Raw genomic sequence first — 141,244 nt, forward strand, 5'->3', positions numbered from 1 at the left:
CGGCGTGTTGTCACATCCGCCAGGCTGACGATCAGGCGCGTCTGGTGGGTGCGCGGCATTGACTGATCGCATCAAAGGGGAAAATCGCCGAATCACCCTTTGGTCGAATCCCCTGACTCGACCAAAGCCTCGGGGGCTACTGTCGGGTACCACGATTAGGGACACCCTAATTGGGGTACTAAGACCTGTTAAGGCAGCTGGGCCCACGAAGGCTCACGGCCTCCTTCCAGCCTGGAAGAAAGCAAAGGACTCGAAGAAGCCCAGCGTGCGGCCCATTCGCATCCCCCTCGAACTCGCGGAACGATCTCCGCCTCGCTCGAGGGCTCCCCTCGGGACCCTCGACCGCGCAACATATGTCCGCCTCGCTCGAGGGTAGCGAACCTACCCTCGAGGGAGTAACTCATTTCCGCTTCGCTCGAGGCCACCCCTCGGCACAAAGGACGAACGGCCCCGCCGCCCAACCGCTCGCCGTACGAAGGCATTAAAAGCCAGCCACTCCGCCACGGCACCCAGGACAGGCGGCGTCAGGCCGCCATTCCCACAGTGGATGTGACCGGGGTCCCATCCGCTGACTCTGGTCATCACTCCGCCATCCCGGATGCTGTAGCAGCACTTTGGGACCTGCGACGCGGGACAAGACAGGCTCGGCACTGCTCCCGTTACTTTTCTGCCTACACCGACCATCCGGACCCGCCTCCCACTGGGGAAGGGGTCCGGCGACGTCACGTGTCCTTCCGAGAGGGGCGCTCAGCACACACGGACGGAGTCCCGGACCTCCCCCCTATAGGAGTCCGGGACCTCCACGTGTCCCCCGGACCTTCTAGTGTGCACGCCCGCACTCCGACCAGGGGGTCCGGGGCCGTCGCGCGCCACCACTACCGCTGACGCATGCAGGACCCTAGTCCATAGGGCCCACTGAACGCCACCGCCCTGTATATAGCGGACCATGCCCCAGCGACGACCACGCCGAGTGCAGGGGCTGGTACGGCGACCGGCGCAATCTTCACAGGACCAAGGACGATATCCAGGATGACTGCAACACCCGCCGCCTTCCCACAGTGTACTTCCTACAGTATCCGACCATTGTACCCCCTCGATTCAGGGGGAAACGACGACTTCCACGTCCCCACTCATGTGCACCGCCCCTCCTTGTAACTATAAAAGGAGGAGGCGGGCTTCCTTAGCCGGGCGGGTCTCTCTGGCTTCTCTCTTCCAAGCAGACGTTCAGGGACTACTGAGCAATCATCTCAACCGACTCCACTTCTAGCAGAGACTTGGGAGCCTTCCTCCCTCTCTCGCCTCGCTTGTATCTCATACTACAAGCACTCCGGGTGCAAGATAATACAGTGCCCTCGCACACCCCCTTTGCTGGACGTACGGCCCCACGGCCGGAACTAGGATAAACCGTGCGTTACTGTGTTGCCTCTTGCATCATCATCTGGGACGAGAAAACACGCAGCATTTACTAGTTGGAATCCGGGCCCCCGGGTCGGGACACCGACAATTTGATACTTCTTCTTTCGTGCCATTTGCATATGGACTAGATAATCACTTTGATGATTCAAAACTAATTCAACACAAGCACAATACATACAAAACAAAGTTCAAACTTAATGATCCAAATTCATAAATAAAGAGTCATTGCACCATGACAACACAATTAATGATTACATCATACATAAAGAATCTAACGACAACATTTACTATGGAACTTCCACAATTCCTCCACAAGGTCATCACGGAGTTGTTCATGTGACACCAGGTCTTGAATCTCTTGGTGCACCTGCACGAACATCTTGATTCGGTCTTCATTCCTACGCGGCCTCACCATTGTTCCCACTCCCTCATAATCATAGTTCACGTCCTCTCCACACTCATCCTCAATGATCATGTTATGCATTATCACACAAGCTGTTATGGTCCTCCACAATGTTGTTTGATCTCGAAATCTTGCTGGACCACGCACAATAGCAAAGTTGCAGCACACCAAATGCACGTTCCATATCCTTCCTAGTAGCCATTTGTGCCTTTGCAAAGTGAATTCTCTTGTTACCTTCGGAGTTTCGTATTGTCTTGACAAATGTGGCCTAAGCTAAGTATATCCCATCTGCTAGGTAGTATCCTATTTTGCACTTACGCCCATTTGCATCAAGCTCCGCTGGCAACGGCAGATCTCCCTCACGGTGAGGCACCGGGCGAGTAGAGGCGGGCACATGGGGGTGGAGGACCGATGAAGAGAGCTGGTGAGGCATGACGACACTCGGATGGCGGCCGGTGGCAGCATCAGCAGGGGATGGGATGGAGCGACGGGAAATATTTCGGCCCGGCAGTTTCCTTCTCTTTGAAAAGTAAATTTAGCAATCCAGCCTTTGTTTTGGTATATTTGGGTCAAGGAGAGAGAAGTTTAGGTAATTTGCTAAAAAATTTAGGGAGAGAAATCTATATACCAAATCTGTTGAAGCTGCTTTTTGGTGGCTTTTAGGTATCCTGGTAGTTTTTAGGGGTAGATATCCATTATACCAAATCTGTTGGAGATGTTCTAAGGATCATCCATATGCACCTCTAAATAAATAATTAATATAGCCGGGTCGCATGGGATCATTACTGCTGGAGCTCATATGATGGACTTTAAAACCTGCTGCTGAATTCCAATATTTGCCGAGCCAAAATCAAAGTATACCTAGAAATTTTGACTACGGTTGGTTCATTAGTAAAAAAAATTAGCACGCCATTATTTTTATTCAAAACCATAACAACTTACTAAAAAAATATTGATTGCCATATTTTGGTACCAATTGCAAGTGAATATCTAAATTTCTTGCTACAACTTTGGCAAGTAATAATTGTGGTTTTGGTCGGACAAAAATTGAAATCCAAGTAATAAGCAAGCAGGCTCTTAACTCTGTAACAAATTATCTTCTCTAACTTCGGTTAAGTTCACATGAAAATATAATATCATATACAAAACAAATAAACATATCATCAAGGCATAGTTCACGAGTAGGGCTTCTTTAGTTCTCGATTTTTTTTGGATTTTGGTACTGTATCACTTGTTATTTTTGGCAATTAATATCTAATCATAGATTAATTAGGCTTAAAAGATTCATCTCATCATTTATAGTTAAATTATATAATTAGTTATTTTCTAACTGCATTTAATGCTCCATGTATATATCTAAAAATTCGATGTGATAGGCATGTAGGAAAATTTTGAGAGCTAAACATGATCTAATTTAATATAATTTTATAGATGTCAGTGTATTGTCTGTAGACCGCCTTAATATACTGATCGAGATGTCAGTGTATATTAAAGTTAAGGGTTTTTTGGATTCCTGCCATTACAATTCTTCAACTTCGGAGAAATGCCATTACAATTCAGCTATTCTGAAATTTGCCATTATAATTCTTCATACGTCCGAATCTTGCCATTTTATACGTCTTTTACGTGCCTGGGCCTGCTGTCAGACCGTATATGTGTGCGTATATTTCGTACAGACGAAAACACCACTGCTGCTTCACTCAATGACGTGCGGGCCCCACTCATCAGGTTCTTCAACCAGAGCTCCGCCTGCTCGAGCGGAGCGGCAAGGTCAGGGGCGGAGGGCCGCCGAGTTCGGCAGCAGAGCGCGACGGGAGAGAGGAGGTGTGGCCGGGGAGAAAGAGGATGGCCGGCGTGAGGGGCGGAGGAAGAGGATTGCCGGCGTGAGGGGCGAGGTAGGGGCACGCCGGCGCGGGGGAGGAGCAGCAGCTCGGAGGCGAGGCAGGGCGGAGGTGCGGCGGCCCGGAGTAGGGGCGGAGCCGCGGCGCAGCGGGACGAGGAGGCTCGTGCGGCGTCCGGGAGTGGCGGCCGGCGAGCGATGGCGTGAACGACGGCCTGCGCGCGCGGCGGCGGGAGCGGCGGCCGGGCGGCGAGCAAGGGACGGCTCGAGATCCCTCCTCCCTCGCCGGCGCATGTGGCGCGCGGCAGCTTCGGCACGGGGCCATGGCGCCGAGAGCAAGGGGGCCGGTGGGGAGCCAGCGGCGGCGCCACCCCCTCCTCCCTCCCCGCGCGGAGCTTGTGCGGCAGCCCTCCTCCGGCTCCCTGCGGCGGCGGCGAGCACCAGCACGGAGGTTGAAGAAAAACCTGACGAGTGGGGCCCGCACGGCATTGAGTGGAGGGAGTAAAGCAGCAGTGGCATTTTCGTCCATATGAAATATACGTACACATATACGGTCTGACAGCGGGCCCAGGCACGTAAAAGACGTATAAAATGGCAGGATTCAGATGTATGAAGAATTATAATGGCAAATTTCAGAATAGTTGAATTGTAATGGCATTTCTCCGAAGTTGAAGAATTGTAATGGCAGAAATAAAAAAAACCCTAAAGTTAATATACTGATCGAGATGAAAGCGTCAGCCTCAACCAACCGAATTCAATGGAGCAGGTACCACTGCTTTTTTTTTAATATTTCAGCTATCACTGCTTTGTCCGTATTTGCTTTGCCCATGCCCCGCATATGCATGATAACACCCATCAGCGTGGAACGGTACATCATCGTCTACGAGATCGAAACGGTTTTTTTTTGCACGATTTACACGGCTAATCGATCTATATGGCTACCTATCTAGTAGAATTTACACGTTGTATAAACAGTGAAATGATCGTGCAGGCGAACAGTAGCCCATATATACATGATAACACCCGTCCGTGTGGAACGATACATCATCGATTTTTCATTTCTTCTCCTGCTCTATACTAGCAACATAGAAAAACCCAAACCATCAACCACTACAAGTTTTTTTCTCTCCAAGAACAAGATTTCCCTTCTCTTCATTTTCTAGCAGGCTGGTTGAGCTTTGACTTTGGGGTGAGCACCAATCAAGTGCTTTCATATATATTTGACGAATACTTCTTGAATATATTACTTAATCTTTTTTTTCTAAAAAAAACTAGTGAATACCCACGAGGCCCCGATATACACGGACGTCAAAAATTGTGTCAAAGAAATGCAGATTAATTCTCGAGTGAAAGAGACGAGCCATGATAGAGCATGGAGGAGATCGTTGATGGCGTGCAGTACCAAACTTGATGTGGACGGTGTCTCTGGGGTTGGATGTGGATCAAAGTCATCAAACTAATACGAGTACGGAGTACTACGTGTCTGCGTCGGAATCTTTTGACAGCGCCTTTATTTTGGACCACAACAATTACTGACCCTGGCCCGGTGTCCCCAATCAATTCCCATAGATTAGGAGAGTTCAATTAATCTTCTGTCCGGTTGAGATCTCCATATCATTAACAGCGAGCACGCTGTCCCGGCCTTAGATCTCCATATCATTAAGAGCGCAATGCAAGCAAATCAGTAGATGTCCGTGTAACTGTGTGAGATGTAAGAATCTGCTTCCGATCGACAACGAGAAAAAAAAAACTATACTACGGCGCAAACACTCACATGCAAATATACATACGGAAATGCTACGCGCAAGACGTCCGATAATTTTATTTGCTCCGGACGCTACGTGACATCTTCGTGTCCACATATGCTTTTCCACTCCTTGTTCCATTTTGCTTCTTCGTCCCGCCATAGCTTCACAGAAGTTGGTCTGGAACTCATCGATCTCAGCCTCTCCACCACCCCCGTGACTGTGACCTCCATCGGCAGGGTTGTGCAGCACTCCTCCGCGTGCGATGTCAGGCAGCTCGGTACTCCTCCACATCTCACTTTCATTGTGCCTCCTCTGTTGTGATGTTGTTGGGTCGGACGCCATTATTTTCATCATGGATGAGTCCATGGTTGGGAGCTCCACGGGCAAGATGGCCATGACGGCGGCCATACTTTACTCCTGTGAATAACTGTAGGAAACCGGATGGGTAGGTTTTGTAGGACTAGTGGATTTTACGAGGGAAACATGCTGGATCAGATTCAGCTACTTTAAAAAAAAAACAGGGAACGAAACAGATGGTTGTGCAATACTAATTGACAACCATCCGCTGTCGACGATTAAACAGAAGCATCACTGTCGATCGAGCTCATCAGCTACCCTTACGATTTAAATCAAAATCAATGCCAAACACGATCAACCATCAACCAGTGAACAACTGACCCCCAGCGGTCGGTCGTCAGTGGCTAGCTAGGCGACTCTGGAGCAGCAGCAAGTGGCTGTCGTCGGCGGATCGGAGCTGGCCCGGCCTCGATCGGCGCTGACCCAGAAGGCGAAGGGGGCCGGGCCGGGCCGGCGAAAAGCTAGCGCGACGCGTCGGGATCAAGTGGCGTCGATCTATCACATGTTCCACGTCAGCTTCATCCGGCAGCCGTACGTAGACGTGCAGACACAGAAAAGCTGATCGGTCTCTCCGCGCGACGTCGTTGGCTCATCGCCTTGAGTGTTCATTACTCGCGGATCGAAGAGTGCTCGTGACGATTCCCCGGCCGGCGCGGCGGGAGGCTGCTGGGAGCGGGCCGCACGCCGCGGGCCATCGCCGGCTCGCCGCCGTCTACCTCACCACGTCGATCGGCATCGCGTGGTTTGGCCGTTTGGTTGGTTGGTGGTTTATTTCACGCTGGCGGCGGAAAGAAGGAACCCCCGTCGTCCCTCGCCGCCGCCGTCGCGCGGCCGGCGCAACGTTCCCAGCGCCTCCAGCCAACTGCCACCGTAGGCCACCCGTTGAGTAGGGACAAGTTCTTGCAGGAAACAACAGCAAACAGAAAAAAAGCACTCGTGTCAGAGCTGAGAACACTGTTGACGTATGACACTTGGCACGGCAGATTCGGACGCGCGCAGCACGTGGGCAGAGTCCATTTCTTCTCTGCACCGATGGACATGATCGGGACCAAGAAAACACTGTTCCAACATGAGCCTATCTAATATAATAATTTCATACAAAAAGAAGAATAAAATTTGTCTAGAATGGCAAACGAAACCTCTCTTGGTTCCCCTGCGACAAATCATCGAGCCTGCTCGGCAAGTCTCCTTGTCACACAACCTGAGCTTTGGGTGATTGGATCTCATTCATTATTCATACATCCGAATCTACTACTTTGGATCAGCTGTAACACATCAAGGCTTTTCATAAAATAAAGCGAATGCGACAGCTCAGCAGCAGCATATATACGTACACCCAGCTGATGATCAGCAATTCAGCATATATGGCGGCCCTGATACTGTCTTTTTCCTCGTGAGTCGTGCGAAAGGAGTCACAGGAGCCAGCAGATCACAGGAGTCACGTTGGACGAAAGGAGTAACAGCGTCCAGGTACTGTGCAGGATTATTCCCACATAGGATGCGTCCAAACAAAAAGTCTAGTGCTACTGTGCTACTAGTAGGCAGCAGTCAATCAAGCCACTCTACCGTACCGAGTACAGACGCCAAGCGGCGACGACCAATAAAGTCTACGGCTTAGATCCGTAAAATTGTGGTAAAAAAAATCATGTCGGACACTGTAGCACACTGCAGTACTTTTTGTTTTTTTTGGTAATTGTTGTCCTACCATAACCTAACTAGATTTAAAAGATTCGTCTCGTCGTGTACATCAAAACTATGCAATTAGTTTTTTTATTTACCTACATTTAATACTTCATGCATGAGGCAAAAGATTTAATGTGATAGCTGAATAGTAAAATTTGGAGAGAAAATTTTAGAACTAAACACAGCCGCAGCGTGTGAATCCCCACGCGCAGCGGGCCAGCAGGGGATGCACATGAATGGGCGGCGAGAGCTCAGAGCTGTGTCCCCCGTGCCATGCCACTGCCATCGATCGGGAAGCAATCTGCCGGCACACCAAAGTTCCCCAAGCTTTAGCCAGCCCTGCCCACCTTACCTTTTGGTCCACGCAGCTAAATGAAGCAGCAGCAGGAATGGAGGATCCATCATCAAGTCTACCGGATGGGTTTGGGTCAGTTCACGTTCGCAGTAGGGCTATACGAACGGGTTAGATCAGATCATCTTGGGTTACAAAGGGAAATCATTTTTTTTCTATTATAACCCCAGAGCCTCTCTTTAGTGAAAAACTCAACTCGAAACACTAACATGAGCTAGGTTGCCCGAGTTGACAGAGACGACGAAGGATTCCATTTGTGCATTGTGACGACAATGGAGCGTTCCAAGTCTCCGAAAACACTCAGTTGTTAACTTTTTCAAAATTCAAGTATTTTTGCAGCATCTAAACGCCTTTTCCTTTTTCATACCTTAGTTACAATTACTTTGCTGTTTGTGTATCAGCTACAACCACCTCTGCAAAATGTGTAAAATTGGATCTAATGTGAAGCCGTAAATCTTTCGGTTTGATGGCTAAAAAATCATACGTTAAATCTAGGCACCTGACGCTGTTGTAAGCAACATCTTCATTCTTCTTTCTGAAATCAATGATCTTAATGCAATGTTGTGCTTGTGCAATCCTCTCGCGCATTCTGAGGGGGGGAAAAACAATTTTAGATGTGCGGTTGTACAAGCAAGTTTAATTTGAACCATATAAAACGCCGGAATGATGTATCGATGCTCTGCTCCTGCCTACAAAAATGATAGGCAGGGATGGACTTTGTTCCATGGTTTATTCCTATCCGTTCTGAATTCTGAATACTACGCATGGTGGCAGTGTCAGAATGACCAGGTCACTGCGAGTCAACGGGATTAATAAACATTAATTCGATCGAGTTGGGGCTATCATCATCGATGTAGTGGGCCGGCTTGAACCAAAAAGCCTTGTCGGCCCAGTATGTTTCAGCTTTGCATATTTTTTGTTGTCTGTCCGGGCCTTAGACACGAACAACTCTATAAAGCCCAAGAACACTGATCATAAGCCCAGTTCACACCACGTCAAAAAAAAAAGGTTCAATGTTCATCTGATCTCTCCCGGCTTCCAGACCTCCATTCTTGAAAAAAAAGGTCTATTGCAATACTGCCCTTGTTTTGAGTTGTAATTGCATGTTTACCCCTATTTTTTTTAATTTTGCATGTGTTGCCCCTGTTTTTTGAATCTGAAGGTTTCACTTGCCCTGTTCCGTGAAGAAAAGTTAACGGTGTTAAGTGCAAGCTGAAAAGACAAAAATGCTCTCAACATGTCAATTGCTCATGTTCCGTGAATGAGAGAAGGGGGCCTTTTAAATAAAAAAAACGAAAGGGCAAGGGCCTTTGGGCAATTTTGCCCTTCTTCCTCCTCTCTCCCGTGAAACAAAGGAGGGGGGGCAGGGCGCCGGCGGCCCAAGGCGCGGCGGCGGCCGGGGCTAGGGGGAAACGGAGAGGGGGCCGTGGGGAATCGATCCCCTCACTTAATTTGGGCGGAGGCGGCCTGTAGGGGTGGTGCGACGGTGGCGGGCGGAGGTGAGCGACAGCGGCCATGGTGGCGGCGCTGCAAGGTTGGGGAGGGGGCTAGCCGTGGTGGACGAGCTTGAGGATGTGGAGGGGGTCCACTCTTGCCCTCACCTCGGGCGGAGAGGCAGTGAGGTGGCCTGGCCACGGCGATGGGCGGTGGCCGGCACTGGCGGGCGTGGCGGTGGCGCTGCGGGGCCGAGCAGGAGCGCTGGCGGCGGTGGGCGAGCTCGTGGAGGGGCGGAGGTGCGGTGGAGGCCGATTTATAGGTCAGGGCGAGGTGGGAGGAGGGGGGGTGCGGTGGTGGTGCCCGGCCGGTGAGCTCGGCCACATTAATGGCATGGGGGCGCGGCGGTAGCCTCCGCCTCGCCGAGCGGCCTGCCTCCGCGCGAGGCCCCGCCCGCCTGCTGCCGCGCCGGTCCCCGCCCGCCTCCGCCGCACCGTTCGCCACCACCAACACAATGCCGCCGGCCGCCGGGTAACGAAGCAGAGGAGATTGGGAGGAGGGGAGTAATGTGTTTTGGATGAGGGGTAGTATAGTCTTTTCCCCTTTTTTCCTTTTTGTGAATTTTTTTGGGACTATTATTGAGGTCCAGCTCACGGTTGACAAACAGGGGGCAAACGGTGCTTTCAATTTTGAAAACCAGGAGGCAAACATACAAAGTTAAAAAAATAAAAGCAAACGTGCAATTACAACTCAAAACAAGGGAAATTATGCAATTATAAAAAAAACACACACCCACCACGTTTCGGTTTCATTTCTGCAGCAGGGCCGACTTGGGAGCACCACCAGGAATTTTGTCGGGAACAGAACAGAAGAACATGCACGCAGGCAGGTGAGAAGCGATCGAGCCGATGGTAAATTCAGAAACGCCCAATCAGCAGGAGGATGCGCGAGAACAAATTCAGCATCAAACCTAGGAATTTCCCATTGATAACAACCAGAGGTTAACATCATATGACAGGCAGTACAAGCTACAGCATCCTTCCACGACAACTAGCTACTAGTAGCATCCAGGCCGTTACCGGCGACCAGCCTAAGCGCGCTCCCCGCGGATGCAGCGGGCGAGGCATGATGGTGACGCGCTTGGCGTGGATGGCGCAGAGGTTGGTGTCCTCGAAGAGCCCGACGAGGTAGGCCTCCGCGGCCTCCTGCAGCGCGGCGACGGCGGAGGACTGGAAGCGGAGGTAGGTCTTGAAGTCCTGTGCGATCTCGCGGACCAGGCGCTGGAAGGGAGCTTGCGGATGAGCAGCTCCGTGCTCTTCTGGTATTTGCGGATCTCGCGGAGCGCGACGGATCTGTATGAAGCATTAAATGAAATCTATTTGCAAAATCTTTTTAGAGATGGGTGTAATTTTTCGCGACGAATCTAATGACGGTAATTAATCGATGATTTGCTACAGTAACAATCCTCTAATCGCGCGGTAAAAGGCCTCGTTAGATTCTTCAGGGTCACTGGCGCAGGGGTTCTGAAGTTGGTTTTGTAAACTGACTTTGTCTGACACCGTAATTAGCGGTCAAAGTTGTTACTATTCCTAGCGCGCTACAATTCTAGCACGAACCAAACAAGGCCTTAGTTCGCTAAAAGTTTGCGAAAAAGTTGTTGTAGTACGTTTCGGTTTTATTTGGCAATTATTGTCCAACTATGAAGTAATTAGTCTCAAAAGATTCGTTTCGTCATTTAAAACCAAACTGTGCAATTAGTTATATTTTTTAACTACATTTAATATTCCATGCATGTATCGTAAGATTCGATGTGATGTGCGTCAGTGAAAAATTTTGGGAACTTTTCGCGGAACTAAACACAGCCTGTATTGCGGGTGTGTTTAGTTGGTAAAAAAGTTTGGATTTTGATACTGTAGCACATTTCGTTGTTACTTGACAAATAATGTCTAATTGTGGACTAATTAGGCTTAAAAGATTCAGTTCGTGCTAATCAGTTAGACTGTGTAATTAGATATTTTTTTCAACTGCATTTAATGTTTAATGCATGTGTCCGAAGATTCGATGTGATGGGCACTATTGAATATTTTTTAGGAACTAAACGGAGCCTGCAACTCAAAAGAAAAACAGCAGTACTCCCATCTTTGACAGCAGTACTCCAAAAGAAAAGTATGGATGTTCCATGGCTGTATTCCATTTAGGAGTGGTAAATGTAGACTAATTATAAAACTAATTACACATCTTGTCTAGAAATTGCAAGATGATTCTAATGATGATAATTAATTCATAATTAACAAATAATTATTGTAACATCACTGGTGCAAATAATTAATTAAGTAGGTTTATTAAATTCGTCTCGCAATTTACAGTCCATCCGTGTAATAAGTTATTTTTTCATCTACATTTAATACTACATGAATGTAAGATTTTCTTTGACGTGAGAAAGAAGAGCGGCAACATCGTTGTACTAGCTAGTAGCTAAACTAGAAGAAACCCGAGAGGAACAGAGCACCATGTTCAAACTGTGATGCCACAAAACAAAGGAGACGTCACACCTCCGGCCATGCACTCCAATCATCCGCTGCAACACCATGCGAAGTATATCGAGGCTCCATGTGACGCTCTCCGTCGTCGGAGGATGCGATAGCTGGACGGGTTAATTTGTGTTGAGTCCAACGTTAGTTTAATAGTTCGAACATATGAATCCAAAGCAGGACAATGTGCCATTGGCACATAGAGTCTATGCCATGTTTTTGCCTCCATGATCAAGCAGCTCCATTGGCAACATGCCAACATCTGTTGTACCTAACTGACATGTTTTGCTAACCTATGTTGTAATATATCTTGTCTTACAAAGTATCTTTAATAGAATTGAAATATCTCAATATTCAAACTTCATTAATTAGTGATACTTTGGATTCGAGTTAAAACTATCACATTTTACTATTAAGAAGTGATCCTTACCACGTGTGAGGCCAAACCTCGTAATTCCATAAAAAATTGGAAGGCCCAAACCATAGTTACCACGGAGCCAAAAATCAATTTAGTTATCAAACATGAGGCTAAATATTTATAAATTTGTAGAGAAGCAATTGACTTTGGGCTAATATTTATAAATCAATCGAATTGAGTGCAACTTTACAAGGTGCTTGTGTTGACAACTAATTATTTTCTAATGTTAGATGATGTATGCGTCGATTGCAACGCGCAAAGGAGGCATTTTTATAACGTTATGGTGTGTGTGGGTATTTGCATTGAGTGTGTATCATATTTCACAAAAGCAACATTTCAATATCGAATCGCATATCTATGCAGGGTAATTTAATTTTAATATTATTTTTTTCTTTAATGGATCTATAGTTGTTTTTCCGGTTGTTCTTGTGGTTAGCTGGAGATCTGCTAAGGCTTCCCGTCGAAAGATGACAGACCATCAAATATATGGCGGTAGTAGGATAGGATCCGGGGCGAGAAAATATTTGCCTTTTGAAGTGACTACTCGGAAGTTGGCATGTGGAAGGCCAGAGTTACCTTAATTTTCTTATGTATCACCTGTTTCTCTGGAGCTTGAGAGACTACTTTTTTTATGTAACATCGACTATGTAAGACACGCCTCTTCCATCTTAAATGACAAAGCAACGTTCCTTCTATTTCTTGAGAGAGAGAGAGAGAGAGAGAGAGAGAGAGAGAGAGAGAGAGAGAGAGAGAGAGAGAAGATTTGCTTTGCCAGCCCATAATCCCACACTAGAGTACACATGATAGGTTGTCTAACCGTCCCCAAACGGCTTAACGATGAATGAGCAAATGATCAACGAATCAAAGCACACTACCCTACAAACTTTCCGGATGGAACCAAGTACCGCCACAGCGCCTTTATCGCTTTAATTAAGCCTCCCAAATGAACCTGCTTAGATCACTAACCGGCCGCTTGACGGCACATGAGACATTTGACAGCGACTCAAGTGCTGCTCCCTCGTATCAAATGGAGGTCAAAAGTTTTAATGAGGAGACATGCAGGACGCTGCCCCAAATATGCTCACAAGCCAAAATATACCCAAAAAATGATAAATATCTCCAAAATTATATGTGGTGGTCTAAGTCAAACACCCTTGGATAAGTATTTTTTAATCCTTGGGTTGGCACAACCGTGCCTTCAGGTTTTGACACCACGTCGTGGCCGTTGGCTTATCAGCTTACGTGGCATGAGAACAGCAGTGTTGGAGCTGTATTTCAATTGTGTGACATTTTTTTCATAGTTTTCAAAAAGAATCTAAAAGAGACGTTGTTTAGTGGCACGCACGCTTCAGTCCATCATTTGCCACCCCAGCTGGCCTGTAGTATTCTGGCTTCTATTTACGCGTAGCACCCTTGGTTAGCAATATATTCTATTTCATATAATAAGGCACCACGTTTAAGTTTTTCTCCAAAAAAAAAAGAAGAAAACACTCCAACCTTACTAGCTCGTATATATAACAAAAACGAAAAAGTTTTCCTGGTCAAAAGAAAAAAAAAGAAAAAGGAAAGTTTGCATCCCAGCCCCTGCCGCACTGAATATTTTCCCAGAACTGCCCCGAGTGCGCGTTCCTTCGTCTTTCCTCCGCTGCATTGCTTTTTCCTTTCTCCGCTTCATACCGCTCCCGGGCTCTCTTTCCGAGCGGCGAGTCGGCGACGACAGGGCGAGCGGCCACCCTTGGCCAGGTCTGTCTTCGTCGGGCGATTCGACGCCGACGAGCATCAGAGAGGTATGCCCGCCTACTCCCTTCCCTTTCCTTCGTGCTGCGCGAAATCGAACACCCCAAACGCCGATGTATGCTATCTGTACTCGGATCTGACCATGTGTTTTACCTGCTAAACTTCGATGTTTTTGCAAAAATTATCGCCCATGTCCTATACTGGGTCCGCCCCTGCTGGCCTCTTGGTTGATCCAGATTTGCGCCTTGACTTGACGGTGCGGCGCTGCTCGGCGCTCGCTCACTTTAGCTTGTTCCGAACTAGATTGGGAGAAAAATTTACTTGTTTGCAATGCTTAGCGTACTATTTTAGCACTTAACAGCTCAGCTGTGGAATTCGAGCTGACGGGATAGGAGTCAGGAGAGGGAATGGTTTGGCTGTGTTGGGTACTTGGGTTAATGGGCCTTCTGGCAGATTAGTCCTGCAGTCACCCAGCCACAAGCGCTGCATGCGAGCCTCGTAGTCTATGTATTGCTACGCTGCTGTGTATTTCTTGATATGGAAATACATAGCATACTGCATCGTGTCCGCAGTCTATGATATCTGTTATAAGTTGACGCCAAGGATATGCCATGATTTCAGAGTATGCCTTTTCACTGTAGCAAACTTGTAACTGAACTAGAGCCATGGCACAGACTCATAGTTCTTGCTCCCAAGTTCACCTGTGACCTTTCCTGCATGAAAATATAAATTCTCAATAGGGAAATATATTGGTATGCATATTTAGTTGTTGGTTGCAGTTAAGGATATAATGGTATGATGGACGTGTGCCGATTTTGTTACTTTCACATCAGTAGTAATTCTACCATTTAAAGTGATTCGTACTTGTAAAACCTTGATGCTCAGATGGAATTGTTATGCTTAAGTGTTATTCTGCATCAGTCAAACTGCATAATTTAGTTTTCTCAGATTGGGAGATCATTTTTTTTGCTTATTTGCTTACTATCCCTGCCCTTTGGTTTCTTGTTCGCAGCATCCTTTTAGATCTCCTTTGAAGGAAGAATTACTGAATTAGGCAAGGGCTGTTTGTAAAATTGAAGATGTCAGTTTCTATGAAGGACCTGGACCCAGCCTTCCGTGGCTCTGGACAAAAAGAGTATCCTTTCAGGCTTTCGTTCATTTGATGCCGTCTTTATAAATTTCATTTCTTTGCTTTATCTTCATGTTGGTCCAATATCTTTCCTAGGGTATTGGCTAGTGACTATGGGAAATGATGTGTGGTGTTTTGTGGGTATCACACAAGAATATTAAGCGCTGACACTCAGTTTTGACGTGGCAATTACCATTTTTATATCACAGACGTGCTTGTAGAGGAGAAAAATGTGGTGCCTATTTGATATGAATTTATGTAATTACTAATTTGTAATGCTACTGTGTAGATAAATGACTTTCCTGGGATATGTCATCTTGGCAAATTCTATAAATCTAACACACAGTGGAAGTCGGTGCTCATTGCCAGGAAAAGGTGCATGCATTTTCTTTATAGCTAAATGGGAATCAATAAGCTATTGTAAAGATTCTCAAAGTTAAGCCCATCAAATATTTAGGGAGCATGCACTTCAGCACTTGATCTCAAATTCACCATTGGAAAATGCTTTTGGTCTTGGTCCATGAATGGACACTGTTATCCTTAATAGCTTGCAGCGGCTTGGAAATATGGCGTATTGAGAATTTCAAGCCCGTTCCTATCCCTGCATCTTCATATGGGAAGTTTTTCATGGGCGATTCTTACATTATCTTGAAGGTACCAAAGTGCACAATCTTTAGGCTCATGGCTTCCTCCCCTCTAATATCTTCCTGTTATCTGTGAATTTTTTCACAGTTTTTTCTATGGGATAAAGTTAGTTTTAAAGATCTGAATATTGGATGAGAATTGCTGTAGAATTCTGATATTATGCACTGAGTGTTTTTGTAGAACCAATCATTCTAATACATTCTGTGGACTACAGATGAAAATGGCTGATAGAACAACTGCATATAGACTAACAAAAGTTAACAGTAACATGGAGGTCCAGCTGAAGTACTCCTGTATTATTGAACCATTTTTACATGCAAACTACTATTTAAATTTTTTCAAGTTATACTTTAGGTCGAAGTTAATTTTACTTGGAATTTTTTTGTCAGTGGGATTATATGCAGCAAGTACGTTATTGTATAACTTCAGTTTACACTGAACCTGAAGAATGTTCGGTTCAGTAAACTCCAGTTCACAAAACTGGGTTTATTGGGGTTATGGAAATGTTTTTTTTGTAAAAAAATTATTACTTGCTATGGTTCCATGCTACTGTAAATTCTGTAACCCTAATTTTTTTTTTGTAGCGCATCTCACAATTAATAAACCGTAATCAATATTTAGGTTCTTTTCTTTCCATATGGATATGGTAGCACTGTTTTTCTGTGATTTTGTATGCTTGGGGATTTAGTTGGATTATGCTCAAGACATGCACGTTTTTTTTTTGTGACATGTTTTCCCTTCTTACAGACAACAGCCTTGAAAAATGGTTCTCTTCGCCATGACATCCATTACTGGATTGGTAAAGACACTAGTCAGGTATATTTCTCATATCATTTGGTGATCCTGTTTGGTAAGGTTATTGAATCCATTTTTATCTGTGGTAGGATGAAGCTGGAACTGCTGCAATTTTAACAGTAGAGCTTGATGCTGCCCTTGGCGGACGTGCTGTTCAGTATCGAGAAGTACAAGGCAATGAAACAGAGAAATTCCTATCCTATTTTAGGCCATGCATCATGCCACAGCCAGGAGGAGTGGCATCTGGATTCAAGCATGTTGAGGCCAACAACCAGGATCATGAGACTCGCTTATATGTCTGCCATGGGAAGCATGTTGTTCACGTCAAAGAGGCAAGCTATCTGCGTGACTGTCTTCTTAATTTAAACATGGCTATTATTGTCTTAATAAGACTTGCCACTCTACAACCAGGTTCCCTTTGCTCGATCAACCCTTAACCATGATGACATATTTATTCTGGATACGAAGTCCAAAATTTTCCAGTTCAATGGCTCAAACTCATCCATCCAAGAGCGAGCAAAAGCTCTTGAAGTTGTACAGTACATCAAAGATACATTTCATGAGGGGAAGTGTGAAATTGCATCTGTTGGTGAGCATCTATATTCACCGCATGTGCTATCGGGAACAAGACTATCTAGATATGACTGTTTGCATTTTTTCTTAGAGGATGGTAGAATGATGGCTGATCCGGAAGCTGGTGAGTTCTGGGGTTTTTTCGGTGGCTTTGCCCCTCTTCCAAGGAGGGCACCTGCAGAAGGCAATGAGAAACATGAGGAAACTGCCATCAAATTGCTATGGTAGTTGACTGAGGTTTTATTCCATATATGGAAGCTCCTGCTGTTTGATTGCCAATTACAACAGTATCTACTTGAAATCAGTTAGTAATTTATAAAGTGTTTACTTTTCAGTTTTGACCAAGGAAAACTGGAGCCAGTGAACTACGAATCCTTGGCACATGAATTACTTCAGACAAACAAGTGCTACTTCTTAGACTGTGGTGCTGAATTGTATGTTTGGATGGGCAGAACTACATCCCTGCAGGAGAGAAAGGGTGCTAGTGAAGCTGCTGAGGTAATATTGGTTCAGATAGTTATCTTTTTTCATTGTATTCTTACAACCATCAGGTTACACTATTTGAAAATGCTGAGGAGTCATGCTGACACTTCCTGATGCATTCATTGATTTTGTAATATGGCATAGGGTTCCTTCAGTTTATTAGACTGCTTATTAGATCTATTATTCCTCTATCCTTTAGACGTTTGGTTACTTATTCATGCTGATTAGAAATATTTGTAGAGATGTTACATTGTTTTATCTTTCTGACATATATTAGAAATACATGTGTTGAACTATATGTCGTTTCGATGTTCACTATTTATTTGCTTAATTACCTATGTAGAAATTGCTCTCTGATTCAAACCGAACAAAAACACACATCATCAAAGTGATTGAAGGATTTGAGACTGTTATGTTCAAATCAAAATTTAAAGAGTGGCCGCAGACACCTGACTTGAAGTTGTCATCTGAGGATGGCAGAGGCAAAGTTGCAGGTTATTACTGATACCTTCAATTTTCCTATTTTATAATTCATGAAATGTTTTCCACTCTTCACAATTTGATCAACTATGTTTTTTGTGAAGCTCTACTCAAACGCCAGGGCTTAAATGTTAAGGGTTTGATGAAAGCTGCTCCTGCAAAAGAAGAACCTCAGTCCTATATTGATTGCACTGGCAACCTGCAGGTATTTCTGCACTTTTTCTATTAGCTTCATCTTTTGGATCTCATCATTTTTTTGGGTTTTCCCCATCTCAATGTTAGATTTGCAAACATTCTCGTAGTAGTCTTCCAAGATTTTGTATGCTTGAACATATGTGGCAAGCATTGTTGCAAATAATGGTTTGGAAAACGCATGTAAGCTAGGTAGCTAGAGATTCACTTTGAGAGCGGAAGTTGGTGTATACTTCAATACACAAGGCTAAATGCTTAATGCATTCTTATGCTGTATATGACCCGCTTCTATTTTTATCTTCCATATGCATATTAAAATAGTCTTCTGACTTATGCTTTTTTCCTCTATATTTGATAGGTGTGGCGTGTAAATGATAAAGACAAGGCACTTCTCTCATCCTCTGACCAATCCAAATTTTACACTGGCGATTGCTACGTATTTCAGTATACGTATGCTGGAGATGATAAGGAGGAATGCCTTATTGGAACTTGGTCTGGGAAAAAGAGTGTTGAGGTAATAGAGTTTGCAGAAAATCAATTTTGGCTGTGAATTTTTTTGAAGTCGCCTGATGCTAGTATCAATATCTCTCGACTTTCTAGCCCATAGTTGCTTGGTTTTAGTCAAGTCATCTTTGAAGTCCATAATAAGAACGTGAAAGGTTTGAAGTATCAGCCAACAGCTATTTGCCTATTTCATGTTCTTCTTTACGAACAAAAATAGAAAAGGTTATGTATGTTGTTTGTGCATAGTAGTGAGATTCTGAATAACCTTATGCTTGTTGATTATGTAGTTTTCAGTTATACTTGTTAAGTCCACTTCCACTTTAAAGGATCTCAAATCTTGTCCAGGAGGATAGGGTTACGGCAGTTTCACTTGCAAGCAAGATGGTTGAATCTGCTAAGTTTCAGGCTGTCCAGGTAACTCAGCGATTTTCTTTATATGGAATTTTTAAAACTGGATAAGAACCCTTGTGTCATCTCTAATGTATCTTTGCTTTTCATTCAGGTGCGCCTGTATGAGGGGAAAGAACCGATCCAATTCTTTGTGATATTTCAAAGCTTGCAAGTGTTTAAGGTTTACATGCATTTAATGGCCTTCAGTTTTATTGGTATTACTAGTTTGGGTTTAACATAGCAGTAGTCTTACCATCCCAACTTCCATTGTAGGGTGGTCTTAGCTCTGGATACAAGAAATTTATTGCTGAAAATGGTATTGATGATGATAGTTATTCTGAAGAGGGGCTTGCACTCTTCCGAGTTCAAGGTTCAGGACCAGAAAACATGCAAGCAGTTCAGGTTGAACCTGTAAGTAACAGTGCACTTTATTCCCCAAGGTATATCTGACCGCAGTTAATATTAATATATTATAACATCTTCCTTACCAGTCATATACTATCTCCGTTCTCTATTCTTAGGTGGCCTCATCATTGAATTCATCCTATTGTTACATTCTCCATGATGGAAACACTGTGTTCACATGGGCTGGTAATCTGACCACTGCATTGGATCAAGAGTTGATGGAGCGGCAACTTGATGTAATTAAGGTTTGGAACTATCATCCCTTTTGAGATATTTAATAAATCTGATTGTAGAGTTGTAACTATTCAACCTTTCTAATTTTTTGTGTATAGTTATTTAATCATAGTTTTGACTACCTACATTTGATCGTCGGCTTTGATTCTGCACAAAATTTGTGCTGTAAAATCTGAGCCTGTTAGAAGGGGGGAAATGGTAATTAACAGGCCCAGGCCTTACCTAGATTGTAGCAGGCCTGCCATTACTATCGTCCAGTTGGCTTCTGCTGGTTATGAAAATTGGTCCAGCTAGAATATCTTTGCTACCACACTCACCAGCCTGGTTCTGGCAAAAACCATCTCAAATGTGTCCTATTTATCCTTAGTCAATCTTAAGAAATCATCCTGGTTTTAAATTGGCTGGGTTTAACAATATGGAAATGGACTAATTCAGTAAAGTGTACGTTGGAATCTGTTAGTCGAATCCCAGCTCCACTGGGAAATGTTGGGAGCTGATAGTTCTGTTGTTTTCTGTCACTTTTCTTGTATTCCATCAGGAATATTCAGGATGTTATAAGCTGAACTTCCATTGTTCATACTCGCAAGTCATTATGAGAAATTTTTTATTATGAGTACTTGTGCAGTTTGGTATATTCTATAATGCCTTTTTTGTCTTAAGTTTTCTTCCATGCCTTTCTATATTGTACAGCCAAATACGCAGTCTAGGTCACAAAAGGAAGGGTCAGAAACAGATCAATTTTGGAGCTTACTGGGAGGAAAATCCGAGTATTCAAGCCAAAAAATGGTGCGAGAACTTGAAAGTGATCCCCATCTTTTCTCATGCATCTTGTCAAAAGGTAATCAATAATGTAGATTCATAGTTTCGTTAGGAAGTTATCCACGTTAAGGTTTCAATACATACTGATCTCTTTCTGCTGTTCTCTCTTTTAATGTTCCTAATCTGTTGGGGTCCATGAAGGCAATTTGAAGGTTAGCACATTAAAACTGTACTTTAGTATGTTACGCCGTACTTTACCTATTTTACATTCAAAATTTATATTTGAATCTATTGGGCAGGTCAAGGAAATACACCACTTTACTCAAGATGATCTAATGACAGAAGATGTTTTCATTCTGGACTGTCACACGAGCATATTTGTTTGGGTTGGTCAACAAGTGGATGTTAAAGTGAGGTTACAAGCTTTGGATATTGGGGAGGTAATAATTTTTATTTCTATGCAGCAGCTTTAGAAGCCATACATTGTTTTCTTCTTTCATTACCATTCTCACTTGCTACTGCTTTACGTCTTTACCAGAAATTTGTTGTGCTTGATTTCCTTATGGAAAACCTTGCCCGTGAAACACCGATTTTCACTGTCACGGAAGGCAGTGAGCCTCCCTTCTTCACTAGGTTCTTCACCTGGGATTCAGCGAAATCACTAGTAAGTAGATTAGCCATAGGTTTGACCTTGTTTATTCTTGAATATATGAGCTGTTTGTGGTCTATACATTAAGAGAACAGCATGAACAATCCCTTGTTTAGTATTTAATCTCTTCCTTTTGTTTTTAGATGCATGGGAATTCATACCAGAGGAAGCTTGCCATAGTAAAAGGTGGAGGTGCTCCAGCATTGGATGTAAGATGCTCGAAACCTAATGATTTAATAATAGTTCTCCATGCTAATATGTCTGTAAACTGCATTTCTTGCAAACGTTTCTCTACAACAACATTATCTATCTTTCTGTGTGTGATATCCAGTTCTTCATGTTCTTTGGTGCACATGCCTGTGTTTCTTTAGTTGTATATGAAACTTTCACCGTCAACTGTTGCTTCTCATATGAATCAACACCAAAACTATTTGATCAGAGTAGCCTTTCATTTCTTCGGTCATGTATTTTTTTGCAATGCAACATGTATTTGCACATTACAGCCCTTTTTCTATGGTTGCTTCTTCCCTTGTTCGCAGTAGCTATATGATTGATCCATATTATTGCTGAACCCTTATATTTACATAAATGATAGAACTTATGCTGATTTTCATCGTTGTCAGAAACCAAGACGACGAACACCTGTGTATTCAGGAAGGAGTACGACACAAGATAAGTCTCAGCGCTCCAGAAGCATGTCCTTTAGCCCTGAGCGTGTCCGTGTTAGGGGAAGATCTCCAGCATTCACTGCATTGGCTGCTAGCTTTGAAAGTTCAAGCAACAGAAATCTTTCCACTCCTCCACCAGTAGTTAAGAAACTTTACCCAAAATCTCTTACACCTGATTCGTTGAATACTTCTTCCAAGTCATCTGCAATTGCGGCTTTGGCTGGTTCTTCGGATCGGCCTACTGAAACCCCCACACCAGAATCAATAAAAGGTATGTGATATAACTACTCAGGCAGAAATTCTGCTTGAAAATAGAAAACTAAATTAACTGTTGCTTGTTTGTTCTCTGAATATTATGTGCAAATTAAGATGGCTCTGAGTCAGAGAAGCCAAAACAAGAGGAAGATGCTAAAGATGGCGCTGGTACCATGAACAATAGAGTTGAATCTCTAACCATAAATGAAGATGTAAAAGAAAATGAGCCAGAAGATGATGAGGGCCTTCCAATATACCCGTATGAACGTCTGAAGACCACAGCTGCTGATCCTGTTACTGAAATTGATGTCACGAGGAGAGAGGTGATTGTCTGACCGCACAGTATTATCTTGTTCTCGAAAGAAGGTAACGATGAAATTATGTTTAATTTGATGCAGACATACTTATCTTCGGCTGAATTCAAAGAGAAGTTTGGGATGACAAAAGAGGCATTCAGCAAGCTTCCAAAGTGGAAGCAGAACAGGCTAAAGATTGCTCTTCAACTTTTTTAGCCTGGTCAGCAAAGCTTCAAATATCTCATTTAATCCTCGGGTCAAATAACCATTTGGTGAAAGTAATTCCGTTCTATGCCTCAATAGCCCATGGCAACTGAGTTATGCAGAATGCAATCACCATCCGCAGTGACACATCAATTCTCACATTGTCCTGGATCGGTCCCCTTTTTCCTAGCTTGAGTTTGTTTTGCTATGTTTCTTTTATTCCTTCAATTCATTGGCGTGATTTTACTTCTTTTTTTTTCTTTTCTGTCAAGTGCCCTCCATTGATTCAAGGGTCACACAAGTTTTATTCTGAGGCTTGCATTTCTTTTTTGGTATCAACTGTCTTCCTGTGTTCTTTTTGGGTTTTGAGATGAGTTGCAGTTTGAGGGAGCAAGAAGTGTGTACAGCAGAGTGCGCAACTGTAAATTCACAAAACAGTTACCTTTGATCAATAGAGTTGATTTCCGTGTGTAAACTGTTCCTTGTGTACTGTGTAATTCACAACACAGTACTATGTTATATTTTTTCGAGCTTGTTGAATATACATGAAAGCTACATTTTGTTCCGTGGTGACCTCTGAAATTGTTCCTGGGTTATTTGTCAGAACTTGATATATTTGGGCGATTTGGATCGACCACCACTTAGTCAAATTCTAGTATGTTCACTTCTCATACAAGGATGAACACAGCAGATCATTAGCTAGGAATTTGGCTTTATTTTTTATTTTTTTTAAAAAAATACTAAATTTGAACACAACAGATCCTTTTTCGTTTCACTTCTCATACAATTATAATCCCATCACTCGATCACAAAACGCTAGGATTAAGTACAATGGCAAGGTAACCTTGGTTGGAATGCAGTGCCTTTTCTCCTGAATCCTGCGAGAATTGAACTATTCCTGCATTTTTGTGTGAAATTCGTGTGAAATTTAACACACGAGCAGACAGACAAACCAAGATGGGACCGGGCAGGCGGACGAGCAGCGTCTACACACGCGGATCGTGATCCGTGGCAACCCACCAGCAGGCATCCCTGCCGTCCGATCCACCCAGATCCGACGGCTCCCCGAAGCCCAGTTCATCCCCCGTCCCCCGCGCTTCCCTTCCGAAACCGTTTGAATCGAAGCGCCCAATCCCTCCAGTTCTCCACAAACCGCCCAAGTTTTCGCCCAAAGCCACGAAAATTCAAACCCCGCGCGCTAAGATTCCCCAAATCCCACCGCTACTTAAACCCACCCGATCCCCCAACAACACCGCACCAAGAATTCTCTCAGAAATCCCCGCGTTGTTTTCGAGCCCAGATCCCCGTCGCCGCCACCCCCTCCGCAGCCCCCCAACCCGATGGCCCGCACGAAGCAGACGGCGCGCAAGTCCACCGGCGGCAAGGCGCCGCGGAAGCAGCTGGCGACGAAGGCGGCGCGCAAGTCGGCCCCGGCGACCGGCGGCGTGAAGAAGCCGCACCGCTTCCGCCCGGGCACCGTCGCGCTCCGCGAGATCCGCAAGTACCAGAAGAGCACGGAGCTGCTCATCCGCAAGCTCCCCTTCCAGCGCCTGGTCCGCGAGATCGCGCAGGACTTCAAGACCGACCTCCGCTTCCAGTCCTCCGCCGTCGCCGCGCTGCAGGAGGCCGCGGAGGCCTACCTCGTCGGGCTCTTCGAGGACACCAACCTCTGCGCCATCCACGCCAAGCGCGTCACCATCATGCCCAAGGACATCCAGCTCGCCCGCCGCATCCGCGGGGAGCGCGCCTAGGCGCCTCGCTTGATTGCTACCACTAGTGCTAGGTGTTTAGGCTGCTGTCGTCGTGTTCTAGGTGTTGCGTTGTTCTTCAGTTATTTGCTTCCTGCTTTGTGTTGATGCTATCGATGGATTATAATTGTTAGTGGAGAAATGCAGTGGAAGTGATCTACTTTATCATCAATCTTCTAAGTTTGTTCTTCTGAATTGTCAATACTGATTTTTGTGTAGGGTCTCTGAATCCATGCTTGAAAATGGCCCATGTGCTTAAATGGTTGTTTGGATTTGGCTGAGGTTTTGATGCTGCTGTTCCAATTTTGAACAAATTGGTGAATGAAAAGATTGGATTTATTTACAAACGTTGTATGCAGTTAGGTCTGATGCTCTAGGGATCTAGTTCAAGAGAGACATGACATGGCATTGCTTCTGCTGTAAATGTAAGTTATGGACTGCAGTTCCCTATATCTTTGCTATGAGTTGGCAAATGGCAATGGTGGATGCAGTGTCTGTATTGGTTGAGTTTGCAATTGAAGTGATCTATTTGAACTCGATTTTCTGATTTGTACTCATGCTCAATTAAGTTTTGACTGATGACCTTTATGCAGGATTTTGGTTGGTTTGTACATGGTGTTCGAATGATCCATCAGTTTGATTCTGAGGCAGTGAGGCCATTGCTAATTCTGAATATGTGAGTTTGTCTGTTGAACAGCAGGATCAAGTGGTTCTTACAAATCAGAAAGTTGGGGATTTGTCTGCAGCAATTGCAAGTTTTGCATTTAAGTGATTCTGTGATCTGAAATCTGAACTTTGTAATATACATTAATCTAAAAGTAAACCTGTGGCGATCCTGTAAAAGTGAAACAGCAAGAGTCAGGTCTCCTTATTTGCCGAGACATCTCTGTGGTCTGTACTAGTACTATCTGTCATCTTTTGCTAAAACATATTCTAAGTGATAGCACGTTGTGTTCGTTTGGCTGTGACTGATGGCTAGTGCTGATTTGTTACGAGAGAACAATATTGCTGATTGATTGGTTGCTGGTGGCTGGTGCTGATTTAATATGAGAGAACAGTACTGCTGGCTGGTTGGTTGACAAGCCAAGCGAACACAGCTCATGGGCTGAATGATTCTGTGATCAGTCTATGGGCTGCAGAGCTTTGAGGGTGGATATGAATATATAGGAGCCACTAATTACTGCAGATGCTATGATCTTGTTTGCTGCTTCAGTGGCATGAATTCCGTCCCAGCTCACGTAGTTCTGTGGATCTCCTCAAGCTGCCGCAGTTACAGTTTGGCCATTCATTGCCTTGCTTGTTGCTGCAGTAAACATTTTGGTCAAAGTTGTAAGCTCCACCTCCGTATCCGCAGCAAGCCTTAGTCCCATACTTCAGCCCTGATAATGACAAGATCTATCAGGTGTATTGTTGGATATGAATATGAATCAAGTTTGGATATGAAAAAAATTGTTTCATGTCCTGATTAGATGCTGCAAAAATTATGAGACAGCTTACCATGAGTATCAGGATGTCGGAACAGCTCAAGTGTGACAGCATGCTTGTCAACATATACAATCGACGCGTCCTGCAGCTTCTTCCTGACCTCATCCAAACTGTTGTTCAGTAGTTCCATTGCAGTAGACTACTCCACTACTGTATGTTTTCATGCATTCAAATTCGTCCAAGTCATGGCTGCTATGTGGAAACCCCGTTAGGAATGCCGGGTAGCATCCGATTGGTGCCATGTTGAACACCATGAAGTCCTGGCTCCGACGTTATACAGATCCTGAAAAACAAATTGAGTAGGCCAAAGGCTTCGTTAAGTTAACTTACTCCCCAATTCTTATGATTAAGTTAACTTACTCCCAACTCTTCTAATCACTTCATTTTTTAAACTGTCTTTTTCACTACATTACCTATATTGTCCAGGAGATTTGGTTTGACAACTGAAGGTAGACTTTGCTTGACTGTTTCAACTCCAAGGGATCCTAGGTTTGAGGTGAGATCATTTTGGCCAATGTCCATTGTATAGCGAGCATGACCAAAGATATCAGGAGGGAGCTGGCCTGCAAAACATTCAGCAAGTGTCTCCTTCAGCAAGCCATATAATTTTGAAATCAGCAAGTATTTGCTGTTAAGTGGAATCATCAAAATTTAGCATTGCCAATTTGCCATGCCTATGATGCCATCTCTATAGGGGGTGAAAAAGATCACTGTCATGCAACAATCATGCCCTATCTCCTGCCGACACATGCTTAGATCTGAACCTGTGGCTATCTATCGCTTCCCTGCACCTATCCCGTCAGAAGTTCAGAGCTCGTTCTCTGAAATTTTCGGCTACCTGATTGCAAGTGACAGAATGCTTAAGCTTTTTGTCATACCACTGTTGCCGTTGGAGCCGATCACTCTGTCCTTGAACTCCTCCATCTGGTTGATCTGGATGCCCAGGGAGAAGGGGCTGGTCCCGGCGTTGCACTGCCCAGCAAGGCCGCCCACGGGCTTCGTCCGCCGCCGCCGCCGGTACGCCGAGCTCGTGGGGCACAAGAGAAGAAATCTCATGGGGTCCACGATGGAGACGTCCGCGCGACCGCGCGCGCCGCGCCAGCCAGAGTGAGCTCGAGCGCACGGCTTCTCGCTCGGATCGGACGCGCGGCATGTTGCGTGAGAAACTGCACGTCACTGGGAAGACAGATACTGGATACCACCAGAGCGTAACAAAAACGTTATCCTAACTCAGGAACCGTCCGGGACAGCGAATCTGCGAAAAATTCAGTCGCCTCGTCCGTCGCTCTAGAGCTTTACAAGGCGAGGGAGACGCTTGACAGCGGACGCAAAGATGTGCGAGGAAGATACTGCGAAAATGAACTCGATAACCAACCCAAAAACTCGGAATCATCATTCACATTCAGCAATCATCCTGTTGTACTTTAGGCAAAGAAAACGATTCAGAAACGAGACAGATAGTGGAAAAAGAAAGAAATAAAAACACCAAACAGATTTAGGGATACAACATACAAACCATGTCGCTCGGTTCGAAAAGCTAGCGGCAGCTAACACGTAGATTTAAGTAGAAGGCATGCGGTTTGCATAGTAGGATGGTTGCCAGCGTAGGGCAGGGCTGTACATGGATGTGGTATACATATACGAGTTCGTGAGGTGTCTGGGTAGTATGTGGTTCCAATCAGGACGGCGACGAGAGCAGGCGCTGGATGACTTTGTCAGGGTCATTGTCGTGGATCGCCAGCAGCACGGGAACGTTTGGCGATGTGAAGCCCATCTCGTGGAGGATGTTGTACGATTTCACGAACTCCTTCACCTGGGTACACAAGAGAGAGGTGAGTCAGTTTGATGGGCATGCAGCAACAGCAAAAGAAAATAGCCCGTTAAATGAACAAACAGAAAAATCGGCACACATAAAGCAAACTAATTACCAGGGTTTATCTCGGCTTAAACTATTTTACATGTCACATTATTTCGTTTGGCCATCTACTCCCACTTAAGCGCAATTACCAAAATGAAACGTTAACGATTATCTGCAAACAGAAAAAATTTCTTCAATGCAGAAAATCGGCTTTGCGGTAGAAGGCATACGCTTCTTCTCAATTCTCATACCTAACAGGGGAAAATCAGCCTGTACGTTCCGTGTTTATTATTTTTGTAGTGCAAATTTGCTCAAGTGCTAACCAGAAATTTTCTGAGCTGTACATGTCAAAAACATGCTCAGCATATCAAGTTCTACAAGAACATTATTATTGATGTGAGCAATACTGGTGAATGACAGTTGATAATCATGGACAATGAATGAGCAACATAAACCCCCAAAAGACTAAAAGAACAAAGCTGATTACAAATCTGCTCATAATAATATTTCAGTGGTTTATCTCTTTAAACATCCAAGTAAAAAAATAAGATTAGCAGGACAGGAAGGCAATCATAGTCTTGGTACAAAAATAGATAGCACATGAAACATGAACAGGTGGATTTAATAACTCGCAGATTCGAATAGAGATAAGATATACATAGTTATTGTCATTAAACAAACTTGAGCTATCAGAGAGCCACTTTTTCAATGATTAATGGTGCTGAAATAAATATTAAGAAAAATACAACAGGAGGAAAATAACATGCCTTTGCTGGATTATCTCCATAATTCAACACGGCAAATGAGACAGCTTCACGCCCAAGCCCCATGGCGACATACTTGTCCACAACTGGATCCCCTGACCCTGAAGATGCTGGTCTAGCCTGCAAAAGGAAAATGGGAATGTCAGTTATTCAGCCAATACAACTTGTATTAAACATCTGCTTGGCATGCACAATCCATAATACAACCCTGAGGCGAGGACGCTAAAATGAAATCGCAAGATTGTAATATCAAATTTTCCCTAAGATGTCAGGCACAACAGGAATAAAAAAAAGAACAGAATCAAAGTAATGCAGCTTAATATAAACTGTGCCTAAATCACGTGGCTCATCACTCCCTGGATTTAACGTTAAATGTTCAGGCAGACCAGGTTGAATGTTCACATACGTGATTTACTGATCTGTAATATCAATTTATTGTTGCTTCAAGGAGCAAGTTAATAGCTTCTAGTCTTTCAATTAACAACATACAACAAACCAATCCATCAACAACATTGACAGGGCGGAGGAATGGTGGGAGGGCAAAGTTTAGTAAATAACAGTGGACATTAGTTACATAAGGAAAGCTTGCAGTTAAGCCAATAGTAATAACCAAAACAAGTCCATCAACAACTTAAGACCCTTTTTCAGATAGGAACCAGAAGAAACTTTATCTGATGGTAACCATGTAAAGATTACTGATATATGAAAGAAAGTAGGAGGTATGTAACTTGCCTGCTGCTGTGGCACAGGCAGTGGTGCCTGTCTTTCTACCACAAACTTACTCCAGTTGGGGTTCTCCTTCTCTGCCTCAGCAAGAATCCTTCTCTCATACTCAAAATCAAAGTTGAAGGTGCTACGAGGAATTTCTACCATCTGTGGTGGCAATTGAGGCTGAAAAGGTAACACTAATTAGAAAATCATGAATTATCAAATCATCGTGTGAACGAGGAAAGCGCGAATAGCACACACCTAATGTCACATAACAAACTAGGTTTGCTTAATAAATGAACAGAACCTTGAAGAATGACAATGTGCATATCTAGGAACAGAAAAAAAAAACTAGATAGGCCCCATATACAGTATGAAACTTTGATGGAACCCACACAGTATGAATTGAATCCCCGTACATTTCAACTTAGTTGAGTACAACCTACAATGCTTTTAACAACAAGATTATAAAACCAACTAATAGCTATGGCTGCACAAAAATAGTAAAAATCGTCAGCTACTTTTCTAGTGAAAACAGAAATATCAGCACAAATATCAGTTCATTGTATTGGTTGACATTTCCATCCTAATTGTTCGCTCATCAAGGAATAAGCTGCATTTGCTATCGACAAAGGGCTAGCAGAGAGGGTTATTGTCTTGCAGAAAGAGTTAGCATGTACATCAAGAAATAGATAAACTAGTAAGGTTTGTTAATGGTACTCAGATCAATGAGATAAAGAAGATAGTCACTTGACAGCTAAAGGTGACTCGCAACAAATCAATAATAACAAACCATTCAATTACTGTAAATTCCCTGCCATGGAATGCCTCAATACAGACAAAAATTAACAGACAAAATTGGATCGTTTATTATAGAAACACATATCTTGTTCGATATCAACAGTTGAAAACTTCCATATTTACATATGAATTAACAGGATGCCAACATTTGTCTAACAGCTAGGCAAACATTCAATCTCACTGGAGCAAATTTAGCTAGGCAAACATTCAATCTCACTGGAGCAAATTTTTGTATCTGAGAACAGATTAGTAGCTCCTGAGAATACAGAAAAATGTAATCCAGTAATAGATTAAACTACTCACAGGAGGGGTAATGCGGAATTCAGGCTTTATTGCAACGTGTATGCCCACTTCTGCACAATAAGAAAACAGTATTATTAGAAAACAAACTGTTATTAAGAACAAGAAAACAGAACACACTAGTAAACAGTTTATTCATTTTTTGCAAGATGGGAACAGTAATATATAGAAACACAATTACCAAGGTTACCAACTACTAGGTTATGTCAAGGAATTACAATACATCCATGTGCCTAGGCAAGTAAATAACACGATCCCACTCTCAATATTACAGCACCATTTCATAAGCATTTGGCACCTGATGTTGTTGCACTCCTTGCCAGTTCTAAGCTGAACATGTAGAATATGCAAACACATACAAAGACAACACACGCAAACACCTACAAGTCCATACAGCATCATGAATTCATGATCGTAACAAATTCATGCCTTAGTGTGCACCTAAGTTACAATAGTGACACAACCGAACCAAGCTCTGTCACAACACAAATCTAACATGCAATTCAATATAGCTCATATATCATTTGGATTTGGATGGCATTCAACCTCCCAGCAGTCCCTAGGAAGTAATCCAACTTGGAGATAGTTAAAGATGGACAAAGGCAAGTGCTACAGTTAGCCAGTTTCAAGGCTAGATTTTATCAGTTCCCAGTTCCCACATGTCGGTCCCTACCAATTAGAACCCAAACCAACAAGAGATCCGCTGACCTAACGCCCCAGAAACCATTCAATTCAGTTGGCAGACTATTCACCACGCTGCATTCGACCGAGCACATAGCGTGCATCTTCCGCTACGGGAAGAATACGAACCAACAGTGGAATAAATCGGATACGCGTACGAAGTGGGAAAGGGGGGAGAAATAGAATTACTCGAGGAGGAGGTGGAGGTTGGAGCGAGCGGCGTCACGATGGGGGCCGAGGACCCGGAGCTGCCCCCGGGGCCATGGTGGTAGGGCGCGGCCCGCGGCGAGGCGGTCCCGGCCCCTCCCCCGCCGTGGGAGGGCTGGCCGACGCGCGGGTAGAGCGACGGGCCGCCGCCGGCGCCGGGCGCGGCCCCCGGGGGCGCACCGTAGGATCCCGAGCCCGGGCGGCCCCGGAATTCGTACTCCATCTCGGCCGCTGGAGCAGGCGTGGGAGTGGGAGCGCGCTCCGGCGAGAGCGAGGTCGGATCACGCGGTTCGGGTGGAAAAACTCGGAGAGGAGGACGCCGACGCGGAGCCGTGTTGTGGTGGCGAAGGAGGCGAGACGGCCGGCCGGGCTCGCGAACGCGACGAAGCAATCCAGCTGCTTGGGCCGCTCTGGCTACCAGGCAGGCCCTCTCGCTCGATCCAGCAGTAGCGATCCAGCTATTGGGTCTCGCGGGCCGCTTTGCCTGCCAGGCCCTCGGCATGAGTGGGCTTTGGTGATGTGCGGACGGCCCGCTTTTGAGACGGACCGGGCCCGCTTTAAAATAACAGTAGCAGCAGTAATCGGCCATTGGGTTTGGTTCCCAGATAACAATAGCGGCAAGATCCGCCGCCGTCTTTCCTTAAACTAGCACCCCACAGGCCGCCGGCGCCGGGGCCAGGTCAGCCGGGCCCGGCGCGTCGCCACCAGCACCCGCGGCCGCCGTCGCGTCGCGTCCGGGGCAGCAGCGTCGCGACAGCGCCCGCCTTTTCCGATTAAATTCCCGCCCCGACGCCTCCCGCCCTTGTCCGTTGCGGTGGCCGCTGCTGCCGGCCGGCTCTCGCCTCGTCGTCCGCTACCGCCCCCCGCACCGCGGCTCGGCATCTCCAGGGATCCGCTCCGCTGCGGCTCGCGTCGGCTGGTGGTGCCGACGACGGCGACGGCGATCGACGCGGCTGGCTCGGCCCTGGCGCCCGCCAGGCTTGGTTTTTCCGCTGTCCCGGGGCGCGCGTCGGCCGCTGTGGATACGGGGGTGGCAGACTGGCAGTTGGGATTGGTCACTGGGCTCGGGGTGGGGTTTTACTCAGTCGGATCGCATCAGCTTAGAAATTGACCCGAGTTGATGGTCACGAGCAGTGGCAGCAGGTTTAAAAATCCTGTGGTGGCAAAAGGCTTGTGATTTGGAGTTTAGCCCTACCCTACTTAATCGCCGTTAACTTTTTTGTTATTGCTACTCACTGACAAGTCGGATTGATCAAGAACTTGGTGCTTGTGCAGCGCTCTTTCTAATCTGAATAATCTTACAACCCATCAGACTCATAAAAAGGAGATGAATTCTGCATTCGAAACGCTTGCTTGAGCACACTGGTTTGTACTGTGAATCCTAACTGAGCCGGGTTTATCTTTTCTTTTCCCCCTGCCCAGTTCGAGCGTCAACGTAACGTGCCCGGCAGACAAGTCTTGGGAATACTAGCGACAGGGAAGATCCAAACGTGGCTGGCCCAGGGTTCAATTTTTCGTCGGAAACCGGTTTTCCGGTACTGGCCGGTAACGAAAAATTTCCGGAATTCTGGAATTTTCCGGATTTTCCGATCGGAAAACGATTCGAAATTCAAATTTCGGTTTTCGACATTTTCCGATCGGATTTCGGTGTTTTCCGACCGAAAAATATTGTTGGTGATCGGAAATTGTAAAATCAGTGAGGAAAAATTAAAAATTTTACAGCACTTCGTCTAATTTTGCATATATATAACAGTTCACAAAGCATAATAAATATTTCACACACCAAATATTAATAGGATTCACCTAAAACATGTATGTCCAATTGTCCATACAAGACACACAATCTAAATCCAATATAATGCAATACCAAGTCCATTGTCCTAGTCATACAAGCCATAGATTCATTGCAATAATACAATACCAAGTCCATTGTCCAAGTTATACAAGCTGATCATATATAGGACATGTTTTGCTAAATAAACCCAACATGTGTAATAGTCATGTGAGGAATATATTATTTTTACGGAATCTATGTGTGTTTAGTAATGTGAGGGATACTTATTAAGAGTTTATATTTTTATTTCATATACGGATCTATATGTGTTTAGTCATGTGAGGGATATATTATTTTTACGGAATTTGAATGGATATTTCGTGTTTAAATTATATATACATGTGTAATAGTTCCTTTGCAATACCATATATACCAAAATATTTTTTTACATTGCTAAAACAATGTTTTCCGACCGGAAAGCACCGAAATCCGACCGGAAAGCAACGAAATCCGGTCGGAAAATCCGGTTTTCATTTTTTTATGAATTTTTTTGAATTTTTAAATTTTGAAACCGAAAATTTCGTAATTTCGCCGGAAAATAGTTTCCGGGTAGTACCGGAAACGGAAATTTTTTCCGAAATCCGGATTTTCCGGTCGGAAAATTTTTCCCTGGGCTGGCCACGTCAGTTCTAAACTATACCACTACATGATGGCAGCATCCTCCTAATTTTTTTATTAGCGGAGCAAAAAGCAAAAATTTGTCCTTTCCGCAAGCACGAAAAGAAAAAAGAGTAGCTAGTGCATCTCACCAAACATCCCTGCTGTGCGATGGCCCATTTCGTCTCGGGGTTTCGGCAATGGACAAGACTGGACATGCTTTGGGTCTGTTCCTTCTCTCCTGGGCAGCCAATCATTCTGAAAAATTGTGGTTGTCTGAATAAAACATGCTATGTGACTCATCGCTTCGTACTCCCCGTTCTGTCTTGATCTCTACAGAGTGCCGATTCCTCGTTGTAGACTTTTGGCCGTTTCAGTTCATACGGTCGTAGTACTCCCTCCTTCCCCGTTTATAAGGCATGGTAGAACATGACACGGTCTTCTAAACAACACTTTGACCATTTATTTATCATATATTATATCACTTTTGATTATAAATTTATAATCATTGTAAAATATATTTGATTATGAATCCAATCATATGAAATTTGCATTATAAAAATAAAAATTTAATAGTCAAATTATTGGTCAAAGATGACAAGGTTTGAATCTTGATATACGTGTATGCCTTATAAACAGGGAAGGAGGGAGTATTAGATTTTTTTTGTAAAACCATTGGGTTGTATTTTTTTTTGTAAAACCATTGGGTTGTATTTGGTACAACTTTTAATTCGCTCCCTTCCCAGAAAAGTCATGTAACTTGCTTGTGCTGAAACTCATGCTTGGAGAAAGGAGTATAATGCAAGAAATTTCGCATGAAAACCATGAATTCATGGTGTTCCTCATGGTATGCGCATGATTTTTGCCATGGTTAAAATATACCAAATAACACCATAGGGTGTGCACTAGATTTCACTAGCAAGCACTAGGAGAATACTAAATAAACACTAGGAGTGATAGTTATGGTGAGGTCCCAATCAGCTTATAACCATGTAATTCACAGCTTCAGGTTGTTTAGGACTAGACACTAGAGTACTTTGGTTTGGTGACCCCACGCGCAAAAACTTCGCCAAATCACGTGTTGGTAAAGCTCAACCAAACGTACCCTTGATCCGTTACTCATAACACCACTAGGGTGTATACGTGTGAGCAGGGGTCCGTTTAGTGTGGCTCCACCGATAGCTCCTACCAGAGCCGCACCAAACGGTCGTGCGGGTGGAGCGCTCCTGCACGGTGCACTGGGAGAGCCAGAGCTCTTTTGTTGGGTACTCCGGCGGAGCCAGAAAATGTGACCTCGCCTGCTCCAGGTCAGCCTCCTAGGGAGCCCTCTCAAACGGGCTCTAGATGTAGGTCCACAAGATGACAAACACAAATTAGATCCATATATAACTGGAATAGACTACTACTATCGGTGACATATCAGACAACTCAACATCATTTTATTTATTTATTTATTTATTTTAAATAAAATGATGAGCTCTTTCAAATTACCATAAAATTGTGCAAAAAGGAAAATTTTTAAATAAAATCTAGCATCATATTTTTACAAATATGTGACGGTTTAAAAGACATCTATCAAAACTTACATAAATGGCAAGTGATAAAAATCTATTATTTGATTAGTCTTGCAAAATTTGACATTGTTAACTGTTTCTATGAAAATAGTGAGATGATGAAAGCAGTTTCATCATTAGTTGCTGAAATTAAGTTTACATGAACAAAGGCTAAGCTTTTCAACCTAATACTGAAATGAGTTTTTCAATTGGAAATACTGAAAATTTGACACTACTTTATTTAATAGAAAACTTGAAATCACCTGCCCTAAAGCATATCGGTCTCTTCATATTTCCATCACTATAAAAAAATATTATTTCGATAGGCGCCACAATTCTCAATACTTCTTATTGGCATGTTATTATTTTTCTTAAACCTTGAAATCTACACGTCACATTCATACGGAGCGGCTCACTACCAAAGTACAAAAACAAATTTGGAAGGAAATGAAGAAGTTAACAAAAGTGATGAGCTGCCAATCATTCATGCCATCTCCACAGTGCATGGACCCATCTTGCCCCAGATGTCATTTGCACCGTAGTTACCCTACTGGTGTAACACTCAGGTGTTAATCCACTACTTAATTAAATTAATCACGGTCATTAGTTTCAAACCGCGCGACAAAGCACCAAAAATTATTTCTGTCAGCCTGGGCCAGTTCAGCCTGGACCGGTCTGACCGGTATGGGCGACCGGTCTGACCAGTCTAACCCGAGCTAGTGGTTTTGGGCCCACAACATTTAAATCACTCTCTCTCTTCTCACTCACCCTCCCCGTGCTCAGCTCGAGCTCAGGCTCTCCCCCTCTCATTTTTCACCCCAAACCCTAGGACCCAAATCCATCCATCCTCCATTGATCCAAGGCACAAAGGAGCTTCAATTGGGTGGGGAATCATCTTCTCTGCGTGCTTTCTCCCTGGTTGGCTTGGATTCAAGCTCTTGGTGAAAGGACCCAAGGTAAATAATATAGGGGTTGGGATTGATCTCTTGTTCTAGGGGGATTTGGGTGGTTCCCTTTGGTCATGAACCTCCACTTGCATTCTAAGCTAGAGCCTAGATAGAACTTATGCTGTGGAATCAAGTCCTTGTGGGGAAAAAGGGCCCATTCAAGGTAATTTAGGGGTTTGGATCGATCTCTTGTACTAGATGGTTTTAGGTGATTTCCTCTGGTCAAAAGCATCCACATGAACTCCTGAACTAGATCCTAGAGGGTGTTTGGAGTTGGTGGACGATTTTTGCCGCGCCAAGGATTCTAGGTTCTGATCTGGGAGGGACCGGTCTGATCGGTGTCACGGTAGGTTCAGTAGGACCGGTCTGACCGGTCTGATGAACCGGTCTGACCGGTGGGGTGTTGGCTGAGAAGGTGAAAGTCGGGGTAGTTAGTACAATTGGTTAGAAATTATTTTTGGCTATTAGTTACTTAGAATTTTTATAACTCATGCATGCATTCTCATGTCATATGCATATGCACACGTGTAGCAGCCGCGGCGGAGGAGGTCGTGTACGAGGTGGTTGCGGAGCCACAGGAGCCGCAGGGGCCAGCCCCGCAGGAGGAGGTTCGCGGGGAGTCGGCCCAAGGCCCAACTCATCCTAGTGTTGAGCAGCAGACGCAAGGCAAGCCCCGGTACAACTCCTATTATTTCAAATTATAACACCTATTTATGTCTCTACTACTTGTGCATTAGGTTTAGGAATTTCTTGGAACCCTAACTGCATGATTCCTAGGTTTCCTCGAGTTTATACTAGTATGTATAGGACGATAGAAGTGCTATGCTAAACAGTTCCCGGTAGAAGACGAGTGACCTCTTACCACTTGCGAGATATAGGAGGGTTAAAAGTCGAGTAATTTCCGGTTACTCGCGAGATACAGGGTATAGTCATATTCCATTACATGAGTTGTGAAATTGATACGCAATGAATGGAGAATTGAGACCGGACGGGGAATGATGATGTATAGGTATGGTAGCAGGACAGGGTTCCTGGGTGTCTTAGTCCCGTATGTGTCAGTTAAGGACCGAGCCGTTGTTGGCCTTGCTGATCATGTTTGAACTATACTAACCGCATACCGGGAGTAGGAGGTAGTCGAAACCGGTAAGCCTAGTACTGCCTCGCTTCGAAAGTACAGAACTGCATCACCACCCCGTAGAGCGAGTCGAGTAGTCGCGGAGAAACGGAATGCATATGTTTACTTTTGGTGGTCTCACGTTGAGCTCGGCTGACTATATGAAGGTGGGGTGGTTCTGTAGTTCGAGGTGGGGAGGGGAAGGGTTGGTGCGTGTGGTCCGACGGGGCTTTTACGTGCCGTGTTGGTTAGGTCCACCTTGCAAGGTTAAATCGGATCGATTCGCCGTCAGTCGCTCTCGGATATGAGCACCTTGATCACCGAGTCGCAGCGTAGTGCGAGTAGGGATGATAAGTGATTAATATCAGGTTTCTCTATATTGATTTTTTATACCTGTTGCTCCACCATGTTTGCTATAGTTAGTTTATGCTAATGATAGATCATGGTTAGATTATATATATACAATCTGGGCTAAAATCATGAAAGTAAGGACTTACTTTAGCCGCGGTTTCTGCAAAATAACCACCAGCCAAAAGCTTTGCATGTCTAGTTATGTGGGCTAAGTTATACCCACTGGTCGGGTAAGCCTTGCTGAGTATTAGAATACTCAGGGTTTGTTGCCACATTATTATTACAGGACACCCGGACGTCGACTTCTGCCCCCTGTTGTGTCAAGTTCATCCGCCGGGATGCAGAGGGGTGGCAGGTCGAGGAGCGGGACCCTTAGGTTAGGGCGCTGTCGAGTTGTACACTTGTGGGCTGAGTGTGCAGCCCTTCTGTTTTGCGTAGACTAGTCTGACCGGTCCGTGGGACCGGACTGACCGGTGGAGTTGGCAGCGTGGTGCCGACCGGTTGGGTGAACCGGTCCGACCGGTTGGGGTGGATCAGAACTGATGTAAGCTAGAGTAGTTGTAGGATCTTTGTATTCGACTTCAGTCATGTCTATGTAAGTGTTAATCTTGTAAATTATTTATGTATTTGAACTTGGTTTATAAAACTAAATGTTTCGTGTCGCGAACACTCTTGTGTTTTCAAGTATTGAGTCGTGCTTGTACCATCTGCGACCACCTTCATGTGGGACTACTGGTGTTGTTTCGATCGGGCCGTGGGTTGAGAAAGGATCGTCAAATTAAGCTGTTAAGCTAATGCGTCTGATGTGTTCAAATGACGGCCATTACGCTTAATTAGATATTTAATTTGGCGGTTCTGTCACAACTGGCCTACTACAGCTCGATCCTTGTAATTATTTTCCAAATCTTCAAAGTGAATGGACATATTTTTTTATGCAATACATCTCTTACATGTGGGCCTAGGTTTTACTAAATTTGAGATTCATTTTTATGTATCACGTGTTTTCCTCGAATTTGTATCTGAAAACGGACTCAAACCAACAAAGGGAAGATTTTGCGAGTAGAGAAATATCTGGGATAAATGGCAATGTATTAATGAAGAGATAGCCTAGCCTAGCAAACCCTTTATGATTAGGCTGTTTGCCAAATTAAACTTCGATCGGATCCTAAAATTTTTCGACAAAATCTCAATGATTTCCCTCTCTCCTTCCTCTCAACGACTCTCCTTTACTATATCTAGTCTCACCTCCTCGTCTCCTCCACCCTGGTCATCTCCCTCTCCCTCTCTCCGCTTCGTTCTCCACAAGTCACTGAGACCGAGCAATGGTGGAAGCAGCTATGGCCCAGAGGGCGGCGGCGATGAGGCAGCGAAAGATGAAGCAGGAGCCGGTGGCCGAGCCGACCACGATCCGCAAACTTGTTCGCATCTTCTGGGACGACCGTGACGCCACGGACTCCTCCGGCGACGAGGCTGGCGCCGGCGATGGCGCCGGCGACGGAACCGCACCGCGGGGAGTGCGCAAGTTTGTCAGGGAGATCCGCGTGGTGGAGCATCGAGCGCCTTGCAAGGTCGTCACGCCGGCCCCGGCGCCCGCCGGGAGAGTTGCTGCCGGCGGTGGCAAGAGGAAAGCGCCGGGGGTTCCGGCGGCGGAGCCGAGGTACAGGGGCGTGCGGAGGAGGCCGTGGGGGAAGTACGCGGCGGAGATCCGCGATCCGTACAAGGGCGAGCGGATTTGGCTGGGCACGTTCGACACAGCCGAGGAGGCCGCGAGGAAGTACGACACCGAGGCTCGCCGCCTCCGCGGGCCATCGGCGACGACCAACTTCCCAGAAGCGACGCCAACGCCGGTTCTTGCGCCACCGTCGCCGCACGCCATTCCCGCGGCGCGCTTCGGCGTGGCCGACATCTCCTCGGCCGAGGAGTCGAGCGACGAGTCCCAGCTGGTGGGCTCGCCGGTCTCCGTCCTCCGCGCAATGCCGGGCGAGACGGACGCCGCGGCGGCCCCTCTAGCGCTGAAGCCCACGACGGACGCCGCCGATTCCACCGCCAAGGAAGAGACCTCCCCGATCTCCGCCGACGCGCTCCTGCCGCAGCTCGACGAGGAGGTGCTCCCGTTCCCCGGCATCATCACCGCCCCTTTCGGCGACCCGGCCTTGGGCGTCATGTTCGAGGACCTCGCCGCGCCGCAGCTCGATCACCTCGCCGACGACGCCGCGCTCGACCTCCCGCTGTGGCCGGGCGCGAGCGGCTGCTCCTTCAGCGACATCGGCGGCGACTTCTTCGCCGCTGAATGATCAGCCTCCCCCCGGCCGCCGAAAGTTTTGTCATTTGCCTTGTATGTATGGAGACAAATGCTGCTATTCTTTTTCCTCCATTCTAAAACTCTCGCGTCAACATCTCTCTTCTCATTCGTTCAGTGTGTTGGGTAGGTAGTGATTCAGTACATGTATTCAGTGTGTTCATGTTACATTAGACAGCTCCGGATCGATCTGATTGAGAGAAAAAAAATGTACTGTAACCAGTTCAGTTCGTGTGTGCTTTTTGTTCGAGCTCCTTCAAATCGATCGCCATCTTGTTGCTTCAGAAATCGCGTGCAGTTAGCTCAACATTGGTCTTCGGCATCCGATTCAGGCGCCAGGTCAGTTGGGGGTTGTGCACTTGTGCTTGGACGAGAGGCTCGTTGTCACCTTTGATTTCGGCACAAACCAACTAACCAAGCTCATGGCGCAGGCCTTGGAGCTTGGACTAGTACTTGGCTGGTCTTTGATTGGACGTGACTTGCTGCTAGCGTCTGCATGGCTGCCGACTCTCAAGGTAGCTTGACCGGGCACACATTGAAGCATTAGCTTTAGCACAATGTCTATCTCTCCCAAAGCTCAAGCTTCGTGAATTATGTTGATAGTTTTGCAATTCTCAAGCCACCAAGTAATTCACTTGAATTTGAATTTTGAAATACCTTTTTTACTAGATAGATGTTGATTTGAAATACGATAATGCAGCTTATTGGTTTTGCTGAACTTGTGCATTGTGCCTTATGATGCATCAAGTTACAAAGAACTAGATATACAGATCATGGTAATGCGTTTGCACGCTCTAGCGCACGAGGATCCCACTCGTGCGAGGTTTACCCAGCCATGTACACGCATGGGTTACTAAAGCGTGAGGGCTCATGCACACGCTTTGTACTTGTTCGGACTAGACAACGCACACCTTCCTAAAACTTCCTCGGTCCACACGTGTGTTGGAGCAATTTTAGACCCACTTTGGTAAATCTTCACGTGGCTCCGGCTCCACCAACATAGCATATGAGGAGCCGGAGCCGGTGGAGCCACAATTTGTGGCTCCATTGGCTTCTTGTGGTCTAGTGAGGGGAAGGAAGAGGGGAGAGAAAATCAACTTCAAGGTGCTAGAGTGGTAAAGTTGGTTTTCATGCCCTTCGTTTGACAGCTCTTTCTGGAGCTGTCGATGTAGCCGTTGTTGGAGCTGTACGCCCGTACCAAGAGCCCCTTAACCTTCCTTGCATACGTTTCCCTTTTGCTTCCACCCTAATTTGTCGCTATGGTTCTTGCCACCTGCACGCGCAACGACAGCTATGCTGTGCTCTTCCACGATCCGATTCATTTCCCAACGTAGGCTCGGCTGGATCCATGCGAGCAGGCAGAGCCGCGGTGCATAACATAATCAGTATCACTTGGCAACGACTAGATTCACAAGGCGAGGCAAACATTGCTTTGCCAGAGCCCACATTACACCATGACAAAAAAAATGGAAGAGTCCGGTTTACACCCTTAAACTATATCACAAAAGTCTATTTTTCAACCTTTAACTACGAAACCTGACAACATAGGTCATCCAATTGTTGAAACTAGACAAATTTAGCCCCTTAGATGGTTTTCCATTTAGTGATAATTATATTTCAAATTTAAACAAAAGAATCATAAGTAATTTATTTTAAGTAAAAAATTATGAAATGGTTATCAAATTTTTTCTAAAAATGTAACCTATGTGTAGGCACAATACTTATCATCAATTATTTAGATCCAACTTTTTATGTTCATAATATTTGGTTGCTTGTAATTATGTCTATTATTTTTGAATAACTAAGACTCAAATGGAGCAATAATAGATAGGTTATATTTTTTAAAAAAAATTGTACTAGTTACATATTTTTTTTGATATAAAATAAATTACTGATTTTTATATCTAATTAGATTTTTTTCTATTTTTAAAATAAATACAAAACCACCTTTGAAACCACACCAAGGGCCAAACTTGCCGGGTTTCAATAGTTGGATAGCCTCTGTTGTTTAATTTTGTAGTTGAAGGTTGAAAATCAGACTTTTATGATAGTCAATGGTGTAAACTGGACTCCCCCCCCCCAAAAAAAAAAACCAACAGTACACCTTTTGTTTTCCCTTTCCATTTTTTCTTTAAAATATCAACGGGGAGAGTATGTTTTCATAAACTTCATTAGAAAGTGTTTTTAGGAAACTTTATTGTATACAGTTTTTCATGAAATGATTTGTGAAAGTTTTTCCTACAACTTATTTTCATTATTTTTTAGTATTTTTTATTATTGGAAAGCACTATCTCTAAAGAACTTTGTTAAAAGCCTTTTTTAGTAAAAATAAATGTTTGCTCTTTCTAGAAAACTTTTGCTTGAAAAAACGTTATTGGATTGTTTTTAGTTGAAACATTGTTTGTCGTTTTAGTGATAGCATCATCTACTACTTTTTGTGTCAACTATTTCGCCAACATTAAGGCCAATGATCCGATTTGAGTTGCATGTAGTATCTTGAAAATCCTAAGATCGAAGGGTGTTCAATTTGTTTGCTGTTCGAGCACATTTGGAATTTATTGCCTTTTATACCATGAAATACGTCTTACAACACATCAAGTTACAATATATGTACATGCACATACCGCATACGTACTTGGCAGCACTGCGTATACTGGTTTGTGCTCCTCGCTTCACCCCTGCCGATTCCTCCTCGCGGCGACGATGGCGACCACCGAGAGGGCGGCCACCGACGAGGCCCAGATCACTCCGGGGCGGTTGCGGACGAGGAAGCTCGTCATCCTCTGATCGTGGTACTGCTTCACCTTCTCAATCTCCCGGTCCATGGCCATGTACACGGACGGGTACGTCGCGTGCCCGTCGATGCTCTTGATCAGCCCGTGCACCTCCTGCGCGCCGCCGGACCCGCCGCGGACCACGCCGGCGCGCCGGAGGATGCGGACGTCGGCGGCGTCCTCCGCGAGCTCGTTCAGCATCTGGAAGTAGCGGGTGACTGGCTTGCTCTGCCCCTCGTACTCCCGCGCCAGCAGGTTCCGGGTCACCGTGGCCAGCTTGAAGTCGTACACCAGCGCCGGCAACCGCACCGTCGGCTGCGCGAACTCGACCTCGGCGCGGCCGTTCTCGGCGGCCTGAAGCCGGACCCCCGACCGCCGGAGCTCCCGCGCCGTGGGCATGCGGGCCGGCCGGCCGGTGGCGCTCACGCCCGCGCCCTGCGGCGGCTTCACCACGCTCAGGTGAAGGCAGTCGAGCAGCGTGCGCGTCGCCATGTCCTCGTCGGTGGCCACGTCCTTGAACGGGCTCGCCGCCGCGGGCTTCTTCGAGGAGGCGAAGGGCGAGTAGTACCAGCAGAAGCCGTGGACCACGTCTTCGAAGCTGTCCTTGCTGAAGGGCAGCCTGTACTCGCCGCCGCCGGAGATGGAGCTGCGGACGTCCTCGAACTCGTCGCGGGCGACCGTCGCCGCGACGGCGGCCTCTGCCACGGCGACCACGTCGAGCAGGTCCCGCAGCGGGAGCTGGTTCTCGAGCTTGACCACGTCCGTGACGATGTCCTGCATGTGCCGCGACTTGAAGCTCTCGTCGACGCCGTCGCGGTCGGCGCTCCTGGCGATCGCCTCCTTGAGCTTCGGCAGGAAGCCGACGACGAGGAAGACGCCGTCGACCACTCGTTTCTGCGTCTCGTCCAGGCCCTCGTCGGTGACCTCCGCTGGCGGGTTGCTTTTGTTTTTGCCTCCCTTGGTGTCCGGGTTAGCAGGGTTCGGAGGAGGACCCCCGCCCTCCGGCGGAGCACCTCCTGCATCACCGGTCGTCGTCGGTGCCTGGATCCTGGCATGGCATTCCCTGGCGAGGGCGAGGAGGAGGCTGCCGGCGCGCTGCATGTGGTCGTCGACGTGGTGGCCCGTGACGGCCTCGTAGACGAGCGCGGCCTTGACCCGGAAGCTGTTGCGGCGGTCGATGGCGCTGCGCGGGTCGTGCGTGAAGAAGACGCTCGCCGGCGCGAACTCCGCGGGGTGCTCCGCGCGCATCCGCTCGTACGCTGTCGACCCCAGCATCGCCTGGTACGGCAGCGGCGCCGGCGGGGGTGCGCGGGGGCGGGGCACGCGCCCCAGCAGCTCTGCTGCCGCGGGCGGCCCCGGCACGCGCCCGGGATCTGCTGCCGCGGGCACGTTGGGCTCATCGCTCATCTTCGCTCTAGCTCCGGGTGGCCTTGGCAGCCTTGCAGGTGGTGGTGGGCTTACGGGCCGGGGCGATCGATCGATGCCTCGATGGTTTTAGTGACATGGCGTGGTGGGGTTTATTTATAGGGTCGTTCCGTCTTTGCAGGGCCATGGGGACAATGCTGCTGTATTGTTCCTGAGGTCGCCAGTAATCCCTTGCTTGGCGTGATCAGAGGCAGGCAGGCAAAAGTGAGGAATCCAAGTAAGCTGATCCTGGCCTCCTGGTGACCTTTTCCACTATGCACGCACCATGGATTCATCATACATTACCTCTGCGAGCGGAAATGCGGTGATTTTGGGTAGTCAAACACCTCATACGGCGTGTCAGAAAAAAGAACACCTCAATCAAACGGACAAAGTGAGGTGAAATTTCAAAACGTGCGTTTCTTGTTCGCCAAGTTCGTTCAAACTAAACATTTAATTCACGTGGAACAGATTTAGGACTTGTTCGGTTAGATTTGGATTATTTCCTGATTCATTCCGAGTCAAAAACTAATTGCAACAAAATAGTCTTATATACCCACATTCAAAGATATGGAATCCATCCATGAGTTTGGAGGTGTGGAATTAATCCGGCCTCTTATTGTATCTATTATGAGTCTAGAATCCCGATCTCTTATGTACCTATTATGAGTTCCTATCATTCTCGATTCGGAATGAATCCATGTCTAACCGAATAAGACCTTAACGACTTAGTAACTGGTCGTTAAGGAATCTTAGGTTGGACAAGCAAGACGATCAGGGATCGATCCCAAACTGATGTGGGGGTCCGGAATGAAGGTCCCTGCAAGTTCCCCGCCAGACCCTATAGGCTTGGTCCCCCGAAGGGCTCCAATGACCTATGCTCGCGTCGCGTGGCGGCGTAGGCCGTGCCCTTGTTCCGAAGGTTACTGGCCAAGCGGACAGGGTGTGGTCACGCCAAGGATAATATACCTCCTAAAGCATGCAAGCCCGTGCCCGTGGACACACGGCACACCAGTCGAACGGCCTTGCGCTTTACAAGATTCTTCGATACTATCACATTCACAGCTTCGCTTTCGATGCACGGGCACCATTGACACTGAAAGATGTAGCCATCAATAGTGACCACCTTCAGCTAATGGTCGAGAACGAGCGCGCACAAGAGGGCCCTTTCTTCAGGTGGTTCATCAAGAAAAACGAGGTATGGTTCTCTAAAGGGTCAAAAGCTATGAACCCTTACATGCAAAGGACAACATGTCATGAGCAACAATCTTAAGAAAACAGCGAGTAGTGTAACTGAAATAGAATCCAGTTGATTTCATATGTACCATCGAGAGGCTGCCTGCGTGGGACCGCTTCCAGCATCCTCCTTATTCTTCAAAACTGTCATTCATCTGGAGTTGGCACTGCATCACGTCCTTTGAGACAAACCAGCCACGGCAGCAGGGGCCGTAAGGTTGACCTGAACAGTGGAGGGTGTATAGCCAGTCTGCTTCCATGGTTCCATGTATGTACAGGGTTTTTCGCACATCCTTCTGCTCATGGAAGGATGAAGAACTGAAGATCTTCAACGAGACACTACTTGTGCTTCCCTCTTTTACCGGACATAAGGTTGATCGATGAAGGCCCACTGGAAGATTTGTTCATATTGCTCCGCAGCATGGTCCCATGTGAAGTCTTTTGACATGCCCCGCTTCATGAGTCCCTCCCAGGAAGATTTGTGTTCCCTATATGTAGAAACCGCAGTTCGCAATGTCTGAAAAAGATTGTTTAAGTGTCAAAATACCAATTGTGAAATGCTTTGCCCCATTACAACAGTGGTTTGTTTTACCATTGCTGGGGCCAAGAGAAAAAAAATAGGCACCGCATTTTAGTAAAACAGTAAACAAATGAATCCTGAAGCCTGGGGTGCATAAACTCTCTACACTGCTCTCAATTGTCTTAGAAGAATTGTAGCTTTCATAACTGATAGTTTCCAGGATTGGTTCTATAACATATTAGTCAAGGTCAAAGCAATTAATTAGTACACATATAACATTCTGGACAGAGTAGTAACTACATTGATTGAGGTGAAACGTGATTGAGTGGAAGTTTTAATCAAATTCTTTATAAATCACTTCTATTTAAGTATTGAACAAAAAGAAAACAAAAGGAAAGCTCTATTTGCACGTCAGAAGCATGTATCAAACATGTAATGCACATGCACCTTGCACAAGTTAGCAGTGTTGAACTAAAAGGGTGAGGGGTAGCTGCTGCATTCATATTGAACTATATTTTTAGGGCTTCATTTCCCAAGGGCTTGTTCGGTTTGGAGGGAATTGAAGGGGGTTGGGAGGGATTGAATCCCCCTCAATCCTCTCCAATCCCCTTGTGGAGGCGATTAATCGAACAAGCCCTAAGTATAGCTTTCCATATACTAACAAGAGACCAGAATCAAGCACCTTTTCCCGTAAATCTGTCATCACTAGAATCAACTAGACGGATGATGTTAACTCAACCGAGTTCATCAATGTTTAGTCCACAAAAAGGGCCATTAAGGTACAACGACAAGGACATTCTATGGCTAAGATGTAACATGATTCAAGGAATGAAGTTTAATGGAAACTCACCCAAAGCATGTTTTCTGTTGTTAGGGGTGCGAACGCCCACCTGTAAAGTATGTATGCAGTGAAACTTGATCAGTTCATTGATGAAAGGAGCAAGCTACAGAACCATTGTAAGCATTCAATTGATTCCACACAAGAAGATGTAGAGCCTGCAAATACTCTAAAATGGAGCAATACTTACCCTGTACCCTGCTCTCCGTTATCACCAAAAGGATTGAAGTTCTCCACTGTGTCCTGTTCAATGAAAGAAAAAGGTGAACATTCTGCCTTGGTACTGATATTACAAGCCATTAAGGATAATTATCTTACTCTAAGCCCCCCAGTTGCATGGACAACAGGAACTGTACCATACTGCATAGCATATAGCTGATTCAGACCACAAGGTTCGAACCTGGATGGCATTAATAATATATCGCAGCTGTACAAAAAGGGAGATATATCTCAAAAAACGTATTTGTTATGAGATGGCAAGTGAGTCCTTTGGTAATGGGTTGTTTGTATACCCTGCAGTTATTCGGTGGGAAACCGGAACACTAAATCCAACCCATCCACGAAATTTATCCCTGAAGTTCGACTCTGTAGATCTCATCCAGTCTTCAAGCTCTGGGTCACCAGATCCAAGCATGACCTACATTAAATAATTAAAAAAATCATTTGTCAACCAACTCAAATTTTAGGCATAAGGTAACTCACGCCTATCCTTCATCAGTCTTCAGTTGAAAGAAGAAAACAAAGAACTCAGGAGTCAGGAGAAGAATAAGGACATGGCTCTAGTTTCTCCAATACACAGCTATCGTTGAGATACTGTTAAGTAAATTATGTTTCTTTAAGCATGCGCACATGCATGCATGTGAAATGTAATTCAGTGTTTTGGAAAGAAACATGTTGAATCCATAGGGAACCATAAACCTCTTTTTAAAATTTCTCTTGTGCAAGAACATATTAGCGCCATTTGTAAGCATACATAAAAAATCAAGTTGAAAAGAGAGGGCGGGAATGGAGAAAGCAATTCTGCACAAGGACATTAGAATATTTTGTCAGAAACTGAATGTCTGACACAGTGTTGTGCTTATTCTCACGGAAAAGAGTCAGTGCTTACGAATTGAATGTCATCCTGCATGAGGTTTGGCATGATAAGTTTAATGAGATCAATTCCTTTCTGATAATCCAATCTTCCAATGAAGCCAATCTGTAAATCAAGCTAATAAATCAATCCACTATATTTTTTTGAGAAAAAATGATGTCTGAAGCATTGGTATCTAACCAGAGGAACATCAGGCCTTATAGGTAAACCCAGCTCCTTCTGTAATGCAGCTTTACATTTGGCCTAAAACAACAATGCCAGGACCCAAAGGATTAGTGAATGAGAAATTTGAGAAATGGGAGGAAGAGAATGAACATAGGAGGCAGTTATCCCAAGTGTCACCATACCTTTCCAGATAGATCATCAGCAGAATAATGATAAGGGATATGTTCATCCGTGGCAGGGTTCCAATCATTAATGTCAATTCCATTTACAATTCCTGCAGAGTAGAGCCATAACAAATTACTCCCTCCAATCACAAATAAGTGACGCCTGAACACAAAAAGGGTTTCCAAAACACAAATTTGACTAATAATTTTAGTTAAAACATAGCAAAAGTATTACTTTCGTGGAATTACATTTCAAGAGGATTCTACTCGTATCATTTTCAGATATTCTAAATTCAACACATAGAAAGTAATTTGCAATTAAATTTTCGAATGATTGACTTAAGGCAACCCCAAAAGAATGGAAAAAGTCTATATCACCCCCTCAACTATGGGGGGTGGACTACATAACCCCCCAACCTATGAAACGGTCTATACCACCCCCTGAACTTTTCAAAACCGGTCAAATTACCCCCTAACGCAGTTTTGAAAAATCACATAAAAATCATAAAATAGAAAATCAAATTGTTTTAGACTCCAAATGAGTAGATCTACACAGTGAATATATAATATGGTATGCGTTAGTATTTTTTTGTTGTACCTTTAGATCTATGCTTTTTCTTCATAGCTGTAAAAAAATGTACTAAAGCATACCATATTATATGTTCACTGTATAGATCTACTCATTTGGAGTCCAACACAATTGGATTTTTTATTTTATGATTTTTCTGTGATTTACTATGATTTTTTGAAACTGTTTTAGGGGGTACTTTGACCGGTTTTGGAAAGTTCAGGGTGTGATATAAACCGTTTCATAGGTTGGGGGGTTATGTAGTCCACCCTCTATAGTTGAGGGGGTGATAGACTTTTTCCCAAAAGAATTACTTATTTGTGATCGGAGCAAGTAATTCTTATCATCCCACTCGGTTGTTTCACGAAAAAGTTTTTTAAAATAAGTTCCACGAAACAGTTGAAGAGCAAATAAGTAAACATGAATGTTGTTACCGTTTAACACACTCTTCCTGGAACTTAACAGCTCATCAAGGCCTTGTCCACCTTCAGCAGTTGTGACCTCCCATGAATAACCCTGGAAATGAAACGTAGATGAAAAGTGGAAGACAGGCGACAGAAGATCATGTAAAAATTATTTACATAAAACTGTTATATGTAATATCACCTTACTGACAGTCACAATTCGATCTGCTGTCACAACTGCACCTTTCAAAAAATTAACCGCCTCACCCTTGTCAAGGGCATGCCTCCTTGCCCATTCAGGGAATACCCACTCCAGAGCTCCATACCATTCAGGTGGCAACCCCAGGTCAGGATATGTGCTTGCAGGCTCCACACCCTACCAGAATGAAAAGATATACGGTCTTGAGTGAACTGCACTGTCAGATTGTATATAGACAATGCAAATTGCAAATTGATAAGCTCGAACCTGATGTGCTAAATTATGTATTACTAGAATGCTGCGGGAGTCTTTATAAACACCAAATGGTCTATATTTTGCAGCAAGAAGGCTGAAATAAAAAAATAAATAAATGTTAGGACTATAGTGATTACATAATGGAAGCTAATTTAGCATTTGTGAAGCCAATTGAAGGGAACAATAGAAAAGGGAAGACAGCAGAACACAAAAGGCATGCATCTAAAACCGCACTTCAAAGTGATACAGATAACTCACAGTAAGCGGAAAACCATGAGCAAACGCGTCAAAATAAATAAGTATCACGTGAACTCTTTTGTGTGAGAATAACCTGATGCAAGACTACTACTCAACTCTTCTGTTCATTGTGTATGCTTGGTGTTTTGCGAGTCTTTATCGGTCACACATAAAAGGACCAGGTTTTACTGTTTACCACATAAATCAGTCTCTAGAAATTAAATGATTGTCATTTCACAGATATCACGTGCAATGACACACGACTGCTATCCAAACCATGACTTCCTGTTTCAAAGTAAAAGGGATGGTTCAGAGTATTTGTAACTGATAGTTTGATAGGCTAAGAACTAGCATTACAATAGTAAGTTGAATACAAAATTAACTATTTAAAAAATCTTGCTGCGCTAAATTACTATTTAATTCTGAAAATGTTGCAGAACTGATAGGAGGGGAAAATCAATGAATGTTAATGGAATATGGCAGGCATTGAAAAATAGAGCTTTGAGGACAATGAATAAAGGTGTAGGCTTGCAGGATTTAGATGAGAAGATTCACAACATACACTGGCACAAGGCTGGCATGCCAATCGTTCACAACAAACATGCAATTCTGTCCGTAAATATACCCTCCCAATTCAAGGACCAAAGGAGCCTCACATGCAGCATAGCAAAGGAGTGTGTATCTGAACTGCAAGACATATCACTTGATCAAATTTCTGATAGAAACTTAAACAGAACAAATAGGAGCTTAATGTAACAAGCTTCTTACCTGATTATCACCATACGCACCAAACTTATCTCCATATAGATTTCCAGGTCTGTGATACGAGGGATGGTCAACAAACACCTAAACAAATGACATAATTAGCATGAATCGAAAAAAAATTACCCCAAACACATAAGAATCCTTCATCACAATTGCAACCAGATGAAAGACATGGCATGTACTGACTAGACATTCCTGCAAATAGTGGCAATCAACAAACATGATCTTCCCCGCCTTTGAAAGTTTCCTGCTACCTCAAGCATATCATTATTTCATTAATCCTTATCTCTAATGTCATCTTTAGTCAGTATCATGTTTGCCAACACAGAAGCAAGACCACAGATGCATAAGACTTTAGGACAAGAGGCACAAGTGTGCTGATTTCATGGACACATCATAGCATTTTGGAACCCTCATTACCTTAATATGGAAAATATTGTATGTTATCCAGGGCACTGAAGACTATGGGACCAATAACATTAAGTTCTAAAGTAACATTAGAACATGTACATGTCAAGAAGCTCACATGACTAAAAATCAGCACAATCTTACAGACAAAGGTAGCAAGCTATTAATTCTAATCAGAAACAATAAGGTGATATAATACTTACCCAATCAACAGAATCTCTATACTCATGGAAAAAGGTTACTTCATGATCACCGCCAAAGCATGGAATCCGAATGTGCTTCTCGGTGTAAAATGCATTTGAATAATTTTTGTCAGAGGTACCATTTAAATATCTTGGCATTACAACCATCACTCGGTGACCACGAGCAGCAAGAGCAACTGGTAGTGAACCACAAACATCTCCTAGACCCCCTGACTTTGCATAAGGAGAAGCTTCACCAGTTACAAAGACAATGCTATGTGTTACTTTAGCTCGAGCTTGCTCCTTCCCAACCATGATCTCAGATTCCTGCTCCTTTCCAACCATGATCTTAGAGTCTTGCTCACTTGCCACAACTACTGTGTTGTTGATGGAATTTTCAGCAATCTCTGTATGTGGAATGAAGGATTCAAATATTTCTTAAGGCCAAAACATTAGCAGAATGTCAAGTAAAAACCACAATACGGATTCTTGTTCCATCATACCAAAACAAGTCTACGAGTGAATAATAATGGTTGTACCAGCATTCTGTTATCAGCTAAATGACAAATTCAGGTTGCCAGATGCTCACTAGTTTCCTAAATTCGATCATATGGTCAGACAGTGTGTTAAATATATGCAAGGAAACAAAGAAGAGTTGTGGTCCTAGGAAGAGAGCAAGGTGGTCCAACAGCGTATCAATAAATATCAATCAAGCAAGGCCCCAAAATAATAGATTCGTACCAAATTGGAACTAGTAGTCCAGTGAAAGGACCATGTGACTAACTAGAAGGTGCTATGGCTCTTCTAGAATATGGTATCTCACAAATATTAATAATCTAAGGATGATAAGATAAATTCTGAGTTTTTTATTTTCTTTTGCTACTAAACATATAGCTATTGTCATTCCATAACACATGTCCGCTGAAAGTCCTTTCTGATTTCTATCAACTGACTAAGATTTGGCCATTCCACTCTCGGTCTCAGTGCTTCAGTAAAATGTTGAGGGCTGCTGATTCGGTAAAATCAGCTTCTGGTAGACATAGGATACCCCAAGGTTCTGATAGGATATTCCATGGAGTACAACCACTTGCAACACAGGTTACAATCGCACCAACAAGCCAAGGAAGAGACAAACATGCCAATTTCCTTGTACTTGCAAGGACATATGTGTCACCCGAGTGGCTGAGTTAGCCCCATCCCTCTTCCTACTAAAATATCTATGCTATGTCTGCTCAGATCTAACCACGTCCACGTGCACGGCTATCGAAACCTCTGCAGTGCCCCGCATCATACCGGCATCGACACGCCACCCGGAACCCCATCGTCTCATGATCCAATACAGACGCCAGAGTCGCCACGCGTGGGCTCAAATGCGGGTTTCGAGTTTTTTTTTTCACATGCTACTAGTAATCATGCATAGTCGATCAATACTAACTACCATCAATTCAACACGAAATTACCCAACATCACAGACGCATTTCGGGCTGAACGAACCGATCAGCAGCGCTCTGAACATACGTCGATGAAAAAACAGCAACAGGAATTGGATGGGTCGCTCTTACCTTCCAGTTCGAGGCCGAGGTCGAGGTCCCCCAGGCCGTCGTCGGACACGGGCGGCGGCGTCGACGCCGGCTCCCGCGCGGGCGCGGGCTCGTCGCGCGGCGGCGCGAGGAAGCCGGGCACGAGCGGGGGCGCCAGCTGCGGCATCGGGCGCGGCGCGGGGCCCTCCCTGCTGAGCTCCGCGACGCAGCGCCGGCGCACCGCCCGCTGGAGCCGCCGCGGGCGCGCCTGGTCGCCGCCGCCCCGCCTGGTCCCCGGGGCCCCGGCGGCCCGCGCGAGGAGGAGGCACGCGGCGCTCACGGCCGGCGTCGCCATCTGCAGCGGGGGCGTGCGTGCGTGGGGATCGCGCGCGGGGGAGGTCGAGGAGGCTGCGGCGCGGGGGCGGGGGCGGGTCTCGTGTCGTCTCTTCTCTTCTCTCGCGGTGTGGTGGGGTGGGGTGGGTGCCGCCTCGGGCGCGCTTCCCGGGTGGCGAGGGATGGGAGGCGAGGAGGGGTTTTTGGTTTGAAGCACACAGCAAAAACGGATCGCCGGGGGGTCAGAGGAAGAGGAAGTGGCGCGGTGGGGTGGACAGGTGGGGTGGCGCCAGGCTGCCACACGGAGCGTGCACGGGAGACGAAGCTGACGGACGGACGGGACGAGGTCGGAGCGCTTTCAGTGGCCGCGTGTGGTGTGGGATGGAGGAAACGGCTGGCCGATTCACCGGGGGCCCGTCATCGGGGTGTCGCGCTCGGAGACGGAGACGGGAGCTTTTCGTGTCTTCGGACGAAGAGGCGGCCGCTGCGTGTGCTCTTCCCTGTCCTTGAGTCCTTGGCTTGGGCCTGCGTGCGGGTTCCGTCAGTCTGTGGTAGGAGGGACGTGAATTGTGGGCGTTTCGATCTGGCAGGAGTATCTTGTGGTTGACGTTGAGGTTGTGGGCTTTCGATAGGGTGTCGCCAGTGCTACCGAACACCAACTAGTGCATATCGCGCGCGGACCTCTTAGGGGCACTTCGAGATGTGTACTAGAAAAGGCGCGCGGCATTGCCGCGCAAGGCCTGTGACGGGCCAATTGTGATTGTAGTTGTATCTGTTGCCTTTGAACAGCTTGTGATTTCTGCTGGTTTTGAGTGAGGGATCATTAGATGATGATCATAGCCAAATGTAGAAATGAAGATCTAGGAGTGCGCTTTCCTGCATCATCACTTTATTGTAGCTAGTAGTTTAGATTTTACCACTCTCGGAACAAACTGAAACGTGTAATTTTCACTATAAGTCTATAACATTGGTTGTTACTATATGAATTCAATACGATGAATATGAAATCCTACTGCTCCAGGATCTTTGTGAGAAAAGTAGTTAGTGAGACGGAGAATATTGGTAAAGGACTTGAGTAACTCATTGCGCGTCATATCATTATCAAGCTTGTCGGGGAGCAGCTACAGAGCAACACTTCTCAAAGTATGCCGCAAACTGACAAAGCCAATTGTTTGTCATCACCCTCTTTTCTAAAATTGGATGTACGCATAAGGTAACTATATATCTCATTTCTATAATTTTGAATGATTAATGAGACATCACCATACTCTTGAACGGTGTAAGTGGCACAGCGAAAAAGGTAATTTTTGGATTTTGTGAGTAAAAGTCGTAGGCTGCAGGTAAAACTTTAATTGGACGACTTGGGTTTTATGTGAGTTGAAGTCTATTACCCTGACACCATAGATCGTCTGCAGCATTTGGATTTCTAATGCCATCAATTCTCTTTCATCGTTGATATCACCACAAATGTGTGTGCACAAAAACATTGACGATCTACTTTGATTACTCTCTGAGCATGGAATTTCTATTTCTAGGTTTACCATTTGGTTCCGTTCTTCGCTGTACTCGGTCAGAAATGCATATTGAATACCATTTGAAATCAAAGTATGTCACAGCAAATTGATAAAGGAAATATGTGTAGTTGTCATTCTATAAATTGAAGGTAGAACACAATACACCCAATATGATTTCCTATGATTTATGATATATCAATGTTAATATCAGTTATTGTAATATGATGCATCAAGCATAAACTTCTTTACATTACATACCTGTTGTTCGCTATTCTTTTCAACTTGGGCTCGGCTGTTCTTCTGGTTTTCTGAAAGTACAATGCAAATTTGAATCAGGATACACAGTATAATTATTTGTGTGAGTAAACCAACACATAGGTATTAGTATATATTTTAGGGTTAACAAAACAACTGGATAGCAAAACAGTAGTTATAAGATACTTGACCAAAAGGGAACAAATATGCGACGTATTGTAATTCCCTTACAAGCATGGAAGGCTGATTGGTGATTGGTTTCCAGTGAAAAAAAATCAGATGAATCAAAGGTACACAGTAACGATGAGGCCGTAGCACTGTATTTCCAATGAATCTTTGCATGTCAGGTTGAGAAATTATACATTAACTGAATAGTAACTTCTACAGAGTAAACTAAGTGCTGATGATATGGGCAATTCGTCAAACATATAACATGCACATATATGTTGTTCGTTCCCTAGGCCATCACAGGCATGAATGGCTGCCGTGCATGATAAGATGGAGGTGCCGTGGACAATGCAAGAGGGAGGAGCAGGAGGCTCGCGGTTGTTAGGCCGACATTATGCTTAGTTGTTGTGCCTCCTCTTATTTTGGCCATGCATCGCGGGCGTGCCCGATCGAATGTGACGTCGGTAAGCACCGGGAGAAAAAACGGTGGAAGGTAGGGGATGGAGTGCGGTATACTTGCAGTCTTGCACCATGCCCATGAGACGCTCGCCAGGCGCGTGGGAGCCGCTGTGGTGTTTGTTTACTCCAGCAGGGAGGCGACGACCAGGTTGGGGACCAAGCGGAGGGCAGCAGCGACCTCCAGCCGGTGGAGAGACTGAGGAGGAATCGAAGGGCAGCAACGAGATATTGAATGATGAATTTGAAGGGAATATCTATAGTAAATCATGGATGAAAAAGGAAATCAAAATTTAAGAGAAAGAAATTACCTGGACAATCTGTGGTGGCCGGATCCCAGCCAAGAGTCTGCGACGGCGGCTCTCTGCGATGGGGAAAAAGTTATATGGAGTGCCTCATCTGGCCTCCTCGCGGGCGACAGGGAGCAGCACAGCGGTGGCTGCCGCTGTAGGTCGTCTCCGCGAGGACCTCGCGGCGGGGCGCCGCCACCGAATCTGCAGGCCGGCCGCGCCAAACCCGGGGACGCGCCACATCGGGGTGCAGCTCACCGCGCGGAGCAGGAGGAGGAAGGCGGCGCACGGGCCGCTCTCGTGGATGCGGGCACCCGCAAAGAGCCCGCGCTGGGGCCGTGACGCCGGGGCTGGGCCTCGCGCGTGCCTTGGCCGCGTTGCCCGCAAGGAGCTGCATCGGAGGATGGAGGCGAAGGGCGGAGGCCGAGGGTGGAGCCGCAGGCGGAGGTCGCGGCGACGCGACGGCTTGCGAGGTGGAGCCGTGCGGGCCGCGCTGCTGGGGGTAGACCTCGCCCATGCCGCCGCCGGAGCGGGGCGGGGCGGAGCAGGAGCGGGGGCGGCCGGCGAGGCGCGTGAGGAGCCGGCCGGGGGCGGGGGCGAGGGTGGGTCGGTGGGGGCGGCTTGGCCAGCCGCCGGCCGTTGTTCGCCGGATCGACGGCCGAGATTTTCGTTGATGACGTGGCCACGCTCGCCGCATAGCTTTTGGTGCGCGAATCGTATTAAGAGATTAGAGACGTGTAACACAGACTAAAGATTAAGGAAAGGTGGGTCATCTTTAGTGTTCGATAAAGCATCAAGAATAGGATGTCAAATGGAAGACTAAGCGGGAGTACCAATTCATTTGAAGGCAGCGCGCATGGTTGCATATGTTCTAAAAGTATATTGCAGAAAACATAGATCTGGTCTCGCCATTGGCTAAACGGGAACGATTAACTTTACATAGACGGTGGCTCCAGTCGATACGGGGCAAAAGGTCGCCTGTGCCGGCGCGGGTTGAAGAACATGGTTCCGTCAGGTGATGGAGGGTGTACTTCTCAAAATGGCCAGCACAGTTCATCCCTGAAGATCGCCTGCAAACGTGCATGAGTTGGTGAGGATGGTAACAAACTTGGAAAACAGTAAAAGCAGGGGCGGAGCCACCACTAGGGCAAGCTCGGGCAGCCGCCCTAAGTCGCCTTGGCCGAGCAGTAGAGGATATCCTCAGACCTCAGTTCTCCACGCCGTCGGGAAGCGAGCAAATCGCGGCGGCGACTGCCAGACGCGAGGACGACGCTGAAATTTGAGAGGAAGACAGGCAACCGCGTACTGGACCGAGACTTGGTGGCTCGTGGGCCGAGTATTAGGCTGCGGGACGCTTCAGGCTTCAGCCCAGCGCAGCCTAGGGTTTGCGTGGGGTTTGGTGGCCGCTTGGCTAGCAGCCCAAGCCAGCCGCGCGACGCGACCGCACCCTCGGCCCCCGCCCGCCTGCGCCTGCCGCAGCTCGTCGCCTCGTCCTCTAGCCATTGCGCCCGCCACCCGGCCCCCCGTTGACCGCCCGGCCGCCCGTCGGCCGCCCGGCCGCCCATCGGCCATCCGGCCGTCGCCCCATCGCCCCGTCCGGTCGTCTCGTGCACTGCTGCAGGCCGCCTCGGGCGACCCTCGGCGGCAGCACCTCCCGCCGGCCGCCGGCAGCCTGCCTCGACCGGTGGACGGAGGTGGAGGCAGCCGGCGGGGGCGTTGGGCGGCGGCCGGGGGACGGAGGGCGGAGGCGGCCGGCGCCGTGGGCTGCCGCGGCCCTGCGCCGCTGCGCCGGAGCGGCCGGAGGCCTGGAGCGCCGGGCACCAGCGGCCAGCGAGCCTGCACGTGCGCCTTCCGTGGCGCGTTGCACTGTTTCACTGGTACTGTTCCGCCCTAGGTCACTTGTCAGGCTGGCTTCGCCACTGAGTAAAAGGTATATGAGAGATTATTGCAATCATTCACTTATATTCTTTGACTTCTGAACTAAAATCGTGGCGTACCTTGGCTTGTGTTGGCAAGACGGAGATTGGAGAAGCGGAGTCGAGCAGCAACGCACGCAACAATCATGTAGCGATACAGTAGCAAGCTAGTAATTTCAACGACCTGGGCAATGGTAAGTAAAACGGGAGGTGCCATCTTAAGGATGACATTTGTGCATGCTCTCGATTTCATTAGCGACTTGCTCTCTGGTAAGCAGTCAATGAAGACAATGATCCATACAAGGGTGCCTTGCGTCACACAAGCCTTGACATTTTTTTGCAAAGGTCAGGCAAAGCCACTGCAGCCGTGCAGCGGGAGTAAGGGTAGAGGAATACGAGGGTGCCTGTAGGTCTGGAAGCACAATATGAAGTGGGGTACCTGTGGCATTTTGAGAGCACTACAGTAGACGCACAAGAAATCAAACAAACGCCGCCAAAGAGCTGACGCAATTGTTGCTGCCATGAAAGCTTTGAAGATTACGATTAGTTTCATGTGCATAACCTCGGGCAGCAACTGGGAGGCCAAGGAGAAGGTGGCGTCAATGAGCGGAATCGTTAGGTCAGAGGAGGGGATGTCAAAGCTACTTTCACTCTGGGGGTCAATGGAGATCTCAACAGATTGGACAGTGTGTGCAGGGTTGTGAAAGGTAGGTGACAGGGTAGGATTGACGATTGATTCAAGCTGGGATTCTATATCATTAAAAAGTAGCTGTGCAAAAAGACCTGAAAAGGAAGAGGTTGATATTTTTTGTTATAGCTACGCAGCCTGTTGAAATGTGCATTAATTAAATATACACTGGAAAATGTGGAAATGGCAAGGTATACTATACTGATGGACAGACATGAGAAATATTATAAACGTTGGGAACAAATATATCAGATGGAAACTATAAACGTTGGTTGAAATACACTTTGCAAGGAATAAAGCAAACCTGCATTTCTATTGATAATGCATAGATAGTGGGGAGAACCATTGTTTGGGTGTTGAAATTCTAACCTGATTCTGTTTATTTGTCTGCAGTAATTGCAGAATGTTTGGTGTCTGCAACATAGATGCTTTCAGTATTTTTAACAACAAGAGTTCGTTGAATCGAGCTGTTTTTGGTGTAACATGAAGTATGAGGCTTGTGTCAGGCAACGTAGGTGAGTTGTGCATTTTTTTTAGTGAGGGAACGAAAGGATTCTGTTGGCAAGCGTGACAAGGTTAGCATAAAGTATATGTAACTAATGAATGGGACGGAAGGGCGAAAGCTGATTATTTTTTGACTTCTCTGCAGACGGTAAGGGGGTTACACATCCCAAGTAACAATAAACGAGGACCAAGTGATTCGAAGCAGTTTATATAGGGAATACTATTGAAAACGACCAACAGTGGCAGAAGAGTTTAGGGAAAATTGGATTCTTACCATCAAAAGAACTGACATTTAGATATATACCATCAAAAAATTTGATGTGAGATATATACCATAGAAAAATGCAACGTTATAGCTGTCGGTACCTCAGGACTGGGGTACCCCCTCTTACTATGTCAAGACTCGTGTAGTTATCCGTAACTACGCCCTAAGGAGCTGAGCAGCCGGATCTCTGGGGTCCGGCCCGTCTCACCGGATCAAACAGCCCCGGACCTACTTCCCGCTCGGGACAGGTCCGGTGTCACCACGTGTCCTGGAGAAAAAAGCGCTCAGACGGCCGGGAGGCCCGGACCCCCCACAGGGTCTGGGACCCCATATACTATCCGGACCCCTCTCCGGGAGGGAACAGACACCCCGCCTGGGGGGTCCGGAGCCGCAACGTGTCCGCAGACGCAGATGCGCGCGCGGCTGCCAAGCTTCCTCGGGAAGACTTGGCCACCTACCGCATTCAATGCGGGAGGCATTGAGAGCGCTCTGCCACATCAGAGCCCGAGGAGACTTTCGCCAGGCTGTACTGTTGACCGCGCGTTACCAAGGTACACTGTACAGCCACTGGCGCCACTCACACCACGCACGTCAGTCTGCTACACCAGTTAGACACGACAACTCGGCGACGGAGTATCATAACGCCTACACTGTAGACCCAACAGTCTACGCCGCAACCTACACTGCCTCAACGGGCGCCTTGCCGATGAGACAGGAGAAGACCCCCCTCGGCCAGAGAGTCTACAGGATGATGAAGTGTATCCGGCAAAAGATTCTCCATCACTGTAGTACTACTACTGTCTAGTAAAATATACATCCTTGTTGGGCCCACCTGTCGGGGTCCAACGTCCGTGTACGCGTCCTCCTTGCTCTATAAAAGGGAGACGCCCGTTAGTGAAAGGGGGACAGAGGATAGACTCATTCATAGCGCAATACACCCCGCAGTGGATGTAGGGTATTACGCTCCGGCGGCCCGAACCACTCTAAATCCGTGTGTTCTTGCGTTCTTGCCCGAAGCTAGATCGACCTAATAGCTTAGCACTTCCCCGAGTACTCCCCTCGGGGTAAAGGCGGGTGCATTCCGCCACCCGGCTGTGGGTACCCCCAAAAGGCCACGACATTTGGCGCCGTCCGTGGGGACGTAGTTGGTCGCAGTTCATCTCTTCCCCGTCTCCATGGTTCGTGTGGACGACGTGGAGATGACGGAGGGTGTGGCATCTTCCACGCCACACGCCTCTCGAGTTCCTGCTCTAGGGGCAACTGTGCCTATGGGGCAGGCACCGTCGGCGGCAGCGCGCACTGCTCGACGGCAAGGGACAGGGCGGCCGTCACGGGCCCCCTCGCAGGGTGCGAGCGGCGGAGCGCTGACGGCGGCTAGGGAGTTGTTTCGCAACCCTCCGGCTGCTGCAGCCTTGCCAGACGCCCTGAGGCAGTGGCGGGCACCTGGCTCAGGCCTCCCCCAGTTCTGTAAGGACTGGGCAACGACCTCCACCCGGCAATGCGGTGGTACCCTACCACCAGCGCCAGGGCGGTGCGTCGGCATCTGTGCGCTCCCCCACCGTGAGGGGTGCACGGACAGAAGACTTGCGGGCGGAGCTCAACCGCCGGCGCGCGGGAGAGGATGCCCGCATATCCGTCGAGAGGGCGCGAGAGCGCCGTCTCAACATTGAGGGACGCAACCTCAACGCCGACTTGGACGTGGCAGCACCCAAGCCTCCAGTGAATGCCCGGATACAGGCGTGCGCCCCGGTGGCCGGGGTGGGTTGCGCTGCGCTGGCAGAGCACCTCCGCGCGGTGGCATGGTCGTCCAAGTTCCGCCCGCACCTGCCGGAGAAGTACAACGGTACCACTAACCCGTCGGAATTCCTGCAGGTGTACGTTACCGCCATCACAGCAGCTGGTGGTAATGACGCCGTCATGGCGAGCTACTTTCATGTAGCCTTGTCTGGGCCAGGCCGGACTTGGCTCATGAACCTCACACCTGGGACGATCCAGTCCTGGGAGGAGCTCTGTGCGAGGTTCACAGCGAACTTCGCCAGCGCATACCAGCAGCATGGTGTGGAGGCACACCTTCACGCCGTAAGGCAAAAACCCGGAGAGACGCTCCGGGCCTTCATCTCGCGCTTCACCAATGTACGGGGTACCATTCCTCGTATCTCCGATGCATCTATTATCACTGCTTTCCGCCAGGGGGTACGTGATGAGAAGATGCTCGAGAAGCTGGCGACGCACGAGGTGGAAAGCGTTACTATGCTTTCCTCCCTGGCAGACAAGTGTGCCAGGGCTGCTGAGGGCCGTGCATGGCACTCAGCCCCCCAAGACGGAGACACCAAGGCTGGTGGCTCCGGTGTTACCGCTCAGGGCGGTGGCAAGAAGAAGAAGAACAAGAACTGGAGTCGCGGGGAGCCGCATTCTGGTGGACTAGTTGTTGCAGCAGCAGCACCAGCGGCGCTCCAAGTCCACTCCGGTGGCCCGCTCCGGTGGAGACCGCTCGCCACGGTCGCCAGAAGCCGAGTCCGGGTAAGTAGTGCTTGCTCCTTGGGCAATTCGAGGTCCGCTTAGCTCGGTTCCGTACCCTAAGGCTGCACCTTCGCCGCACTGTGGAGAGCGCTCTAGTACCAGAACCTGGCGACAAGTGCAATGGCCTTGAAGGGGTCCGGAGCACTCGCTCTCGACATGGGCACGCCAACCCAATCAGCATTGCGTCATGATCCTGGCCCCACCTGCGGGTTCGTACCTCTCCCGAGGTGGGCCCGGGGGCCACTGTCGGTACCTCAGGACTTGGGTACCCCCTCTTACTATGTCAAGACTCGTGTAGTTATCCGTAACTACGCCCTAAGGAGCTGAGCAGCCGGATCTCTGGGGTCCTGTTGTCGACCGAAACCCACCGGCGAGCAACGACGGGCAACACGAAGAGCCGGGAGGTTGCTAGGGCGCTAGAGGCACTGCTCCCTCGTCGACGGCCCGCAATTTCCATCACGCGCCCGGAGGATGTATGAAAACCAGGCGTGCCACCTGACCTATACCCGATCAGGAGGGTGCAGACGTGCTCCGAACAGTTTCCTGCATACAAAGACACGTGTAAACGTAAGTCCAAGCCGTGGTCGGCTCCCCGGGACGACTCTTGCATCGGCTTTGAAGAGCCGATCGAGTCCCGGTGTCAGATGGGATCTGATTGTATCCAGATATGATAAATAGAGCAAATCACTATAAAACTGCTTCAATTAAATTTAATTGATCTAATCCACGATAGTAACGGCTTCACTACTAGATCGGAACATCCTACACGTGACTAGGCCTAGCGAACATAACAGACAACTAAACCACAACCCAAAACAGAGGCCTAAGAACTAGCAAGAGCCGATTCCCGGAACAATCCCTATCAAGGCTAAGATAAAGCATCTACTATGCCACCGGATCACCCAATCCGTTTGCAAGGCCCAACCTAGCAGATATTATGCCAACTCTTAAGATAAGAGCAAATCATAACAGATCAGATCTACTAAACATGAAAGAAGCAGGGTGTTGCCCCTGTGCAAGTAATTCTATGCGATAAGAATTAGCAAGAGATTGAAACGTGACTGCACAGAGACAACATGATATTCGCAGATGATAAGCAACGAAGCACAACAGATCTACGAAAAGCCATGCTACGAACATCATGATAACTAGTACTACTCGCCATAAAAAACGCTTCAGTACGAGTAATACCAAGGTAAAAGCAAGAACAATACTGCCCTAATCGCAAGAAGCGATCAGGGCAGCATGGCACTTACTTGGATGGAACCCTAGGATTAGGGGTGGCGATGCGCCGAGAGTTGTTGTTTGCGAGTCATGACGACGCTCTCTTCATGAATAACAAAGGATACATATTTATAGTCCGGAGACTTGGGAAACAATCTAAACTAGTCTTGTCCCGATTGGACTCTATCTCTAATCTTAAACTAAAGATACACGGCCAATGTGGCCCAGACGCTCACGCAGAAGCCGATTTACAAGCCTTCCTCATCTCTTGCTTTAGGCCCATCTTGATTTCGGCCCATAAATTAGGGGGTTAATTTATGGCGATAACACATGCCCCCCTGGTTTTGGCAATGATAGTTCCAAAACCAATCCGTCGCTTCATCTTCCCGTTAATGTTCATTAATCGTACTGCAACCACCAAGAAAGACGCAAACCCCTTCTTCCTCCCAAAGCCAATAACGCAGAAAATCCAATCCTTCACCAGCCATGGCCATTGTTGACGCTCCTTAGCGCCCCCGATTTATATACCGCAAGCGCACGGTTTCGTGTAGCTTTTCCCTCAGAGTATTCCCCCAAGGTTTATCAATCCACGGAACCAAAGAGACAAGAAACAATCTACTAGCATAGAGATTCCTTTATGTGAGATGGTGAAAACGAATCTAATCTACTAAAAACACGACAAACACCGAAGGTAGCAAGAGAAAGTTAGAGATAACCAATCTAGATCACCTAGATCATGCATATGTTGTAGTTCCAGCTAGATAAAGTGAAGTAAGATAGATGTGAATCTCAATGAAAAGCCTCTTTAACCCCAAAATCTCCAATCCGATCCCTCGATACCCAACCTACTCTGTGGAGACGGCCTGTCACGATGCCCCCCTTTTCAACGGGATACCCTGAAACAAGTCGAACTCACTTTGGTAGTTCCGCCATGAACCTCTAGCCACCATGACTACAAGATCATACTAAGTGATCTATCTCGATAATAGATCTAAGATGAAGCGAACCCAAAGAAAAGAACGAAATCGAAAGAGGAGAACATGGTCGCTAAACATTCGGAAACACAAATAACTTCACCATGAATGATAGTACATCACAAGATCACAACCGGGGCCCTACCTTGATCTTGATGATCCTAGCTCCAGAACTCCGACGTGGTCTTCCTTGCAAGGTTCCCACGTCGGCTAGGGCAAACCCTAGACAACTAGCACGACCCTCGGCTCTCCGAGAGGTGTCCCTCTATCTTCTCTGCTCCTTGGCGTCGTCTCCCGAATTGCTCTCCCCGTGAACCTTGGGAAGGGGTCTTTAAATAGCCTTAGGGAACCCTCGGTCAAAGGGGAGGTCGAACCGACCTAAAAACAGGCTGGGCCGGCCGGCCCAATGAGCCTAGGCCGGCCGGCCTGGGTCTTTCCTTCGCCGGCTGGTGCTCAACTTTCTCCCCAAGTCTCCTGGAATCTTCTAGAGTTTATGTCTTTCACGATTGCACCCCTTTAGACGTCGTTATCTTCGAGATTTCTTCGAGAAGAAGGATAGGATGGAAAATTATTCCTTAAATATCTCTTTGCTTTGCTTAGCCCCAAAGCATCTCAATCTTATCTTGTGGGCTTTGTCTTTTGGGCTTCATTGGAGGGTGGATGTGCATGAATGGGCCTCAAATCATCATGGCCTTCGATCCTTTGTTCGGGCTTTGGCCTTCGTCATTCTTCGTGTCATCGCGTGATCGTGGGCCTCGCCATTTCATGCTCCAAAATTGGTCAAAAACCTGCAAAAACGAAGTACCTCCAAAATATATGCGCAAACATGAAATCGACCAATAATTGGGCCGAGGTTAGGATGGTTAGTGATTTTGATATTAAATTCATGCCATTATCAAAGTTAAACAGGGGATAAAATGGATACTTAAGGAGCGCCATCATTCCCCCCATGCATAAACCTTGCTCGTCCTCGAGTAAGTCTTTGATAAAAATCAGCGCTGCCTTTCAGTGTCCAATCCCTGCACTTGATCATACACGAGAAAACACAATGCTCCCAAAAAATATTTTGTATTTATTAGTTCAAGTTGTACCCAACTTTTTCAATGTGGAAGGTAGATACAAGTTAAATGCTTCCCCACAATTATTAAGCACATGCTCTCAAAATTAAACAAGTCTCAGGAGTAAGAAAGTAAGTTCCATTAGTAATGCTAAACCAAGATCAATAATTCAAACCTCATTGCAATTTGCTCATGGAAACTCTCAGCTCATCTTGTCTCTCAAACTTGCTAGAACTCTCTCTTTTCTTTCTCTCATATGTATGTGTGAGGCTTTATCTGGAGCTCTGGAAAGGTTAGTCCTAACAAAAGATATTATAATCAAGATATTATCAAAACAAGAAATACTTCTTATGGATTTACCGAGACTCGTCAAAAAGACCATTGGAAAATAATTTCTTTGTGGAGAGGGAGAGAATGGAACACACACTTTAGATGGTGGACATGTGCAAATGGCAACGGTTGATCCCAAGGCATGACTGAAGTCCTTGTTATCAGATTGCACATGGTTGCAATAATTGAGTATAGAATAATCTTCAAAGTACCTGGAGTTTAATGAAGCAAACGGAACCGAGGAGCTTTTCATCATTATTTATTTTTTTTCTTTTCTCTCTTCCTCTTTTTTATTTCTTTCTTTTTGCTCCTCAGAACCACTGGCAACACAATGGACTTACTCTACCTCCCCCATGCTTGAACGTTTGCTTGTCCTCAAGCAATGAAGTGATGATAACTTGATGGAGTGAGTGCACAAAACTTCTATCAATTCTCTGGACATAACTTTGGAATTCAAGGGAGCATCTCCTCGTGAAAGATTGAAGCCAACAGAGGAGGAAAAGGGGCAGGCCGGCCGGCCTAGGGGTGTTGAGCCGGCCGGCCTACTGCCTGTAGGCCTCCACTTCTTCGGATTTTTCTTCTGCGAACTCTTTGATGCTTCCCAAGCTTATGTTTTACTGAATTTTGCTCTTGATTCCACTGTTTTGCCGTCGAAATAAATATATATACTCAATATATAGGTTGTGGTCAAGGAGGTGTTTCACAAAAAGATGTTTTTGGTTAGGGGTGGATATCCAGCGAGGTTTGCGATGTTCCCGGTATAGAAACTCACAATGCATGGATAGAATGGCTAGCAAAAGATAGGTACGCAAAAATACGGAATGGTCAACTTCTTAGTCTCGTACCAAAGAAGATAAATCCTGAATTAATTCACTTGAAAATAATTCTTGCTCTATGGTTTGTTATGATATATCATTTAAGCTTGTAGAAGGGTAGAGCAAATGCAAAAGGTATCATTGACAAGGTTAGCTCAAAATTAAATCCAAATTAAATTTTCCTTGGCAAGCTTAAGTAAGAGAGCAAGAGTAAAAGATATGTGTCCTAATTTATCATAACCTCCACAATTGAATTAGCCGGCATTTAATTAATTTTCAGATCATGTTAAAGAGAGCATTAGTTTAATCATGCATAGACCAAGCACAAGAAAGTAGACAAAGCGGCAACAATCATCATATTTTAACATGGCACAAACTTTCTATCATCATTACTAACCATAACATTAAAGCATGGGTGATGCATTTATTTATCATGGTGATGAAGACAAAAGAAAATAAATTGCACACATGCTGAAATAAATAAAACAAAAAATTGTTACGCACACACAAGCTTGCACACATGCTGAAAATGAATGAAAAGAAATAGAAAATCCAAACCACACGTGCGATCATTTTGTTCATGGTCATGCCGTCGATCAATCTCCTTGATTGGCTCTTGCGTTGTATCCTTGATCATAATACTGTTGAAATGTTCCTCCATTAAATTGTTCCGGTGGCGCCAGACCTAGAAGTCCCATTTGATATGCAATTCCTACGGTTCCATCTTCTAGTTGGGTTGTATGCCTCCGAATGGCATCTATATCTTCCATATTTCTTCTCGCATAAGCACCCATAATTCTCATTCCTTGTTCTGGTTGAGGGAGGTCAAAAAATTGTGCTCCAAATGACGGGTCGGGCATCTCTCCTTGATATGACGAGGGTGGGTATCCGTAGTTGCTAAATGGTGGGGGTGCCGCCGCAGCGTGCCCCCATGCTTGTTCTTGGCTTCCTTCCCATTGACTCGTCCATCCTTGCGGGTATCCCTGCCCACTTGATGCACCTTGAAATTCATTTCTCCAATAAGCAGAACTTAGCGGTGGAAGATTTACTTCCAAGTATTCTTGATGTGCCGATGCCGATGTCCCTTCAATTAACCTTCCTCCTTTTGATTTCTTCACCTTTTTTCCAATATTTTCAACTCGCCAATCAGTCCTCCCTCTTGCAAATAATTTCAGCCTTTGATCGGGGAGGGAAATATCCATCTCAGAAATAGTAAATCCCTTCTTTTCATCTCCTCCGATATAATGGCCTTGCCTCAAATGATCAATCCCAATATCTCTTCCCGGGACATAAAATTTTTGGATCACTCGTAACCTCGGATTCATTGCTCGGGCTATCATTGTGAGATAACATCCCGAACCAACTTCTCCTGTGCCGGATGATGCTTCACAAAGCCACCTTTCAACCATGATGTTGGTGGGATTAATTACTTGCTTCTTCACAAATGCAGCATACATCCAATTTAATTCTTGGTCGGTGACCTTTGATTCTCTCATCCTCCCGAGAATTCTTTTGCTCAACCAAGAGTGGAATATTTGGAGGGTAACATTACTTATATTCTTTCTTTGGCGGTTGACATCTTTTGCTATTTTTGTCCAAAATTCATCAAGCTCTCCATCTTCAACTTGCACCATTTCATATGCATTATTTTGAATCCGAGCAAGCTTCCTATTTCACCATAGGTGATTACTTTCTCTTCATTCTTGAGCCTAAATTTCAGACATGAAACTTCTTCACCATCCACCACTTCCGTTGATTTTTCTAATGTCATGAACATCTCAAGAGCCACTTCTTCTTGCATATCAACCGTGACACCGTCGGCAAATAGCTTCCAACCGATGTTCTCCAATAGCTCATAGATGTCATGATGAAATCCCAGCTTCACCAATGCTTCATCATCAAAATCATAATTTGCTCGTAGTCTTCCCTTCATGAACTTGAGCCTTTCTTCTTCTTCCTTCGACAAGATAATAAACCCATATTCTGAATTCTTGGGCTTGTATGGTGGTGGTGCGGATGACCTTGTCGAACGCCGTGGAGGAGGTGGCATTCCTTCGGTGAATCTCATGGAGGAGCTTCTCGGGTCTCTCATCCCACCAAGGAGCAACATGTCGCTCCTCGGTGCGGGGTTGTCTTCCTCCATGCTCCGCGGAGACTCGGAGACCGAGTGCCTCCGCGAAGAACTTGCCGATGCGTCGGATGTTGACGAACGTGTCCTTCTCCTCCCGGCGATGAACTTCATGAGGCCACTCATGGTGACTCCTTGCTGCACACACTCAAAAACAAACACACCGGGGGTTTCTTGCCGGCGGGAGAACAATATATCGAATAGTGGAACAAACTAGGAATTGTGGTGAATTTTCTGAGATTTTTGGAGTAGATTTTGGTGGACGAATTTTTCAGGGCTCTAACTGATGTTTCTGGGCAAAGAACTTGAAGAACATAAGCAAGGAAATGAGTGAGGAGCATACCTGCCAAAGGGGAGCACCAGAGGGCATAAATAGGGGCCAGGCCGGCCGGCCTAGGGCCTTGGGGCCGGCCGGCCTAGGGTGTTTTTCCCTCTTCTCCACTTCAATTTTCTCTGATGGATTCCTGGTGCAATTATTTGCTTCTGTCCAGTACATCTTGTATGCTTTGCACCGCCCAAATCATGTGAACCACTCCTTCTTTGCCTTTGATGTCCACTTGCAACATTATTTCTCCATTTTGTGTCATTCACCTTGTCCCATGCTTCATCATGCATCACATGGTGCCATCTTTGCTGAAAATCACTTGTCCTTCCATGCATGGCTGCTCCCTCCTTTGAATTATTTGCATGTGGTGGTAGGTAGAGAGCACAAATCTTTCCCGTGAACTCACTTTGATCAATGGATGTTAATCAAACACATAAACCCTTTCCAAATGATCCTTAGATGTTTAATCCTCCTCTAACTTCGAAATTTCAGAATTGACTCAAAGCATGCAATGAGTTTAAATGAATAATTAGAGGGGAATTAAAACATCTTTACATTTGTAAGTCGAAAAATATTTCCCGACTACGTTAATTTTGGTTGCACCGGAACCGTTCACTTTCATGAATCGATAGCGAACAATCTCGAATTCAACCGTGGGTCTTGGGTTTAGGTTCTAATTTTTGCCAAAGTGAGAGAGAGAATTTTGAAAAAGAGAATAATTAAGGTTAGGAAAATTCTAGTCCTATGGTAATGAAACTGAAAATTCTCTCTATGTTTGTGTGAACCTACGCATCAAGAATTTAAGTAACATAGCGCGGCTCTACTCGTGTGTTTTAACTCAACTTGGTCCGGCCGTCATGGAGAGGACGGTCGCCAAAAATAGGTATGGAATTTTGGATGTGGCTTTCTCAAGAAGAGGCAAATAAATCTTAGGATGGCTCATGTCATTGGTTTAAAATAAGAAATAACATTGGAATGACCGAGCGAATAAAATCCAAATTGAATTGTTCGACCGAACGACCAATTGTTCAAAAGTATATCATATCCTTGCGTAGCAAAATTCTCGACTCACTTACCTAAACTTTTCACGGGTTGTCCTCCCGACAGCTTATTCTTGACTCGACGAATGGGTTGAACTCCCGGCAGCTTTATTCTTGACTCGACGAACGGGTTGAACTCCCGGCAGCTTTATTCTTGACTCGACGAATGGGTTGCCTCCCGCAAAGCGCTTCGTTTATAGTCTATAGCTAGACTTTCTTCTTCTTCACTTCGGACCAACACTCGATGATGGCGCTGCAGTCTTGGGTACCCACTTCCGCACAATCCTTGGTGCGGGTTTGTCTTCTACGTTAGTCATCTTTTTGGTCTTCACAGGCGGGCTTTTAGCTTTCTTCTTGATGGGTGCGACGATCTTCTTTGTCGCGATGGACGCGACGACTTCTATCTCCTTCTTCGCTTCCTTCTTGTTCGGCTCCTCTTCTTTCTTTGGCTTCTCCTCTGTGACACGGCGGTGAGGCGGAACATATTTAACATTGATCATGTTGCATACCTCGAGGCGTGGACGAAACTTGAATTCGCTTGTGGTGCCATTTATGTCGAACTTTATCTCCCCCTTGCCAACGTCGATGTTTGCCCTTGCGGTCTTGAGGAAAGGCCTCCCAAGTATGAGAGGCGCCTTGCTCCCTTCTCCCATATCGAGAATCACAAAGTCAACGGGGATTAAGTGTTCTCCAATCTTCACGGGCACGTCTTCGGCGATTCCCAAAGGATAGCGAAAGGAATTGTCCGCTAACTCTAGGCACATGGCGGTGGGCTCCGGCTCTGGTAAGCGTAGCTTCTCGAACACATTCTTTGGCATGACGCTCACACTTGCACCGAGATCACAAAGTGCTCTTTCGAACATAAGAGATCCAATGGAACACGGGATGGTAGGACATCCGGGGTCCCTCTTCTTTTCTGGAGCTTCATTAGCGATTGCCGCGCTGCATTCCTCAGTTAGCTTGACAGTGCTTGGCGGTATCTCGCGCTTGTTTCCCATGATGTCTTTGAAGTAGCGAGAATACGTCGGAACTTGTAGAGCGTCCAAGAGCGGCATATTGATGCTCAACCTGCGTACCATCTCAATAAATTTGTTGAATTGCTCATCTTCGTGTTTACCTTTGCGGTATCGTGGCCTTGGCGGTAGAATCTTGGTGTGTATATCATCTAGCTCAAACTCCGGCTCTTCGGTGACTATCTTTGGCATAGGAGTAGGTGCCTTCTCCTTGATGATGGTCTCCACTTCAACTCTTGGCTTAGGCTTCCTTGCTTCCGCTGCATGTTCGGGTTCTTCGGTCTCCTTTCCTGAGCGAGTTTGAATTGCCTTAGCCATCTCTGGACTTTGAGGTTGCCCGGGCAATTTTCCTTCATTGCTAGATAGACGTCCGGTGAGCTGGGCTACTTGTGTTTCTAGCATCTTCATCATGTTGAGTACTTGAAGATTAGAGCTCCCGACCTCCGTCACCTTGCCATCAATGTTCTCCAAGATCTTGTCCATAGCCTTGAACTTGGTGATGGTGTCCTTGTTGATCTTGCCTTGCTCCTCCATAAACTCCTTCAATTGTATACGAAGAGGCACCGAGTTTTGAATGGAAGAGCTTGCATTAAATTGGGGTCTACCTTGCCCGTAGCGGAAATTGGTCGGCGGAATCCATTCTCCCTTTTTCATGTAATCGAGCATCTTGACTTCCTCCGGGCAATTCTTTTGTACATGGCCGTACTCTCCACATTCTTCACATGTAGACCTTGCTTCGGCCGCCTTCAAATCGATAGCTTGGGCTTCTCTCTTTTCCACTTCCATCTTCTCCAACCTTCTCATGAGCGAGTCGATCTTCCCTTCTAGCACTTCTTCGCGTTCCACTTGTAATACACTCTTCGCGGCGCCCACGGCTTGGAGTGGTTGCAGGCGCCCCGATGATGCCCATGCGTCATTGTCCGCCACCTTCTTGAATAGTTTGAAAACTTGAGTAGGCGTGAGTTCAATGATTGTTGACGCTCCTTAGCGCCCCCGATTTATATACCGCAAGCGCACGGTTTCGTGTAGCTTTTCCCTCAGAGTATTCCCCCAAGGTTTATCAATCCACGGAACCAAAGAGACAAGAAACAATCTACTAGCATAGAGATTCCTTTATGTGAGATGGTGAAAACGAATCTAATCTACTAAAAACACGACAAACACCGAAGGTAGCAAGAGAAAGTTAGAGATAACCAATCTAGATCACCTAGATCATGCATATGTTGTAGTTCCAGCTAGATAAAGTGAAGTAAGATAGATGTGAATCTCAATGAAAAGCCTCTTTAACCCCAAAATCTCCAATCCGATCCCTCGATACCCAACCTACTCTGTGGAGACGGCCTGTCATGACGCCCCCCTTTTCAACGGGATACCCTGAAGCAAGTCAAACTCACTTTGGTAGTTCCGCCATGAACCTCTAGCCACCATGACTACAAGATCATGCTAAGTGATCTATCTCGATAATAGATCTAAGATGAAGCGAACCCAAAGAAAAGAACGAAATCGAAAGAGGAGAACATGGTCGCTAAACATTCGGAAACACAAATAACTTCACCATGAATGATAGTACATCACAAGATCACAACCGGGGCCCTACCTTGATCTTGATGATCCTAGCTCCAGAACTCCGACGTGGTCTTCCTTGCAAGGTTCCCACGTCGGCTAGGGCAAACCCTAGACAACTAGCACGACCCTCGGCTCTCCGAGAGGTGTCCCTCTATCTTCTCTGCTCCTTGGCGTCGTCTCCCGAATTGCTCTCCCTGTGAACCTTGGGAAGGGGTCTTTAAATAGCCTTAGGGAACCCTCGGTCAAAGGGGAGGTCGAACCGACCTAAAAACAGGCTGGGCCGGCCGGCCCAATGAGCCTAGGCCGGCCGACCTGGGCCTTTCCTTCGCCGGCTGGTGCTCAACTTTCTCCCCAAGTCTCCTGGAATCTTCTAGAGTTTATGTCTTTCACGATTGCACCCCTTTAGACGTCGTTATCTTCGAGATTTTTTCGAGAAGAAGGATAGGATGGAAAATTCTTCCTTAAATATCTCTTTGCTTTGCTTAGCCCCGAAGCATCTCAATCTTATCTTGTGGGCTTTGTCTTTTGGGCTTCATTGGAGGGTGGATGTGCATGAATGGGCCTCTAATCATCATGGCCTTCGATCCTTTGTTCGGGCTTTGTCCTTCGTCATTCTTCGTGTCATCGCGTGATCGTGGGCCTCGCCATTTCATGCTCCAAAATTGGTCAAAAACCTGCAAAAACGAAGTACCTCCAAAATATATGCGCAAACGTGAAATTGACCAATAATTGGGCCGAGGTTAGGATGGTTAGTGATTTTGATATTAAATTCATGCCATTATCAAAGTTAAACAGGGGATAAAATGGATACTTAAGGAGCGCCAACAACCATCTCCTCTTCCTCCGGCTCCCACTCTTTTGAAGACTCCTCTTCTTCCTCCTCATCTCCTCCTTCTTCTTCCTCCCTCTCGGCCTCCTCTATCGACTCTATCCCAGAGAGCCGACCCCCGAGTGGGACCCAACAGCAGCCTACGAGGCGCTGGCTCCTCTATACTGGGATGCAGAGGAGTTCGACTTCGGGGTCGCCTCCGAGGAGGACGAGCCCATGACCGAAGAAGAAGAAGACCTCCAGTCCCTCTTCCAAGCGGAACTGGAGAGCAGTGAAGACGACGCCTTCTCCTGGGAAGGAGCCGACTCCTCCGAAGGGATCGGCTCTTCTTCCAGCGATGATACGGCGGCAGGGGAAAACCCCCACCAATTCCTCAAGGCCCCCTTGGAGGGGAGCGAAGAAGGAAGCAGCAGCAGCGGCGGGCAAAGCAGCAGCAGCACCGAGGACGATGGCAGCAGCAGCGGCGACGGCGGCGATGATGACGACGACGATGGTGGAGACGCACCGTCGCGCAGCCTGAAGCGCCGTAGGTGCTCAGACACCTATGACTGGTAGATGTAGGTAGCATCGTAGGAATAGGACCTCAAAGCCGAAGGATTGATTCCTTTGTAAAATCGGCTTTCCTTGTAATAAACTTCCCTTTTTAATGAAATCGAGTTTCCCCAATTTCACATGTTTTCATTTATTTCTCAAAAAGCCGATGGCAACGCATCAGGCTTCCATAAATATCCAAGAGCCGACGGAATTCAAACTAGAAGCAACCCGCACAAGAGTAGAATATCGCTTCCAGCTTGAACCGAACTCGACGTACCCTCAAATTCGAGTGTAATTCGAAAAACAAGCTCTACAAATCCGAGCAAGAATTCTCCAGGCAGCCGGAATTCGAACCAGAATCTCCAGCAATCAAACCCTAAGTCAACAGATCTGTGACCATGGCGGATTCTGCAGTTCAGACAACAAGCTCTAATGATGCGGCAATCCACGGTCTGAAGGTAATATTCGGCCTAATCTTTTAGTTTTCTTCAGCTCACTAAGCTTCTGAAACTGAAACTCTGAAATATGACTCCATACACATACTTCTGAATTTCTGAACTTCAGGTGTCAGACATCCTTCTGCCGCATCCCTCCAATCCAAAATCTTTCTGTCTTGGCCCACAAACCCTTGAAACCCCCACAGATTTGATCTCTTGTGAAGCAAATAGGATCCCTTTTGTGAGTCAAAACATTGATTTGAACCTCTGGGCCGACTGCTTAAGAGCCTGGCCTAATCCACCTAAAAGCTGGATAACATGGTACAACAGAGTGGCAAAAGCCCACATGCCCTTGTGGCAAGATTTGAACATAGCCGATGCACTTGGCTTATCACTGTCACCCCTTGACAAAGATGAAAATCTTCTGAAAACCATCGGCTATTTCTGGTCTGATGCTCTGAATTGTTTCCTTTTTGGTCATGGACCCATGACTCCCGCTCTGCTAGATGTTGTCATGATCACCGGACTAGACATTAGCTCCCCCAATCCTGCTGCTCACAAAATGACAAAAGTCCCCTTTAAACTTTCTTCCAAAGTCAACTGCACAAATTGGGGTACTTACATGAGTCAGCACATGAAGACAAAAGGTCCAGTGACTGAGAAGGAACACACAGCCTTCTTAAATCTTTGGCTAGAGCACTTAATCTTCTGTGGCCCTTCCTTAGCTCCAACTAAGAACTATCTCCCCTTGGCCTACCACCTGGCCCATGGTAATCACACCGGCCTAGACAAACTTTTTCTCGGAGAAACATATAGATATCTCCATTTAATGACATCTAACTTGCTCAACCACAAGAAACTGAGAACTGGAGGCCCTTGGTGGTTTATTCAGTTGTGGGCACAACTATACTTCTAGCACCATATTCCCAACTTCCAAGGCCTGACCAAGAACTCTTTCCCTGATGAGAGTGGCAAACCAATTAGATGTACAAGCTATGGCCAAGCTTTATTCAGTCTTCCTGGCAGTAAACTAAATTCAGCAGATGCAACAAACTGGTTTAGAGTCTTCTACAAAGGACTAGATAATCCTCTCTACCTTCCGTTTACTGAATCTGAATCCTTTGAGAACCCAACTGCCTTCAGACTAGATAACTTTGCCGATGACGACAGCACTCGGCATCTGTATTCTTTGATGATTCGACCTGGCTTCCTCCCCGTTGGCATCAGTACTTCTAACAGAATTATCAAGCCAGGCTATGAATCCTACCAGCCAGTCATAGTAGCTCGGCAATTTGGCCTAGGACAAGTCCCTCCCCACTTCCATATTCACCACTTGGTGGAGAGCAGAGCCGATCTGTCTGACGGTCTTACTAGCTCGAGATGCTACAGCATGTTTGATGACCTCCACATTCCAATACCAGCCGATCTGTCCTTCACTTCTTCATCAATCGGCTTTGATACCTGGTGGAAGATGTGGACAACACATGTCTTCAGAAAAGCTCTAGGGCCTCAACTGCAGCAAATTGATCCTGAATACGTAATCCCCGAGGAAGAGGTACTGATTTTATGCATTCATCCTTTTAAATCCTCTATTCCTTTCTCTTGGCTTAACCTGCTCATCTTGTCAGCAGCAACAAGATGGTCCAGAACCCATGACCAGTACTGGGGAGCCATTTCACTTTCTTCCAACTGCTCCTGATGTACTCTTCTGCAAAGGATCACCACCAATGAAGAAAGTGATAATGTTTGTTCAGCCAGACTTACTTCAGTCGGCTTCCAAGCGAAGACAAACTTCTACAAGCGTTGCCCCCGAGTCTTGACCAAGAAAAGGAAGACGATCACGAGGCGAGTGATCAAGAAACCAGCACCAGCTTCTTCGAGTCCATCAGAGTCTAATACCAACCAGGTAACTTATTTCTCCGAAACTTCTTCTTTATCTCATACATGTGTACTCTGGTTGACTGCAGTTCTATGTTCAGGATGCAGCTGAAGAAATCCCTAGTGTAAAAACCCTGGATCAACATGAGACTGCTGCAACTCCTGATGCACTGATGAATACAAGCGAGGAACAAGCCGATGCAGCAGATGCTCTTGACGTCAACACCAGCTTTGATAGGACGATTGCTCCTGAACCGTCCAACACTTCTTCTTCAGAACAAGTAACATTACAAAAAAAACAATTCTGAACCAGCCGATAACTCCATAAATGCATCTTGCACTAACTCCAGATATGCCCATAGAGTTTTGATATTTCAGGTTTGCTTTCCTTTGACCCTGCATCAATGGGTCTAACTGTCCCTGGATCAGAAACATCATCTCTACAGCAATCGGCTAACCTAACACATCAGCTTCAACTTATCAAGGATCTTCTATCTGCCCCAATCACTGCTCTGGTTGATGATTCCAGTAAAATAAAGAACATCTTCGAGCAAATAGAATCCCAACTCCCGGAACCATTGCAAATCAAGCTCTGGTCAGCCAGCAACCTCCCATTCTTCCGGATAGAAGTCAGTAAAGCACAAGAAAGGATGAAAGCACATCGCTCTCAAGCTTCTCTGAAAGCCGACATTACCCAAAAATGCAAGGCTCTCGACCAGAAGAAGGCAACTCTAGATATCAAAGCTGACGTGTCTGCCAACACGAATCGACTCGACCTCCTGAAGAAAGAACTGGCGGAACTCGAAGAAAAGGTCCGCATTACCAAGGAACTCATCCAGGCCGAGGAAACTTCCATTGCAAACTCCAAACAAGAAACCCGGAAGATATCTGAGCAAATAAAAGCAGAGTTTGCAGAGATCAGCACCTTGAGTCGGCAGATAGTTTCTGGCAATGACAAGGATGACGAAGCGATTGTAGCACGTGCAGATGCCGTTCGTACTGAAGCCATCCACGCCATAGAAGGATTCCTGAACCAGTTGATAGTCTCAAGAGAGAATTAGTACTGCCTGTTAACTTGAAAGTTGTACTTGTTTAAAAACATCTCAAGTCGATGGTAATACATCGGCTATCTTTCTTTATCGGCCAACTCAATGTGTTGGCCTATCATTATATTATTATTATTTTTACCAGCCAACTCAACGTGTTGGCCTATTACACTGCAGCCAGATGGATCTCATCGGCTTCTCTTTTACTCGTCTTTCCACATGCTCGGGAAATACTTCTTCAAATGCTGTCCATTGACAGCAACAGGAAACTTGACGCCGTCCAATTCCTCGAGCATGTACGCATTCCCAGGCAAAACCCAATCAACCTTGTACGGACCATGCCAAGTTGGAGACCATTTACCAAACTTTTTATCTTTAGTTCCCAATGGCAATACTGCCTCCCAAACCAAGTCTCCCACCTGGAAATCCTTAGGTTTGACCTTCTTGTTGTATGCACGGGCGACTTTAGCCTTATTTTCTTTGATCTTTTCCAACGACCAAAGTCTCAATTCCATTAGGTCCTCCACGTTATCATTCATCAAGGCTGCGTACTGTTCAGCAGATAGATCATTCTGAAACTCAACATGCCTTGATCCGGCTATGATTTCCCACGGTAGCACAGCATCCTGGCCGTAGACTAGATGGTACGGCGACATCTTGGTGGACCCATGACACGAAATACGATATGCCCACAAAGCTTCTGACAACACCTCATGCCAGCGCCTAGGATATTCATCGATCTTTCTTTTTATGAGCTTGACGAGGCTCTGGTTAGATGCTTCAGCCTATCCATTAGCTTGGGCATAATATGGAGATGATCTGATCAGCTTAATCCCCATATCATCGGCAAACTTTCTGAACTCCTCCGATATAAAGACCGATCCTCCATCGGTCGTAATGGTCTGGGGGATCCCAAATCTGTGAATGATGTGTTCTTTGACAAAGTTAATCACATCTCTTGACGCCACTGACCTCATGGGTACTGCCTCTACCCACTTTGTGAAATAATCTGTGGCAGCTAAGACCCATTGGTGACCCTTGCTAGACGACGGGTTGATCTGTCCAATCATGTCCATGCCCCAACCTCTGAATGGCCAGGGTTTGATGATAGGGTTCATCACTAATGCTGGCACTATCTGAATTTTGCCAAACCTCTGACACGCTTGACATCCCTTGTAATATTTGAAACAATCTTCAAGCATAGTGGGCCAGTAATAACCCGATCGCCTAATCAGCCACTTCATCTTGTGAGCCGATTGGTGAGTACCGCAGGCTCCTTCATGTACCTCATGCAAGAGCCGATTTGACTCTGAAGGTCCCAGACATTTAAGTAATAGTCCTTCCAAGGTCCTGTAGAACATATCATCCCCTATCAGAACATACTTCATGGCCTTGAGTCTTATCCTTCTGGGTGCCCCCCCCGAGCCGAATCCTTCAAGTAATTGAAGATATCGGCTCTCTAGTCTCCGGGTTCTAGAAACTGAACTTCCACCTCAATTCCATCGGCTGTCTCCTTGTAGCCAGAAGCCATCTGTGCCAAATCATTGGCTTCATTGTTCAGAGTCCTGCATATCCAGTGGAAATTGATGTACCTGAATCGTGACATCAACTCACGGCACTGCATCCATATCGGAAAAAGAGCCTCGCTCTCACACCTATATTCCTCCGTGAGCTGAGAAATCACCAGCTTCGAATCTCCAAAAATTTCCACCGCTTCTGCACCGGCTTCGAGAAGCAACTCCATCCCTTTGCGAACGGCTTCATATTCCACTAGATTATTGGTGCACGGGGCAGTCATTCTGATGGAGAAGGAATAAGTCGCCCCTCGAGGCGACACCAACAGAATTCCCACACCGCACCCATCATCACAAGCCGATCCGTCAAAGAACATAGCCCAAGCACGAATAAATAATGCAGCAATATCAATGCTGATCCTATCCGCAACAAGATCTGCCAGTGCTTGTCCCTTGACTGCTTTCGCAGGCTGGTATCGGATATCGAACTCTGACAATGCAAACATCCATTTTCCGAGCCGGCCTTTAAGGACAGGGGCCGACAGCATATGTTTTATGACATCCGATTTGCATATGACAATTGTTTTCGCCGAGAGCAAAATATGGCGAAGCTTTGTACATGTAAAGTATAAGCAAAGACAAAGCTTCTCGATTTCAGGATACCTGGTCTCGGCGTCTAACATGCGTCTGTTGAGGTAGAAAACCACCCTCTCTTGGCCGTCATGCTTCTGGACTAGCACCGAAGCAATGGAAGTGTCACCGACGGATAGGTACACATAGAACGGCCTATCTTGCTGAGGAGGAACCAATACTGGAGGCTTCGATAAATATTCTTTGATTTCATCGAAAGCTTGCTGCTGTTCTGCCCCCCAGCGAAACTCATCATCGGATTTGATCTTTACTAAACCCATAAACAGCTCAATGCGTCCGGACAGATTAGAAATAAATCGCCTGACAAAGTTAATTTTACCGATGAGTTTCTGTAACTCCTTCTTTGTAGTAGGTGGCTTCATCATCTTCACGGCTTCTTGACTTTTTAGGCCGATCTCGATTCCCCTTTCATGCTCCAGGAATCCCAGAAATTGACCGGCCGATACACCGAAGGCACACTTCTTTGGGTTCATTTTGAGCCCAAACCTTCGAGTCCGCTCCATAACTTGATGCAGATCTTCTAAATGCCCCGCAGCTGACTTGGACTTGACCACAACGTCATCAATATAAATCTCTACCAGCTTGCTGATGAGATCATGAAAAATGTAATTCATAGCACGTTGGTACGTTGCACCGGCATTTTTCAGTCCGAAGGTCATAACCAAGTACTCGAACAAGCCAACTGCACCTGGTACTCTGAACGCAGTCTTGTTCACGTCCTCTGGGGCCATGAAGATCTGGTTGTAACCGGCGTTGCCATCCATAAAACTCATCATTTTGTGGCCAGCAGCAGCGTTGATCAACATCTCTGCAACAGGCATTGGGTATAAATCCTTCGGAGTTGCTCTGTTGAGATCTCTAAAATCGATGCAGACACGCCATCGGCCATCTTTCTTTTGTACCGGCACCACACTGGAGATCCATTCTGCATACCGGCACGGCCTGATGAACCCAGCATCCAGCATCTTCTCCACCTCTTTCTTAACTTCTTCTAGGACTTCGGCCTTCATCTGACGTGCTCGTTGCTGAAATGGCCGAAACCCTTTCTTGAGCGGGAGCCGATGCTCGACTATGCTTCTATCCAGTCCTGGCATCTCCGTGTAGTCCCATGTCACACTCCAAAATATTTAATTTTGGATTGTGAGTATCTTTTAGAATGTGTTCAGCCATCTTTAGGGGTTTTCTAGAATTTTCCAAATTTTTCTTGAAATTATTCTCATTTTCCTGTGAGCTAATTTCATTTTTTTGAATGGCTCTAAAATATTTTTCAAGAGTTTCAAATATTTTATTTGGACTCTTGTATCCCGTACTATCTTCAGCAATTGTTAGGAAATTTTCGGATCTTCAGAAAATATTTTTCGGGGTTTAATTTAAAATAGTTATCTAGACTGTTCTAGATTTATTTTATGCCTGAAAATATGTTCTGAAAAACAAATTCATTTTCTTTTCACCTCCGGCTGGATTCAACCTGTTTTTGTCTCAATCCACCCTAAATTCCAGAATTGTGCCGCGCGCAAGCTTGAGCTTGGCCACTACCACGATCTCATCATCCATCGTGTTTCCATCACAAAAAGTACACCCGAAGCTTCTCATTGATGTATTGAAACCAATACCCTTGTTTTCACCTTTTGCCTTTTCCTTTCCGAAGCTTAATAACTCTTCGAAGCTAGCTGACCGACAATCACATCGATCATCTTCCTTCACCAAGTTGGTGTTATCAAAAAGTAGTCCCGTGAAGTTCTAAAGTTTGTTACCTTTTCTTTCTATTATTTTTCAGTTCTCGATTTCTCGTCGTAGTCGGGTCGATTCTTTTTATCACAATTTGCTCTTTCTACCCTATCATATCCGGCACCCTAAAATGTCCCATCGAGTTTTCCATTCTCTAGTCTTTGTCCTTGATCAACCACACCCAAAATGGAGTCGTATCTCGATTTTCGCGTTGTTCGTCGAGGCTTCACTATCTGCACCGTTAGCTCGGACGATCCACACCGTTGCTCTAAAATCCTAGACTCAACCTAAATGCCATCAACAGCCCATCCTTTTTGCCTATATCTTTACCCTTCTTTCCATCACTCGAATTCTATTTATCAGCCTGATGTAATCTCCGCTTTTCTGTATGTGCGCGCCATGATTCGTTGAACGAGTTCAGTATGACCATGCATGCTTGACCTCATCTTACCACACACGCGAGCCAGCTGTTCGCTCCATGCCTATTTCGGACTTCGTCTCGAGATCAGATGGCCCTCGTTGCAGTCCTCAGCATACGCGTCACACAAGCCCGACCATCTGCGTCCTAAAAAAAAAGTGCAGCCTGCTCAACCCTTCTTTTCCTTCTTTCTCTCTCGGATCCGCTCTCCCCAGTACTGCTCATCCAGCCTGTCATACTGGCCAGCGCGCCGAGTGCCGCCTACAGACTGAACCTTCTTAGGCCCATGAATGAACCCGCTTCAGCCTAGCCCGAAGCCGTTCGGCCCAACCTGACTCAACGTCGCAGCTCGTGTCCAGTGCCAGCCCGCCAGGAACTTGCACCGTCGCCCCTAGAGTCCGTGGTGAGCATGCCCAGGCTAGGGCTACGCGCCTATAAAGGGCGAGCGCTCGTGTCCCGCGACCCCCCGCATCGCCCCTCTCGCTAGGCACCAGGAACGCCGCCGCCTCCACCTGCATCGCCCTGCTGCCTCGCGGGCCTCCGTGCGCCCTACGCGCCACCACCAGGCATCCCAGGCCCAGCGCCGCTGCTTGCCTGTTCGCGAAGCCGAGACTCTGGGCGATCTCCGTTGGTGCTGCAGGTGGATCAACGCCCAGCCCTACGTGCCGTCGCCCCTTTGCTCGCGCGCCTCTGGCAGCAGAAGCCGCGAGGCCCCTCCTGCACGTGCGCGTGCGCCCTCGCTACAGCAGCTCGCCGGAGCGAGCACCGCCGCCGGCCGTCAGTTGCCGATTCGTCGCAGTCGTAACACGGATTGCAAATCCAAGGCCACCACGTCGATCACTGCGTCGAGCTGAAGCCGTTTTGCCGGCCCTCGTCGCCCCTCCATCGCCGGACACCGCCGTCCGCCCGAGAGCCGCCGTCCGCGGAGCAGCACCTGCACTGGTTGCCGCCGGCCAATTTCAGCAAAGCAAAGCGCCAGGAGTCTCCAGGAGGCTTGTCCGCCATGGACGTTTGGTTCTCGAGCTTTTGCAAAAGCACCCTCAAGCAACTCGATCCGACGCTGCCCTCTCATCAAATCGCGAGTACTATTTTTGGTGTCTTGCATTTTGTCCCTGCTAGTCCTTCTCGCTTATGGTTAATCATGTATAAGCCCCTGCAACCTTGTTTAGCCTATAGATCGACCGTTTCAGTTTTGTTTTGTTCGTCCTCGTTGCGCTAATCTTGTTTTAGTGTAAGAGATAGTTTAGTAGTTCCGTTGTATTGTAGTTCCTATTTTAAAATTAAATATAAATTTAATTTTATTAATATCCTTTCAACTAGATTTCCTAATCAAAAGATAATTAGATCTATACTCTGGTTTTCACCACTAATGTTAACTTGATTAATATCAAATCAAATGTATTTGTAATTTAATCTGTTAGTTCAATAAGAATCATATAAAATTGTGCGTTTAGATGCTTTCACATGTCTCTTTCAAATAAACTGTTTAATTAGTAAGTGGTACATAGATAATTGAATAAAATTGGACTAAGTTCTACCTCGCTTTGCAAATGAAAACATAATATGAGTTACTTAGAACCAAATATATTTTCTTTTAAATATTTTTGCATATGATTTTTCTAATTAAAATAAATAAAGTTAATAGTTCTTTTTGTACAATAATAATACAAATCTTTCGATAGCTGTTTCTTTTCAACCGTAGCTTCGTTTTCCGCGTTTCTTGTGTTGTCGTAACCGTAGCAACGAGCCCTATCCTTTTGTGTGTTCTTTTAAGCCTTTATTTTGTTTTGGTGTATTATTCTTAGTTGTACCTATTGTTTGCTTTGTATGTTGCCCGATGATTGCTTCGAGTAGAAAGATCGTTGTTTGAAGCTTAAAGAATCAAGAAGCTTGTATGAGCAAGAGCAGAAGAGCCGTAAGAGTAGCTTTTTATTGGAGAAAGGCAAGTGACCCTAACCATCTTTCTATCTATGCTTATTTACAAGAGTATTATGATGATTTAATTGGAACATGGAGAACCACCCAAGAAAACAGTACAACCACAATATTATATGGCTCTGGTCTTGGCTGATTAATTAGAGACTCTAGCTTGTGACAATCTTACCGAAAGGGTAAGAGGGGATGCATTGACGGGGTATAGCTCGGTCCTCTTGGGGCAATTGGTATTGTTTAATGGTCCTTTGGTAAGGTACCACCTCATTAGGACAGTGTTATGACCGCTTTGGCTTGAAACCTTAGCAGATTGTCATGGGTTAGGGAATCTTTGTAAAGGCCTCGTAGCGTCCCTATGCAATCACACCTCGGAAGTGTGGTATTGTGCCTGATCAGCACATATGCGTGGTTGGGTTCAAAGTTCTTCGGAACTTTTACGCGAATTGTGGTGAAAGTGTACAACCTCTACATAGTTAAAACTAACCGGTTAGCCGTGTTCACGGTCAAGAGCGGCTAGGACCCTCACATGATTAATAAACTTAAAGATGGATTTAAATCATTTTCTGATTATTTCTTGTGGTCTTGCTGAGTACCAACCATAAGTGTACTCACCCTTGCTTACTGCTGCTCAGAAGGAGAAAGTTGTGGTGAAGTCTTTTGAAGATGTTGCTGAGTTCTAGGCGTACGCAACCCCCAGTCGTTTGCCTGTGAAGTATGAAGCCTTCGTTTCTAGGATAAGCTGTAAATCCTGATAGTCTTTTATTTGTTTTAGTTCTCTTTTTCGTGATACTGTACTGATTATTCACTTATGATGTCTCTATATGTATGAAACTTGATCCTGGCATACATATAGTTATGCATTCGGTTTTGTCCTTAAAACCGGGTGTGACATCCCATGCAAAGCAATCCCGGTATTCTTTTAGCAGTGTGATCATCTCCTCTCGCAAAGCCGGATCCAACTTTCTGCTGATAAATGTCGGCCGTGGCTTATCCCCAGGACCGATGTCAACCTCTTCCAAATCATCAGCTGATGTGAATCCGTATCCGAGTTTGCCATCATCTAAAAAATCGGCCGCGAATGCAAGCGAGTCTTCACTATCCACAATATCAGCAGCAAACACAGAGAGATGACAAGAAAAATTATTTGGCCAACCGCACGGGCTGGCCGCTTCTATACTTCTATTATTTCTCAGAGCCAAATAGTCAATAGATAGCCAACTGCTAGAGGAGGCCATCATGTGTACATGATGTAACAATTCCGACCAAAAACAGAATTTTTCTATTTTTCGGGGCCGATCGCCGGGATCGGCCTCTCTATTTTTATTACACCCCGTGGCTAGCCAGGGTGCATCTATTCTGTGAGGCCAGTGGATAAGACCAGCCTCAGTCCATTTTTTGTCGCCTCAATCCGATCACAGTCTTCCAGGGCGATCCCGGAAATCGGCTCTTGTCCTTCCGCATCCCAGGCGTTCATATCTACGACCGAGACCTCGCTGGAATCATCTGCAGGGACCACCTCTACTTCATCGCGATCCCATTGGACGAGGTACTGGTGCATTGTGGAAGGGATACAACAGTTGGCATGAATCCAGTCTCTTCCAAGCAGCACCGTGTATGTACTCTTGCTGTTAACAATGAAGAACGATGTCGGTATAGTCTTGCGGCCCACTGTCAGTTCCACATTAAGAACCCCCATCGCCTCTGATGGCTGTCCATTAAAGTCGTTAAGCATCACATTGGTTTTGATCAAATCGGCAGAAGAACGACCCAATCGGCGCAACACAGAATATGGCATCAGGTTAACTGCAGCACCAGTGTCGACCAACATCCTGTTCACAGGCTTGCCGTCAATGAAGCCCTTGAGATATAACCCCTTCAAGTGTTTGTAGCTCTTCTCCTTGGGCTTCTCGAAAATGATTGGCCGTGGGCCGAGATCCAGCTGCGCGATGGCCAATTCCTCCAGTTGGGGTGCTCAAAACTCTGATGGGAGCACGAACACCATGTTCACGTCAGCCGATGGCTTCTCATCGGCTTTTGTCTGCTTGGGGTGCCACTCCATCCTCGGGGGGCGCCTCTCTTCCCTCTGCGGTCGCCTAACTTGCTCCGCGAGATCCGGACGCGCTTTCCTCAGCACGTCAAGATACTTTGCTTCTGCGTCTTCCAGATTGCGCAAGCACTGTACTCTGCGCTTCTGCAACCGATTGAGCCCGTCAGGACACCACCGCGGGCGATGGTACCTGTCTTCTTCCTATAGCTCTGAATCACCTCCGGATGGGCGCCCCACATGGTCGTCCTGACGTGTTCTGGGCCCCAAACGCCGGAACACCGATGTCTTGTCCTGTTGGTGTCCTCGAGGCATGCACTCCAAGCAATCATCTATAGTAGGTAATCGGCTCATGCCGGAATTCCAACAGTACCTGAAGAACGGGCAATGCCAGTGGTCGCGTATAGCCTGGCGCCTCCCCAATGTCCTTCCTGAACGGTGCTCGTACTCGTCTTCCTCCGATTCGTATCGGTGGCGTAGCTGGTACTGGTACTGGTATTTCTCCAGAAGCCGATTAGAAGCTGGAAGCTGATTGCGGATGTGACGTACTTGCTCTTCAGTCACATGCTGCTGTTCCAACTCGTGTTCATTCTACGGCCGCTTGCCAGAAGCGGCCTCTCTCCTCTGCTTGTCATGGCGGCGCATAGGTCCCACCATGTTGATCTGGAATGCCAAGTCCTGGCCCTTGGACCTGAAGTCTGACAGTTCCACCACGTTAGCTTGTGGGAAGGGCTTCGTGTCCACCTTCATAGTGTGCTGAGCCAGGATTAATCGGCCTTGCTCGATAGCCGATTGGATCTGGTGACGCAGCTACTTGCATTCACCAGTGGCATGAGTAAACGAGTGGTGCCACTTGCAGTATAGTCTTCCCTGCAACTCTTGTGCCGTCGGCAGCTCGTGATTTTCTGGGAGCTTCAGCTGTTTTTTCTTTGAGGAGCAGGTCGAATATCTGCTCTGTTTTGGTCACATCGAAGTCGAAGCCCTTCACAAGCCCCTGCTGCTTGATCCACTTGCATGGGACAGGATTTGCCCCCCGAGTCCACTCTGCCACGGCCACTTCTTGCTCTTCACCCGAGTCGTCAGATTCTTAAGCTTGTGCCATGTTTACATGGCGCTTGAAGTTGTCCTAGTACAGCTCAAGATGATAATGCTCGTATGCCGTAAGCTTCTGCACCAGGTGCGCCAGAGACGTGAGCTCCAACTGAAAAGCCGCATCCTTGATCGGCTTAGCAAGTCCCAGGACAGCCAGATCGACTGCCTCTTTCTCTGTGATGCGTGACGAGTAGCATCAGTTCTTGACCTCCCTGAAGCGATGTATGTACTCTGACACGGTCTCTCCTCGCTTCTGCCTGACTTGGGCGAGGTCGGCAATTCCAGCTTCTGCAGCTTCCGAGTGGTACTGGGTATGGAATTGATCATCAAGCTGCCTCCAAGTCCGAATCGAATCCAGAGCTAGCGACGCGTACCATCCAAAGGCTGGGCCTGTAAGGGATTGGCCGAAGAACCGGACCCTCAATGGATCCGACACTGAGATCATCCCAAGCTGCGTTAAGTATCGGCTCACATGCTCGATGGAGCTGGCTCCCTCTAATCTGTTGAACTTGGTGAACTCAGGAAGCCGATACTTGGGTGGCAGTGGGATCAAGTCATAGTCGCTTGGATACGGCTTGGAATAGCCGATCGCTTTCCTCTGGGGCAGGATGCCGAACTGGTCTCTGAGTATTGCACTGACCTGCTCCACACTAAGAACTCCTGGGGCCGATGGCTCAGCACTCGGCCCAGTAGCGTACTTTGCCAGCCACGCTTGTTTTTCTGCGTCTGCTCCAGGAGCTCCTGGGTTCACCATCTGCACCGAGCGTGCTGGACTGACGCTGTCAGGGATGTAGGCGCACGTGTAGCCGTGCGGAATCTCCTTAGGTGGCTCGGTGAGGAACTGGCCTTCTCCAGGATCACCGTCGATCTTGTGGACGACGTAGATCGGTGAGCTATGTGGTCTGGGAGCTGCAAATGAGAATGGTAGTTGCGGCCTAGAATGCAGTGCAGTTTCCTCTATGTGCCTCCCCAGGATTGGCCCCGATGGAGAGTACTGGTTCTTGATTATCTCCTGGATGACGCGATGCGCTATGCGCTCGAGTTCGCTCATCAAGCTCTGAGAGTGCCGATGAAGCGCATGGGCCACCATATAGTTCATCTCCTGACGCAGGGCTCTGGTGCGTTCTTCAGATGGTACAGACAGATCTACATTGTCCAGAGCACCTTCTGGTGAGAACCCCTTCCACTTGATGCCATGGTTGCGAGTCCTCTCAAAAGAGCCGATGAGATCGGCTTCCAGCAGAGCTTTGATCTCATCATACTTCTTCTTGTGTTCAGGAGGAAGCTCTTCATATGTGACGGGCTTGGGAGCGGGTTCTTGATCTTGAGCTCCAGTCATCATTGAGGTGGATGTTGTTGCCGAGTGTCCCACCGAGCGTGCCAGAATGTGTTGTCGACCGAAACCCACCGGCGAGCAACGACGGGCAACACGAAGAGCCGGGAGGTTGCTATGGCACTAGAGGCACTGCTCCCTCGTCGACGGCCCGCAATTTCCGTCACGCGCCCGGAGGATGTATGAAAACCGGGCGTGCCACCTGACCTATACCCGATCAGGAGGGTGCAGACGTGCTCCGAACAGTTTCCTGCATACAAAGACACGTGTAAACGTAAGTCCGAGCCGTGGTCGGCTCCCCGGGACGACTCTTGCATCGGCTTTGAAGAGCCGATCGAGTCCCGGTGTCAGATGGGATCTGATTGTATCCAGATATGATAAATAGAGCAAATCACTATAAAACTGCTTCAATTAAATCTAATTGATCTAATCCACGATAGTAACGGCTTCACTACTAGATCGGAACATCCTACACGTGACTAGGCCTAGCGAACATAACAGACAACTAAACCACAACCCAAAACAGAGGCCTAAGAACTAGCAAGAGCCGATTCCCGGAACAATCCCTATCAAGGCTAAGATAAAGCATCTACTACGCCACCGGATCATCCAATCCGTTTGCAAGGCCTAACCTAGCAGATATTATACCAACTCTTAAGATAAGAGCAAACCATAACAGATCAGATCTACTAAACATGAAAGAAGCAGGGTGTTGCCCCTGTGCAACTAATTCTATGCGATAAGAATTAGCAAGAGATTGAAACGTGACTGCACAGAGACAACATGATATTCGCAGATGATAAGCAACGAAGCACAACAGATCTACTAAAAGTCATGCTACGAACATCATGATAACTAGTACTACTCGCCATCAAAAACGCTTCAGTACGAGTAATACCAAGGTAAAAGCAAGAACAATACTGCCCTGATCGCAAGAAGCGATCAGGGCAGCATGGCACTTACTTGGATGGAACCCTAGGATTAGGGGTGGCGATGCGCCGAGAGTTGTTGTTTGCGAGTCGTGATGACGCTCTCTTCATGAATAACAAAGGATACATATTTATAGTCCGGAGACTTGGGAAACAATCTAAACTAGTCTTGTCCCGATTGGACTCTATCTCTAATCTTAAATTAAAGATACACGGCCAATGTGGCTCAGACGCTCACGCAGAAGCCGATTTACAAGCCTTCCTCATCTTTTGCTTTAGGCCCATCTTGATTTCGGCCCATAAATTAGAGGGTTAATTTATGGAGATAACAGGTCCGACCCCGTCTCACCTGATCAAACAGCCCCGGACCTACTTCCCGCTCGGGACAGGTCCGGTGTCACCACGTGTCTTGGAGAAAAAAGCGCTCAGACGGCCGGGGGCCCCGGACCCCCCACGGGGTCCGGGACCCCATATACTATCCGGACCCCTCTCCGGGAGGGAACAGACACCCCGACTGGGGGGGTCCGGAGCCGCAACGTGTCCGTAGACGCAGATGCGTGCGCGGCTGCCAAGCTTCCTCAGGAAGACTTGGCCACCTACCGCATTCAATGCGGGAGGCATTGAGAACGCTCTGCCACAGCAGAGCCTGAGGAGACTTTCGCCAGGTTGTATTGTTGACCGCGCGTTACCAAGGTACACTGTACGGCCACTGGCGCCACTCACACCACGCACGTCAGTCTGCTACACCAGTTAGACACGACAACTCGGCGACGGAGTATCATAACGCCTACACGGTAGACCCAACAGTCTACGCCGCAAACTACACTGTCTCAACGGGCGCCTTGCCGATGAGACAGGAGAAGACCCCCCTCGGCCAGAGAGTCTACAAGACGATGAAGTGTATCCGGCAAAATATTCTCCATCACTGTAGTACCACTACTGTCTAGTAAAATATACATCCTTGTTGGGCCCACCTGTCGGGGTCCGACGCCCGTGTACGCGTCCTCCTTGCTCCATAAAAAGGAGACGCCTGTTAGTGAAAGGGGGGACAGAGGATAGACTCATTCATAGCGCAATACACCCCGCAGTGGATGTAGGGTATTACTCTCCGGCGGCCCGAACCACTCTAAATCCGTGTGTTCTTGCATTCTTGACCGAAGCTAGATCGGCCTAATAGCTTAGCACTTCCCCGAGTACTCCCCCTAGGATAAAAGCGGGTGCATTCCGCCACCCGGCGGTGGGTACCCAAAAGACCACGACAATAGCTATCTACCATTTTTCTTGCCTCCCGTCAGTTTTGCCGTTGCCACCGTCGCTCTTTCACCGGCAGCGGCAGCCATCCCCTCCCCACTCACTGATGGCCGGCGAGCCTCCCCACACCCGCCAGCGCGGCAGCATAGCCCGAAGCCGAGCCGAGTCCGAGCTCTCCGCGGGGCGCCTCCGCGCGGCCCGCAAGCATGCCCGCCACGCCGCCGTCTCGACCCGGCCTCCCCGCAGCAGCAGCGACAGCGGCGCCGCCCCCCACGCGCTGCTCCTCCACCTGCTCCAGTTCCTGACACCCATCGCATCAGGAGGCATTCCTCTCCCCTCTCCAGCTAGCTCAGCTCACCAATCCAATTGCCAGGAGCCCAGAACCGCACTTGAGAGCAAGACTTCTTCTAAACCATATCTAGAAACAAATTACGACTTGAAATCGACGAGGAGATGAGGTGAGCTCATGCTGTAGAATCGGCTGCAACTCGTGTCACTTCATTGCAAATCCATGTTGCTGCTTGTGCCAGAAGCACCACGGGAAAGTGGCGTGCAGGGCAGGGGAGGGGCGGACGTGGCGCGCGTTGGCGGCGCGCATGGGGGCAGCCTGCCCCCTGGCAGCCGGCGCGGGGAGGGAGCGCGCCTGGCCGGGAAGACGTCGGCGCGGGGAGGGAGCGCACCCGGCGCTCAGCCGCGCCTCCGAGGCCTACGAGGCGATTACCGCCCCCGGCCTGGCCGGGAGGACGCCGGCGCTTGCGGGCGAGGCGAGGCGGTGGCAGTCACCAGGTGAAAGAGCACAGCGGTAACGGAAAAACTGACGGGAGGCAAAGAAAATGGTAGATAGCTATAACGTTGTATCTTTCCATGGTATATATCTCACATCAAATTTTTTGATGGTATATATCTAAATGTTGGTTCTTTTGATGGTAAGGATCCAATTTTCCCAAGAGTTTAGTATAGAGGGTGGAGTTCAGGGAAGGATATGTACCTTTACAGAGATTGGCGTGCGATAATGGGAAGCCGATGGAAGACAGTGGACGGCAACCAACAGTCGTTCGTTGTATCAGGTTGTTGGCCTGCATTGTAGGAGGAAAAGGAACTCCTGGATAAGTTGCAGGGCCCATGAAACGGAAAATGCTCCGGGACGTTAGAGGTAAAACGAGCAGGATTCCGTGAGAGGGATGGGAAATAACTTACCTAGGCACAAGAAGTTGTTATACGATGGTGGCGTCCGCCGGGGAAGAAACTACTTGCGTGGATCTGTAATATAAGCACAGTCGAACCTAGATTTGAGAATGGGAAGAAACGGCAGTTTAAAAGCGCCAATGAAATCGACAAATGTTCAGACTTCAGACCAGAAGTGCGTTCGGGCGAACAAGCCGGGGAAGTAGCAACTGAAAAATTCGCCGGAGTGGAGAGCGACTTGCGGAACGGAAGACTTTGTTTCGGGTTCGGGAAAACAGATAGAAATTGTTAGAACATGTAAAATGCGGATGCGTGAAAAATGAAATGTAGAGGAGAGCACGAGAGGGGGGAGGGGAGCAGAACCTGCGCGCGGTGATGGAAGCAAAAGAACACGACGCCACTGAACCCGTGATGAAGCAGCGGAGGAAGAGCTCGTGCAAGCGAATGGCAGGAGGCGCGGGGACCAAGGTACAAGGAAGGTTGGACTCCTGGGGGGCGCAGTGGTGGGCCCCGCGGAACAGTAAGGACAAGGAACGTTCGCGGAAGGAGGTAGAGCAGGAAGGCAAATGTGAAATGAAGAAAAAATTCGTCTAGAAAAACAATTTTAGCAGGAAAAGAAGGGACAATGAACCGAAACTCATCTAGAAAAACATAAAGTTCGAATACAACGTTACAGCATAAACTTTTAGCTATTATGTTGTAGCGCAATTAGATATGGTCATACATAGTTGGTGTGAGAATAGAAGAGATACACAAATGACTTCGGTCTCGCACGCTTAGAAGTAGGATGCCGCTGTCCAACTGAACGCGTGAAGGTTTTTTGTACGAAGTCGAGTTATCATGATATGAATATATCATACCAATTCTTATGTATAGACGATGAGTGAGATTTCATAGATAGAGAGCGAATTCTAATAGATTTATGGAGTTCCCGGGCCGAGGTAGGCAGATGAGAAAAAAGAGGATAGCCGATTTTTCATTGTGATTTGCGAATGTGATCACGGTGGCTATTACTAGCTAGCGGCTAACCAATCTGCACGTATCAATAATGGCTGATACCCGACGCGAGCTAAAATTGAAATGCCATGGAGAAAGACAAAATGACGACAATAACAAAAATGATGGCTCAAAACCTTGCGGCGAATCGAATCTACCAGCCGTGGCCCCACATGTCACTGACTAGGGCGCTGACTAACGTCCAGACCCTTGTAGTGGTCCCACCTGTCAGTGGAATTCAAAACTTGAAAAGGCAGCACAGGCAGAGCGATCGCCCGCGGCGATGAAGACGACCTCGCCGGCCTGCCACCCTTCCGGAGCAGGTCAGCGCATCCTCCGCCTCCGACCACGACCGACTCACCGACCTCGCCTTCCAGCTCCAGCTCGCCGAGGCGATCCAAGCCTCCCCCGAGTCGTCGGACGCCGCTCACGCCCTCGCGCTCCGCGCGACCACGCCGCGGACCCCCGCGAGCGACGAGCTCGACCGTAGCGACGCCCATGCCCGCCACGCCCGCTCCGCCACCTCCGTCCGCGTTGCCACGCACGACGCTCTCTTCGCGCGGAAGCTAGCCACCGTCCCGGAGGACCGCTGGGCCCACGACGGCCACTGCCTCGAGCTCGAGCGCCCCCTGGACTCATCGGACCCGTCGTCGCGCCCGGTCTTCGGCGTCTTGTCCAATCAAGGGCAGGGACTGGTGGGCCCAAGGGACAGGGACCCCGGCGTCGCAGTCCTCGCGGCGGACGTGTGCACTGTGCAGCCCGCAGGGGAGGAGGAGGTGGTGCTCAGGGTAGCTGGGTAGGGATCGTGGGTGGGCGCGATCGAGGTGCTGGAGGACATGGCGCTCATGGAGTCATGGTCATGGTCATGGAGGGTCTCTAGTCTCCGCGCGCGCTCAACCATTACAATCCGCTTTCCGCTGCATAACAAATTAACAATGTATGCGATTCGATCCATGCACCCCGCACGGATCTAGTAGGCCTCTTCTGCCGGAAGCGGACAATCCGGTACGTGTGGGCCGACGACCACGGGAAATTCGACGAGCTCGGCTGGGCCACGTTCGAGTTCTACGGCCGGTCCTTGTTCAACCTGAGGGCCGAGGTGTCGCGCCATGCCGACGAAGAGATCTCCTTCGGCATCACACTGTGCGTGCGACCTGGCTTCTACGGGCGGCTGTGCCCTCTGGTCATCGACCTGCCTCGCAGCGAGGAGCCCATGGACATCGTCGTCCTCATCACGATGGATTGGTCAGCGCGTCGGCGTCGGTGCGGTAGGTCGCCTCGCAGGCCCATTACGAGGCCTCGGCGCACTTGCGCTTGGGGTCGATCCGGCACTCCACGCTCTCGGCGCACTTGCAGATCGGGCAGCGGAAGACCGTGCCCAGCTTCTTCTTCGCCTTCGTCGGCGCCGCGGTCACCCCGGCCGCCGCCGTCGGGCTCGTCGGCCCGACGGATCCCGCGTTCGCGAAGCTCTCCTCTGAGCTCGCAGCAGGAGGCGAGACGACTCGCCGGAGAGGAGAACGGAACGGGTTGAGCTGCGCTGCCTGGTCATCTTCTCGCAAGATTTTGCTTCCGAGAAGATTGTGCTGCCGAGAAGTGACGAGGCTGTTTGGTTACATTACATGATCGCTTCTTGTTTGTGTCCGCCTCGAACTCGATCGTACTCCAAAGTCCAATCACCATGCGGGCCCACATGTCATTGGTTAGAGCGTTGACTGGTCACCACGCACCCGCACCACTAGCATGCAAGCAACCGACCTGCTCTGGCGAACCCAGGAGAGGCCCGTCTCCTTGAAAAGCCCCGCCCTCACCGTGGCATGTCGCCCAAAACCGCCGCAACGACCACCTGTGTCACGCATGCTAAGGGCCAGCAATGGGGTTCTTCCCCGACGGTGTCCACGTGCGGCTGCGCGGCCGCGTGGGCGCGTGACGCCGTGACCGGCGGGTAACTCCACGCCGACGAGGACGGGGGCGGCGTCTCCCTGCGCCCGCGCGTGACTGAACGCCGCGTGGAGGGTCAAGTGCGTTGCGCGCCGCGGGAGTGCCTACTCCCTCCATTCTTTAATATCTATATTGTTTAAAAATAACTTAGACTAAATATATATTAAAAATATTAATATTTATGGTGCATAATTAGTGTTATTAGAAAGATTTTTAAATCTAGTTTTTAATAAATTTATTTGGAGGTATACGTTGTGTTCGCTTTGCTGTGGCTGGTGGCTGGTGCTGATTTGTTACGAGAGAACAATATTGCTTACTAGCTAGTAGGTGGTGGATGGTGCTGATTTAGTATGAAAAAATAATACTGTTGGCCGGTGGATGATGCTGATTTAGTATGAAAAAATAATACTGTTGGCTGGTTGGCTAACAAGCCAAACAAATAGAGCATATGTTATATGCATTTTCTACAAATCCAATTAAATTTATAGCACACATTAACGAGGACGGTTATTTAGCGATAGATGAATACGTCTCGCTCTATAGGCTATAGCGCCGCCTCGTCTGTACGGACGGCACTAGCGCGAACAAGCCTAGTCAATGCGGACACGACGCTTTGCGCAAATGCACAGTAGCTTTTTCCTAGAGATAGCCATAGCCCATAGGTATAATTCCGTTGGATTTTGCGTTGCCATTCCAAATCCGTACCTAAAAAAACTATTCAAACTCATTAAAAAAACGTATGCCCATACACAAACCTATACTCGTCAGGTTAACGGAAACTCAGAGTCACCCGTATCCGGTAATATCCCTACATACATTGTTCATGCCTTTGACATGATGGTATCTTGCCAATGATCAGTACACACATATTCTTCTCAAGATGAACCATGCTTCAATTTGAACAATCAAGAGAGGCAATAAGATGAATATAACGAGTAACAAATCATGGTTCATATAAATACAGAATGAACAATTTGAACAATATATATAAATACAGAATGAGCAATAAGTTCATAATATATAGTCCATTGCATAATAGTATTAGAGATAATAAAACCACTCACTAAGCGGCTCTTGTGACCGTTTGGTGCGGGTAGTATTCCTCTATCGGTGTTGGGTCTGCATGTAACTTTTTCTCGCTTTCCGCTTAATGCAAAAATGCGAAGCTTTCCTGCATAGCCAAGAAAGAAAATAATAAAATTGCAAAGTTCAATAATTTGAATGACCATATCTTTACGGGTATAGGTCAGAAAAAAAATAATAGTATGCACTATGTTGAACCAAATGAGGTAAAAATTTCGGTCCCGTATCCATTGCCATATTTTTCTTTCTTTCTTTCTTTCTTTCTTTCTTTCTTGAGGGGATCCATTACCTTCTCTTAGGCTTTGCTCGATTAGACATGAATTCATTCCATGTCGTGAATTAATGACAGACACTACTAAAAAAACATTAATAGCGACCTTTAAAAATGACCTCAGAGACGGGCATAATTTTGAACCACCTTTGTTAATGTCTATGATTAACTGAGACGGTTAGTTTTTATTAACTGAAGCGGATAAAAATAACAGGCTTCTAAAATAGATTAACAGAGACGAGCAGTGTAATATAACCACCTCAGTAAATCAAATCATATGGCTCACCTCCTAAAATCTGGTCCAGCCCAATACCAAAAAGGAGGCTGGTATCTTCCCACCTATCAGGCCTATATATATAAACAGAACTTAGGGTTTCGTCTCTCCCTCCCTCCCTCAGCTGCCCCTCTCCCTCCCCGAGCGCTTCCTGGCCGACCCGATCGCGGCGCCTCGCCACGGCTTGCCTCGGTTGCAACGCCCCGCCTCGGCGTCGGCGCTGGGGCGGTGGGGGAGCGGCCACAGTGGGCGAGCGGCAGATGCGAGCAGCCTCGTGGGTGAGTGGCGTCGGCGGCGGAGCGAGCGGCGCGGCGGGCGAGCGGGATGTGGCGGCGGCTGTAACACCCCGGGTGTTTGCACAGTAATTTAATTAGGTGTCTGCACAGTAATTATGTATGTTTACTATGCATCATGTGCTTGAAATGCTTAAAAAGGATCTTTTTGTAATTATGCAAGGTTATATGTGTAATTATGATTTTATGCAAGGTCCTTTCTTTAGTTAATTCTGAATATAGTTTTTGTAGAGGGTGTTTTTGCAAAATTTCAGTGCATTTATTGCATGGCATCCAATTTTGCTTGAAGGTCTACATTTGAAGTGAAATTGCTTTGAAAAAGACAAATTTCCTGGAATTCAAAATCCCTTCAATGATTTTAATTTTAGCTCTTGAATCTTTGGTCAAATAAATTTTTGCACAACATCAAAGTTGTATATCTTGAAAAGTTGAACAACTTTCATGTTGGGCACTTTTCCTTTTGAGCTTTGGTTTAAAAGTTATCGCTGTTTTACAGTGGGGTCCCTGGAATTTTTGGAAATTGCAAAACTACCCTTGTCTTCCACCTCCACCCCCCTGCTCTGTTTTGCGCCGCCGCCCACCGACGGCACCGACGCCGGCGCCGTGGAGAGGCTTCCCGGCCTTCCCGGCCATTAATTCATCGTGCTCTGTCGCCCACGCGTCGCGCGGACCTTCTCCACCGCTCTTTGGCTTCGCGCTGGCCCTCTCCAGCCCGTGCCACGCGCCCAGAACCTCCTCGCGGCCGCCACCGCGACGCCGCCGTGGCGAGCTCACCGCAAAGCCCCAGGACCCTTGCCAGCGCGCGCACGAGCACCTCAAAGACCCCAGCGACCTATTCCTCTCCTTCTTTTGCTCTCTCCTCGCTACCACGCTATAGAACGCCGCCGCCGCTCCATCCCGTACTCCGGCAAGCTTGACGCCGCCGCGGAGCCGCCTCACCGCCGCTCCTCCGCCCTCTCTGACCCCCTAGCTAGCACCGCCTCGCCCCCGCGCAGCTCGCCCACCCTTTCTTCCCGCCAATCCCTCACCGGAGCGCCGCCTCCGCTGTTCTCCTCCGCCGCCGACCGCCTGCTCGCGTCGCGCCGCCACCCCAGGCCACCCCGACCTCGATTTCGGGCATCTACCGGTGCGCCGTGGTCCCCTCTAGCTCCCTGACCTCTCCCTTCACGCCGCCGACGCCTCCCTTCGCCGGTAAAGGCCGGTCAAACCCCGCGCCCCTCTCTGACCTGGGCTGAGGACCCCGTGTTAGAATTTGGAAAAGCCCAGGGGGCTGTCTGCAAACCCAAGACACATATGAATAGTGCCTTCAGGGACTTGTTTGCTAGGATTTGCTGTAAAATTTGAAATTCAGTATAAATTCGTAGAAAATTCGTAAAATAGCAAATCTGGATGTTTTAGAATCCTCTTGAAGAGCTCTATGCAGTAGAACCATAATATGTTAGGCTTTAGTTGCAAGTTTTTGCTGTAGATTTTGTTTTGTGTTACTAGGTGTATAAATACTAGTTCTTTAATCTTTTTCTTATGTGATACTTGAAAACTGACATTGCTCTGAAATTTTGGTGGTAGTTTACTCTTGTTACACTAGCTTTGCTATAAAAATTTCATGATCAGTTCTTTGTTGTAGCTTTTTATTTGATTTAATCCTTGTTTAGTATACTTTATTTATGATAAATAGTTTCTGTTCTTGTTAAATCCTGAAAATATTCCTGAGTGTTCATCTAGAATATCTTAACTTGTCCAGGAAGTTTGAGCATCAGTTAATGGCTAGAACAGGAGCTAAAATTGAATCTTGCTAAACTGATGTCTGTTTTGTTTATTTTGTCCGAATTAATTATGTGTAGATAAAATCATGAAAAATTCACAGTAGCTAGATCATCCCTGTGTAGATCTCATGTTAAATTTTAAGCTTCTGATCTGCTCTAGTTTGAACTGTGTAATTCTTGCTTGTTCTAGATGTTATCTGAGTAAAAGAATTATTCTGACTAAATGGTTAAATGTTTTGGCATGATTTTTACAGGGTAGATTACTTTGTTCATGTTCTGTTTAGTGTAATTTTGGTAGAATTTATTACTATTTGTACTCTGAGTTGTTGATTTATTTACAAACCATGACTTAATTGTATAGGAAATCACCACCACTCATTTTATGAAGTTAGTTAACTTCTTTTGTGCTGTTGATCATGATGCCTTGTGTAGTTAAGTGTGTTATTTAACTACTCTATAAACGATTGCCCATGTGTGTTTTTAATATTGTCCTTGCATTACATATAGATACGACTACTTTGTCGGACGGGACGTACGAGTTGATTCCGGAGTCTGACGGAGGTGATCTCGACGCTCAAGTAAACACTGCGGAACTAACTGAAGCCCCGAACCAAAGTTCGGAAGAGCCTAGCGCTGAAATAGTTAGCAATTATCGAGAAGGCAAGCCCCGGACATAACCTATATTTCAAATTATTATCATTTACTGTTTTTACTTACTTGTGCATTTACAGTTCTTAGGATTTGAATTGAAACCCTAGATGCATGATCCTAGGAACCTATGTACTGAACACTAGACCTGAGTTCGACTATCTGCTAAGCTTATAGGAACGGTAAAAGTCGAGTGATTGCCTGTCACTCGCGAGCTTTATAGGAATTGCTTGTTTACTTTCTGTTATCAATATAAGGACGACGGACGGGGTTGTGTTCGATATCATGTCCTATGTGAGACCCCGTCTGTGTTGATGAACTTGCTAAGGTCGCGGTGTGTGGTAGTGCTGGTTAAGTTTTTGAAAGTACTAGTCACATGCCGTAAATATGGTACGCGGCAAGCCTAGTAGCCGATTGGACCGGAGAGTGGATATACCTTTCACTCTCTCAGTAGGGATAGGTTTTATTATTATGTTGCGCAACACTATGACTTCAAGGGATAAGGTTCGGCCTTGGAGCCCTGTAGTCGGGGAGAGTGACCCTATCCACAAGCCGGAAAGAAAGGTCAACGGTTGTTTGGGAATGACCCGACGGTATTCCAGACTGCTTGATCTCTTTGCCACACAGAGTAATAAGAGCAACAATATTCTTATTAATCTTAGTGTTTGCTTAGAAGTTCCACCATGATTGGATAGTAGATGCTTACATAGAATGGTTAATCAACTAGAATCTCGAAGCTAAAACTTGAAAGTAAGGACCTACTCTTTATTGCTTTTCAGCAAAGGAAAACCAGAGCCTTACAAAGCCTTGCATAGTCTAGCTAAGGTGGGCTACTTATACCCGTTGTCGGTTAAGTCTTGCTGAGTATTAGAATACTCAGCCTTGCTGTTGAAACCCTTTTTCAGGTATGAGTTTTGAGGATCAGATCGCTAGCTTAACTTATCCTTGCTCGTTGCCTCCTGGCTGGTCCGTAGAGTGGGATACGTCTTCGGCCGGCAATGACTATGACGAGTGACACCATGCTTGGGCTAGCCTGGTATTCTTTTTGCGACGTGTTGTAGCCGTCGTGTTTTATCTTCCGCTGTTTAAAACTCTGATTCTATCCTTATGTTTTGTATAACTGTTTTACTTAAGTTGGTTTTGTAATAATCTTTTGAACTGGTTTGTAATCTTTAATATGCCTGTGTTGTAAAATTGTGGTTGTAATATCTCTGAACTCGCCTTTGTGCGGGGTATGCTTGTTCGATCCGAGAATCGGTGGTTGTATCGGGACGTTACCCGACAAACCAAAAATTGTTCCGTTTGAAGTGCGTTTAAGCTAATGTTGCCTTTATGGTGATGGTTTACGCACTTGAGCCGGGATAATTTAGGCGGTTCTGCCACAGCTGGTATCAGAGCTGCAAGCGTACATCAGAGGTGTTGGAACCTTAAAAACCATTTTCCATATAAAATTGGAACCATAAAGAATTTCGGAAAACTACGTTGGATTCGTTAAGAGTTGTGTTTAGAACGTAAAGTCCTAGGGAAGTTATGGGAATTACTAGGTGGTTATTTATGTATGGTTTATGTATCTGACTTCCAGCACTTTACTTTTTGTCAAACCATACTCACAAGCAACTCTTAATTCCTGTAACGACTCACCTACGTTGAGGTAAGATGGTAAGGATCCTCAGTCAGCTGAGGGAGTCTGACCTTCCCGTCGGCGATGCGAGCCGAACGCTGCCCTCAAGCAGTGGCTTACTTGAGGTGCTTCCAATATACCGACTATTAGTTGACTATATTGGAAGTAAAGTGTGCTCAGTCAGCTGAGGGAGTCTGACCTTCCCGTCGGCGATGCGAACCGAACGCTGCGCTCAAGCAGTGACTTACTTGAGCTGCTGCCAATATACCGATCTCGGTCGACTATATTGGGAGTAAAGGAACTTGTGAATACGCCTCTGAGTAGCGTATGTTAACGTTGGCCATACGGCGGAAATTGTATGGCTGCCGCTTCTATAGTGAGCGGTAATGTTTGGGAATGCTTTCATGAGTGCTGGCATGAAAGGTTCATTGGGTATATGTATTTATGTTCTATCAATCTTAATGCAGGTACGCTAACCACGATTCGATAAGATAAGAACAGTTAGAATGTATCGACTAGCTATATAGGGAGAGCCGTATTTATCTATACCACCGTGCTAACCACGTAAGCCCAACCATAGTTGGCAATTGTTTATCTTGTGAGGTCGGTCAGGACGTGCATGCATATTTGGTTGATGTTTGATTGGTTCGTAATAGTTGAAGTTGCTACATGAGCTTGTTAAGGAATTTCTAGTATGAATCCTTATAAGATAAGTGTTAGTGTGCTTAAAACATGAGTGAGTGAAACTCTGATGTTAGTAGCATGTTTATAAAATGCTTAGGTTTCCTTAGATGAAAAATATGGTTTCGAGTCATGCCTTCCTCCTAAGCCCCATCTTGTTGTTATAAGGATCTTTTCATTCCTTAGAATCTCAAATGATGAACCAGTACCAATTGTGGTTTATTATTCTTTGAGTTGGAATCGTATCATCTTGTGAATTAGAATCACATTTGTTTTACCGCAGTCTTCTTAAAGCTTTATTTGAGAAGTCTTGAGATAATTGCATTACTCACATTTGAATCCTTTTTGATTCAGATGGCGACTTGTTCCCAGATCTTTTGGGATGAGGAGGGAAATGCTCATACCGATTGTCTGTACTGGGAGGGTTTTCCGAGGATTCTTTGGGATTCACTTCGTATCTTCCACTACCCAGATCCACCCCAGTACACGGGACGCCAGTTTTCGGAGGATGGAATTAAGAAGAACAGAGTTAAAATGACCATTCCTCAGCACCCCACCTTGGAGTGGCCACCGATTGAGATTGAGGTGATTGGGTATCGTCTTGTGGATGCGTTTGAGAAAGCAGCTCTCAACGCTATCACCACTTTTTGTGAGCACCATCCCGAGGAGGTAGCAGCATATCCTATTGGTTTGTTTCCAGCAGTCAGTGCTGGCAATGCAGAGTGGCTGTTCAGGGTCACACACTTTGGGCACTTGATTGGTGATGTAGCGGATGAGACTATCGAGGCAGTAGTCAGATATATGAATGCCCAGTCTCACTACCAGATACTTCAGCAGCGACACATGGACCAGGTGATAGACTTGGCCCAGAGTTTTCAGCGAGGCCTTCGTCTGAAGGATATTCAGATTGAGGGACTTCAGGATGCCGTTGCTGGGAGGGATACTGCTATTGCCCAGTTTGAGCATCAGGCTATGGAGCATGGTGCTGAGATTGAGCAGCGCAACATAGTTATTGGTTTTCTTCAGGGGCAGGTGAATGAGCTTCAAGCAGATTGGGCTGATGCTTTGGCACATGTTGGTATGCTCCAGGAGCAACTAGATGCCCCAGCTGAGCCGGCAGCAGCAGAGGACCCAGAGGAGATTGAGGGAGTATCTGACTTAGATTCCGAGCACGCACTTGCTGAGCCTAACCCTCAGCCGGACGACTCTTCTTCCGGCAGTGCCTCTTCTGTGGGCAACCTCGACGACTTCTAGGCGTCTTAGACTTGTCCTAGATAGTTGTGTTCTCTTATTGTAGCATATGTATATAGTGAAGATGTTATTGTAAAATAGCCTTAGGGAGGAGTACCACTTGTTGTATTATATGTGGTAAGGTTAAGCGATGTTAGGTTGTAAGAAAAAGGCTGCTTTGGATGTAATATAAGTAGCGACTACCAGTTTGGAAATCATAATCTTCCTACTTAGCAAATCTCTTTATTTGTGCATTTTCACGCCGCTGATGGATATTAAAGATGTTGCCAATTTTGTGGCAGTTGTGCTCATCAATTGTTAGCATGCGAATCTGTGAGACTAAATTTTAGTCCACCCTCTTCTATGATCTCTGTTGTTTAGCAACATAGCACATAGCGATGAAGAGCGAAGTGATAGATTATTGTCTTTACCCTTTGCTCTCAGCATTGAGTCTCTATACGATGGAGCATGAAGCAATCTAGCAGCTGACCAGTTTTGATTTTTGTGGGTTGCACAGTTATGTGTTGTGCATATTGTGCTACACCGCATCTAGTAAATCTTGCTGATTTTGTTTTATACATTGTATGATCATTGCACGTGCCATTGATTTTGGAAGCGAGAAATATGTATCTAATGGATGTCTTCCATGATTACAGATGGTTGGTCATACACGCGGAACGCCTGATGGCTTCGGTTGTGAAAATGGCAGTGGATCTCAGCAACCACCGCCACCCCCGTCGAATCTGGCCGAGTTAATGGCCATGCAAACAGAGCTGCTTCGCCAGCTAGTCCAAGTGCAACAAAATCAGCCACGCCAACAGTATGGAGGAAGGGAGGCACAACCAGCGGGTTATCAGGAATTCTTTGGTACCCAACCTCCACTTTTCAGCAAAGCTGATGACCCATTGGATGCCGATGCTTGGCTTCGTACAATCAATTCCAAGTTTGCTTTGTTAGCGGTACCATGTATTGATGCGAACAAGGCCCCCTTTGCCGCCCAACAGCTTCGCGGTCCTGCACGTATATGGTGGGATAATTATTGTGAAATGCAGCCTGCTGAACATATCATATCTTGGGAGGAATTCAGAACTGCATTCAGATCACATCATATTCCGGAAGGACTAATTGAAAGAAAGTTGAATGAATTCTTGGCTCTAGATCAGGGAACCCGCACTGTTCTTCAATATGCACAGACCTTCAATCATCTGTGCCAATATGCGGGCCATCATGCTGATACTGATGCCAAGAAATGTGATCGTTTTCGTCGTGGCCTCAATACTAAGCTCAAAGAACGTTTAAACTTGGTTCAGCCCAATACCTATAATGAGCTGGTTAATATGGCCATTACACAGGAAGATTGTATTGCTGCACATTGTGCTGAGAAAAAGCGGAAGGCACCAACGGGACCCTCGAGTGCCCAGCCACCGAGGTATCGCCTGGTGCAAAATACTCCACCAAGGCCTCCACAAAGAAATGCCCCAGTGGGTAGGTTTGTCTTTAGGCCGCCTCAGCAACAAGGAGGATTCAGACCTCCAGTGCCTCAGCAACAGCAACAGCAGCAGTTTAGCCCAAGGCCGAATGCCCCACAGTTCAATAGTGGGAATAGTAATAATCGATGTTTCAACTGCGGCAGTGCTTCTCATTTTGCCAAGAATTGTCCACAACCCAGAAGGAATAATCCAGGGCAAAACTCTAATCAGAACAACAACAACAACAACAACAACAACAACAACAACAACAAGGGCAAGGGCAAGAGGCAAATGGTGCAAGTCCGGCAAGGGCGAGTTAATTTCACTACTCTTGCAGACCTTTCAGCAGGAGCACCAGTTATGACGGGTACTTTCTCTATCCACAATAAACCCGCAGTCATATTATTTGATTCTGGTGCAACTCATAGTTTTATAAGTGCAAAATTTGGAGCAAGAGTAGGATTGGACTTTTGTCATACTAAGGGATCTTTTATGATAACAACTCCTGGTGGGAAGATAGCTTCCAATCAAATCACTAGACATGTGCCAATTAATCTGGGTAGTAAATTGATCAAGACAGATTTAATCTTAATGAATTTAGAAGGCATGGATGTTATTCTGGGCATGGATTGGATGACTAAACATAAAGTACTGTTAGATATCTCTTCCCGAGCTATCGAGATAGATTCACCACATCAAGGAGCCACCATACTCTATCTACCACAACGAGAATACATTAACTCTTGTGCTTATGCCGCAAAAGAAATTAAACTTGAAGATATCCCTATTGTGTGGGAGTATGCGGATGTATTTCCAGATGATTTACCTGGAATGCCTCCTGACAGAGACATCGAGTTTGTTATCGAACTTCAACCCGGTACCGCCCCTATTTCTAAGAGGTCGTACCGAACGCCTCCAAATGAATTAGCAGAATTGAAAGTCCAACTCCAAGACCTTCTTGACAAAGGCTTTATACGTCCCAGTTCTTCACCCTGGGGATGTCCGGCCCTGTTTGTGAAGAAGAAAGACAATAGTTTGAGGCTATGTGTTGATTATCGACCACTCAATGCGGTCACTATTAAAAACAAGTATCCTCTTCCCCGCATTGATATTCTATTTGATCAGTTAGCTGGAGCTAAGGTTTTCTCTAAGATTGATCTTCGTTCTGGCTACCATCAAATAAAGATCAAACCTTGTGATATTCCAAAGACTGCTTTCTCTACCCGATATGGACTATATGAATATCTGGTTATGTCTTTTGGTCTTACCAACGCCCCAGCATATTTTATGTACTTGATGAATTCAGTCTTCATGCCGGAGCTGGATAAATTCGTCGTGGTTTTCATTGACGATATTTTGATCTACTCCAAGAATGAAGAAGATCATGCTGAACATTTGCGTATCGTTCTTCAACGATTACGAGATCATCATCTTTATGCCAAATTCTCCAAGTGTGAATTTTGGTTGGACAGCATGAAATTCTTAGGTCACACTATCTCCAGTGATGGTATATCTGTTGATCCAACTAAAGTACAAGAAGTGATGGATTGGGAATCTCCTATTTCAGTTCATCAAATTCGCAGTTTTCTTGGTTTAGCTGGATATTATCGTCGATTCATTACTGATTTCTCCAGAATAGCCAAGCCTATGACGGAGTTATTGAAGAAGGGAGTGAAGTTTGTTTGGAATGTTAAGTGTGAAGAAGCTTTCCAAACTCTCAAAGCAAGATTAACTACCGCTCCAGTATTGTCTACACCGGACAGTACCAAACCTTTTGATGTCTATTGTGATGCTTCGGGTACGGGACTTGGTTGTGTGCTTATGCAGAACAACCGGGTTATTTCTTATGCATCAAGAGCTCTCCGGGATCATGAGAAGAATTATCCGACCCATGATCTGGAGTTAGCTGCTGTCATTCACGCTCTTAAGATGTGGAGACATCATCTTATGGGAACTCACTGTAATATTTACACTGACCATAAGAGCCTCAAATATATCTTCACTCAAGCTGATCTCAACATGAGACAGAGACGCTGGCTGGAGTTGATAAAGGATTATGATCTAGAAGTGCACTATCATCCAGGAAAGGCTAATGTGGTTGCGGATGCACTCAGCCGCAAGTCACAATGCCATTGTCTATCTGTAAAACCATTCAATGAAACTCTATGCCAGGAAATGATGAAGTTGAACCTGGAGATGGTACCTCAAGGAAGTGTGAACCATATATCCCTTGAGCCTACACTGCATGATAGCATCATCATGGGGCAATTACATGATGAGTGTATCAAGATCATCAAGGAAAAGTTATCACTAGGAGAAGCAAAGTATAAGTGTTTCCGAGTGGATCATAGAGGGGTTCTATGGTTCGAATCCCGACTGGTGGTACCTAAGGATCATCAGCTTAGAAAGCAAATCCTTGATGAAGCACATCTTTCGAAGTTTTCGATTCATCCCGGTGGTACCAAGATGTACCATGATCTCAAACAAAATTTTTGGTGGACTCGAATGAAAAGAGAGATCGCCAGATATGTTTCTGAGTGTGATGTCTGTCAAAGAGTTAAAGCTAGTCATTTGAAAATAGCTGGTACTCTCCAACCTTTATCTATTCCATCCTGGAAATGGGAGGACATCAGTATGGATTTTATCGTTGGTTTACCCACCACTCCTCATAAGCATGATTCTGTTTGGGTAATCGTTGATAGACTCACCAAGACCGCTCATTTTATTCCAGTACACACCACTTATTCTGCCAAGAAGTACGCAGAGATTTATCTCGATCAGATTGTTCGTTTACATGGCATTCCAAAGACGATTATTTCTGATCGTGGGCCTCAGTTTATTGCACGTTTCTGGGAGCAAATACAAGAATCCCTTGGAACAAAACTGATTCGTAGTTCAGCTTATCATCCACAAACAGATGGGCAAACTGAACGAATCAATCAAATCCTTGAAGACATGTTGAGGGCATGTGTTATTCAATATGACAAGAATTGGGTTAAGTGCTTAGCACTGGCAGAGTTTTCATACAATAACAGTTATCAATCCAGCTTGCAAATGGCACCATTTGAAGCATTATACGGTCGAAGGTGTCGAACTCCTTTGAATTGGTCACAAGCTGGGGAACGCAAAATTTTTGGGCCAGATTTAGTCTCTGAGGCAGAGGAGCAAGTCAGAGTTATCCAAGTTAATCTTAAAGCAGCCCAATCAAGACAGAAAAGTTATGCAGACAAAATAAGAGATCCTTTACAATTCGAGGTAGGAGACTTTGTATATTTGCGAGTATCTCCTACTAAAGGTGTTCAACGCTTTGGCTTAAAAGGGAAATTAGCACCCCGATACATCGGACCATTTGAAATTATCGAAACTTGTGGACCCGTTGCCTACCGACTCCGTCTTCCATCTCAGTTGGCCGCCGTTCATGATGTCTTCCATGTCTCACAACTTCGGAAGTGCACCAGGGTACCTACTGAGATCCTTGAACCACAGGATATTGAGATTGAATCCGATCTATCTTATAAGGAGTATCCGATCAAGATTCTTGACACCAAAGAAAGAAGTACTAGAAGGGAGAAAGTTAAAATGTACAAGATCCAGTGGAATCAGCATACTGTAGAAGAAGCTACTTGGGAAACTGAAAATTTTCTCCAAAGAAACTTTCCCGACTTCCTTAGAACCAATCCAGGTACCAAGTTTTTGTACCCTTTTCTTCCTGTAATCTCGGGACGAGATTTCCTTTTAGGGGGGAAGGCTGTAACACCCCGGGTGTTTGCACAGTAATTTAATTAGGTGTCTGCACAGTAATTATGTATGTTTACTATGCATCATGTGCTTGAAATGCTTAAAAAGGATCTTTTTGTAATTATGCAAGGTTATATGTGTAATTATGATTTTATGCAAGGTCCTTTCTTTAGTTAATTCTGAATATAGTTTTTGTAGAGGGTGTTTTTGCAAAATTTCAGTGCATTTATTGCATGGCATCCAATTTTGCTTGAAGGTCTACATTTGAAGTGAAATTGCTTTGAAAAAGACAATTTTCCTGGAATTCAAAATCCCTTCAATGATTTTAATTTTAGCTCTTGAATCTTTGGTCAAATAAATTTTTGCACAACATCAAAATTGTAGATCTTGAAAAGTTGAACAACTTTCATGTTGGGCACTTTTCCTTTTGAGCTTTGGTTTAAAAGTTATCGCTGTTTTACAGTGGGGTCCCTGGAATTTTTGGAAATTGCAAAACTACCGTTGTCTTCCACCTCCACCCCCCCTGCTCTGTTTTGCGCCGCCGCCCACCGACGGCACCGACGCCGGCGCCGTGGAGAGGCTTCCCGGCCTTCCCGGCCATTAATTCGTCGTGCTCTGTCGCCCACGCGTCGCGCGGACCTTCTCCACCGCTCTTTGGCTTTGCGCTGGCCCTCTCCAGCCCGTGCCACGCGCCCAGAACCTCCTCGCGGCCGCCACCGCGACGCCGCCGTGGCGAGCTCACCGCAAAGCCCCAGGACCCTTGCCAGCGCGCGCACGAGCACCTCAAAGACCCCAGCGACCTATTCCTCTCCTTCTTTTGCTCTCTCCTCGCTACCACGCTATAGAACGCCGCCGCCGCTCCATCCCGTACTCCGGCAAGCTTGACGCCGCCGCGGAGCCGCCTCACCGCCGCTCCTCCGCCCTCTCTGACCCCCTAGCTAGCACCGCCTCGCCCCCGCGCAGCTCGCCCACCCTTTCTTCCCGCCAATCCCTCACCGGAGCGCCGCCTCCGCTGTTCTCCTCCGCCGCCGACCGCCTGCTCGCGTCGCGCCGCCACCCCAGGCCACCCCGACCTCGATTTCGGGCATCTACCGGTGCGCCGTGGTCCCCTCTAGCTCCCTGACCTCTCCCTTCACGCTGCCGACGCCTCCCTTCGCCGGTAAAGGCCGGTCAAACCCCGCGCCCCTCTCTGACCTGGGCTGAGGACCCCGTGTAAGAATTTGGAAAAGCCCAGGGGGCTGTCTGCAAACCCAAGACACATATGAATAGTGCCTTCAGGGACTTGTTTGCTAGGATTTGCTGTAAACTTTGAAATTTAGTATAAATTCGTAGAAAATTCGTAAAATAGCAAATCTGGATGTTTTAGAATCCTCTTGAAGAGCTCTATGCAGTAGAACCATAATATGTTAGGCTTTAGTTGCAAGTTTTTGCTGTAGATTTTGTTTTGTGTTACTAGGTGTATAAATACTAGTTCTTTAATCTTTTTCTTATGTGATACTTGAAAACTGACATTGCTCTGAAATTTTGGTGGTAGTTTACTCTTGTTACACTAGATTTGCTATAAAAATTTCATGATCAGTTCTTTGTTGTAGCTTTTTATTTGATTTAATCCTTGTTTAGTATACTTTATTTATGATAAATAGTTTCTGTTCTTGTTAAATCCTGAAAATATTCCTGAGTGTTCATCTAGAATATCTTAACTTGTCCAGGAAGTTTGAGCATCAGTTAATGGCTAGAACAGGAGCTAAAATTGAATCTTGCTAAACTGATGTCTGTTTTGTTTATTTTCTCCTAATTAATTATGTGTAGATAAAATCATGAAAAATTCACAGTAGCTAGATCATCCCTGTTTAGATCTCATGTTAAATTTTAAGCTTCTGATCTGCTCTAGTTTGAACTGTGTAATTCTTGCTTGTTCTAGATGTTATCTGAGTAAAAGAATTATTCTGACTAAATGGTTAAATGTTTTGGCATGATTTTTACAGGGTATATTACTTTTTTCATGTTCTGTTTAGTGTAATTTTGGTAGAATTTATTACTATTTGTACTCTGAGTTGTTGATTTATTTACAAACCATGACTTAATTGTATAGGAAATCACCACCACTCATTTTATGAAGTTAGTTAACTTCTTTTGTGCTGTTGATCATGATGCCTTGTGTAGTTAAGTGTGTTATTTAACTACTCTATAAACGATTGCCCATGTGTGTTTTTAATATTGTCCTTGCATTACATATAGATACGACTACTTTGTCGGACGGGACGTACGAGTTGATTCCGGAGTCTGACGGAGGTGATCTCGACGCTCAAGTAAACACTGCGGAACTAACTGAAGCCTTGAACCAAAGTTCGGAAGAGCCTAGCGCTGAAATAGTTAGCAATTATCGAGAAGGCAAGCCCCGGACATAACCTATATTTCAAATTATTATCATTTACTGTTTTTACTTACTTGTGCATTTACAGTTCTTAGGATTTGAATTGAAACCCTAGATGCATGATCCTAGGAACCTATGTACTGAACACTAGACCTGAGTTCGACTATCTGCTAAGCTTATAGGAACGGTAAAAGTCGAGTGATTGCCTGTCACTCGCGAGCTTTATAGGAATTGCTTGTTTACTTTCTGTTATCAATATAAGGACGACGGACGGGGTTGTGTTCGATATCATGTCCTATGTGAGACCCCGTCTGTGTTGATAAACTTGCTAAGGTCGCGGTGTGTGGTAGTGCTGGTTAAGTTTTTGAAAGTACTAGTCACATGCCGTAAATATGGTACGCGGCAAGCCTAGTAGCCGATTGGACCGGGGAGTGGATATACCTTTCACTCTCTCAGTAGGGATAGGTTTTATTATTATGTTGCGCAACACTACGACTTCAAGGGACAAGGTTCGGCCTTGGAGCCCTGTAGTCGGGGAGAGTGACCCTATCCACAAGCCGGAAAGAAAGGTCAACGGTTGTTTGGGAATGACCCGACGGTATTCCAGACGTGTGTGCTAGGTTACCCTTGCAAGGTTGAATTTCGATTCAGAATCGTCCGCCTCTCACGATGAAATGAGACTGCTTGATCTCTTTGCCACACAGAGTAATAAGAGCAACAATATTCTTATTAATCTTAGTGTTTGCTTAGAAGTTCCACCATGATTGGATAGTAGATGCTTACATAGAATGGTTAATCAACTAGAATCTCGAAGCTAAAACTTGAAAGTAAGGACCTACTCTTTATTGCTTTTCAGCAAAGGAAAACCAGAGCCTTACAAAGCCTTGCATAGTCTAGCTAAGGTGGGCTACTTATACCCGTTGTCGGTTAAGTCTTGCTGAGTATTAGAATACTCAGCCTTGCTGTTGAAACCCTTTTTCAGGTATGAGTTTTGAGGATCAGATCGCTAGCTTAACCTATCCTTACTCGTTGCCTCCTGGCTGGTCCGTAGAGTGGGATACGTCTTCGGCCGGCAATGACTATGACGAGTGACACCATGCTTGGGCTAGCCTGGTATCCTTTTTGCGACGTGTTGTAGCCGTCGTGTTTTATCTTCCGCTGTTTAAAACTCTGATTCTACCCTTGTGTTTTGTATAACTGTTTTACTTAAGTTGGTTTTGTAATAATCTTTTGAACTGGTTTGTAATCTTTAATATGCCTGTGTTGTAAAATTGTGATTGTAATATCTCTGAACTCGCCTTCGTGCGGGGTATGCTTGTTCGATCCGAGAATCGGTGGTTGTATCGGGACGTTACCCGACAGACCAAAAATTGTTCCGTTTGAAGTGCGTTTAAGCTAATGTTGCCTTTATGGTGATGGTTTACGCACTTGAGCCGGGATAATTTAGGCGGTTCTGCCACAGCGGCGGTTGATGAGCTCGGCGGGCCCGTGATGGGCTTGACGGCTTTGCTTTTTTTTGTTTTTTTCTATTCGATTAACTGAGGTGGTCAGTCAACCACCTCAAAAAACACTGTATTTACTGTGATGTTATCTCAGAGACGGTTGGGTTGACCGCCTCAGATAATATTTATTGTAGTATTGAGAAACAAAAGAGATATAGCAAAGATCGGGATTCATTCCGAGTCAAAAACTAATTGTAACTAAATAGACTCACACTAGATACAATAAGAAACCGGGATTAATTCTACACCTCTAGACTCATGGATTTATTCCCGGTCTTTTAGTAGCTATCGTAAGTCTATTTTATTACAATTAGTTTTGATCCGGAATAAATACCGACCTCTTATTATACTTTTTATTGTTTTTATCATTTTTCACCCGGAATAAATTCAGGTTCAACCGAACGAACTCTAACTTTAACCATTGGGAAACCCACGTCGTTTTAGTTTATGGGCCGGATCCTTGAAGCGTTGCTCGTGTGATTGGGGCCACCTGCCCACCAAAAATCTACAGGATCTCAAGCGTGTTTCAAATATTTTAGAACAATGTTGCAAGTATTTTATGTAAATGTTGCAAAAGTATATCTGCATGTTGCGATATCGCACATGTTTCACACATATATTGCAAGTATTTTATCCGAATGTTGTATTTTCATCGAGAGATTTAGAATGTTCAATATAATATGAAACAGATGTTGCGGCAGAGTTTTTTTTTTTTGCTCATGATTGATAAATGGATGGATAATAAAATTTTTTAACATTTTTTTAATGTTACAAACACTGATTTTTGATGTTTCATATATTAAATTTTTATATTTCTGAAGTTATTTTTAAATGTCGCATGTGTCATCGGATGGGAGATATTCCCATTGCACGTCCGGAGCTAGCGGCGCCTTTTCCTCAGAGCAAACAGGTCCTCAACCTGGAATTATTTATTAATCTGCATCTGCCATCGGATAAGCAACTGCCCGCATCCCTCACAACACGATGCACGCCGCCTCCAGCCTCCGCCCGCGCTAGGGTTTGGCTCTCAGGCTGTTTTCAACGGTTGCCTCCATCCCTTCCCCTACCGTCCTTTAGGGGCGTACTGTAGAAACTTACCGCTCCAACGGTGCACTCCAAAGGCAACGCTATAGTGGGGGACGGTGCGAGCGCACTCCAAATGAAGAGGCCGGCTAGAGCGTCCCCATCGGATAAGCATTTACTCGCGTCGCCAACTGTCGTTGCTGCGCGCGCGAGGGTGGAAGTGGGGCGGCGTAGCGGGAGTGTGGTGGAAGAAGAGGCCTGTCGGTACCCTGTAACAGGGATACCCACTCTTACTGCGGTAAGGCAGGACCCGCGTAGTTATCCATAACTGCGCGCAAGGAACGAAGTAGCCAGGCCCCACGAGTCAGGCTCTTTCCTCACCAGGCCAATGGCCCCGGACCCGTTCCCCGCCTGGGGATAAGTCCGGAGACGCCACGTGTCCCTAAGAAAGGAAAGCTCCGAGCTGACAACCGAGGCCTCGGACCCCCATAGAGGTCCGGGACCTCCTGCGTCCATCCGGACCTCCCTTACCGCGTGGGGGTCCGGAGCCGCCACGTGTCCCGGAGGAGCCCGCGCGAGTCTTCCGCTGGAAGACTCGCCCACCCACAGTATTTAATGCGGGTGGTTGAGGCATGCTCTGTCGCCGCGGCACGCGGGACAGTCTTTGCCAGGCCTCACTGTGCACCGCGTATTACCAAGGTACACAGTGCCGCCGCCTGTGCCGCACCCGCGCAGAGCTCGTCTGCCGCATTAATTGGATACGACAGCACGACACTTTTCCATCATGCCGCCTACGCCGCAAGCTATGCGGCCTGTTCAGCTACGTGGCAGGCAACGCCGCTAGCTATGCCTGGCGCCGTTCCGACAAGACAGCGCCTGGACACGCCGGACGGAGGATTCCGGGAGCAGACAATGGAATCCAGGAGAAAGATCTCCTTCGGCTGCGACGCCATAATTATGAATAATACGTTATCTTGTACTACATCGTTGGGCCCACCTGTCGGGGTCCCAACGGCCATGTACGCGTCCCCTTGAGATATAAAAGGGAGGCGCTCGCTGTACACTACAAGCCGGAACAGACACACGACACACAAGCTCTCATAGACTCTCTCGAGGCAAGACAATACAACACACAGTGGACATAGGGTATTACGCTCCGGGGTTCTTGCTGTGTTCATCGTGTTCTTGAGCGAGATCGAACTAGGACTAGCTAACCCCCGAGTACACACCCTTTGGGCTTAGGCGGGTGCCTTCCGCCACCCGGCTGTGGCTTGCAGCACCACGACAAGGCCGGTACGCTAGCGCCCCAGTGCCGGCGATGCGACCGAGTGGCGGCGAAGGAAGGCGGCACATCGGGGAAGTGGGGCCCAGATCTGGCGGAGCCCGAGCGCATCTCCACCAACAACAGCGACGGAGAGGAAGGAGGGGCGTTGGTGGGCAAGAGCACCGGGGCGACATTGAAGCTGCCGAGGTCTGTGCGGCTCCGTCGTCGATCCAGGCAAAGTTTCGGAGATCCCTCGTCCTCGACGAAGCACCGGCGCACAAGAAGGTACCTCTACTGCATCTCAGTCTGATTCCATGTTGAAGCTAAGGATTTGTACATTATTTAGTCAGATCCATTAGCGCATTAGCTTTGGGCAGTGGAATATGGAGCATGTTGAAGATTTCCTTGGTAGACCTAGGATTTCTGGGCATTCGGGCAATGGGGAGGGGATACATGTGCCTAGCTTGCAAGCTGTAGTTGCAACGAGCAAGAACCCTTGCTCTGGGGTTCACATAAAAAAACTCAAATATTTTCATTCCCCAGAACCTCACACATGTGCATGTGTCTTGATGTATGTTGCCTTATTTAAGCTAGTGTTGACGAACTCTTTCTGTTGGTACTCTGGAAATGTGTATATATGTAATATACATTATCATGTCATATTCATGATTAATGCACCGGTTCCTACATTATTTGCACTGAACCTACCGTAATGACATGACTAATTAATAGCTCTGTATTCCTCAGGAGCATGAGTTTCTCTAGTTCAGGATTGTGGATCGAATGCCAAATTGTCTAATTTATGAACTATGATGTAACGTCCCGCCTCCCCGAGGCCGGGCCCGCTTACATCTGGCTGCTTTGTAGGACATAGACTGTCCTCACAGACCAACACTAGTCTTTTCTGCACACTTTGTCCTCACTCGTGCGCACCCGGGAAGAACTTCCCGGTCGGTCACCCATCCCCAAATTTCTCCGGGCCAAGCACGCTTAACCTCGGAGTTATTTGGAAACCGGCTTCCGGAAAAGAAGTTGCAACTTGTTGGTATGAGTATCCTATTAATCCTATTAAGCCCTGGGCCGGGGTGTCACATGCTCACCCATAACCCTTAATTTCAGTATTCAATAATTGTTATATAATTATTGTGCATTTAAGTTCTAGGAGTTGATTGGAACCTTAGATGCATGATCCCTAGGTTTCCTCAGTCGCTCTACTAGTATACAGGTCGTTAGTACTGCAATGCTTAATTAGGATTCGGTAGAAGACGAGTGATTCCTGTCATTCGCGAGATATAGGTTTTGTTGCTTATGAAAAAGTTATTGGAGAACGAATCTTTGAGAAAAAGAAAGGAAAAATGAAGACGGGGCGGAGAGGGATTGATTATGGATATGGAAGTTATGGAAAGTGAGCCTCCGCCTGTGTCGATTGAGGACCGTACCGTTGTTGGCACTATTGATCGAGGATTGAACAGTACTAACCGCATGCCGGGAGTAGGAGGTAGTCGAAACCGGTAAGCTCAGTACCATATGTGCACCGGTAGGCGGACTTGATACTGTCTTCACCAGTGGAGCTAGTATACAAACTCATGGCTGACCCTTTGTTGGTATCGGTGGGGCTAGCAGTCCCGGGTCGCAGGGCAGTTCGCCTATTCGGTGTGCATATGTGAAGGGTTGGTGTGTATAGCCCGACGGGGCATATACGTGCCGTGTTGGTTAGGTCCACCTTGCAAGGTTAAATCGAATCGATTCGCCGTGACTCGCGGATATGAGAACCTTGATCTCTCTGTCACATCGTAGTAAATAATGGAATTGGGAATGAAAAGTTGAGAATATGAGTTATGGTTGTGGTGCTCTGAAAAGATAATGTGATCAACCATGTATGCTCTAGAGTACTAGGCAAACCTAAGTTATAGCGGTCAACTCAATTGGCGCTAAAATATTGAAAGTAAGGATTCAGTGCTAGCTGCTTTTCAGCAAAATAACTCCAGAACCAAAAAGCCTTTCATGTCTAGTTAATGGGCTAAGTATACCCATGGACGGGTAAGTCTTGCTGAGTATTAGAATACTCAGGCTTGTTGTTGCCATATATTTTTAGCAGGTTACGTTCCGGAGGACTCCGAAGAGATCTACGCCTCGTGGATCGGTCAACCACTTCCTCCGGGTTGGTCGGTTGAGTGGGTCCCGTCTTCTTCGTGAAGTTCGGGCAGGTGAGCCTCACATCAGTGGGCAAGGTGTGAAGCTCGTCTTTGTCTGCGACGTTGGTTATCGCATTGTTTTGAAGCTTGTTTTAAACTCTAAATTACTTTCCGCTGCGTTTGAACTCTGAGGTTTGATTTGTAAAACTGACTTGTAACCACTTGTTGTAGTTTAAGTTGGTGTTTCTGTTAAACTCGGGTTGAATGACTTTAAACGCTTTTGTTGCTGGTAATCATCTGTGCTCGTCTTTTGGCGAGAGTTCCTGTGCAATCGATCCTGGTTACAGCAGGCGGTCTAAGTGTACGGGTTGAGTGCAATAATTCTGGTTTGAGTTTAAGTGTTAATTATTGCACTTGATTGGTATTATTTGGACCGTTCTGTGACATATGACGTCTCAGAAATTTTTAACAAAGCATTAGTTCATACACTCTAATGGATTTCTCAGCCACGAAACACAAATCCGGGTTCCAAAATGATTTAACACAGCAGGAGAGAAGAGTGGATCGAAGATGGTCCACTGACCCTGGAAAACGCAGAGATACTTGCCTTCAGCAGGTTCACCCTCTTCGTCTGCCGCCAACGCCTTCCGAGCTGACACGCTGGAGGTCACAGCAGCAGCGTCCGCCCGCCTGCGCCGCGGACAACAGCCGGCGGGGATCCGTCTGCTTGTTGCACGGGACGCGCCGTCGGACAGACGATGAGAGCGGACGCGGACCAGCAAGGGTAGATCTGGTGGCCCAACTCTCGATCCCGCCCTCTGAAGGATCGGCGAGGGCCAAGGAGCACCGGCAGCGGAGGCCCGTTCGCCGGCGTTTTGGGTTCCCCCGATCACCACAGGAAAGAGAGAGAATGAAGAGGGAAGTGTTAGTTGGGAGAAAATGAGTAAAATATGTGATGGTGGGATATAGGGGGAGTAGTGTAGGGGATATTATTGGAGGAAAATTTTGTGTGGGAGATGGAATTGGCATAGGGGAGAAGGAATTTTTTTTAGAGATCGAATTTAGGAGGAACTGTTGAAAACAGTCTGAGAGGCCTGGACGGACCCCCCCCCCCCCCCCACCCCTCGCTCACGCAGACGCCGGGCTGCCGGATTCTATTTGGCCTCAACATCGGATCACCTACTGCCTGGCGCCGGGATTCCGCCGCACGACACCGACCGACGCCCAGAAGCCGGGGTAACCTCTCTTTCTCTAACCTAGGTACCTCAAAGTCGCACGGTAGGAACCTGTGAGGATTTTGGTTAAGACGGCTACCTCCCTTCTCAGTGCCAATTTCAATCCGCTGATCCTAATATGTTCAACGATGCCCTCCCCCCAAGCCCGAGGCCCCCAGGAAGCTTGCCCAGCGAAGGGACCCTTTTTTAATGGTGGAAGGCCAGGGATTCAGGATGCACATTTTAATGGGTCTACCCATTGACCCACTACCCAAATAGGATGACCCACTGAATTTTGGTTCCAGTTGGTGCTCAGTACGCTGGATTACTGGGTAACCCAATCTCAATCGACTGCCCTGCTAGAGTTGCCTCCCACTGTCCATCACCTCGGCCCTGATGCTGCCTGCCTCATCAAGTTATCTGTCGTGCCGACGAATTTGGGATTCAGCGTTGTGCTCGCGGAGTCGCGGTTTGACTACTTCTCAGTCACGGGCTCAGGGCAGCATGCTGTACAAGGGAGATTCATTGTGTCAGTTGCAGTGCTGGTGCAGCTATGGAGACTCATGGTGTCAGTTGCGGTGCTGGTTGCCCCGAGGCCGGCATGGCACTGGCACCAGGAGGCTGCTGCCAGGACCTATTCCTGCCATCATCATTGTTTTCCTTACTATACATGATTGATTTCCCTCAATGTCTTTGCTAATCGATCAAACAATCGAGATGCTGTTTTTTTTATACTCAAATCGTCATGATTGTTTCATTTTTTTTTGGATTTGGATGCCTTCAAGCAGCTGCAAGGGCGAGTTCTAGCCAAATTCACTCGAGCACAACGACGGTGACCTCGCACTGCTGTTGAGGATGCGGACGCATAGCGGGCGACATTGGGCAGCGTAGAGGTGCAGTGAACGGGGTGAAGATTGGCCTCTCGCGATTGCGGCAGCAGCCGATACGGCTTGCTGCCTTGCTGGTGTTTCTCTGGGTCAACCCAGAACACTACAACCCAATCTTGTTTTGGATTGGTTCAACCCAAAACCCAGTTATTACTGGATGGGTAGAGTAGATCAGTGTTTGGGTCAATGCACTCCGACCCATGTGCATCCTGACCAGGGATCCATCCGTGTCTAGTTGGCTCACCAGTCACCAGGGATCCAAAACCACAGGCATGTTTGCCTGTACTAGATAATAGCAGTGGCTGCGTAACCTTGTCTGCAATGGGCCAGTGCTTTTGAACTAGATTTATTACCTAATGCCATTGCTAATATACACTGCAGCAAATTATTTTGAAGTTCCTTTGCAAAAAAATTAATGACAAAATTCCTTCTGCAGATCACATTGACTAGGGGTGTATTGCCAAATCAATGATGGGATCGGCAGAAGATTGGGCGTTTGAATGGGAGTCATGGAAAGCACCAGCGTTGGACGACCTGCTTCCAGAGCTCTCCCGTGAGGAGCAGGTACGATTGCAGAGCTATCTGCAGGAGCGGGAGCGCATCCTGAAGCGGAACAAGACGTATTCTCTCCTATCACCATCCCTGGTACCCCCCTGCACACACACACACACACACACAAACTAGCACAGGGGTCAGATACTTTCATGCACCATGTTCCTTGCTTTGGAACCAATAACTATACCTAGAAGAAAGCAGTATTTAAAGTCTTATGCAATGGTGTGTTGCAATTAAGTTTGATTATGCATTTTTAAGGTTGCCTTTTAGAGTTGCAACCCAAACAAAGTGTTGTCCTGTCTTGATGAATTAGTGCCCGTTCGTCTACAACTTCAAATGAAGAACTGCTGTCTCTTCAGCATGGAAATTTCATATTAACTCTGATTTTGTTGGCCCATGTTGTAACCACAGCTTGTGAGTCTTTGACAAGTAACAACTGCAGTTGAATGAAAGTGGTAGCAGTCTCAGACCTGCTTTATGCCTCTTTTTTAATGCACCAATTGAGGAAACCATAAGGAATAAAGTTGTAAAGTTCTATACATGATAATATTGCATGCGACAGGGTGAAAGCCAATTGCACTTATGATTCTTGCACAACAACAAGAAGCTTACTTTGACCAAAATCAAGCTCTTTTATTGTGTATGGGGAATTCAGTTATGGAAAGGTGTTTGAGATTACCCATTAGCTCCAATTTTGTTCACGATATGGTTAAAGGAGAAGTGTTTGCGCAAACAATGGGGCAGAGTGGCTCTATACATGTATTTATGTGCGTACACTGAATGAACAACTAATCAATCAGATTTCCTAATTGCATTGGATGCAGTGAGCGTGACGCCTCCATCATCTCCCATGCCCGCCACGCTCTCCACCATTACAATGTCAAACACCCAGTATGTCCAGTTGACTTCATTCGAGTAGTAATTCAATTATTCCTTATTCTCGCAATTTTTTTCCCTGCCTGAGCTGCATGACATGATGTATATAATCGATCTCTGCCTGCAGGGTGAAGACTTTGATGTTGTGAAGCCTCTGATGGTAGCCAATGCGCGTTTCAAGGGCCAGATGTGGTTCCACGCCAACTTCTGGGCTCGCTGCCGCAAGAGCAAAAAGATCAATCGCTTCTTTGCCGAGGTGCACTACAACTACAAGCCACCCGGCAGCAGCTCTGGCTGCTCAGACCTGCCATATCCTGTCCCAGGAGCTGAGAAGCCACTCAGCAGCAGCTCCGTCTGCGCGGACCTACCATTTCCAGTCCCAGAAGCTGAGAAGCCATCCAGCAGCTGTTCCATCTGCTCGGACCGGCTATTTCCAGTCCCAATTCCCATTGTTGAAGCATGCACCATCATCGGTATGTATCTATGTGATTCTTTTTCTTTGTTAGCTGGTCGGTATGATTTTATTGATGTTAACATGCATGCATGGTTGCAGAAGAGCCTCATGGCAAGTACAGGAGGAGCTGCGCATTCTGTCGTGGTCACATGGACAATTTGCACCCCAAGGGTCGTAAGTTTGTCTGGGGAAACGACAAGGACAGGATAGTACAACGACTCCAGCCGTGCGGGTCTATAGGGCTTGGGATGCCATTCACTTGCCGCCCGGCCCTGCCCTCTCCCAACAGTCAAGAACAGGAAGGAGAGACGAGGGAATTCTGAACTGGCCCCTTGCATGCCCTTTCTTCACATTGCTGTGACCAGTCAAGTCTTGTGGTAGGCTGGTAGCAGAAATTCAATTGTGTTCATAGATCTTGAGCAAATTTCGTATGCGATCTCTAGCTCATTGTTACCTGAGGTTTATAGATACTTGTGCATTTCATTTTGAGACCAGATACTCTGCTATTCTGTAATGCGATCATGTGCTTAACTAAATATGCTTCCTGGCAGATTCAGTAGGAACTGAATTTAATTTTGTTTCTTGACTTACTAGTGTTTTTTTTTGTTATGGTTTCAGTCAATTTTTCTAGCCGATGAAATCATGACAGACAGCAGCTTTGGTAAACGCAAATTTAGGGGAAGGAAATAACAATTATCAGTCGGATGTTAAAAAAAATACAGTACAGATAAAAGAAATTGGCTGAAAACAAATGCGACAACTGGGGATGAAAATGGATTGAACGGACAGTTGGATAACCCAAACCTTAATGAATAATAGTGTACAGTTGGATAATCCGCTTTTAATACTTGGATATTCCGCTTCTAATTATCGGACAATACCCGTCAGATTTTTGCAATGCAATATCTTTCGCTTCATCAACGCGTAATTGAATTTGGATTATCTGTATCCACATGGATATCTAAAAACATTCTCCATATTCTCCAAATTTGGATCGGATGCGGAAATTATCCACACTACTTTCACACCTAGCAACAACAGTAAAAAAAGGTATAGTTCGAGCTCGCCAGCAACTGGTTGCGTGTGAATAACATAAAAAAAGCATCTACTTGCTCTCAGAGTATTGTGTTTTCTCAGAGTTAGCACATCTCGAAAAGTCTTTCTAAATTTCACTCTCTAAATTATTACTTGGAGAGTCATGTACATAAAAATCGCTTTCTATACATCTCACTCTCCAATATCTTTTCTATCTTATTTACACTCCAGAGAGCCATTTTCGCTAGTTCTCTGTAGCTAGCGAGAAATCCGAAATAGATGATGGCTATATTTGAATAACCACCCAGAGGAGCTCTTGGAGGCTATTTTCCATCAAAATATCTATTTCTAACAATTAGGATAAATATAGAGTCTCTTGGAGGTGCTTTTACATTTTTACAAAACTTTGTAAAAAAAACATATATGCATTGACAAGAAGAACATGTAACGATTAGATGACAAATAGTAAAGCATATTTTTAATTCTAGGTTTTATTTAGATGCGTAAAAGTGAATCTGTAAAGCACTGTAGCATTTTTGTTTGTATTTAGTAATTATTGTCCCGCCATGAATTAACTAAGCTCAAAAAATTCGTCTCGCAAATTATAGACAAACTATGTAATTAGTTATTTTGTTTAGCTACATTTAATACTTCATGTATGCGTTTAAAAATTTGATGTGACGTGGAATCTTGTAAAGTTTTGAATTTTTAAAGAGAACTAAACAAGACCTACATATACAGTTTACACCTTCCAATATCAGTCTTTCAGTTTTCCAGTTTACTGCAGGGAAGGCACTTTCGTCTGCAGCACTGAACAACGCTGATTTGATCTGACCGATCAGCAACCTCGTTGCCGCAGAAAGAAATGAGACTGGAGAGGTTGAATTCACGCACTCCCTGGTTCCAAATTATAAGTCATTTTAAAAATTATATAACAAGATAATAATATTTATGATACCAATTAAGTATCATTAGATTTTTTATTAACTATATTTTCATATTTAAAGTATTAAATGTGGATCAATTACAAAATAAATTATACAATCCATCTGTAAACTACGAGACGAATTTATTAAACATATTTAATCCATTATTAAAATATGTGTTGCTGTAGCAATTTAGTATCTAATCATGGCCTAATTAGCTTTATTAGATTCGACTCGCAATTTATAAGCAAACTGTGCAATTAATTTTTTATTTTGTTTATATTTAATTCTTCATACAGTTGCCGCAATATTTGATGTGATACTTTTGCAATTTTGAATTTTGGAACAAGTTATGTAGCTTCTTGCTTGGGATATCAATGACAGCACATGGGTAATGGACTCCACTGCAACAGAGACGACCATGACGACAGACAACTGAGTAGTTGTAGAAATAATTTCGTCGAGTTTCAGGTCACCAAGACAGGCTCTAAATACAGGCTTCTCAGGGCCACCATTGAAAGCAGCTCGATCGGCGTGACCAGCTACCACTGCTGAGTGTTTGGAAAAAGAAAGTGTTTTGAGCGCCAGATCGGGGCGCCCCTGGTGATCAGGCCGTTCTTACTCTCACTCTGTACTTAGCACGAAAGAGGAAATACTACTCGATCAGAACCCTTTAATTTGTTGGGTCTTTTCACTGTGTATTCTGAGATTCACTACACCAGAACGGAATTACCTTGGCGGTCGAAAACCGCTAAGAAAAATACAAAAACCACCAAGGAAATGATCCTTGGCGGCCAGCCGCCAAGCAAATTGAGTTTCCCTGGCGGCCAGCCGCCAAGCAAATTGAGTTTCCCTAGAGGGCCAGGGAAACTCAATTTGCTTGGCGGCTGGCCGCCAAGGATCATTTTCTTGGCGGTTTGTCCGCCAAGCAAATGTGATTGACGGCAAAACTTTCATTGAGCCAAGGAAATGTTATGACCGCCAAGGATATAATTTTCCATGGCGGCTATAAACCAACAAGTAAATGACATTCCTTGGCGGTCAAAAACCGCCAAGTAAATTGCTTTTCTTGGCGAATGCTTTTCCGCCAAGTGAATATCTTTCCTTGGCTGACATTAGCCGCAAGGTAATTTGATTTTCTTGGCGGCCGCTAATAGCCAAGGAATTATGGTTTAACTTGGCGTTGTAGCCGCCAAGTTTATTCTAATTTCTTGGCTCCCTGCCACCGCCAAGTTAATTCTGTTTCACCTATTGTTACATTGGCCAAGGAAATGTTTTCAAAGAATCAGAATAATATAACAAAATAATGGGTTGACAGCCACAATTCAATAGGTCCAATTTTGATTATATGATATTAGAAGCGACATACAGATCATATTGGAACATCCATTTGTTCATCACAAGTCCATCTTGCATAGGTAAGGCAAACATGCATGTGTGCCATATGCATCATGCAGCCTATATATAATCTAAGTGGCTATCTTGTTTGATGCATACATGTCATCACCATATGCACAAAATACACACCTCCTGCAGTCAGTAGCTAGGAGTCATATGTTACTCTACCAAAATAGACAAAAGTCAACACCACATCCTGCAGTCAGTAGCTAGGAGCTACTGGCTTCAGTTGGGGAATTGATATCACAGTCAATGTCAATGCAATGCTTATCATGGATCGCCTTCGACAGCTTCTTCATCATCATCATTTCCTTCCAAGATTTGCCTACCATCAACATCTCCTTTTCATGTAATCTGAGTAGGCATCAACATTTCCTTCGAAGTACGTATCATCTTCATCATCATCATCATCATCATCATCGTAGTCTTCGTCTTCGCTGCTTTCATGGTAGCTGTCGTCATCGTCGTCACTCTCATCGCGCCTGTCATCAACTGAGTGGGAGGCTCCATGTGACGATCCAGCAGTTTGCAAAATTTTTATTTCATGCAAAATAAGTGCGTATCATGTGAGAGCCAACATGTATCAGGTGCAGTGCCAAATTCCAAGCCAAACAAGGGGCAGCAACTAAAGGACCACTGTCCAAAACAGCAAAAATAGATAGAATAGAGATGTTTTTTTCTATTGACTGAAAATGGTTGCTTTTTCTATTGACTCAAAATAGTTGGATCAATCAATGAAAAGATAACAACTAAAATTGAAGGGCCTAGCAATAGATCTCAGCTATAATCGATTTGAACACAAGAGTTGAAGTTTAAGGAGATGGGCACAAGAATTATAATGTATTTGACAACCAAAACTAAGGGGAATTAACCAAGTCAAACTGATCATAGCTACCTTACCATGGAATTAATCTAAGACTGGCATTTCTAATCAACAGGAAGCCACCTTTTCACTGCTGCAACTCATATTGGCATTCTGCCACCAAACAATATTAATTCCTAGAAATGTCCTCCATATGCAAAACATGAATTGGACAGACAAATATTTAGTTAAATTTCGAACCTGGTGACGACGTGTATCAATACTTGCTAGACAGGACAACAGCTCTGCAGGTGGTTCTTTTCCAAAATCAGCATACATTGTCTGCAATTGAAAAGCATATAAATCAAGATTCATGCATAGGACACATAATTTGCTGCAAGCAGTGGAAGAAATAATACCATGATCAATGCACGATTGCCACTATTTTCATCAAGGAGTATCTCATTAGTCTGTTTCAGCTGCTCATTTTCTTTGAGCACCCTTTCATAATCATCAGGATTGATTGGCTTAAAAGGCACCGACTTTCGATGTACTAGAACAGTTTTCTTATCCACAGCACCATCACCAATTGGAACACGCCCATGCTTCATGCCACCTCCCATGGTGTATAGTGCCTTTCCATCCAAATCTTGAGAGTTCTCGTCTGCAGCTAGTTCTTTGTAGTCATCCTAAAATAAAAGGTACATATTGTCATGATCAAGCTACAATATTTGTATGCAAGTCTTGAAGTACCAGAACGTAAGATAATTTTCTAAAAAATAAAATTGATCATGACATGGTCTTCTATATACTAAAGATAAACTGACAACAATGTTAGAAATGAAGTCAAGGTAATCACATAAATAAAATAAAACATACCAAGCGTCTCTGCGCTTTCTGGCTGGGTATTGGACCACTCCTACCAGTGCTGTCTACAGTACCCATAAGCTTTTTGTGTCGAAGGCCATGCATCTCCTGCATTATCAGCAAATCAGTTAGTATATTTTATATATTAATTACAAAAACATGGAGCATGGGGATGTAAACAACATCCACTTTAATTTATGGACATAACATGACCATGCAACAACACATGTAATGGACATTCCAGCACAAATAGTGTACAGTTACTGAAGGTACACAAGTCTGAGCATACAAAAAGTGGGTACAACAACTAAAGTAAAGAAAAAATGGTCAATAATCATTAGGATGATAAGTTGGATCTGCAGGCAGGTCATCCTGGCACTCCTCGTCTATTGGGCATGTGGTGTTTCACCATTCATACCATCAACTATACAAATTTTAACTACTGACAGTGCTGCTTTAAATTTGAGGACAACATCTGAGTAAAACTAGTCTTCTAGGATACCAGAACCAAATAATAATATAACAGTCAAGGGTGAATCCCAAAATCTGACTACTACATGTCAAAAGATTCAATTTTGGGTTGCAAATAGATCGACAAAAATGACAATATTACAAGGATTTGGATAAACCTGAAAGTTTTGCTACAGGTTCACTGCTACAAAGATGACATCACGACACATCTATTTTTTTCTAACTGAACATTTTTTTCCCTCAACTTCAATCACGAGTAATATACATATTGACCCTTTAATCCATTTGCATTGAACTTCAATCACAACATTTTAATCTACTTGAGGATAGTTGGGAGGTTACCAGAGTAGTAGAAGCCACGCGAATGAGCAATCCTGCAATTTGTCAATTGGGGGAAAACTTGATTGAACTGCAGAGAGGAGGAATAGAGAGGGGGGATGTTACTTTCATATCTTGGGCACAATACAGACCCCGTAGATCCAAGAAACAGCTCGATTAAAGAGAGGAAAATGATGGGATTCGAGACATGGTGGAAAATGCAACACATCTTACCAGCAGCAAACAATCCTACCCATTCCAGGGTTGGGTTGCAGCAATGGGGCGAACAGGAATTGGGGGCAGAAGCACTTGGGCGCAGAACTCCCCTCACCACAACGCCGGAGAAGGCCCCCCCTTCCTGCAACTCCACATCGCCGGCCAGATGGGGAGGGGGGGTGGGGATGGAGGACCTGAGGAGGAGAAGGGGGTGACGAGCAGCAGGGGGTTCGTGGGAGGAGAAGGGGCTGGTTCTGGCTTTTGGATCCCGCGTGAGAAGAAGCAGTGGGCGGCCGCGGGGGGTCTGATGTAGTTAGGGCTTTTTCGCTACGCGGGACTTGGCAATTTGGGGTTGCGCTTCCGCGCGCTAGCCCGCACATTGGTGCGCCACGATCGGGAATCTAAGTTGGGCTATTTTTTCCTCATGTGCGCCAAGGTTTTTTTTTCTTATTTTTATTTATTAGTGATGTTGCTAAAAATTAGCATTAATAAAGAGATATTAGTACATATTAATATTAGCCCAAATAATAATTGAATATATAAAAAACAATCTTAGACATGATCACTAACATCAGCAACTCCTTGTCAAAAGTTGCATTATTCATGTATAGTTAAATAAATGTGCCTCTTGATGTGAGCACGGTGATGATTAGAATGCAAACTTTGCTTGATGTGAGTATGGTGATGATTTTCATGTACCTATAATATAAGGACTAAAACAACTCTTATGTGCACTCATTCCATGGTTGCATGTGTATTTTATCCTTGTATTAACTCTAAGAACAGGATGACGTATGTTGTGCAAAAACCATCTGCACATGCCATCATGATATTTGTACATCATATGTAAATTTTTTAAATAATTGCAGAACTTTAGAGGTCCGTTTGAATCCAGTACTAAACTTTAGGTCTAAAGTTTAGTCCATTACATGATCCAAATAAGTGGACTAATATGTAGACTAAAGTTTAGTTCTCCCTAACTAACTAAAGTTTAGTCTATTAGTCCTCAAATACATCTAATTTGGACTAAACCAATATGCGAACTCCGAAGAAGACCAAACTACTACTCACAATCCGCATGTAGGCACATCAATAACCCAACGGTAAAAAGATATTACTTAATTGTGTCCCACCTAAAGTTTAATCCTTGGATCTAAATAGTATGGATTAAAGTTTAGTGCCAGATGATCAAAACAGTATCTAAGGTGTGCTTCAATTTGATAAAAACTAATTATTAAAATGTAATATAACACTAGCAAAAATATATTAGCGCACTTTCCTTGGCGGTTCAACAAAAAAGCGCCATGGAAATGGTAATTTTTCTTGGCGGTTTACAAAAACCGCCAAGGTAATTATAAATTTCCTTGGCCGCTTCCAAAATCCACCAGGGAATTATATTTCCTTGGCCATTATTAGAAACCGCCAAGGAAACAATATATTCCTTGGCGGCTAAAACTCGGCCGCCAAGGTAATCCGTGGCCGCCAAGCCAATTCCATTCTGGTGTAGTGATTATCTCGCGTTTTGTACTGATTCCGTAGTTTTTTTATAATTCTAATGAGAATAATTCCACTTTCTGCAGAACAACAATGTCACAGTCCGGGGCCTTGCATCTTTCTACGGGCTTGCATGGGAAAACCATTGACAAGGATCAACTTGACTCGACCGTTGAACAGTTCTCTCTCTCTCTCTCTCTCGTTGCTAGTGGTTCATGCAAATTTAGGCCATGTTTGGAAATTAACACATGATTTTAAAATTATAAAAATCATGAACTGGGTATTCACCATTGTTAGACTAATAAGGAGATGAATTATTCATTCCGAACCAAGAAGTGACAGGTCACAAACTGGTTTTATTTTTTTCACTATATTTTACGATGGCAGAAGGTACTCTGAGAGTTACTAATTCAAAGTCATTAACATGTGTGATGACAATAAGTGGTGATTACTGGTTGACATGTTGGGAAATTTATCATATAGAGATATATATATATATATATATATATATATATATATATATATATATACCATGCCTTCAGAAAACCAAGTGATTTGGAGCAAATGGGTTATTTGCGAGGGTTTAAAGTTGAAAATTGTGAATGATAGTAGTTAGAAGGGTTACTTTTGGACACGTCAATATATATTTTATGACAACTTGACAAGTGAGGTACGACACACACCATGCATGACTCAGAAATTTGAGAAAATGAACAGGAGAGAAGAAAGAGTGGTCTGCACTCGAGAGCGCGTAGATATTAGGACTGGACCGGCTGGTCCGATTGGTTATTAAACCGTGAACCGGAGCTCTCTCCAGTCCATTTGAGATAAAAGACCAGCATGCAAGCGAACTTGGTAAATCCCGATCCGATCCCCAGCTTTTGCATGCATGAAACCATCTAGTTATACCTATTTGATGTCATAAATCTTTGTGCTTTTATCTATAATTTTGATCAAACTTTAAGATAATTTGACTCTCCAAAATTCTTGAAATGACTTATAATTTGGAACGAAGGGAGTAGCAATAATCACAACAGGTCCACACAAACGAGGAAGGGGCTGGGGCTCCACCGTCCATGGCCCCACAAGCCAGTGGCAGCGTGGCTGACTGGCCCCACGCCCCCCCACCAGTCGGTTGCCAGGAGCCCCCGTCGTCTTGAATTGCCTCGCCTCGGCGCCGAAACGTAACCGCCGCGCAACGAACACCTGCTCTGCTCTGCTCGCTCCTCTCCCACCCTCCACCTTGCAACAGCGCCGCTCCCACGCCACCGCCCCCGGCAGCAGCCGAGCCGCCCGGAGATCGATGGAGCTCTTCCCCGACGGGGCGCACGTGCGGCTGCGGAGCCGCGTCCACGGCACGTACCTCCACGCCGCCGGGGACGGGGCGGGCGTCACCGCGAGCCCGCAGCGCGCGTCGCTGTGCGCGGCGTGGGCCGTGCACCGCCTCGCGCGCGACGGCGCCGCCTACGTGCTCCTCCGCAGCGCCGCCTACGGCAGGTACCTCGCGCTCTGGTCCCGGCCCGCGCCGCAGGGCAGCGGCCGCCGCCCCGCCCTGCGCGCCTACGACGCCCCGGGCCCCATCCTGCGGTGCTACGACGCCCCGGACCAGGACGACGTCCTCTGGGTGGCCGTCAGGGCGGGGGGCGAGGGTGACGACGACCTCTTGCGCCACGGCAGGGACGACACGTCCTTTGTCGGCGTCACCGGGGACAGCGACAACCACGACGACACCCGGCGCACGCATTGGGTGGTCGAGGCCATTCCCCCGAGGAGGAGGCCGCCATTCCTTCCAGCTCCAGTTCCAGTGAGCTCGCCGTCCCTCTCCTCTGAACTCCTCCTGATCGCATTCATTTGGTCGGAGTAGGGTTCACGAAATCAATTGGGCCTTCCCTGTTTTTTAGCCAATTTGCTGAAACTACTGAAACTCCTCCTCTGAACTCCCCGCATTCATTTGGTCGGACGTCGGAGTAGGGTTTATGAAATCATCAATCGGGTCTTCGAATTTTTTAGCCAATTTGTGGAAGCAACTGAAACTTGATGGTTGGATTCTCCCGGGAGCAATTGTAGCATCAGTTCGTGCCAGATTTTCCTCCCTAGTTACCTAACCTGTTAGTTACTGAATTCTGCCTATTATGCTGTCTGCAACGTGAATTCAGATTTGTTCATTCAGACATTCAGTTACCGCTCACCATTGTTGTCTGCTTGTTTTGGTTTCCATCGCAACAGCTCTCCCGTCCAATGGTGCTGTGGCGGACGATCGCGTACGTGCGGGCGGACGATGACGGCAACTTCGACCCGCACCCGCTCGCCAGGAGGAGGTTCATCTTCTACGGCCGGTCCGTGTTCCAGCTGACGGGCGTCCTGTCGATCCTTCTGCGCGAGTGGTTCTTCGGCATCAAGCTGTGCGTGCGGGCAGGCTCCCAGGGGCGGCTGACCCCTCTGGTCGTCGACCTGCCTGCCAACGAGGAGACCATGGACATCGTCGTCCTCACCGCCGGGTCACCAGGTGAGAACTCTGCAGTTTCCTTCAGTAGTCACTCTGCACTTGTTATCTGTTCCTCTTCTCAAGTTCTCATGAAAAGTGTTCGGTTGATCATGGTGACGAGAATAGAGTAGATGACTAGCTTGAATACTGTGTAACATTTCTCATATGCAAGTTTGGACTTTACTCCAAGAGATCGGTAAAATTGTTCCTGCAAGTGACATACATGCTCAATAGAACAAGTGTTGTACTGATGACAATTAACAGAAGCTGTGACTTGCTCACTGTGTGCTCTAGCTCTAGCTTAGGTGTTCAGACACCTCCTGTAGCTTGGAATATGTTTTTTAGATAATGAGTTTTGAATATGTGGTTGCTTCAGGTAGTATAATGTACTTGGATTTTAGGGTTCGACTTGCGATTTACTGATTTAATTCATACAGATTTAACACTTGTAATTCTTACAGAAAATATTTACTGATTTAACACTTGTTAACCAATACAATGTTGACATTGTACTAATGACTTATTTTGAGCTGTCCCATTGCAACACAGTGCATGCTACCTAGTGCCTAATCGTGCCATTGTTTTTACTTGTTCCCTTGTGAATTCAGCTGCTCAGGGTCAGGAGTTGGTGTACCCAGATGTTGATGCGTAGAGGAATATGACAGCATGACTTCTGACAACAACATCACAGTTCATCTCTTCCGAAATCTAATGTTTCGTTGCTTTGGATACAATGTGAAGAGAATTGGCTGTACTCTGATTGCTTCAGAAAACTCGTGAACTCCTGGTTCTGGTAGAAGGCTTGATTAGTTCTGCTGAAGGGAAGTGCTTGAAGTGGCTCTTCAGTTTCAGAACTTACAATTTTGCTCAGTAACATTTTTGTACTTACCACCTTTCTGTTTGGTGATAATACTAATACGTATGGGTGTTTCCTCTGCACCTTTGTTCTTAACTGAAAGTCACAGTTCTACTTCTACCACCGTTCTCGATATATTCAGGAAATGAGTGCGGCATGCTGCTGAAAAAGTTCTAGTAGACAGATAGTGCACATTTTCTGAACGTGTGATTTGAGTTTTCTTTTGAGATGAAAGTGCATTATTGACATTATGCCCTCTCCCATTGCTTTTACCAGCCCAACTAGTTGAATGGAAACAATCTCAGCTCTGTTGTATGCTTGCAATTGCAGTGGAGAATGAGGACAAGGGCTGGGGTTTCCCTTGTCCTCCAAAGAGCACAATCGAAAGCTTCATATCTGAACGTGCACTTGCAATGAGGGTCTCCTAGTTTCAGGCTTCTGGTATCCTCACAGCTGCATGAAAAACGCCGCGAAGAAAACTCTGGTAGTCTGATTTGATTTGGCCGATCAGCCACCTCGTTCCAGCAGAAAGAATCGAGACTCGAGACGCTGAGCTCAGTCAGGTGCACGCAGAAAGAATTGCGACCTGCCTGCATGAGCCTTTGTTCGCGTCAGACTCGAACTTGATCCCTGACAGGTAGGAGCTAGCTCGATCGTCCATGGCCCCACAGGACAATGGCAGCGGCGATGCCTGAACCTGACTGGCCCCACCTGCCGGTTGCCAGGTGGCATGTGCAGCAACCAGCAACCGACCTACGCGTGCGAGTCCTCCAGAGCTCATCGCCTTGAAATTCCCCTGCCCCGCCTCGGCGCCCAAACGTAACCGTCGCAACGAACACCTGTTCTGCTCTCTCCTCCCTCGCGACAGCTCCAAGAAACCAAGAAACCCGCTCCCTCGCCGCCGTCCGCCTCCGCCCCGGCCGGCCGGAACCAGCCGGGCGGCGATGGAGTTCTTCAGCGACGGGATGCACGTGCGGCTGCAGAATCGCATGCACGACGCGTACTACCTCCACGCCGACGAGGACGGGGAGCACGTCTCCCTGAGCCCGCGCCGCGCCTCCCTGAACACGGCGTGGCGGGTGCACTGTGTCCGGCAAGGCGGCGGCGGCGGCGGCGATGGCTACGTTCTTCTCCACAGCGCCGCCTATGGCCGGTACCTCGCCCTCTCGCCCGAGCAGGTGTCGCTGGTCTACGCTGGCTACACCGCCGTCCAGGCCGCCTACGACGCCCCGGAGCAGGGTGACGTCCTCTGGGAGGCCGTCAGGGTGGCGGACGAGGCCGACGATGTCCTCATGCTCCACATCTCCAACCGCCTCCTCCGCGCCGCTCCCTGGAACCCCGTCTTGCCCTCCCGCGTCTACGTCGACATGGCCAACGCCGGCACGATGATGCATTGGGTGGTCGAGCCCATCCCCCTGAGACAGGCGCCGCCAGTCCTTCCTGGCCCGACTGAGGTGAGCTCGCCGTCCCCTTTCCTTGGAACTCTATGGCTGATTTGGGGGGACGCGGCGCATGGTTCTTGGAATCTGTCGATTCTGCGAAATTTCTAGTCAATTTTCACGAAGACGCGAACTAATGAGACTTGATGATCCCCTCCGTTGTTGCTGAAGCTGCCAGTTTCTGAGTTCTGCCTGATATTCACGCAATTCTTGGTACATTTTGTGCCAAGATCACTAATGCTTTCTGTCAAAAGTCCTGGTTTCAGTTCTGTCGGCCGCAGTGGTTTTGGGTTCTTGAATCTTTGCTCCTCTGCATTTATGGAGCAGTTCTTGATTAGAGTCATCAGACTAGCCCTTTTCGCCTTCCCATTTCGTACCAATAACCAAAACTTGCCATCTTCTTGCAAAATGCCCCTAAAAAGGTAGGATTAACAACTACGACTGCCTTATGAATCTGTCTTCCATTAGTTAATCTGCATTAGTCCGTGGTGTTCTGAAAGTATGGTGTTCTTGGTTGAGTGCCCAGTGCAGTTCTTGATTATCTGATCTTGCCACATCACAATTAGGACTAGTTACGTAGGTGGGTCCGAAACTCTGAACATTCTGTTCTCGTTACGACATGTGTTTAGATTTGTTCATTCTGTTGCCAGTGTTGTCTTCTTGTTCTGGTTCCTGAACACCAGCGTTGCCTTGGAACAGCTTCCCCGTGGAGTGGTGTTGCAGAGGACGATCATATACATGCGGGCGAACAACCAAGGGACGTTCGACCCGCTCGACAGGAAAATGTACGCTTTCTACGGCCGGTCCTTGTTCCACCTGACGGGCGACCTGGCGAACCAACTGCGCGAGAATTTCCACCAGATCATGCTCTGCGTGCGGGCTGGCTCCCAGGGGAGGCTGACCCCTCTGGTCATCGACCTGCCTGCCGATGAGCAGCCCATGGAGATCGTTGTCTTCACCACCGGGTCACAAGGTGAGAGCCTTGCAGTTGTTTCAGTAGCCTATGCGGCACCTGTTATCTGTTTGTGTTCTCATGGAAGGCGTTCAGCAGTTCAGGTGATCATATCGATGATAATTGAGAAACAGGGTAGCTTGAATACGGCTGTTCTCTAGTTTGGAATTTACGATGAGAGATCAGTAAATCCTTGTCTGCATGTCAGATGTTCAATAGATCGTAGTGTCACACTGATGCTAGATGTTCAGAGACCTCTGCAGTTCTGATTCTGAATATGCAGTTTATCTGCATTAGTATTGTCTTGTGTTCTTGGATTCTGACTCGTGTCTGAGAAGATTCATAAGAAATTACTCGGTTCATATATTGGTATATTATATGTTATCGCATTGATGCAGAAAAATAAGTTGTGCCAATAATTTGATTCATTAACAACAAATTTCAGTATTTTTCCTCACTCGTTACCCAATTTGTTCTTTGTTTTGCGAGAATCCAGTATGTTGATCTTGTTACTGAATGTTGTTTTAACTATAGGAACACCAATGCATGCTGCCTAGTGCCTACCTGTGTCACTGTTTTTTCCTTGTTCCCTTGCTAATTCAGTATTATTTTTTGCACTTGCCAACCAACATGTCGATCTAATTGCTGAATGTCTTACTTTGAACCACTGCACCAGTTACAGCATGCTGCTAGCGCCTAACTGTATGTTTTTTCTTTGTTCCCTTGTGAATGCAGCGGCTTTGACATTGCAGCACCCAGACGTTGATGCAACGTAGAGGAATACGAGAGCCAGACTTCTGGCAAGAACATCTCGGTTCACCTCTTCAGAAATGGAATGCATTGCTGCTTCTGATACACTGAGATGAGGAATGGCTGTACTTCTTGGATTTGGGTTGCGATGGGTTCAGAAAACTCAGCAAGTCCTCCTATTTCTGGTAGTAGGAAGAATGATTCCTTCTGCTGACTTGATGGATGCTGTTTGAATTGGCCTAGATGTTTCAGAACTTGAAGATTGCTGAAAGCATCATGTGGTCTGTGTGCTCGTAGGATTTGGACAGTAACAGTGGTTGTACTCCTAGTTAGCACCCTCCATCTCTGCTGGGTGATAAATAGATGTTGCTTCTTACTCTGCACATTTTCTGAACGTGTGATTTGAGTTTTCTTTTGAGATGAAGTGCATTATTGACATTATGCCCTCTCCCCTTGCTTTTACAAGCCCAACTACAGTTGAATGGAATCAATCTCAGCTCTGTTGTATGCTTGCAATTGCAGTTCTTTTGAAATGCATATAACAGTTCAGTGCCCATCTCTCCGGTGGCATGCCTACTAGACTGCTCTGCTCACCTTGCAGTGGAGAATGAGGACAAGGGCTGGAGTTTCCATTGTCCCCCAAAGAGCACAATCGAAAGCTTCATATCTGAACGTGCACTTGCAGTGAGGGTCTCCTAGTATCAGGCTTCCGGTATCCTCACAGCTTCATGAACATCGCCGCGAAGAAAACTCTTACTTGATTTGGCCGATCAGCCACCTCGTTCCAGCTGAAAGAATCGAGACTCGAGAGACTGTATTCAGTCAGGTGCATGAGCGCGTCGGACTCGAACTTGATCCCTGACAGTGACAGCCTGACAGGTAGGAGCTCGATCGCCCATGGCTCCACAGGACAATGGCCGAGGCGATGGCTGAATCTGACTGGCCCCACCTGCCGGTTGCCAGGTGGCATGTGCAGCAACCACCAAACGACCCCCGCGTGCGAGTCCTCCAGACTCCAGAGGCCAGAGCACCGTTGCCCTGACACACACGCACACCCTGCTTTCAACTTGGCCCCGCATAGATCTAGTCGCCACGCCAGATCCCACTTTGGGCTGACACCCGGGCCAACCTGTCAGAGAGGAAAGAACAAAGGGAAGCGATGAGAGAGAGAGTGATGTCCCGTGGGACCCACTTGCAAGAGAGATGGAGAAGCTAACGCGCGGGCTAGCTTGGTAGAGAGGGAAAGAGCTGCGGGACCCGCTTGCCAGAGATAGCCGCTGACGCCTTGGAACCAGAGTGCAGAGAGAGAAAGAGGAAGAGCAACACAGGGAAAATGGAAGATAGAAAGGGAGAAACAGAGAGAAAGGAGAGGAGATGGCTAGGCCGAGCCGCTATGAGAAGACGGTCCGTTTGAGCCGAAATCACCGAGTAACCTGTTCGCAAGACTAACCCGAGCACTACACCGGCCTGCTAACTCACGGAGCCGAGTCGGACCGAACCACTGCTTCGGCCCAACTAACCTTGGAGCACAGCCATCCTTTTTCCTTATCCTTAACAGTCCTGACCCATGGGTCCCACCTGTCGGTGGCACTTTGTGACTGACACGTGGGCCCACAGAACCGTAGAACCGACCTGACGTGCAGGTCCCACCTGTCAGCCACTAGGTGTGACTGGCTGGTAGGGCCCAATGACCGCGGACCCCACATTGACCCCTATGATCGTAGACCCTCGTCCGTTGACCAAGTCAACATTGATGTTAGCAACGCCCATTGCTGACGTCATCCGAGGACTAACCCCGTGGTGACGTTGTGATGATGTCACACTGACATCATCATGACACGTGGCACGCCCTTAGGCAGCCACGAGTCACTCCTGTGTCTTTTTCTTTTTCTGATAACCACTTATCAATTTCAGAAAAGGAATTAGCCTGAGAAAATTTATAATAAATTAACCGGACCTTTGATAATTATGAAACCAGTTAATGATCTACCCATTAGAATAGGATTTGTCATGATTTGAATCTTATTTGAGAAGATTTGTGCATTCTTGCACTTTGCCCTTGTATTTATACGTAATTATGAATAGGTCCCCGAGAAGGAGCTGATCGACGTTCCGGAGGACCAGATCCAGGAGGACTTCACCGACGCCCACGAGTACCAGGTTCATGCCCATCTTTGTTTTTGGAACCTGTTAGGCATCGCATGCTAGATACGCTGTTGCTTTACTTATTGTTATATTGAACCTGCATGGCCTACTTGATTGCCTATTCTTTGGTCACCTACTCTACCATTTATGAATGGTCGAGAGATCTTGCTTTGCTGTGTATATGTGTATATGCGGGTTCTTGTACTTATAGTCTTGGCGTGAGTGGAGATCCACGTGTGAGGAGTTGGTGGTTAGGATTATCCAGCGGGAGCGAGTGAATTAACTCTATCATCATTTGATCGAGGGCTGGGGGCGTATGTTGGGCACACTCTATGAGTACCCATGGCAGGTACCAGTGTTCCCCGTGGGGAATCGATCCTTCGGGATCCATGGTAGTATAGGGGAGGCGTTTGCGGGGCGATACCTGTAATGGGTTCCATTCACGGACCGTTGCGGTGGAGACGCACTGGTGACGAAGATGCTCGCTTTGGCAATTAAGGACCGAGTTAGTTGGACCTGGAAATGGAACTATGTTAGCGTGCACACCACTTATCCTTTATGAGGAGGGATCCGGTCTAGCTACGCGCGGCACCAAGCCTGCAGGAGGATAGAGATCAGTGCAGGGGGAGGGCTAGTATTGGCGTGAAGGGGTATTGGTCCTCACGAGCCCCAATACAGCAGGGAGAGGCTTAACAGTCCTGGGACGGTCTCTCGTAGGAGATCGTACCCAGACCCGGGAAAGCAGGATGGTGGCCGTAGCCGTTAGTTTCGTGACAGTAGACCGGTGTCTCGGAGTCAGTCGGGTCACTCCTAGCTAGCCTCGTGGCGAGTGGGTCCAGGTGTACAACCTTTGCAGAGTGTAAAACTATACGTATAGCCGCATAATCGGTCATGTACAACTCTGGATCCGGCTTCACTTACTAGAGTAGTGTTACTTATCTTCTACCTCCCTATAGTACATTTGCCTGCTTGAATAGCAGTTGAGGTGCGAGGAGTGGGAGTTCTCGCACTGCCTTGGTGGGTTTTGATTAGTCTGGAGGAGTAAGTGGACCGAGAGTCCGGGATGCCAGAATGGCTCGAGTCTAGAGGATCTGGAGGATATACTTGTGTTACTGCTGCTGCTTGCATAGGAAAACCCCAGCTCAATCCTTGGCTACTTTTTCTCATCTTTGCATCCACTTAAAGCTGCATTCGGATGGTGACGTGAGCCTATCCCGTTCTTGGGGATAGATTGATAGATGCAGGATCCGACGTAGAGATCAAGTCTGCCGATGTGGACTAAAGCTAAGGATCCGACGTTTCAGTCGGTATCCGACTTGAAGACCAAGCCTGATGAAGAAGAAAGAGACTGAGGGCAGCTCGCTCGTGCTACGCTCAAGGTTGCCTATGGAGGAGAAGTGTTCGTGAAGGATGGCCCAGAACTTTTCTACTGTTTTCCGCTTTCTGATTGTTTCCTTTTAGCCCAAGAGGCTTGTACTCAGAAACTCGTACAACAATCCTTTGGATTATGTAATAAATAAACCTTTGTAATGATTTTATCGAGAAGTATGTCTGTGATATGTAACTGAAATGAGTTCTGTATGTGATAGCTACTGATCCAGGGACTATCACGACGATATGGAGAGTCGGGTTTTCCTTTCGAGAACCCGTTTCATTTCAGAGATCGTGGTGGACGGGAGTGGGTATGGTGTACTGTAGGTGACGTCTTGTTGATGATGTTGCTGTACACCGGGCGTGGCCGTCCGGTCTCATCCCCCATCCAGACGGCCATGACGTTCCTGGTGCTGACTTCCGAGGGAGCGGTTAAGCAGTGTCCCATCGGTGTGGTCCTGTCGCGTCATTGCCCCATCCCATCTCGTACTAGGGAATGGGCAATCGGTCATGTTTACCTGTGTGGGGCCCGCTTTGACCAATGGCGATCTCCATACTGTGGAGTAGGTGACCCGCCACATGACGGTGCGTTCCTCGTCCTCTAAAGGTCGGGCGAGGCGGAGCCTTGCCTCAGGGGTCGAGCGAAGCGCATCCCCCCCCCCGTGGGGGTCGGGCGAGGCAGAGACAACAGTTGGCGGACCATGGGCCGTTTTGTCCCGGCTTGGGCCATGTCCTGTTTAAGTCCGTCCCTTCCGCAGGGTATGACCATTTGGTTTAGGCATGCAGCCACATGATTGGCTCTTTTGCGATGCCGACCGCTCAGTAGGCCGTTTCGACTTCCAATCATACCCCTCACGCTCTTCTCCACGAAAAGGAGGGGTTGAGTCATGCTACAATTTACCTCGCTGGCCGAATATGCGGGGCTTGGTGAGCTGCTCGTGGGCGAGCCAATTCTCAGCTCGAGGGGAGCCCGGTTCCCATCCGTAGGGTTCTGATGGACCAGCTGGTGGCCGACTCCAGATTCCCAATGGCCAGTTCATATAGTTCCCGGGTCCGTTCGACCGGATCCGAGGGCTTGTTGCCTACCCTCTGTGGTAAACCATGAACCGGGTCATCGCCGAGACTCGAATGTGGATCGGGATGTCCCTGGCACTCGGGAGCCTTGGTAAAGCCGCTAGCGGGACCATCCCTCCCCCCTCACTCTAGTTTTATTTGGAAGCGGCCGTCGAACCCTTCGGGGGACCGACCTTCAAACTCTGAGGTCGTGATGGGCGCGCCAGTCGAGACCATTATCTTGCTTTCTTTCCTGTCTGACCCATATATCTAACCTCTTCTCTCCACATGCATGCCTCAGCTGCAAAAATGGACGATAAAGAATATCCTCCCAATGAAAGATTAATTAGATTATCTCAATAGGAGAATCAGGTTTGCTATTCACAGAGAAAATATGCATATTGTAGCGCAGGGGAGGAGTTGAAGGCAATTTTTTTTTTTGCCTTGAGCAGGCGCATTGCGCGACCCGACCTTTCCAAGCACCAGGGTAGTAGAGCTCGGATTACAAATGAAAAGGGCTCTGATCACACTAGTGAGCAAAAGGTGCCGTAGCCGCGGTGGCGTAGGTCTCTTGCAATCGACTAACTTTACTCAGAGTCGTCCCTCCCGTAATTGTCACTTTACGACCCTAACATGAGAAAAGGGGAGGGGAAGCGAAAGAGGTTTTTTGGAGTTGCGCACTCTAAGTGGCCCCCGAATGGGGCTCGACCCCGAGCCATTGCTAGGTCGAGCGCCATTAAAGAGCAAATAGGGGAGTGATAAGGAAGCATTTTTGCGTTTTTAATCGAAATCGCTCTTGGCTATTACAAGCGCGTCTGAGATTTGGAAAGACTAAGAGTAGAAACAACTTAGCTATTCGATGTTACAGTCATTGGCGACGATGAAGTGCAGGCCCCTGAAATGCATGAGCACGCTGGGGCCCATCCTCCGGCGTGGTTGGCCATCCACAGCCTGGTGAAGTCGTGTGACGTGCGAGATCCCCTACCTAGCCCGCCAACTATTGGTGTTACGTATCACCGGCTAGTGAATTTGTATGCGTCACGAGCTCGGATGGTAATGCAAGTATGCGACACAAGGTTTATACTGGTTCAGGCAGAACGTCCCTACGTCCAGTTCGAACTCTTGCGCTCTTGCACTCCATTTGCAGTAGGGGTTACACGCCGCCGAGAGAGAGAAAGAGCCCCTAGGTCTCTGGTTGCATGTGCGGATGTGTGTGAGTGAGTGTGAACGTTTGATCCCTCCTCTCGTGTATAGCCTGTCACCCCTTTTATATGCGAAGGGAAATAGATTACACATGGTAAAATGGGAAGAGGTAAAAGAGAATTACAGGTGGGAGAGTACATGCGTGAGAGAGAAGGAGAGAGGTCACAACGTGCATGCCTCTCGTTGTATGTGTGAGAAGGCAAAGTCTTTATGGTAGCTTGCTTTTCCCCTTCGACGCGGGTAGAAGTCTGACGGATTTGCAGATAGTGTCAGGGGCCCGCGTGAGTGCGTGACCACTATTCCTGTTGCTAACATTGTGTGTGTGTGTGGGGTGGGGGGGCGGGTTGGTGCCACAGTGTAGTTGTCCTCCGGTGAGGTAGGGATGTCCTGGCGGTTGATTTTTGACTCCCTGAATGACCAGGGCATGCGTGGCCGGTATGGAACACACGTTGCTTCCTTACGGGAGTGGTCGAGCACCTTTTCCGACCCCTGCGCAGGGGTCGCAGGCTCGGAGCAAATCTGTCTGGACCTCCTACGCCAAGGGTCATGCGAGATGGGGGTCGTGCGAGATGGTAGTTGCCCTATGATCGGTTGTCTTTGGTCGTATAAATATTTATGCCAAATATTTGTTTCCGACAAGGAGTTCGCTAGGTGCTATTTGCAAGTAAGAAGAAGGGTTCACCTCGGAGTCAATGGAAACCAAAGTCAAGGTGGTCAGATGGTGGCAAACATCACCCAAAGTAAAGAAGTAGTCCTTCAGGGGGAGCCTATGGACGAGAAGACCAACAGCAGCAACAAACAAGAAGAAAAATTGATGGATGCTTCGATTGCGCTAAGCAAGGCCATTTTGCTCGAGAATGTCGATTACCAATGAGGTGCTTTGAAGGGAATGTGAGGCGCTTTGAAGGGAATATGGCCACCACCACATAGGAGAAAAAGTAGGAGTAGACTAACATTAGTGAAGAAGAGTGGGATGTTGAAGCTGGGTTTTCTCAAGAAATTGAAAAGGATGAGTTGGAGAAGGATATGGAAGCACCTACTTTTGCAGCAATGAATGAGCCAATACTCAATTATAAGGAGGATTGGATCATCGACCAAGGGTGCTCTAATCACATGACCAATGATGCCAAAAAGTTGGAGGATATGACCGACTACAAGGGAAGGAGAGTAGTGTTGATGGCAGCTCGAGATTATCTATTTCTCATGTTGGGAAGGCGATCTTTCCAAGGCATGGTCCTCAGCAACTCCAACTTGAGAAGGTTTATCATGTTCCTAGTTTGAAGAAGAATCTGCTGTCGGTCCCTCAATTGACAGCAAAAGGAAAATATGTGCTCTTTGGGCCAGAAGGTGTGGCAATTTTCAGGAAATTAATGATTGGCACACCCATCATGGAAGGAAGAAGGAGACAATCAGTCTATGTTCTCTTAGCTGAATCCACTTATGTGGACAAAACTCAAAAGAATGAGACTGGTGATCTGTGGCATGCACGTCTTGGACATGTTAACTATAGTAAATTGAAGGAGATGATGCAGAAACAAGTGGTGAAAGGGCTTCCTCAAATAGACATCCGAACAAACATAGTTTGTGCCGGTTGTCAGTATGGCAATGCTCATCAATTTCCATACAATGAGTCAGATCATCGATCGAAGACACCTTTGGAGCTCATACACTCTGATGTCTTCGGTCCAGTCAAGCAAATACCTATTAGAGGAATGAGGTACATGGTGACTTTTATTGATGACTTCTCAAGGTACGTCTGAGTTTACTTTATGAAAGACAAGTCTGAAGCTTTCACAAAGTTTAAGGAGTTCAAGAAGAAGATAGAGGGTGAACTCAACATGAAAATTCAATGCCTCCGCACTGACAATGAAAGGGAGTATCTATCAAATGAGTTCACTATCTATCTCAAAGAGCATAAGATAAGAAGGCAATTGACATGTCCCAATACTCCACAGCAAAATGGAGTAGCAGAGCGCAATAATCATCACCTTGCTGAAACATGCCGAAGTATGCTCCATGCCAAGAATGTGTCCGGAAGATTTTGGGCTGAGTGTATGAGGACGGCAGCCTATATCATTAATAGGCTACCTCAACCAAAGCTGGGATTCAAGCTCCTCAAGAGTTGCTAATTTGCTATGGAAGGTGAAGCCAGTGGTAAGCCATCTCAAAGTATTTGGTTGTGTCTGCTACGTGTTTGTGCCTGATCACATAAGGATCAAGTTTGAGAAGAAGGCAATTTGGTGCATCTTCGTCGTATATGATGATGCAAGAAAATATTGGAGATGCTGCGATCCAACCACAGGAAAGTGGCACACCTCAAGAAATTCTAGAAGAAATCCTAGAAGATGAGGAGGAGGCACAAAATCCAAGTGAAGATAAAAAGGGTTCACCAGTGAAAGCCAAGAGCCCATGTCAGTATGGCAAGGCTCCTC

The 141,244-nt window shown here is 46.6% G+C and overlaps 10 protein-coding genes, 1 long non-coding RNA gene and 2 pseudogenes across 12 annotated transcripts; 5 read left to right on the forward strand and 8 right to left on the reverse strand.

Moving 5' to 3' along the window:
- Window positions 1-3,552: 3,552 nt before the first annotated feature.
- On the reverse strand, window positions 3,553-3,984 carry LOC120670491 (protein TRACHEARY ELEMENT DIFFERENTIATION-RELATED 7A-like). Its single transcript, XM_039950598.1, has one exon. It carries the CDS (start codon window positions 3,982-3,984, stop codon window positions 3,553-3,555), a length of 432 nt encoding a protein of 143 aa, XP_039806532.1.
- Window positions 3,985-10,190: 6,206 nt separating this feature from the next.
- On the reverse strand, window positions 10,191-14,480 carry LOC120670492 (annotated as a pseudogene).
- LOC120670557 (villin-5) lies at window positions 13,810-23,055 on the forward strand. 2 transcript variants are annotated; one of them, XM_039950693.1, is made up of 23 exons: window positions 13,810-13,969; window positions 14,932-15,054; window positions 15,603-15,702; window positions 16,441-16,509; window positions 16,578-16,820; window positions 16,900-17,077; window positions 17,153-17,285; window positions 17,397-17,559; window positions 17,888-18,038; window positions 18,129-18,229; window positions 18,575-18,730; window positions 19,066-19,134; window positions 19,223-19,291; window positions 19,384-19,521; window positions 19,632-19,760; window positions 20,440-20,587; window positions 20,710-20,720; window positions 20,808-20,948; window positions 21,047-21,172; window positions 21,301-21,366; window positions 21,781-22,096; window positions 22,195-22,403; window positions 22,479-23,055. In XM_039950693.1, the coding sequence occupies exons 2-23, from the start codon at window positions 14,999-15,001 to the stop codon at window positions 22,590-22,592; spliced, it is 2,886 nt and encodes a 961-aa protein (XP_039806627.1). In that variant the 5' UTR covers window positions 13,810-13,969; window positions 14,932-14,998; the 3' UTR covers window positions 22,593-23,055. The 2 variants fall into 2 exon arrangements, with proteins under 2 accessions (XP_039806627.1, XP_039806628.1); XM_039950694.1 differs by lacking the exon at window positions 16,441-16,509.
- Window positions 23,056-23,708: 653 nt separating this feature from the next.
- LOC120670560 (histone H3.2) lies at window positions 23,709-24,530 on the forward strand. Its single transcript, XM_039950698.1, has one exon. It carries the CDS (start codon window positions 23,921-23,923, stop codon window positions 24,329-24,331), a length of 411 nt encoding a protein of 136 aa, XP_039806632.1. The 5' UTR covers window positions 23,709-23,920; the 3' UTR covers window positions 24,332-24,530.
- On the reverse strand, window positions 24,412-27,067 carry LOC120670558 (annotated as a pseudogene).
- A 124-nt stretch (window positions 27,068-27,191) lies between these two features.
- On the reverse strand, window positions 27,192-31,493 carry LOC120670559. The gene is made up of 5 exons (XM_039950695.1): window positions 31,115-31,493; window positions 30,248-30,297; window positions 29,168-29,326; window positions 28,439-28,555; window positions 27,192-27,626 (listed from the first exon to the last, which is right to left on the reverse strand). The coding sequence occupies exons 1-5, from the start codon at window positions 31,353-31,355 to the stop codon at window positions 27,492-27,494; spliced, it is 702 nt and encodes a 233-aa protein (XP_039806629.1). The 5' UTR covers window positions 31,356-31,493; the 3' UTR covers window positions 27,192-27,491.
- Window positions 31,494-38,850: 7,357 nt separating this feature from the next.
- LOC120670493 (ethylene-responsive transcription factor 2-like) lies at window positions 38,851-39,822 on the forward strand. Its single transcript, XM_039950599.1, has one exon. The coding sequence runs from the start codon at window positions 38,851-38,853 to the stop codon at window positions 39,820-39,822; it is 972 nt and encodes a 323-aa protein (XP_039806533.1).
- Window positions 39,823-42,362: 2,540 nt separating this feature from the next.
- LOC120669583 lies at window positions 42,363-44,313 on the reverse strand. The gene has a single exon (XM_039949372.1). The coding sequence runs from the start codon at window positions 44,006-44,008 to the stop codon at window positions 42,500-42,502; it is 1,509 nt and encodes a 502-aa protein (XP_039805306.1). The 5' UTR covers window positions 44,009-44,313; the 3' UTR covers window positions 42,363-42,499.
- An 806-nt stretch (window positions 44,314-45,119) lies between these two features.
- LOC120669581 (soluble starch synthase 1, chloroplastic/amyloplastic-like) lies at window positions 45,120-52,914 on the reverse strand. The gene is made up of 15 exons (XM_039949371.1): window positions 52,602-52,914; window positions 51,061-51,446; window positions 50,453-50,530; window positions 50,247-50,371; window positions 49,460-49,541; window positions 49,196-49,369; window positions 49,024-49,105; window positions 48,040-48,131; window positions 47,873-47,935; window positions 47,708-47,797; window positions 47,112-47,236; window positions 46,918-47,026; window positions 46,790-46,842; window positions 46,612-46,651; window positions 45,120-45,758 (listed from the first exon to the last, which is right to left on the reverse strand). The coding sequence occupies exons 1-15, from the start codon at window positions 52,912-52,914 to the stop codon at window positions 45,600-45,602; spliced, it is 1,971 nt and encodes a 656-aa protein (XP_039805305.1). The 3' UTR covers window positions 45,120-45,599.
- A 3,415-nt stretch (window positions 52,915-56,329) lies between these two features.
- LOC120671237 lies at window positions 56,330-91,242 on the reverse strand. The gene is made up of 6 exons (XR_005673550.1): window positions 91,106-91,242; window positions 90,913-90,995; window positions 90,755-90,817; window positions 90,546-90,633; window positions 57,573-58,274; window positions 56,330-56,645 (listed from the first exon to the last, which is right to left on the reverse strand). It is a non-coding gene; the product is annotated as an uncharacterized LOC120671237 (long non-coding RNA).
- A 26,345-nt stretch (window positions 91,243-117,587) lies between these two features.
- Window positions 117,588-119,542, forward strand: LOC120671575. The gene is made up of 5 exons (XM_039951948.1): window positions 117,588-117,754; window positions 117,836-117,859; window positions 118,526-118,592; window positions 118,705-119,050; window positions 119,131-119,542. Exons 1-5 carry the CDS (start codon window positions 117,615-117,617, stop codon window positions 119,352-119,354), a joined length of 801 nt encoding a protein of 266 aa, XP_039807882.1. The 5' UTR covers window positions 117,588-117,614; the 3' UTR covers window positions 119,355-119,542.
- A 3,430-nt stretch (window positions 119,543-122,972) lies between these two features.
- LOC120670495 lies at window positions 122,973-124,164 on the reverse strand. Its single transcript, XM_039950605.1, has 3 exons — window positions 124,072-124,164; window positions 123,612-123,881; window positions 122,973-123,534 (listed from the first exon to the last, which is right to left on the reverse strand). Exons 1-3 carry the CDS (start codon window positions 124,162-124,164, stop codon window positions 123,322-123,324), a joined length of 576 nt encoding a protein of 191 aa, XP_039806539.1. The 3' UTR covers window positions 122,973-123,321.
- Window positions 124,165-127,861: 3,697 nt separating this feature from the next.
- LOC120670496 lies at window positions 127,862-130,327 on the forward strand. Its single transcript, XM_039950606.1, has 3 exons — window positions 127,862-128,362; window positions 128,785-129,064; window positions 130,230-130,327. The coding sequence occupies exons 1-3, from the start codon at window positions 127,862-127,864 to the stop codon at window positions 130,325-130,327; spliced, it is 879 nt and encodes a 292-aa protein (XP_039806540.1).
- Window positions 130,328-141,244: the final 10,917 nt, after the last annotated feature.

Source organism: Panicum virgatum, chromosome 4N (genome assembly GCF_016808335.1).
Source record: "Panicum virgatum strain AP13 chromosome 4N, P.virgatum_v5, whole genome shotgun sequence".
NCBI lineage: Eukaryota > Viridiplantae > Streptophyta > Magnoliopsida > Poales > Poaceae > Panicum > Panicum virgatum.

What these genes read in the sequence shown, in the direction of transcription:
- LOC120670493 (XM_039950599.1), top strand. Translation starts at nt 38,851, where the DNA reads ATGGTGGAAGCAGCTATGGCCCAGAGGGCGGCGGCGATGAGGCAGCGA.
- LOC120669581 (XM_039949371.1), bottom strand. Translation starts at nt 52,914, where the DNA reads ATGGCGACGCCGGCCGTGAGCGCCGCGTGCCTCCTCCTCGCGCGGGCC. An exon ending in ATAGAGATTCTGTTGATTGG is followed by an intron (nt 50,531 to 51,060) that starts GTAAGTATTATA and finishes TCATTTGTTTAG; the next exon opens with GTGTTTGTTGACCATCCCTC. An exon ending in TACATAATTTAGCACATCAG is followed by an intron (nt 49,370 to 49,459) that starts GTTCGAGCTTAT and finishes TCATTCTGGTAG; the next exon opens with GGTGTGGAGCCTGCAAGCAC.
- LOC120670557 (XM_039950693.1), top strand. Translation starts at nt 14,999, where the DNA reads ATGTCAGTTTCTATGAAGGACCTGGACCCAGCCTTCCGTGGCTCTGGA. An exon ending in ATTGCACTGGCAACCTGCAG is followed by an intron (nt 18,230 to 18,574) that starts GTATTTCTGCAC and finishes TATATTTGATAG; the next exon opens with GTGTGGCGTGTAAATGATAA. An exon ending in CTAAGTTTCAGGCTGTCCAG is followed by an intron (nt 19,135 to 19,222) that starts GTAACTCAGCGA and finishes CTTTTCATTCAG; the next exon opens with GTGCGCCTGTATGAGGGGAA.
- LOC120670559 (XM_039950695.1), bottom strand. Translation starts at nt 31,355, where the DNA reads ATGGAGTACGAATTCCGGGGCCGCCCGGGCTCGGGATCCTACGGTGCG. An exon ending in AACCTCCACCTCCTCCTCGA is followed by an intron (nt 30,298 to 31,114) that starts GTAATTCTATTT and finishes CTTATTGTGCAG; the next exon opens with AAGTGGGCATACACGTTGCA. An exon ending in TGCCTGTGCCACAGCAGCAG is followed by an intron (nt 28,556 to 29,167) that starts GCAAGTTACATA and finishes TTCCTTTTGCAG; the next exon opens with GCTAGACCAGCATCTTCAGG.
- LOC120670491 (XM_039950598.1), bottom strand. Translation starts at nt 3,984, where the DNA reads ATGGCCCCGTGCCGAAGCTGCCGCGCGCCACATGCGCCGGCGAGGGAG.
- LOC120670495 (XM_039950605.1), bottom strand. Translation starts at nt 124,164, where the DNA reads ATGCATGGCCTTCGACACAAAAAGCTTATGGGTACTGTAGACAGCACT. An exon ending in AGAAAGCGCAGAGACGCTTG is followed by an intron (nt 123,882 to 124,071) that starts GTATGTTTTATT and finishes CTTTTATTTTAG; the next exon opens with GATGACTACAAAGAACTAGC. An exon ending in GCAATCGTGCATTGATCATG is followed by an intron (nt 123,535 to 123,611) that starts GTATTATTTCTT and finishes TTTCAATTGCAG; the next exon opens with ACAATGTATGCTGATTTTGG.
- LOC120670560 (XM_039950698.1), top strand. Translation starts at nt 23,921, where the DNA reads ATGGCCCGCACGAAGCAGACGGCGCGCAAGTCCACCGGCGGCAAGGCG.
- LOC120671575 (XM_039951948.1), top strand. Translation starts at nt 117,615, where the DNA reads ATGATGGGATCGGCAGAAGATTGGGCGTTTGAATGGGAGTCATGGAAA. An exon ending in GAGCGGGAGCGCATCCTGAA is followed by an intron (nt 117,755 to 117,835) that starts GCGGAACAAGAC and finishes AAACTAGCACAG; the next exon opens with GGGTCAGATACTTTCATGCA. An exon ending in CAGATACTTTCATGCACCAT is followed by an intron (nt 117,860 to 118,525) that starts GTTCCTTGCTTT and finishes CATTGGATGCAG; the next exon opens with TGAGCGTGACGCCTCCATCA.
- LOC120670496 (XM_039950606.1), top strand. Translation starts at nt 127,862, where the DNA reads ATGGAGCTCTTCCCCGACGGGGCGCACGTGCGGCTGCGGAGCCGCGTC. An exon ending in TCCTTCCAGCTCCAGTTCCA is followed by an intron (nt 128,363 to 128,784) that starts GTGAGCTCGCCG and finishes CCATCGCAACAG; the next exon opens with CTCTCCCGTCCAATGGTGCT. An exon ending in CCTCACCGCCGGGTCACCAG is followed by an intron (nt 129,065 to 130,229) that starts GTGAGAACTCTG and finishes TTGCAATTGCAG; the next exon opens with TGGAGAATGAGGACAAGGGC.
- LOC120669583 (XM_039949372.1), bottom strand. Translation starts at nt 44,008, where the DNA reads ATGAGCGATGAGCCCAACGTGCCCGCGGCAGCAGATCCCGGGCGCGTG.